This window comes from Mixophyes fleayi, chromosome 1 (genome assembly GCF_038048845.1).
Source record: "Mixophyes fleayi isolate aMixFle1 chromosome 1, aMixFle1.hap1, whole genome shotgun sequence".
NCBI classification, from domain to species: Eukaryota; Metazoa; Chordata; class Amphibia; order Anura; family Limnodynastidae; genus Mixophyes; species Mixophyes fleayi.
Window position 1 is genome coordinate 76,144,382 of NC_134402.1, and position 144,179 is coordinate 76,288,560.

Genomic DNA, 144,179 nt, shown 5'->3' on the forward strand with positions numbered 1-144,179 from the left:
TGTGAAGCCCTCTGAGACATCTAATAAAGCAAAATATTGTATACCTAAGACACTTGCACAAGGGCTGGTGTACCTGGCTGCTTTGTAGTCCCAATCCAGCCAACATCACTATGATTTTAAGGGTTGTATATGGCCCAAATGTAAAGCTGGGTACACACTACAGAAATTTCGACCAACTTTGTATGCCGAGCGATTTTACATGCGATCGATGGTCCGATCGCTCGGTCCATGGACTGCATACACACTAGCCTTGTTTAGGACGAGAAAGGGAAGAGCGGACGTCCCGTTAGCGACCTTTTACAGCCATGTTGTCGTGAACAATGATTTCAATTCCGTACACACTGCAGCGACATTTGCGGGAAATGTACGAGATACCAAAGACATTAGCATAAAGGGGCAGAGCTTTAGCTATAGTTAACTCCCAAAGCTGCCTAAAAAGAGAAGGCTACACTGTCTCTTCATTCATTTCTATAAAATAGAAGTTTAGTAATATACATTACATTTAGAAAAACATTTAACTGCTAAAGTGGAATGCAATGAATATTCCCTAATAATAAAATCCCTTTGTATGTAATGGAATGCTCCATTCTCGGCGTGCATCATCGCCGATTGGTCCACAGCAGAAACAAACGCCCATGTCTGAGTGTATAAAATGACAGCGGAACCAGTTTGGCGCCGAGGAGTGTCAGAAGATGGCAAGTGAGAAGATGGCAGTGGGGGTTGCGGGTGAGGAGAAGGTGTCAGTGGGGGTTGCAGCTATGGAGACAGAGACGGAGACGGAGATAGAGTCAGAGATGGTGCTGGAAGGGCCAAAAAATGTTGGAAAAGTTAAGGTGCGGGATGGAGATACTCAAGAAGAGCAAAGAGCAAATCCAATGAGCCCAAGAGAGATGGAGATGATGGTAAAAGTACTGGACCAGGACGACAACAACATTAAAAAAGGTCAGTAGCACATGTAGTGTACCTGCTAGAAGGACTTTATTTCATTCTAAAGGAAAAGGAAAAAACGTTATAATAACCAAAATGGCGCCTGTTTTCCAGAATGCTCGGAGGTTAAGCCCGCTATTGTTGCGATTTCGCCACAGGGACCAAAATATAAACTGATCTCGAGCAGTGTGAAAGGTGAGAAAATGAGAGTATTTATGTTGTTGAATATAAATTACAGATGTAGAAGTTAAATGGTAAACATTTTTTATTTCCTTGTTTCGTAGATAAAGAAATCAAAGGGAATATAAACCCAAGCGACATCAAGACCTGTTCTGCCGCAAACCAGTAGCACCTTTAAAAATACTAAATACTAAAAATAATACTCTGTAGTATTCAGCTCTTTGATTGGTCTGGGCACGCTCACTTCTCATGCGGATCTTTCAGTGTGTGTTAAAATTTTTGTACCTTTTCCAGCAATAAAAATGTTGCTTGAACACTGTGTGGTTTATTCTGGGTACTTTACAATTATAAGTTAATAAAGGTTAATATAACTTTTATAGGTTATAAAGGTATAAGTGTATAAAGAGTAAATATGAATACATTGCCGACATAGACGCAAAGGGTACTAACACACGTGCTTTGCACAAGTGTAATGGTTTGCAGCCAGACAGGTGCAATATACATCGATACAAAACACAGTGATGTGCGGATTCCGCACCACGTGGGACTGGGATTGACATAAAAAATTAACATACACACGCCCCCCAGGTCGAGGAAGTATCGGAGGATTGTCGTGGATCGGTCGGAAGTTTATACACACTACACAGTGGAAACGAGATTGGACCGAAAATATTAAACGGTACGACCAACCGAATGAGGCGATAATAGTCCATTTGGGCAGACTTTCGACCATTGTGTCACTGTACACACTGACCCGACTTTTGAACGAGCGGTCGTATGTCGGCTGTTTGAGCCGATTATTGGACGAAAACAGTGTAGTGTGTACCCAGCTTAAGTAGGATCACGTTTACGTAGTACTGAATTTTTACTTTGCCCTGCAAGCTTGTGTGTCTTACGTCAAGCACAATGTAGGCAGCTATGCCTTTTACGTTCATCCACAAAATCATAAACACATTTACTTTTCTGAAACACAAGTTTTAGCAGCTATAGGTTATGAATGTAATGCATTGATAAACATTGCTATTCAGATGTTCCAAAAAAGATGTAATAGTGACACCTGTTGGCAAACAGGAATATTGCATTTATATTAATGTACAATGCAAGACTTTGAAATATTACTCAATACCAGGATGATTATAACACTACCAGGAAAAGGCATCCTGAAAAAGAATGTTTAACAGTAAGTGAATAGATGATTCACTAAGCTATGTCCATTCTGGTATGGAAGCCACTTTTTTCCATACTTCATTGAACAGGTCAGAGGCAAACTCAGCTCTTTTGAGCTGAGTATTGGTAAAGTATGTGTTAAAACACTAACTAAGTTAAAACTAGAGATGGTCACTGACCCCCGTGTTTTGGTTTTGGTTTTGGTTTTGGATCTGGATTACCTTCGTGTTTTGGTTTTGGTTTTGCAAAACCGCCATTGTGTGTTTTGGTTTTGGTTTTGTTTGGTTTTGTTTTGCTATTTTGTTGGAAAATCAATGTTTCTGGGCCTAAAATAACCAAATTTAGTGCTCCACCTGTTTCTCGGATAAGTAATGTAATTGTAAAGCTAATAAATTATCAAAAAAATAGTTTAATTCCTGGTAGGTAGGCCTTCATTATTCTACACACAAACCAGATTGTCATCCTCTCCATCTATGCATATTGGCAATGCAGCCATCGTCTTTGGGTGTATATTACACCCTACACTTATAGTTAAATATGTAAAGAAATGGACAAAGGCAGTTTGGTTTCTGTCTCTATAGGCCCCCCTCCACTTGTAGAAAATACAAAAAAAATCAGCCTTTATAGACTGTACAATATTATTTGAAATGGACAAAGGAAGTTTGGGGTCAGTCTGTGTATGACACCCTATCCATAATGAGAAATTGCCAAAACAGCAACCTTTCAAGATGGTACGTGATATGGAAATGCCCCAAGTCCCTTTCCTCTTTGGGGCTAGATTGCACCCTAGACTTAAATAGAAAGTTTTAAAAAGATGTTATCATCATCATCTGGAGATTCATCCTCACCCTCATCAGTGTGTATGTCATCATCACAGACTATCAATTCATAGCCTCTTGTATCTGCCATTAGAGAACAGTCAGTGCTTGGATGGAGTTATGGGTAAAGTGACACATTTTTTAGAAAAATCCTTCAAACCAGCCCAGATGTTTAATTGTTCTGGTCTGCCCCCTGCGTCTTCCCTGCTTCTTTTTGGTAAATTTAATTTTTTACGAGCAGCAGCAGCTTGAGAATGTTCAGCGGCCAACTTGCTGAGCAATAGCTCCTTGCAAAAGTTCACATCTCGCTCATTTACAAGTAAAGACTCAATGTAGCTCTTAAACCTTGGATCAAGCACAGTGGCCAAAACGTACTGATCCGAGTTCAAGATCTTAATAACTCGAGGATCATTGTGAAGCGAATTAAGTACTTGATCGACAAGGCCAACATACTTTGCTGAATTGCTTGGTTTCATCTCCTCCTTCAGTTTCTAGAGCTGCTTTTCCAATAGTCTAATTAAAGGAATGACTTGGCTCAAACTAGCATAGTCTGCATTCACTTCACACGTCACAACTTCAAATGGTTTCAGCACCTTGCACAGCACTGAAAGGATTCCCCACTGTGCAAGACTGAAATACATCCGCCCTCCTTTCCCAATGTCATGGCTTGTGCAATATGCTTGGATGGCTTTGCGCTGTTCCTCCATCCTCTGAAGCATGTACAGGGTGGAATTCCACCTAGTTACCACCTCTTGCTTAAGTTGGTGGCAGGGCAAGTTAAACTGCTCTTGGAGCTGCTGTAATCTTCTACATGCTGTGGCTGAATGCCTGAAATGGCCTGAAATTTTACGGGCCACCGAAAGCATCTCCTGCACCTCACGGTTATTCAGGGCCATCTTAACAACATTATGGGCCCCCGGGCAAAGCAGTGCACCAGGGCCCCTACATATATAGATATATATATAGATATAGATGTATAGAGATACAGATATAGATATAGATATATAGAGATAGAGATAGATAGATATACTTGCTCAGTGACCCTTGAAGGTTTTTTTTGCAGATTTTTTCTTTTGCAGGATTATTTATTCTAATTAAGAGCCCTGCCTATGGGGTCCCCTTGCCCGCGGGGCCCCCGGGCACTTGCCCATCGTGCCCAATGGAAAAGATGGCCCTGCGGTTATTTCGTTGGAAGCTCTTCACCACCAAGTTGATGGTGTGAGCAAAACAGGGAATGTGCTGGAAATCACCCAGCTGTAATGCTCGCACTATATTGTTGGCATTATCAGAAATTACATATCCTGGGGAGAGTCCAAGTGGTATAAGTCATGTATCAATCACATCTCTTAGTTTGTGTAACAAATTGTCAGCTGTATGCAGGGCCGCCATCAGGAGGATACAGGGGGTACTGTTGTACCGGGCCCGGTCTCACCAGGGGGCCCGGTACAACAGTGCAACACATACTTACCTGGGGGCCCGCTTTCTTGCAGTCCGATCTCCGCTACTCTATCTTCAGCCTGGCTGCCACCAGAATGCGATCGCAGGGGTGGAGGAATCATTCCCCCTGCGATCATGTGCTCTGCCTGTGACAGATCACATGATCGCAGGGGGAATGATTCCTCCACCCCTGTGATCGCATCCTGGTGCCTGGCTGTCACGGTGACAGCCAGGCTGAAGACAGAGTAGCGGAGAGCGGATTGCAAGACAGCGGGCCCCCAGGTAAGTATGTGTTGCGCGGGGGGGGGGGGGGGGCGCGCTCATCAAGGGGGGGGGGGATTGGGGCGCTCATCAAGGGGGGGGGGGGCGGGGGGGGGGCGCTAATCGGGAGGGGGGCCCCATAATTTCTGAAGGCGGACTTGGCTGTATGCCTGTTAGTGAAGCCGGTGATACAAAGAGTGGCCTGCCTGTGACAAATGTTACGTAGTGGTGTACATGTTGCTGCTGTTCCTGCTGGTGAAGGTGAATGACCAACCCAGTGGGCTGTCACAGTCATATAGACTTTGTTTTGGCCACTTCCACTTGTCCACATATCTGTGGTTAAGTGGACAGTGGGCAGAATGGCATTTTTCAGCGCAATCTCTACATTTTTACACACTTTTTGGTATAGGTGTGGAATAGCTTTACGGGCGAAATGGTGTCGCGATGGAATTCTGTAACACGGACACAAAACCTCAATTAACTGTGAAAAACCAGCTGCATTTATTGTGGAGATTGGACGCAGATCTAACACTAACATGGCAGCCATGGCGTCAGTGATTCGCTTGGCGACTGGGTGACTGCTGTCATATTTGCTTCCCCTAGCAAATGATTGTTTCACAGTTAATTGCTGAAATGTAGGACTGCTCATTTTCTTTACCTGACTCTGGGCTGACGATTCACCCCCAGCAGCAGCAACAGCAGAAGCAGCAGCAGTGGGACGAACGCTTTCTTCAGAGGAATCAATTATAGTGCAGGAGTCATCCAGCCTTAATAAGTGGGATGCAGGGCTAACTCCGAGCGCTACTGAGGATATTGATGAGGATGGTGTGGTGGGTGTATTTTGTAGCCGTCGGGATGTCGGTGACCGGAGGGACTTAGCTGATGATGGAGTGCTGGTATTTTTTTTTGGAAGAACTTTCAGCTTTTCCCAACACTTTGCCATGAACTCTAGTTAAATGGCGTAACATAGACGAGGTTCCAAGATTGTTAAGGTCCCTCCCTCGATTAACTGTGGCTTGACATACACTACAAATGGCTATACAATTGTTGTCTGGATTGGGGTAGAAATAATTCCACACATAAGAGGTGGATTTTTTTGTTTTATGGCCAGGCATGACAATGGCCTTTTTCTTGTCACGTGCCAGAACTGCTGCCACTGGTGCAGGACTTACACAAACAACATCATTCTCATCAACATCCTCATTAGCGCCCTCGTCGCCTACACAAATCTCCCCCTCATCCTCTTCTATTTCCAAAGTGGCATCCTCAATTTGTGTATCACCGGCAACACTCGGGCTGTTCAGGCACACATCAGCAGAACTGCTGAAAGGGCCCCTCTTTATGGGTACACTAACAGAATGCTCACGATTAGACATCCCACTGTTGGATGGACTCTCCACAGGGATTGGTGTCATTTCTCATTCAGAGCAAACATTATCCTCTAATGCCTTACTGTTTTCTTGCAGCTCGGCTTTCATGCGTAACAGTAGTTGTTTAGACTCCAAATTACTTGGTCTTGCTTGATCACGAGTGACCGTACAAGAAGAAGGCTCAATAACATTGTTTAATCTACCACTAATAGAGAAAGGCGAAGGGCTCATTGTTTCTTTGCCCCTGCGTGTGTAGAATGGCATGTTGGCAATTTTTTTTTATCGGCAGTTAGCTTTTCCTCAGTTACACTTCTTTTTCGCTTCAACGTGGTAAAAAAAAAATTGTGTGTGTTTTTTCCCCTGATTTAAAAAGACTATGTACTTTTACATAGGCTTTACCAGATGACGTACTGGGAACACTACCATCAGGACTGGTGCCAGCACCTGCTTGCTAATTCTGCTTATATGTGGACTGCTTTGAATCCATTTTAATGAGCCCAAAGCACTTGTAGTGCAAAACATTTTAGAAATACTGCTGATAAATATGACTTTTGACAGCCAGAAAAATTAGTGTTTCACACTGGGGAATATGGGACACCCCAAAGCACTTGTGGTGCAAAATATTGGATAAATACCGCTGCTAAATATGACTTTTGACAGCCAGAAAAATTAGTGTAAAACACTGGGGAATATGAGACACCCCAAAGCACTTGTAGTGCAAAATATTGTTTTAGATACTGCTGACAAATATGACTTTTGACGGACAGAAAATTAGTGTAAAACACTGGGGAATATGGGACACCCCAATGCATTTGTAGTGCAAAAAATTGAAGAAAAACTGCTGACAAATATGACTTTTGACAGCCAGAAAAACTAGTGTTTCACACTGGGGAATATGGGACACCCCAAAGCACTTATAGTGCAAAATATTGTATTTTATAGATACTGCTGACAAATATGACTTTTGACAGCCAGAAGAATTAGTGTTTCACAATATGGAATATGGGACACCCCAAAGCACTTGTAGTGCAAAAAATTGTATTAGATAGATTCTGCTGAAATTTATGACTTTTGACAGCCATAAAAATTATTGTTTCACACTGGGAAATATGGGACACCCCAAAGCACTTGAATTGCAAAATATTGTATAGATAGATACTGCTTCTAAATATGACTTTTGGCAGCCAGAAAAATTATTGTTTCACACTGGGGAATATGGGACACCCATAAGCACTTGTAGTGCAAAATATTGTTTTAGATACTGCTGACAAATATGACTTTTGACAGACAGAAAATTAGTGTAAAACACTGGGGAATATGGGACACCCCAATGCATTTGTAGTGCAAAAAATTGAAGAAAAACTGCTGACAAATATGACTTTTGACAGCCAGAAAAACTAGTGTTTCACAATATGGAATATGGGACACCCCAAAGCACTTGTAGTGCAAAAAATTGTATTAGATAGATTCTGCTGAAATTTATGACTTTTGACAGCCATAAAAATTAGTGTTTCACACTGGGGAATATGGGACACCCCAAAGCACTTGTAGTGCAAAATATTGTATAGATAGATACTGCTTCTAAATATGACTTTTCGCAGCCAGAAAAATTATTGTTTCACACTGGGAAATATGGGACACCCCAAAGCACTTGTAGTGCAAAATATTGTATAGATAGATACTGCTTCTAAATATGACTTTTGGCAGCCAGAAAAATTATTGTTTCACACTGGGGAATATGGGACACCCATAAGCACTTGTAGTGCAAAATATTGTATTTTATAGATATTGCTGACAAATATGACTTTTGACAGCCAGAAGAATTAGTGTTTCACACTGGGGAATATGGGACACCCCAAAGCACTTGTAGTGCAAAATATTGAAAAAAATGCCTCCTCTACCCTCCTTTCTTCCTGCTCTTACAATTGCTAATAGAATTGGTAATAATAATAGAATTCAATAGAATAGAATTGAAATAATAATAGAAAGAATAAGGTGTACAATTATTGCTCTCTCCCTGCTCTAATACAGCCTGTGACCTAACCCTGCTTCTCCCTCTGTCAAATGGCGATGGATTGCTGTGTAGGCGGGTATTTATGTTTTCCAAATATCGCGAGAACCGAGCTCTGTGATCCGACTACGTCACAATGACGTTTTGCCTCGATTTCGATTCCGAATGTGCGGGAGAGTGCCGAGCCTGCTCAGCTCAGTACTCGGATAGGCGAAGTTCGGGTGGGTTCGGATCTCGGGGAACCGAGTCCGCCCATCTCTAATGGGAATACTAATAATTTAATGTTGGGTTTGGCTGTAGGGAAATATATCTATTTATCAAATGTGAGTACTAATATTTTAATGTTGAGGCTGGAGGGAGGCCTAATTATTAAATGTGGGCGCTATTGATTTAATGCCGGGGATGGTTAGAGTTTTCTAAATTTCATCTACCCATTTTATTTTTTCCAATAGGGCTTCCAAGGATCCAGCAGCTGATCTAAAGACAACAGCAGCCACAGGTGGTAAAAAGTGACAAGACAGGTAGGAGAGAGCAGGACTGTCTGCCAACTGTCCTGAATCTGGTGGGGCAGTCCCGAATTTGGTTGACTGTCTAACTTAGTCAGGATTTGGTCCGACCATAAGGACAGTTGGGAGGTATGTCCCGCTTCACACTGTACTGCTTGTGAAGGCAGAGCTGCGTGCATCTAACTGTAGTGCACACAGTATTGCCTGTGTATTTGTCTAAAATTTGTCCAAAATGATAACCCCCTGTCTTAATTGCACCAGGCTCCCCAACACCCCCTTTGCAGCACTACATGGTACTTGTGCCCCTAAGCAGGGGTATGAGTAGAGCGCTGGTGCTGTCAGCACAGGGCTGGATACCCCTAGGGAGGGGGCCGCAATTTTTTTGCGAACCCCAACTCCCTAAGGAATCCAGCCCTGTCCTGACTAGCCTGCGGCTGGTTGTCATCATGGCAGAGGGACCCCCCCTTCTGCAGGTTCCCCTGCTATGGTGCCTCTACTCCCGGGTGGCTAAGCCTAGGGTTGGCTGGCTGAGAATTGAGGGGGACCCCACACTGTTTGTGACCATGTGATCATCCTATTGGTTGTAGGAAAGGCTAGAAGTATTTGTAGTAGTTTATCCTTTTGATTGGGTCTAGGTAGAATCTGGTTGAGTGAATTAGGTTAAAGATTGCTGTGGAGATAGTTTAGTTAGGTATAATATGGGGAATAGACTGTTCTCCTGGTGGTTCTTATGGGACTATTGTGCTTAATAATAGTTGGGAAGAAGTAACAAAGTTATTTTTGAACTTTCCTACTGCAGGTGATGGTGAAGTACTGTACCTGATTGGGTAGTGTATTGTATTTATGTAAAATGGTGTGAATTGTCTTAGAAGTTGTAAAGATTCCTGGATCTCAAATGTCATGCTTGACATTGAGCATGTCCTCCATTCATAATTCCTGATTCCCCCCTACTCATACTACCACTGCCTCAAACTATTCAACAGGTCAGACCATCCTCCCCTACTGAGAGGTCCTTCCATATTGCCCATCCCTACAGGTCATCTAATTGAGAAATATAAACACTAAAGTTACTTCCCTAATAATGTTTCTCAATGACACATCAGCGCCATCCCTTTATTTGTGTTTCCCCTCATTAATATATTACCCCCCCCCCACACACACACAAACAGTATAAAGACTGTTCCCTTAGTATATTACTTCCCACACATTCTTATCCTTCCACGTCCACAAACCTACTCACAGCTGCTGCATATTCAATCATTCCCACCTTGCTTCCAATCACCTGCAAGTCCTGAGTCATATAAAGACACACACAGCACCATAACACTGCATCTCAGACAAAGTCCACACTATCAGCATGGACAATATGTGTTCGAACAGGAGACTTGGTAAGCTCATTCATTTAAAGAACCACTCCCACAAATTGGATGCTGGCTTTTTATTTCATGATTAATCTGATGTTTCTAGAAGAGGCTCCCAGGTGTTGGTAGGGCTTCCATCCTGGTGGAGTGAATAGATTGGTGACTGCTGTGGAGAAGTTACCTACCTTGTTCAGGTAGGTACGCTACCTTGGTTAGGTGTAAGCACCTGAACAAGGTAGGTCATTTCTCCACAGCAGTCACCAGCCTAATTCACTCCACCAGGATAGAAGCCCAACCAACACCACAGGTCAACAGCTTTTACTCTGCATAGTATTACAAAACCAAAGGAGGACACCGCACCAGGTCACGCAGCGTTCACTACTCGTTACCAGTTAAAATGTCTTTATAATGAACACGTAGATTAGAAACTCTATTTTGTCAGACAGGGACAATACTATTTGATATTGCCGTCAATTGTCACTGCTCCGGCCGTCATACTACAGAGGACAGCTAACGCTGCCTCTCAGCTAGTTAGATAATACAGTCTCCGCTACAATATCATCAGACTAATCTATTGGGGGTACTAGGTGTTAGCATCGGAAGTAATATATTACAAATCTGAAGCCGATTACTGGCCAATAACATCTTATATAGAGTGCCGCCTCAGATTATCATATATAATGCCGTTAATTCAGACTGCTCCGGCTGAAGTATTATTATAATACAGCAAGTGCTGTCCAGAAGTCAATTAGGGAGAGTTACCTTTACCATCAATCAATCAGACTAGTCTAGCGGGAGACTTGTTTTGGCATTATCGGAGACAGTGCTCTAAGAGGATTATTACTGTTTAACGGCACCTATACTCAGTACCGTTATCAGACGATACATATGAATGTGTTAATATAGCACCAAACACGCTGTCTGAATACAGCCACTACGATAAACTAGCGCTACATTGTGAGCAGACAGAGAGTATATAGATTATCTCGTTGTTTCATGCAACATAAAGGACATAGAGGTTTCATCTGAAGTTGATCATTAATCTGAAGGGTGTTTATTTATATTTATAAACTCTACCTTACATTGTGGCACACATATATGCTTTAATATTAATTGTGCCCAGCACCGGGTTGCGAGAAGTATCGCGGCTGGACAAATTCCAGTGTCCATTTTATCAGTTTAATAATACTTTATCATGTATATTTCACCCACACCTTTTGTATTTCGCTACTAGATGTTTTTAGTTCCAGAATTCAATAAAGTTGTATTTGACATTTATTTACACAGATCAGCCATTACTTTCATTCAATTAGAGTCCCCCATAATATAATTTCTTGTCCTTTCTGTTGGACTTTTTTTGTTTATAATCCAAAGGAGAGAAAAAGTAATGACCTAAACAAGTACTCCAGGTACATGCAAATAATTAATTAAAACATATAGTTTTTATTGGTATGCATTAAAAAATGGTACATATTGATATACCACACTAATAAAAAAGCGAAATATAAAAAGAATGTAGTGTTGAAAAGTATAGAATAAAAAATGAATGGACCCTGGGATGGAGCCGATCTAAGTCCATATAACATTTCCAAAAGGAAAAACACTGATATAGGATCACTGATGGGGGTATACACAACACAAATAGTCAGTATATATCAAATGAAATGATGAACAATGTGCACAATCTGCATAATAACAGTGTGTCACTTGTATAACACTTGATATTGCGTGTTGTGTTTAGTGTAAACTATAGATGGCAGTCTTGCCTAGTTTGTTCCCCAGTAGATCCAGTAATGAGTAATCCTTCAAAGTGCCATACACTTAAATACATACTAGAGATTCTTAAAGCGCAAGCCCTATGTGGTATATCAGGGAGTTCCCAAGTATATGGTGACTTGGGTTCTCATACATATGCGCCTGCTTGAACTATGCCTCTAGATATTAGTCGGTGACTCGTGTATAACGGATATTCCCTATAATGCTGATCTCCTCACAGAGGCACTAGATCGCTAATACTATTTCCCCATAAAATCTTTCAATAATATATTGTGGTAGGGTAACAAATATCTAGACGCTAATGTGTGTTTATTGAGGGAGTCTCATTATCAGTTAGAAGGTTTACACAAGCGGCAGAACGCCGCAGACGGCTCCGCCCACTTCCGGGTCTGACGTCACTCTACGTGACTTTTTTTGTTCCAAGCTCCTACTCCGCATCCTCGTTATTTAGGGTAATGCAGCATAGGCCAAATATTACCCTAATAAATAGGTTGGGCTTCTTCCTGCAAAATGAAGAGAAACCTGGTAAATGACAACGGTCAAGGGAGCCATGTGCACAATGCAAACATTTTAGAAGGGCAAACATATCTATATATACACACTGTGAGGGGAAGACACTGGGAAAGGGTTTGGAAGTGTTGACACTTTTTCAGTTTTTCAGGAGCTATGAAAGTCACTTACTTTATGCGAGGTTCCACCATTCTTGGATGCTCCATTCTTGGATCATCCATTTTATATTTGGAGGTTTCCTATGGTACAGGGAAGAGAATAAAAAAACATTTTAATAGGATAAAAAAAATCTAATCAACAATAAAATCACTTTATGGCACATTATATGTTTATGAAGTTTAATTCAGATGATAAAATATGCCTATAAAGGTGTGTTATCAGTAGAGTAGTGTAAGCAGAGGTGTGGGGTATAAATGGTGGGTTGTAGCAGAAACCCAAACACTATTCTATTGTTACAGACATGTCACTCAGCCAGAGCAGGTAGGTAGACAGAGAGACAGACACACTCTAACAATTGTCATCCAGCCTTCAGTCAGCCAGTAATTGTATGATGACTTTGTGTGATGTAGTTCTACAACATCTGGAACATGTTTTGTAGTGGATGGATATTCCTAGGTGTAAATGTAATGTACAGGTGACTATTGACGTACCTTTTTTTTAAAGATATTTCTCCATGACTTGATTCTTTCTGTAGATAAAATGCAAAGTAACAGTCAATAATCTTGACTAGCACCTTAAGTGCAATTAGCCAAACTATCTCCCCTTCTGACCCCAATCTGTGCACCTTACACCATTTTATTCCTAAGTGCATTTTCTGGTACATATGCTCAGATTGGCACAGAGGAATATCCTTACAAATAAAGGGGAAGTAAGGGCCGGGACATTAAAGGACTTATTATAATTTCAGAGCTTTCATTACATTGCTTACCATTATCTTCAATGCGTGGAGCGACAAACCAAATAATGTCATCTTCATCATCTAGCTCCTAAAAATAGAAAAAAATTATACATAAGAATCATTCTTCAAACCTTATATTTGCTGACAGTTGATACACATTTATTCTAATAATTGTTAATGAAAGTGCTAGTAATTTCAGCTTAGAGTTACTTACCATTTCAAAACAGGGATTATAGTAATTAGCCATTTTCCATTTAGGTTCTGAATTGAAACAGCCTGGAGAGACTAATATATAGTATTTTGCAGCATGACATCATAATGATGTGATACACGGGTGATGACCTCGCAGCCATTATTTGCTAATTAAAGTGGCCCCAACAACATTTACATTTTTCAATGTTTTGTACATTACATGTTATTAGTTTAAAAACAAATAAAAGGACAAAAAAAGTTCTAATAGTGGTTGTGCGAGGTTTTCTTGGGAATGCCCATGGTTTCTAATGTTAGTTTGTTTGTTTTTTATATTTGACATATAAACCAAACCTCCCAACATTTCAATAGTCTATTGAGGGACACTTAAAATTAAATTTTTTAAATTGCACTTTTTCAGTTATCAAAGAAAGGCCTGTGCTTCTCCGCATACTTTTGTGTACAAGTTACAATAAAATATGTACAGCTACCAACAGTCAAAAACATTAACAATCATCCTAATATAAAGGATGTTAGCTGTAATAACTTATAAAATGACTGGTGAATTGGGGGTCTAAAAGAAAGATACTTGTGAGATATGTATAAACATGTATTTATATTAAAATAAAAAGATTTCCCAATTTGGAAAGTATAGTTAAATAAACTTCTGTTAAGGGGATGCAGGTAAGAGAATACATATCAAATAAACTAAATGAAGGCTTATCTGAGACATACTTGACTATTTTGAAAAGAGATCAGGGACATTGTGAAAGTAGCATTTAGGAGCGCCGAACTGTCAAAGGGGGCGTGTCCTGCTCTGTCACAAGGGGCGGGTCTAGCTCTACCTGTGGGTGTGTCTAGTACATAGTACCACCCAGGAGCATGTCCTGCACTACCAGTTGGAGCCTATAGTTTTGTGTGCAGTTTGTGTATGGGTGGCACGCCACCAGGATCTGTATGTGTAACATGGTTGTAAAATGATTGTTTTTATTTTACTGTAAACATTATGGCAACGCCAGTGATAACCAAGCAGCACAGCACTGACATTACTGCTGCCCAGTGTGATAAATACTAAGGTCTCCCATGCAGAAGCATGGGGGATCAATTACTTATGATTTATCTGGTTGAATAAAGCACGCAAAGTAAAAAGTAAAAAAAATCCCTATTTTATAACATTCATAGAGCTTGATAAATTGGCCCTAAATTCTTTAAATATCAAAAATCTATCAAACTTTAATAAGTGACTTACTTGTAATATAAGCCTGACTCACTTGACTCGCGAGGACACTCATTTTTCTTGCGGTTCCTTGATATATGTATATACTGGCTAGTGCGCCTGTGCTAGCATAAACTCATGTGTGCGGTTATCCTACCTTCTCGTGAGCTCTCCTAATATTCCGGGAAAGTGGGCAACTGTGACAACACAGACAGACACATACACATACCCATAGATAGGCACACAGACACACACACAGACACACACACACACACACACACACACACACTCACAGACAAACACACAGACACATACACACACCCATAGATAGACACACAGACACACACACACACACACACACACACACACACACTCACAGACAAACACACAGACAGACACACACACACACACTCACAGACAGACAAACACACAGACACACAAACACTCACAGACAGACACACACACACACCAATAGATGGACACACATACGCAGACACACAAACACTCAGACAGACACACACACAGTGTTGGACTGGCCCACCGGGAGAAACACCAGCAGGCCCCGATGCTTTAAGACCACACTCCCGTTTTGAAGAGAGATGGATCCTCCCCCCATGGGGGCCAGAGGGCGAGCAGCGGCCAACTTCCTTCTTGTGACCGCAAAGCCACGGATCCTTTATCCCCCCCCCCCCCCCGTGCGTAGCCTATTTCATCCCATGATTCTCAGGAGTCACATGGGACACGCACCATGTGACAGGTGCCATCCCATGTGTGCAGTGCAGGAAGCGCGCCTGAAACAAGGTAAGTGTGTTGGTTGTTTTGTGTGTTATGGTAATGTGTGTTTATGTGTTATGGTAGTGTGTGTGTGTGTGTGTGTGTGTGTGTTATAGTAATTTATGTGTGTGTTATGGTAATGTGTATGTGTGTTTTGGTAATGTGTGTGTGGGCAATGGGGCTTGTGGCAATGTAATGGGGGTGAGGATAGGGGGGCTTATTAAAGTGAAACGGGGTGAGAGCAGGGGGCGCTTATAAGTAATATGGGGTGAAAGCAGGTGGGCTTATTATAAGCAAAATGAGGTGAGAGCAGGGTGGCTTATAATCAAAATTGGGTTAGAGCAGGGGGTTTATTATAAGTGAATAGGGGGTGAGGGCAGGGGGGCTTATTACAAGTGAAATTGGGGTGGGGCAGGGGGGCTTGTGGTAATGTAATGTGGGTGTGAGGTAGGTGGTGGCTAATGGGTGCTATTTTATTTGTGGGGTGATGGTGGGGCAATTTAATAGCGGGGCCTATTAATTTAATGTGAGGTGGCAGGACCTTTAATTTAATGCTGGGGTGGTTTGGGGCTATTAATTGAATAAGGGGCTGAGTTTGGGCAAAAGGGCTATTTATTAAATGTGAATGTGAATTATTTAATGCCGGGGGTGGTTGTGGGAAATGGTTATATTTATTAAACTTAAATGCTATTTATTGCTAGGCCTGTTTAGAGGTAGGGAAATAAGTTTATTTATTAAATACAGATACCATTAATTTAATGTCGGGGCTGCGTGGAGGGAAATAGATCTTATTAAAGTAATTCTATCGTTTTAAAATAAGCATTGCCCAATCAATTGAATGTGTGTCCAAAGCACAAAGTGATTTATTTTTAACAGATGTAAATAGTCAATAATTTAATACATTATTATATCATGATAAAGTACAGTACAGCACAGCCAATACCAAAAGATAAGTACATACCAAATGCAATCGCTTGCGCACGCTGCGCAACCACCGGACCCGATGGACAATATTCTGTATAGAATATTGTGTCAGAGTTGACTGAGGCCCCAGTGAGATGCAACTAATATATATACAGTCAGTGTTTCATTGTGAACAATAGAGATGACGTAGATTGTTTCTATAGGTCCAGACGTTGGGTGGGTCCAGGCCAGACAGGTAATAGGTTGATTCAATCTAAGGAATCCAAAGGTGGGGGTCTTCTCTCCAGGGGGTCTGCTCCTTTTCATAGCCAGTATCATACAAAGGTTTACTCTCTAATATCAATAACTAAAGTATGCAATGTGCGATCTCTTCGCCGACTGCACCGGACAGCTGCTGATGATTAGGGCTTCAATATGATATCAGGCATGACACCTTTCCTATTACCTAAACCTTTAATAACACTACAATGTACATATAATCTATATATATATATATATATATATATATATATGGACTAATAATAAACCGAATACTATCTGCTCCTGAATTACAGTGTAACAGAACCAATATGAAATTATATAAATAACTAACTGTTGTAATGCGAGTGTGTGCGCGCGTATTTTACCGTGCGAATGCACCACGCCACGTAACACGTGGCGTACGCTTCGCAATACGCACGGCAAACCAATATTAAACCAATATACTTTCGTTCATCCAATTATACGACTTCAACAGTCCACCCTTTGATAGTACAATAAACTATCACCTTAAAGATGTTATAAGCAGGATCTCAGTACCACGTTTCATTGTTATGTAATACAAATCCCCTTTGGTGTATGTCCACACTGTTTGTAGATCTAAACAAGTTATCATAAGAGAGAGTCTTAATCCTCTAAACGACTTCTTCTTTTACTATAAACCGTACACCTTTGGAGCTTGGAGATAACTTTTTGTATGCCCTTCAAGGGTGCAATAAAACACTTAATACATTATTTGGAAAGGTACATGGTACAGTAGAACGTGTATCAGCTATACAGAATTCTCTACTACAGTTCTTCAAGTTTAACAGGTTCTTCTGTCCAACGCATGTCTTTAAGCTCAGAATACATTTAAACACTTCATGTTCATCAATAGCATCATCCTATGTCTATCAATAATGTCATATGCAATCTCCTTCAGCTTGCGTTAATATACACACATCTAATAATGTCACCAGTTCTTTTCATCAACCCTTGTGGGCGGGCTATTGTCTGTTCGTTCTTCCCAGTCTCTCAATGCTCAGATTTAACAGTGATCGGCTTGCAAAGCATTGGGAGACTTCAGACTAAGGGACCTAGGTGTCCTACTTTTTCCCCTAGTGACCTCCCACCCATAGTTCAGGTACCTCAAGAATATTTAGTGGAAAGAGAACTAATCCTACTTGATATAATCACTGAGGCACGTGTGAGCACGCCCAGCACTTTGTTTGGTCTAAAACCTTACCCTCCCAAGAATGATAATCATTCTCAAGGATGCCTGCTCAAGTCCGGATATTACTGGACTGGCATCGCTGGGTGTATCTCTTTTTTTTAACTATGGGGTCGCCGTACTTACGGACGTAATGCTACTCAGACAATAGCCCCTCGCACTTTCTCCAAGCTCCAAGGTTTCTAAATTTTCTTTTACCCCTGAATTGAATAGAGTAATTGGCCGGACTGATTATGCTACTAACTTCTTCCTCCCCAACACCTCCTTATCATTACCCGAACCAGTCTCTGTCACCTGCTAATAATCAAAAGAATCAACCGTCCTGAGAAGAGAGTGAAATGAGAGAACACAAAACAGGAAAAACTACAACTTCATGCTGGACAAAAGTCTTAGCCTTTGGCTCAGGTGCTACTAACTGCATTCGAGGCCTTCCAGTACAAACTCATGAGTGCCCTTGGACCCTTCTCTGAGTGTTGGCCCCTCTGCAGTGGGTGGTATGGGCACCAGTGTGTCTCTGCTACCCTTGAAGCCGTGAGGCTGGTAGCCTACACCTGGTACCTGTCTGGCAAATAACCTAAGCTTAAGAGATTACTGCTCCACAACTTACTCTCCTGATCCAACATCCAGACAGTTAGTGTGACCTTTCAGGAAACAGTGTTTTGGACGTTCTTGGTTACTGTCTCACTATTTACCTTCTCTCAAGGTCTAACCTAGCCTCCCAGTTACAATCTCATCTCACGAGGGGTCAAGAACATTTCAAAAACTGACAGGTTAGGAGTCTGCCCAGGGGTGATCTCTTGGTAGCGGGAAAGGACTAGTGGCACTTCAATCAAGTTCCAACTCTTATTCTATTCAATTCATTATACCGAGTACCAATACTTTATGTTCACACTGGTTTATGGCTAACTGAAAGTATGTGATTTGTTACCACTACTCATACATTATACATCTATTATCAATAACATGAATACCCCTATCATCTATTATAACTCTAGGACTATCACATTAAATAACAAAAGCTTTGAGTATGAAACAGTAATACATTAGACACATTTCAATACACCTCTACCTAGACATATTTCATTGGTACACCTGTGTATACTTGAGGATCCTGCATGGTGGTAATTGGATGACGTGTATTTGTTTTACCTGGAGGAAAACCCATCAGCAGGAGGGATATGGGATGGCTCTATTGGTCTACCTTGTCCATCTCTCCAGAGTCCACCAGACTCCTCACCACATCTCTTCACCTTCAAGACAGTTTATCCCTCGGGTAACACAAATCTTCCTATATTAACCAATATGTGTATGCGTGCATGTGTGTTCACCTTTTTAAAACTAAAACAATACAACGAAAAACAAACAAAACATAGATTTGTTAGCTGTCACATAAAACCCTGTTGTCTATTTGACAGCTATGTTCTCCCTGGTGTGACAGCCCTGTATGGTTGTGCGTGTAAGTGTGGACCTTACTAGCAGCTACTTCAGTTGGTAACTGTGTCACTGTATAAAGTCCTCTATGTAGTGTCCTAATCATGTGCTGGTATTGCTATAAAACGATTTCTCAGTCACCTCAACATCGCCCTCTAGACTAGAAAAAATGCTAAAGACCAATGTATATCAATCGATTTTCCCTCTGCCAACTCACATGTCCTTCTCAGTACCTCATATTCAGCTACTTGACTAAGTGGGAAAGGCAAAGAGGTCTCTTTCTATAACACTTTCTTCAAATATAACAGTATCCAGTACATGCCTGTCTAACAGTGAAAATTATAAAACATGAAAATTCTACATTTTCTAGGGTTTCACATTATGTCGTATCTTGTGGTAAAAATCCTACTCCAATGTTCTACACAGAGATGCATATCTGTAGCAATCTCCTGTCTCCACCCTTTGTGCATCCATAAAAAGGCACATTTTTGTACAGGAGGCACGAACCAAAACAAAAAAACAAAAAACAAAACAGATATGCAATCTATAAAACATGAATCGTATTTCCACAACAGAACCTTTCTGCTTAAAAAAAAAAATCAGCAGTTTCTATACACATGAAAACAAAACCCCTGACTGTTTCTGTAACTTATGTCAATCTAGTGTGTGTATCTCTGAATTTGTCTTATGTAAAAATATAAAAATATGTTTTAGCCCCATTGTTGAGACTGTGTAATTTTATCTCTACCAGAGCAGAGAGAGAGAGAGAGAGAGAGAGAGAGAGAGGTAGAGAGAGAGAGAGGTAGAGAGAGAGAGAGAGCGGGAGAGAGAGAGAGGTAGGGGGAGAGACTAGCGTTTGTGTAAAGAATGAGAAATAGGAAAGCAATGAATGATGGGAATACAAAGGTTTGAATACAAACATACATGTAGAAAGGGAGATTTTTTTTTACAACAAAATGACAGCTGGATTGGACTCTGACTCTATGGGGAAATGGCTGTATTCATTCCACTGTTCCCCTTAGCTATTTGCTAACTATGACCCCTCCCCATACTTGACTAGGGGTTCTTAACAGTGCAATCCAGTGTCGTCCGTCATTTGTTCATTAAGAACTCGGTATCTCATTGACTACATACCTTTTCAACGGACTTTTCTAACTTATAATAGAGAAATGTGAAAATGTACTCTTAGTGACTCATATTTTCTCTGAAATACATAAAACGATATTTTGGAGCAAAGTATGTCCATACTTAATTGTTGGATAATGATTCTCAGCCAAACAAATTATCATGAGTCACTGCAGCCTAAAACAAAAGAGTGTTCCAATTGTCTATTGTTAATTAGTCTTTCAAGAGTAATTCTTCTATTTCTCTATCTCACCCCTTTTAAACACTTGTCTATACTTCTTTTGTGTCCCTTTTATCTGTGAAAAGAAAAACAAGATAGTTATCTTAAAACAGCAAACAAAACAAACATTTCTATTCTTTGCCGTCGGCTAGCGATTTAGGAAAACAAACATGTGACAACATAAAACGAACAAACAAAATCAACAAAGATTACTTTTAAAAAAAATAAGTTTCTTTCTACATTTTGCACCTTAATGCTCACCACAGATTAACTCTAGAGTCGGCTATATTTCTCCCCCAGAATATTAGTTGTTACAGAGTGTGCAATCAATTAAAGGGGAACCTCTGAGAGAAGTGTACGCCTCCTTTGTGGATGTCTATGTGATTTCCAACCCAGGTATTCATTCTTCTCTCTACACAGTTCCTACTCATGTGTCCCTTCTTATGGCAGTAGAAGCACGTCCCTGTCATGTCTGCACAATGTTTTGCTAGGTGTCCTATTTTATTGCCTTGAAAACACTTCCTCAACTCGTGTTGTTTCTCTTCCTTTTTACAATCTTTCCTAATGTGTCCTTCTTCTCTGCAATTGTAACATCTCACTATTCTGGGTTTCCTGTTATGTGGGTTGTATTCTGGTGGTCGTGTGTGCAGTCCCTCTAGTGCTGGGATACTTATCATCATTACCCTATCACTTAGTGTCTCTTTCTGTTTGTTTATACTTTTATCATGTTCTATAGCTGACTCCCTGAGAGCACTTACAGTGGTTCCTTTCCAGTATGGTAATGAAGTTTGCACCCTTCTTTTTAAGTTTTCCCTGAGGCCATCCATTAGAACTTTAACAGCAACCTCTCTGTAATATGGATTATCTTTTATGTCTGGTACCCCAGTATATTTGCCCATTGCTATCAAAGCTCTGCAAAAATAGTCTGCTGCATTTTCACTATCTTTTTGCTGGATACTAAAAATTTTACTCCAGTCCACTATCACTGGGAAATATGTGGCCAACTGTGTGATTATATTTCTAATATTGTCCTGATTATCATCCTCGGTTAAGGATTCATCCTCCTCCAACATACAATCATTAATGAACTTTTGTATATCAGTATTGAGAGGAAGACAGGCCTTCAATAATACTCGCCAATCTTTATTAGTTGGCTCATACACATTACCATAATATCTAATAAACTGCTGACATTTGGTCAAATCTTTTCTAGGATCAGGGAAATCAGACAAAATTGAAAATGTTTCAGACCTAGTGCATGGATCATGCTTTGCTACATGTTTTAAGGGAACATCACTATTCCTGTCTGCTTTCCCATTGGGAACTGCTGCTGTGCAGACAGGATGTAAGTCTACCAAATCACTGAAACTAGTTGCTGAAATTGCTGCTGCAGTAAAATGGATGTCTCCCCCTGTGTTAACCTTTTCATTACTCTCACCACTTTCAGCAGCTGCCCCTGCTGGTGGGACCGTTCCTCTTCTTTGTCCTGAAACATTACTTTTAACGTTACTTAAAACAACATACAAGTTACTAGTTACAGTTTTTACATTTTTGGTATTGGCTGTACTTCCCGCCCCGACCGAATTTATCGGGGGCGTGTTTGCGCTCAGTTCGCCACGCTTTGCAACGCACACTTCCGGAATGCTTGTTTCCGGTACGCTTACTTCCGCTGAACACGTGTTTTTCCTTACACTCACTTCCGCTGTGCGTTCGCTGCTCTGCCACGTGTTACCTTCCATTTGCCACGATTTTAAACAATGATTATGTGCATTTCTCACTTTCGTTGACTTAATCAACCGTACTTTATCTTTTACGGTATTTAGCACCTCTGCATTAAAACTCCCTGTTGTTGGGAAAGGCCTATCACAATCTTTGGTCATTTCGACCCACGTGTCACAATACACAGTTGCGTATGCACCATATTTTGCACACATGAGAAATCTTGCTGACTCAATAAGACCTTCCTTAGGCAGTAAACTGGCAATCTCTAGCGTATGCCTAGCACCCATGTTGCACAATATACTTTCTACCCGGAACACAGACACACCGCAATGCTCTGTTCCTTCCGGCAAAATGTGAAATACAGACACACCGCAATGCTCTGTTCTTTCCACTAAATAATTTCAACTCTGTTGCTATACTCACCGCTAGAGATCTATAATGCTCGGTGAACGTATTTCCTTTAGCCGCGCTCACTCGCTTTTCTCGCCCTTGGCGAGGGTCCCTAATACAGAAATATCACTGTGGGCCCCAAGGGCTATCAGCTCCTCGATACCCTGGCTCAACCACAAAAATCTGCTGAGTTTATTATCGCTGGGAGCGCAAGTTAATACAATCAACCTGCCTTTCCAGTATAATTCCTCCTAGCTGCTTCACCAATTCGCACTAACGGTGCGATCGGATCGCACTGCCTACCAATACTAATTATTAGCAAACCTTGCGATCTATTGGTAGCGCTTTTGCGAAAACTTCGTTTTCGCATTCGGTATACCTGCCCTGTATACCGTCCTTCAGTTGGGCAATCCGCCTCGTCAGACAGCAACTGAGCACCTCAACAATAAAATAGTGTATCTACGTTACAACATCACACACTATACACCTTTTCTGCGCAGAAAATCAAAAGTTCCCAACAACAGTAATAATACCTCAGAGGCTTTCACAAGTAATTATACTATACACGTACAATAACTATCAAAACGATTGTTTAACCACGTGGCAAGTCTACCGGAAGTTCGCGTACGCACAGCAGGAAATACACATACGCTAAGCAATGCAATACAGTTAAAACGCACAATGACAGAAAAAAGAAACAGTTTTCTCTTTTGTCCCTAGGTTCTAGTTAGCGTGCCCTAGATAATGCAAAACGGACATTCGGTTTCACAACACAGAGTAAAATTCAGGTTTTGAACACAATGCGTTCTTACCCGTTTATGACGCGTCTCCACCCTTTGTTGAGGAACCGAAATCCGTTGGTCTTGCGTATCATCGGCAACGAAACCTCCAAAGCTCACGAGCCCCCAAATTATTAAAGTAATTCTATCGTTTTAAAATAAGCATTGCCCAATCAATTGAATGTGTGTCCAAAGCACAAAGTGATTTATTTTTAACAGATGTAAATAGTCAATAATTTAATACATTATTATATCATGATAAAGTACAGTACAGCACAGCCAATACCAAAAGATAAGTACATACCAAATGCAATCGCTTGCGCACGCTGCGCAACCACCGGACCCGATGGACAATATTCTGTGTAGAATATTGTGTCAGAGTTGACTGAGGCCCCAGTGAGATGCAACTAATATATATACAGTCAGTGTTTCATTGTGAACAATAGAGATGACGTAGATTGTTTCTATAGGTCCAGACGTTGGGTGGGTCCAGGCCAGACAGGTAATAGGTTGATTCAATCTAAGGAATCCAAAGGTGGGGGTCTTCTCTCCAGGGGGTCTGCTCCTTTTCATAGCCAGTATCATACAAAGGTTTACTCTCTAATATCAATAACTAAAGTATGCAATGTGCGATCTCTTCGCCGACTGCACCGGACAGCTGCTGATGATTAGGGCTTCAATATGATATCAGGCATGACACCTTTCCTATTACCTAAACCTTTAATAACACTACAATGTACATATAATCTATATATATATATATATATATATATATATATATGTATATATATATGGACTAATAATAAACCGAATACTATCTGCTCCTGAATTACAGTGTAACAGAACCAATATGAAATTATATAAATAACTAACTGTTGTAATGCGAGTGTGTGCGCGCGTATTTTACCGTGCGAATGCACCACGCCACGTAACACGTGGCGTACGCTTCGCAATACGCACGGCAAACCAATATTAAACCAATATACTTTCGTTCATCCAATTATACGACTTCAACAATCTATTTATCAAAGTGAATACTATTATTTTAATTTTGGGGCTGGAGGGAGGCCTAATTATTAAATGTGTGTACTATTGATTTAACGCCAAGGGCTCGTTGGAGTTTTCTAAATTTCATGTACCCATTTTTTTTCCAGATAGGACTCCCAACATTCCAGGATCCAGACAAGCAGCAATTGAGCTAAAGACACCAGCAGCCACAGGTCAGGAAAGCGACAAGAAAAGGACACACATACTCAAGTACATACAGTAGGCACACACACTCACATTGGGTGCACACACATACTGGGCTCCGACTACCATTTATTTGGCCCCACCTACATGAGGCCATTTTCAGACTTTTTTTTCAGGGCCACTTTAAGTTCACAATCTGCCCCTGCCCTTTTCTATGTAGGTGGGGCCCACTCGAGTCAAACATTTGCAAAGGATGAGTCACCTGCACCTTTAAGAGTCCCACACGTCATGACGTTGGAACCTGCCCAGCCGACCACAGAGAGGAGATGAAGCAGAAGTAAGTCACGTTTACTTCATTTTATTTTCATTTTTTTATTTGCTTTTTTTTAAAAACTTGACAATGTTCCATTTCTACCTGGGGGGGGGGGGGAGTAGCATGTACTTGGCATACTATGGATTGGGGGAAGTACTCTGTGGAATAATATTGTTTGGGGGCAGTAATTTGACATAATATGATTTGATGGCAGTATTCTGTGGGACAATATTGTTTGGGGGCAGTACTCTGTGGAATAATGTGAATTGTGCCATAAATTGAACAATGAAAAGGAGAGAGAAAAAGAGAGAAGTATATATCAAGGCACTCCGGGATGTTGAACTGTATTAAAATAATACATTTTATTGATATGTATTAAAAATATTGTTATTTTATACAACTAGCGAAAATAAAAACAGAAAGTGAAAATATTGTGATATGTGAAATAAACTGCAGTCCCAGCTGCAAAAGCTCTGTCATCTCAATATTATTTTTATTTCATAAACACCTATAATTATTACTCAATGTTATCACCCTGTAATATCAAAATAGCGATAATATATGTGGCCGGAAAATCATTAGTATTCGCTATCTCCAACCGTAGGTCATAAATAGATAATATCTTTTGTAAATTAATTATACTTTGTTTAGATGTTATCTATATAAGCTTCTTTGCAACATTCAAAATGGTCAGCATATACTTGTTAAACAGTAGCAGCTATCTAGTAATTAACTCTTTTGATCCAATACGATCCTATACATACCAATGAGCCACTTAATGTAGGTGATCTTTATATACATGATTTGTAATTTAACAATATAATAAAAGGCAGTTGATTGTTGTTGTCTGCCTAATCTAAGGCTATCTGTAACCAATACGCTACTATTGAATGCATTAGAACAGAATATATCCACCCAGATTGTATATTATCAGCTATCTCATGATCGGCTCTTATGATCGCAAAACGGTCCCATACATATCAATGAACCATTTAGTATTGGTGATCTTTTATTAAAATATAGGTAGTTACTAGTTTAGCAATGTAATGATGGCAGTTATTACTATCTGCCTATTCTAAGACTGACTATGGCTAAATCGCTATTAACAGGAGGATTGAGACCGGATTATCTGACCAGATAGATCATATAAAAGGCAGGAGATGGGGTACAAAGGGAACACGGATGCGCGTTTCGCTTGTATGCTTTGTCAGAGCAAAAGCATACAAGTGAAACTCGAGCTATATGTCAGCAACAGAGGGCAATTTACTTATGAAAGCATGAAGGACATGTATATATATTGATTTATAATAAAAATTGCAACATTGATATAAGATCTAGGAAATCATTGGTCAATATAGATATGGTACTATAATATTATTACCAAGATACATGAGTTCCATAATCGAGTTTGAACTATTATTAGTATCTTTGGATATAACTAATGACAGGACTAGATTGTGTATATAGCCCTGTGTATGTATATAAATTAATACTCATATGGATATTGATATGATACTAAAATCCAGATCTCATGTATATGACATCCTAATCAATATATGACTATTTCTGGCATGTTGACCTTCACTATTGTGAAAAATATACATACTATTTTGTCCCCGCTTTTAATAATGTTGATATATGCCCTCAAAAAGGCAGTCTCTGGCTCCTATTATATATGAGCAACCAATGGGATTCTGAATCTTGTTGAGAGATATACAATCAGATTACACATTTGAGCATATTAAATTTAACGATGAGCGGACTCGGATTATCGCAATCCGAGCCCACCCGAACAGTGCGGATCCGAGGGCGATCCGAGCACTGTTCGGGTATTTCCACCACTGAGAAAAACTGAAAACGAGGCTATGAGTCCAAATCCCGCCGTCGGATCTCGCGATAGTCGGATTCTATAAATTCCCCGCTTGCCGCCGCCATCTTCACTCGGGCATTGATCAGGGAAGCGGGAGGTTGGGTTTTGTTAGTGGTGCTGTGTCCTGTGCTCTGTCCTGCTGAGTCCAGTGGTGCTTTGTCCTGTGCTCTGTCCTGCTGAGTCCAGTGGTGCTTTGTCCAGTGCTCTGTCCTGCTGAGTCCAGTGGTGCTGTGTCCTGTGCTCTGTCCTGCTAAGTCCATTGGTATAAAAAAAATTATAAAAAAACTTATTAAAAAATTGTAAAAAAAATTATAAAAAAAAAATTATAAAAAAATTATAAAAAGAGTATAAAAAAAAATTAGTACTGCAATATCTAACTACGTACACTGTTCCTGCAGTAAAAAGGAATTTCTACTGAAATATCTAACTAAGTTCACTGTTCCTGCAGTATAAAAAAAATACTACTGCAATATATAACAACGTTCACTGTTCCTGCAGTAAAAATGAACTTCTACTGCAATATCTAACTACGTTCACTGTTCCTGCAGTATAAAAAAAATACTACTGCAATATCTAACTACGTTCACTGTTCCTGCAGTAAAAAGGAATTTCTACTGCAATATCTAACTACGTTCACTGTTCCTGCAGTAAAAAGGAATTTCTACTGCAATATCTAACTACGTTCACTGTTCCTGCAGTATAAAAAAAATACTACTGCAATATATAACAAAGTTGCTGGTTGCTATAGGCAACATCTCCACTTTTTCAAACCCGCAGCTTGATAAATTTACCCCCAGGTGTTTGTGGTCACAGGTGTAATTATTAGACGAACATACTGGATGCATCCCATGACTTCCCAGCGTCTGTCAAAAGTACATTTTTTACATATTTTATAGTGATTTGCGAATATTCTATGACTACGCAAGGATTTCAGTCAAGGGTGGGTGCATCCGATACAGCTCCAGAGGTTAGTGGGGTCCACCAATGCCGTATTTGCGTAACGACATGTTGAACTTTACAAAGGGAGTCAGTTATGAATGGAGCAATTGCTAATTAGTACTAAGGGAGAAAGCTACTTAACATTTGAGGACAGAGTTTTAATTCATAGAAGAGTTCTTTACATTGTAAGGTATGTGAGATTGAAATGTAGGCACCGAAACCTAATTGAGTACATATTAACTTCTAAACAAGGTTAATAATTAAATGTCATTTACTTATTTACTTAATAATCTGTACCTGATACTACCAAGTACTTAATGACAATGCATGTATAATGTAATTTACTAGATTCTACTTTGATATTTACACAATTATATTCACTAAATGTTACTTAGTATATGATATTAACAAGTGCTTAAAGATGCCTGTGAGTGTGCTCCAGTATGTCTTCACTAACCCTATGCTGCTATAAATCTCTAATATATGATATCAAATATTTTTATAAATCAATGCTGCTATTCCTCTTTAATATAAACAAACATTTAATTGCAATAGAATAGGAATAAAATATGTGTAACACATGCATTGAGATCAGGATGGTATACTGAAAGAAATGCTGCTGGGACATTACATAATAGCCTGATAATTAGAGCAAATTAAACTATTTAACTAATAAGCAGAGGATACATGTTTATATAAAAATATCCTACTTTAAACAACAAAAATATATTAAAGACCCAGATACCCAGATTTAGATCTAAATTTATCAAATAAAGACTTGATTTAGAGCTGAACATAAGTCCATTTGCACCACGTAAAAATGTGACTTGCATATTATTTGATGCTTTGCACACAACTTGCAGCCAGGGCTGCCATCTGAAATTGTTGGGCCCAGTACAGATGAAACCAACAGCCCTGCCCTCACCATTTTGCGCTTTCCTACCTGTACTGCAGCTTTGACTACCTGGTGCTACTGATGATACCTTGAGATCAGTTGCTGCTTGGCCAGAACCTGGAATGTTGGAACCCTTTTTGGAAAAGAGATAGTTACTATTCACCTCCTGGAAAGCAGCGCAATGAGTGAACACTAGGCCACCCTATCCCCAACCAGCCAGACATTAAATTAATAGCACCCATGTTTAATATTTAGACTTCCTTCTGCCCAACCAGTCCAACATTAAATTAATAGTGTTTACATTTAATAAATAAGCCTCCACCTCCTTAACCAGCCCCAAAATTAAAACTTTCTCTTTTATATGTACATGTATCCCCCCAACAATCCCCAACATTAAATTAATATCATTCCAATTTAATAAAAAGAGCTATTTATCCAAGCAAGCCCGATATTATTTACAGATTAGGCACCATAAAAGTCATGTCAACCTCCCCCTTTTTTTAATAGATTGGGTGCCAGAATAGTCTTGTCAAATACCACCAGAGTAGACATGTCAAACCAGTTTTTTTTATAGATGGGGCACCAGAATATTTATATCAACCCCCTATATTTTTTCTATATTATGAGCCAGAATAGTCATATCACCTCCCCACCTATATTTTAGGAGCCAGAATAGTCATACCACAACTTCTTCTCTTTTTCTCATCAGGGGGGATACATTTCGTTAGATAAGTTAGTTAGATAAGTTGCAAGATAAAATACCATATAATATATTGCTACATAAACATTTGAGTCACTCTGCTAAATAAAATAACATTTAATTTGTCAACTATTATACTGTTAACTCTTAAGCATCCTAAGCATTACGCATAACTTGTTTATTCAACTTCCATTTTGTATGCATTGATTATTCATATTAATAGATGCTGCATTTGGTACTGCCCTGTGCCTGAGAGAGGGGAGGCTCGGAGCTTGGCTTAAACTGCAATGTGTGCCACCCTGCCTCCGAGCCTTGCTGAGCCTCTGATGCTCATTGTGTGATGGGTCATTCAGGCGGGCCCAGCCATCTGTTCACGGCGAACCCCCTCATCATTCCAAGCCCCATACAGCTGTACACCCTGATGGTGTCCCTGATTGTACCTAAGTTTTGAGTTGAGCATATTGTATACTTGCCCCCACTTGCACTTGGAGATGCAGGTGAGGTGTCCACATATAAGTTCAGTTCAGTAGAGGAGTAGAGACGCAAGACAGCAAAGCCCTTTAAAATATGACTTTTAGAAAGGCAGAATTTTGAACGATCAATAGGCCCTGTGCAATTTTGATGGTGATGAGGGCAGCATTGTTGTTCTGGACGTATCTCTGTGCTACTTTTTAAATTGCAGAAACCGCATTTATTCAAAATGTGTCATTTTACCTTGAACTTTAAATCAGGCCTTATATGTTTATGTGGATTTTTAAATACCGTATTTCCCCATGTATATGACGCTCCACTGTATAAGACGCACCTACATAAATCATGTGAAAAAATTGAGGATAAACATTATCCTCAATTTTTTCACAGAGTATTTGTGCAGCTTATACAGAGGAGAGACAACGCTATAGTGAATTCTGACTTACCCTAGTCAGATGCTTCCTCTGTCTGGTAAAGTCTTCTGTCTTCTCTCTGTCTGATCCTGATGCTGGAAACCCGATTAAGGTCCTCTCTGCGATGTCCGGATGTCCTTTCAGGACCTTGACAATCCTTTCAGGACCTCAAGATCCTGAAAAAATGCCTTTCAGGACCTTGTCAAGGTCCTGAAAGGACATCCGGACATCGCAGAGAGGACCTTAATCGGGTTTCCAGCATCAGGATCAGACAGAGAGAAGACTCTACACGACAGAGGAGTCATCTGACAGGGTAAGTGCTACTACCCCTGTATAAGACGCACCCAGTTATTAGACCCAAAATTTTGAGGAAAAAGGTGCATCTTATACATGGGGAAATACGGTATATACTAATAGTTTCCCTGAAGTGAGGGACATATAAAGAATATAAGAGAATAATTATACATGAAGTCCTTCTGACAAAACGCATTGGTGGGTTCCCTGACACTGCAGCTGGTTTACTGTTGAACAGACCAACTGCTCCTTTGTGCTGGTTGTGGAAGAGCCATTCCATGGCGCAGCTGAGTTCCCGATTCCACCATTCAAATAAAAGACTGAACTATATTATAAAACAGAGTTCAACCGATGATGATGATCATATGAGAGAATTGTCATAGTTGTTATTGTGTAAATGTCTTGATTGCATTTATGTGTAGAATTAAGGTGTTTTTTTTAAAGGACTGCACTATTTATGGCACTCTGCCTTTCTCCCTGTTCCTTTTCTTCACTATCTCAAATTTGCTGACTGCATGTAAAGTGTATCCAACTATATAGCTACTAATGTGATGTTGGAAAATAACTGCACTGGTTAACAAATAAGCAAAATTCTTATACTTCACCAAATAATACCCTAAATATTAGTTATGTAGGGCTTATATTATAACCTAGCTATCTGACACAGGAATTTAAGAACACAAACACAGAATGTTAGTAAAAGGAATTTAATAAGGCAAATAGCCACAATACTTAAGATAGCAAATTGAATAATACTAATACAACATACAGTTTTAAAATGCAAATATTTCTTAAAATAAATAAGAATAAAAACAAAAGCAGAAAACTCATTTAGATTTCTGTAGCCGCACCTGGCAGAGGTTGGGAATACGAAATTGACTCCCAAAGAGATGACAGTTTTTTTATAACATACAGGAGGGAATTCAATTGCCAACGATGTTGTGCGCTGACATCAAGCCGAGCACATTGATGGCAATTATGGTGAAATCTCTGCCACAAAGTGTCTCTGGAATGTCCGTGAGACACTTACTGGCTAATTGAATTACCCCCACAGTGTGCTTTTAAATATGTCATGTGAGGTCACTCTGAGAGGAAGTATATGCTAATATGGGAAGGAAAGTCACACCTGGTGGTAAATGTATTATAGTGCGATTTTCTCAAGTCGCCGGAAATTAGTGAGTTTACAGGTAAAATATAAAGCGGCACTGGCTTGTAAAGGCAAACTTGCCTTTACAAGCCAGCGCCGCTTTAAATTTTAGCTGTAAACTCGCCGATTTCCGGCAACTTGACAAAATCGGACTATAATACATTTACTCCCTGGATGTGGATCATAGTCTATTCAGAAATAGCCCAAAATTCTGCCACATTTTTTTCTCTGACAAATCACAGAAACACAATTTCCCATCCAATAAACATGTCATAACTTCCCAAACAATTGCATAAGAAATATGACATTATTAGGTCCAATATTCAGGAAGATATATGATTGCTATAGTTTCTTTATGTGTAGCATTTAAATTTTACATATTTCTTAGTCCTAATCCCACTGATGATAATACTACTAAATATATCTGCAAACATTGATTATGTATATTTTGGTATATGAAATCCTGAGGACGGGCTTAGATGCTTACAACACTGTCCTATTGTTGGAAATGATGCCACAGATCTCCTTGCATCTGGGGGAGTGTATACCTAGGTGCAGAGTTGTTCTTATCTCTATACATCCTGGGCTAAAATGCAAATGATCCCTTTTAGGACAGGACATAATCAACAGCTGGGGGCCTGGCAATGGCAAATGTCAGAAAGCTAAACTAACCCCTTTAGTACTTGTCACAGTGAGTTCATAAATTACACACATTAAACATTTTAGATATTTATAACCCCTGATTATGTTATAACTGTGACAGGGACAATTAATATTTGTTTTTAACAATGGTGCTCAATTTATTTAATGAATGGGGCACGATGATTTATTTATTTCATGAAAAGGGCACTATGGTTTATTAATTTCATGAAGAAGGCACAATGATTTTTTTTTTTTGTTACATGGTACTATTATTTATTTTTAAATACACTATTTTTACTTTATTTCATTAAGGTGCACTGGTTAGACATTTTTTATTAGGCAAACAATTTTAAAGCATACTTGTGGCACCACAAGTGTCTTGTCACCCATGATGATTCTAGAAATAAACCTCCCCTTTACTAAGTTCAAATCAAAATGTCAGTTAGTACAATTAATATTTTTACCATACAGTTCAATGATCTCATCTCTATGTTCAGATCCGTTCATACTGCAGTCACCATGACCACAGCTAAACGCTGCTGCAAATCTCTAGATGGGACTTGCACAGACTTTTCTATTGGAAACATATCATAGGGACTTTGAGGTTAGCTGTTTACTATACAGATACCGCTCCTCTTCCAAAATGAGTTGTGACTTTTTTTATTTATAGGTGCTATAGAAGCAATCAACTAAAGTGAGTAAAATTGTTTTAGTTGCATCTGACATTGCTGTGTATAACGTGCATACAGTAGACATGAACTTCACAGGAAGGTCATGGCACAATACACTAACATTATATAAATTATAATTATTCTATTATCTCCTTTATTTCTTGTACTCTGTCATCGGACTGCTTCAATGTAGTGAATGAGAGTATTAATCTGCAGTGTGTAAAAGTTGCATACACACTCATATATGTAGTCAGCTAAACAGTCAACAGTTCACTGTATCACAAAGGGTTACACGTTCCAAAGCAGGGAACTGGGAGGGCTACTAATTCAAAGTCAAACCCATCCCTTTATGCAGAGCTGCCTATAAATCTAATCTCTGATTCAGTGACTCTAGCAGCATTGACTGTGGGGAAACATCCAGCTAAAACCATGGCTCTGCACAGAACCTTCTCTCTCATACTTCTCACGCTGGCAGTCCCATCCTTGGCAGGGGTAAAACTTCTGGTATTCCTGATTGATGGCATGAGATATGATTATATTAATGATAAAGAACTTGAACTGCTTCCCGGCTTTAAGCAGATTGTTGAAAGTGGCGTTAAAGTGGATTATATGACCCCGGACTTTCCTAGCCTTTCCTATCCAAACTACTACACTCTAATGACCGGTGAGTGCAACACTTGTGTCAAATACTAGGATTTGTATGTTTGCAATATTTAATATAACCTTGTGCATAAAATACAATCTGTACAAGTAATTACTGGTTTTTCCTCTTCTTCCTGTTGAAAGGTAGACACATGTGTGATCTTTCAGCTGCGTTTTTGCATAGTAGAAAATCGCTGACTTTCTTTTGTAATGAGTAATTTTCATCTGTTTTCCAAAACTATTAGCAGCAGCAGTTTATATAGCGCCACTAATTCCGCAGCGCTGTGCAGAGAACTTGCTCACATCATTAGAGATCACTACTCAAAACAGTCAGCGTTTTGCAAGCAATATTGAAGTCTGACGTACAACTGCACCCTGGAAATCTTGTACAAAACAGCTTAGGTCAGTGAGGGGCAACAAGTAACCCTCTGGTCCTTCACCTGCGGCCCCCAGCTCCTTCCTGCTTTATTGTCAGATTTGTTTGTTATAGCCTGTAACACTTGTATAAAATGCCTGCTGGCCTGTTATTACAGATGTCTCCTTTTATTAAATGTATTGTTTTAATTTATTGCGGAGACTAAGGGTAATATGTGGCCCTTTTGAAGATTAGGGGGCAACCATCTGACCCCTGAAGTTTATCAGGTTGTTTATCACAGCGTTGGGTACATTCACCAAGTGTAGGTATTGTTGCCAAGTATAGAGTAGGCAATCACAACTAGTTTTGTGGATGAGATTTCATACTACTGAGTGATCTTACTGACATGAGATCAAGAGGTGGACAGGACACATTTTTAGAGGCGTTTCTTCCCTGTGTAAGGGTGCAGGGCCTGATATTTGTACCAGTTCTGAACTGGCAGAACTCCGGTCTCATCCTATGATTTGTGCACCTTGTGTGTTTCAGTTGCACATCAGCAGTGAGACCGGTTTGCACTGGACACCTCTTCAGATTTTCCCACTTTTCTGCACACCTACGCACACTTCTAGTTTGTGGATGTATCTTCTGAGAGCGTAAAACAGATATGTAACTTGTTATGTTATGGAAATTGAGCCAGGATTGTTGTTCCCCCTTGTTCGACGGCAGCTGCTGTCACCAAGGAGGCAGCGGAGATCATCAAGGAGGAATAGAGGTGGAAACCCCTGCTGCAGTGCCAGTGGTCACTGGGTCCAGCAGCTGAAATGAGATGGTAGATCTTCTTGGCGTGATGACTTGGACACCACAGTACTTTCCACTGCTTTCACAAATTTTTAGATGCATGTGTGTATATATATAATCTATATAGAGAGAGCGGATCTAAAATGCTGCCATCTCCAAGTGCTGAACACATGCCAGAAGATATATCTTTATGTAGATTTGTTTTTTAAGACCACAACACTATTCTGTGTCCCATTATGCTACTTTCCCATTCGTCAGCCCCTACTGTATACTATCTGTATAAAATAAACACATTGAATTAATGTTTTGATATGTCAGCATTGTTTAAAATTTTTGTAATATTTATACATTAATATCCATTTATTTGTCAATAATGTATCATTAATAAAATAAAAAAGAAAAATGATGTGCAAATAGAGAAGAGAAACAACCTTGCCGCCCTATACCTACATCTATGCAGGCTCTCCACAGATCTAGGTCTCATGTAACCAGCGTCGGACTGGGGCATGAAGGGCCCACCGGGGAACTGCAACGCTAGGGGGCCCATCAGAGGGGGAGTGGTCAGCCCATGAAGGACAGCTAGCACCATAGTGTAGTATATAAAGAATGCAGTGTGTATATATAAAGAGTACACAGTCTTGACCTGCCCCTGAGATTGGGCAGAACAGTCACCAAAAATAGGGATTGTCCCACTAGACCAGGCTTGAGAAACTACAAGCCCCAGCATGCTCTGCCAATATATAGCAGTTTATTGCTGGAAGGGTATGCTGGGACTTGTATTTTCACAACACCTGGAGTGCTACAGGTTAGCCAAGCCTGCACTAGACTCCGAACATTTGACAGACTGTCCTACCTGTTCGTGTCACTTTTACCACCTATGGCTGCTGGTTTCTTTAGTTGCGGCTTGTCTGGACCCTGGAATGTTGGGGGCTCTATTTGGAAAAAATAATGGGTACATTTAGAAAATTCCAACCAGCCCCGGTGTTAAATCAATAGGACCCACAATTAATTCTTAGGCCTTTCTACAGCCCCAACATTAAAGTAAGTGCTTGGTTTGTTAAAGTGTGCATGTCCTTTGTAAGATCCAACATATGGGTGGTTGGGAGGGCCCAAGGACAATTCCATCTTGCAGCATTAATCTTTCCTGGCACTGATGTGTGTTTCTGCCATTCTCTAACAAGCCCATTGTTAGCTTGTTTAGGGAGGGCCATGTTGGACTTGCACTTCAGCCACAAAAGTGCCACTCTTTGTGGATGAACTCCTTGGCTTGATCAATTGTACATGCTACTTCTCCTAAAATTGAATAGAAATCACTGTAAATTAGTGTAAGTGAGGTTAATAATAATGTAGGTACAAAATAATAATGAAATGGTGGGATTTTACCCCAAAAAATGAAATTTAGTAAAAAATAGGCTAAACAAAACCAAAACACGCAAGGGTGGTTTTGGCAAAACCAAAATCCAAAGCAAATCCAGATCCAAACCCAAAACACGGGGGTCAGCGAGCATTTCTACTTTAAATGGATGACACTAGGACAGGCATATATAAAGTGGTGTCTCAGCGCACATCAGTCACTCAACTCTGGCACTGTCTCTGGAGCTCTATTAGACCTGCTCACTGCTCCTCTGTGGTGGTGACACCACCTGTTTGGGCTCTTTCTAGTGTTCTCTCAGCCCTGCTCGCTAGGTCGCTCCACCTTGTTCCATGTGCCCCATCTAAATAGAGTGGGAATCTGTACAAGTGAAGGGTAACGGCACATGTGCAGTGAAGGTCAGGGGGTGCTGGAGGGTCCAGCACCAGCCCTGCTGCTCTCCCCTCCTCTGACAATTGGGCTCTCACACTTGCTGGTGTTTTCTCGGGCCCTTCAATCTACACAACACTGCCACTCTAATCCCAGCAGGATGACGCTGGGGAATCCTGGAACTTCCTCCCCTCTATCCTGGGATTGCCCTGAGGAACATGTCACATCATTATTTTATATTTAATTAGCAGAAACCAGTACATATTTCATACTCATCATCAACATTTATTTATATAGCGCCAGCAAATTCCGTAGCGCTTTACAATTGGGAACAAGCATTAATAAGACAATACTGGGTAATACATACAGACAGAGAGGTAAGAGAACCCTGCTCGCAAGCTTACAACCTATGGTCCTTTTTGTCACTGGAATATTATAGCCCTTCTATAAATAATGTGGATTACAAGTTCTAAAATACAGGTGTTAACTAATGAATGGAATTCTCTGATTGGATCCCTGCAGTTTAAAAAAAACCTGTTCATATTGAGGATATTATGACATTTGCTTTTGATGAAACCATTGACTGGATGGAAAAACACGTTAAGGATTTTATTTAGTATTTGTCCGCCACCTTTATTCTTTCTACTGGAGCTACTCAATACACACATCTGCTGATATTAACTGGAGTCCAGCGCAATTCTGGATTCAGGATGGATGGATACCCGAAACCAGTATCCATCCATTCTTAAAATACATCCAGACATCTGCTTATGTATGGGTGATTAGGGAGATGTGTGCAAGTAGCAGCACTGTCAGACCAGCTATTATACAAAGTGAGACAGTTTAGGGGTCCAGTAAATAAGATCTGTTTATTGTAGCTACTATATGAAACTAAGACAATTGAGAACACAGTCGAGCCCCTCTTTAGTGGCTAGAAAACAAAGCTAAGCCCTGTTATGTGCGTATTGTCGCTAACCAATAACGATTGTCGAACCTCGAGTTGTGTTTCCAAAGCACAAAGATTTATTCGCAAATAGTAGAATAAATATGCTCAAGCGAAGTAATGGTAAATACAGCCGTTACTTATCGCAGGCGCTCTGGATCCAGTGCAGTCATTCAATCCTGAAGTCTGGGGACAAGATGTCTCCATACTGGATCACAAGCTGCTGCTTATATACACAATCAAATATAGTAATACAATGAAGATGGTATAGCTTGCATCTATTGGTCCAGGTCTCAGGAATGTCCAAGGGGTTGTCTATCATTGGCTGGTTCATCCTAAGGAATCCAAAGGAGGGGGTCATCTCTGCAGGGGGTATGCTCTGCTCTTCTCGCCAAGATTCCTTAGTCTTAAGTAGTTCATAATTCCCTATCATTCATAACTGGTGTATGCACTCTGCGATTCCCTCGCAGAGTGAACCAAACAGTAGAATATGTAACAAGGTTCATTATGATACCACTCATGATGTTATTCCTTCAACCCGTTCCGTGTATTTCACTAATATGCATGTAACTCTGATATAACATATAAATACTACTATATTTCGACATAACTGCCTATGTGTTGCAACTACCATTAATGTGTACTATTTTATAAGTATGCGTGTTTGTGCGAATGTATGGTAAAAGACCAATTACTGTTGATGCCACGTGTAGTGGATGCGTATGCCCTTTCACGCCATAGCGTGCCCTTGTACGTCGTAGCGTACCATATGCATCTTTTCAGACAAAGACAACCAAGTTTGCTAGACTTTAATTGAAATGACTTTATCCAATTTGCTGACTTCGACAGCTCCACCCTTTGATAGTGTACTAAACTATCACCCAATCACCGTTTCAAGTTCAGGTTTATACAATACTTCTTCACAGACCATGATCTCTGTATCTGGTACCACCCTTTCAGTCTCGGTCTCATAAGAGTAACACTGAGAAAGTTTTCCACACTTCAACACAGTAGGAACACATTTGACAACTAAACCAATTGCTAAGATGACACCCAGTATAAAGAGAAGGAGCTAACCTACACTAGCAACCATCTCCTGTACCCACTCCCCCAGACCGGAGAACCATTTCACAGGGTTCAACCACGAGAACCAACCCGCCACCTTTTCCCCGACCTCATATAACGAAGAATTGTGACTCTTTCGAAATTCCCATTTCAGCTGCAGAATTTCATCCATCTTCCGGTCTATAACCCCTTTGGGGTCATCAGTATTATTAGTAATGTACATGCAACATTTGACACCGAACTGGGTGGCCAGTGTCACACAGTACCCACCAGTAATAGAGGTGAGATAATTTAGTACCAGTCTATGTTGCACCAACTCCTTCTTGTACGCTTGTAGCTCCCTTCCAGTATACCTGAAAGTGTCATCGTACATCTCGGTGATATTATCTATTAATTTGGCTAGGTCTTGGATATATTTAAAGTTTAATGTTCCCCGAGCGGTCCTGGTGAGATCTAGAGCAACCATAACTTGGAAACCAGGAGTTTCACTAATCAATTTTGTAGCTATGGGTTCCTCACCAGGAATCATATTTCTCTTGCCACAGTGTTCATACTGTGTGTGTATGTATGGTGGTGATGTAGTCTTGTGAATACCAACCATTTCTTCATGAGTAATAGTCAAGATTTCAGGAACCAGTTTAGCTAAGAAACACAAGCCCTTGTAACTCGGAGTCACCCAGGAATAAGCTTTCCTCCCACAAACAAAATACACATCATCAGGGAGAACATAAGGAGCAGTATGCCCATGAATTATATCACACAGAATTTTGATAAAACTACCCATGCCCAGTGTCACCATTTGTTCTAGACACGTGTCGGCATTAATGACATTTTTACATTTATCTGTAGAGACTTTTCCAATGGATACCTTCTTATGTTTGGTTATACGCCCTAATCTGTGACTTCCATCAACATTCCTGCCTAGTAGTGACCTTGTGAGTCTTCCTCTAAAATGAGTGTGGCGAGCCATTGTCTGATCTGATAGGTCAGCTTCCCAATTTTCCAGGCGCTTTGCATGAGATATGTTTAGGCACAGCAAAGATCTGCCTATGGAGTATTGTCGAAGCGTCAGACTAGGGGACCTAGTGTTATTGTACCTCCCTTCTATGGGCCTCCCACCCCTCAATTCGAGTATTTCAGATATGTTTAGAGGGAATGGCACTAGTCCTATATTATGCTGCCCTTGAGGCAAGTGAGAGCACACCCAACACTCGGTTTGGTTTAGCACCTTACCCACCAGGGAGTGATAATCCTCCAAAGGATGCCCGCCTATATTCAGAGTACTGGGGGACTGGCATCGTTGGATGCATCTCTCTTCAACTAGGGAGTCGCAGAACTTGCAGATACAATACTCATCAGACAATAGCCCCTCACACTGCCTCCGAGTTCCTGAGCTAGCAGACCTTTTCATAACCCCTGGACCAAGTTTGATTAATAGGCTGCTCTGAGTATCCTATTACCTTTTCTTCGGCCTCCATTTCATCCTTATCACTCCCAGAACTCTCCTCCATCCTCCTTCACAAAAATAGAATGTCCTAGAAAGAGTAAAAACAAGGAAAATCCTGGAACAAAAGAAAAACAAAAACCGCCACTCCATCGCTGGAAAGATAGTTCTGAGGCAACGTCTCTGGTTCAGGTGTCTCGACTGCAGGCTTTAGGTCTCCCGGAACAGGCTCACAAGTGACAGATCTATGTCGTCGGTCTCAGTTTTGTCTTGCACTTTCTCCGGATTATGGACTCTCCTGCAGTGGGTGGAATGGACCCAAGTGTCTCTCTCTGCAACCTTCAGTGATGTAGTACTGGTCAGCAGCACTTGGTACGGGCCTTCCCAACGGTCTGTTAAACAACCTAAACGTAAGAAATTGCGGATCATAACATAGTCTCCAGGTTCAACATCATGACAGTTCATCTCTGGCATACCAGGTGACAGCATTTTTAGTTTTTGTTGTTGTTTTAGCTGTCTACTCATTCTTATAAGATATTATACAGTAACTTCATTATTACACTTCAAGTCGTCTTGTGGACTCACGATCAAATGAGGTTGTCGTCCGAACAGTATCTCAAAGGGGGACAGATTAAGAGGAGGTCTAGGAGTGGTTCGAATGCTATGGAGGACCAACGGCAAAGCCTCAGGCCATGCCAACCCAGTTTCAGCCATTATCTTACCCAGCTTGTTCTTTATAGTACCGTTTACTCTCTCCACCTTTCCACTGGCTTGTGGTCGGTAAGGGGTGTGAAGTCTGTTACTGATTCCCATGAGTTTACACATATTTTGGAAGATATCCCCAGTAAAATGGGTACCCCTATCACTTTCAATGATTCTAGGGATACCGAACCTACACACAAAGTCTTGTACGATTTTCTTTGCAGTGAACACAGCAGTATTAGTGGCTGCCGTATATGCTTCTACCCAACCGGAAAACACATCAATACACAGGAACACATACTTTAGATTCCTGCACGGTGGTAATTGGATATAGTCAATTTGTATTACCTGAAAAGGTCCGTCTGTAGGAGGGATGTGGGATGGCTTAGTTGGAATAGTTTTCCCAACATTTTTCCTCAAACAAGTAAGACATGACATTGCTTTCTTACCAGCCTGAGAGGAAAATCCAGGAGCACACCAGTATGCTCTCACCAGTTTGCACATACCTTCTTTACCCAGATAAGTCAGGCTGTGTGCTGCTTCAGCCAGGCTTGGATAGTATGTTCGGGGAGCTACAGGCTTACCTTGTCCATCCCTCAAGAGTCCTGAGGACTCTTGACCACATCCCTTCGCCTTCCAGACCGCCTTTTCCTGCAGGGAACACAAATCTTGCATTTCAATTAATTTCTGCATGTCTAATGTCTGAAAAACCATCATAGTCTCGGTCGATACAGTCATAGGTTGCCCTGCTGCCCATTTAGCAGCTTCGTCTGCCCTGTTGTTGCCCAATGACACTGGGTCTTCTTCAAAGGTATGGGCTTTGCACTTTATGACGGCTACTGTTCTGGGTAACTATCGCTGTCAGAAGTCCTTTTATGTGTTGTGAGTGTGCCACTGGTGTACCTGCTGCTGTCGTAAAGTTTCTAAGACGCCAAAGGGCCCAAAAATCGTGCACTACCCCGAAGGCGTACCTAGAGTCAGTATATATATTGGCTGATTTACCCTCTGCCAATTCACATGCTCTCCTTAGGGCTACTAGTTCCGCCACCTGGGCTGAGTGAGGTGGGCCAAGGGGTTCAGCTTCTACCACATCCTGATCGTCTACAACCGCGTAACCAGTACATAGCTCTCCTGTCTCTGTCTGTCTATGGCAACTTCCGTCTGTATAAAACGTAAAATCTACATTTTCTAAGGGGGTGTCACGTATGTCGGGCCTTGCAGTAATGGTCTGATTCAGGTGTTCCATACAGTCATGCGTGTCAGTATTCTTGCCTAACTCATCAACCAGGGTCTCCTCACCTCCCACCCTTTGTGTCTCTAGAGACACATACGGAAGGTATGTAGCTGGATTTAAGGTGCTACATCGTTTGATGGTGATGTTTGAGGGTGCCATCAGGGGTAGTTCCCACTTTGTGAATCTAGCTGAAGAAACATGTCTGGTTTGGGCTGAATTTAACAGAGCTGATACAGCAAGGGGTGTATAGATAGTTGAATTATGTCCTAATACTACGTCCTCGCTCTTACTCACCAGAAGATCCGTTGCTGCTACACTTCTGAGACATGTTGGGAGTGACCTTGCCACATTGTCTAATTGTGCACTGTAGTATGCTACCGGTCTGCTAGCGTCACCATGTTTCTGTGCGAGGACACCTGCTGCACGACCATCAGCTTCTGTACAAAATAGCTCAAAAGGCTTTTCATAATCAGGTATTCCCAATGCAGGTGCTCTAGTCAGACTATCTTTAAGATTAAAGAACGCTTGCTCTGACTCTTCTGTGTGTACAACACATTCTGGTTTTGAGGAAGAGACTAGCTCCTGCAATGGTAATGCCAGAATAGAAAAACCTGGGATCCAGGATCTGCAGTATCCACACATCCCTAAGAAAGTACGAATCTGCTTCTGTCTCTGCGGCAGGGTCATGTGTTGTATGGCCTCAATTCTGTCGGTTGTCAGGTGTCTTAGCCCCTTACTGAGGCAGTGTCCTAAGTATTTGACCTTAGTCTGACATGGCTGTAATTTATCCTTTGCCACCTTGTGCCCTGTTTGTGAAAGATGAAGCAACAACAATTTAGTATCATGTAAACATGACATAAAAGAATCAGAGCACAACAACAAATCGTCCACATATTGAATTAGAACAGACCTATTGTGGGGTTGAAAGGATTGCAAACAGTCATGTAAGGCTTGGGAGAAAATACTGGGGCTGTCAATGAACCCCTGGGGTAGTCTGGTCCATGTGTATTGCACTCCCCTGTAGGAGAATGCAAAAAGGTATTGGCAGTCAGGGTGAAGATTGACTGAGAAGAAAGCAGAACATAGATCAATGACAGTAAAATGACTGGCAGAAGGTGGAATCTGCATGAGGATGACAGCTGGATTCGGCACTACGGGGAATTGGCTCTCAACAACTTTATTAATTCCCCTTAAGTCCTGGACTAATCTATAGCCCCTCCCCCCATTCTTCTTCACAGGGAAAATGGGACTATTTGCTGTACTGGCTGTACGAATTAAAATCCCTTGTTGTAACAGCCTCTCAATAACAGGATATACCCCTAGTTCCACCTCCGGTTTTAATGGATACTGTGGGATTTTAGCTATCCTACCACTTTTTAGATTGACCATGACAGGGGCTACGTTTGCCATCAGTCCAGTGTCCTGTCCATCTCTGGTCCATAGGGAACCTGGTATTTCCAGCAACATCCCCTTTACTTGAGATGGACTTTGTTCTATAACAGGAGAGTGTAACATTAACCTTTGAGGGGTGTCCAATATATCCTGTACCTCATGTGCGACCTTTTCCGGTATATCTAAGAACACACCATCTGAAGTACAGTATATGACACATCCCATTTTACATAACAAGTCTCTCCCTAGCAAGTTAGTAGGAGCCGCTGCAGCCAAGAGAAATGAATGCTTAGTATGCAGAGGCCCGATAGTAACTTCAGCGGGTTTAGTTAGAGGATAATGTAACACTTTTCCCGTTACCCCCATAGCTGGAATGGTTTTACTGGTCACCTGTAGATTGAAAGGAGAGGTTATCACAGATTGGGCTGCCCCTGTATCTACAAGAAAAGTTTGTTTCCTACCAGCTATGTCAATTATCATTGTTGGTTCTTCACTCTGACTCTCAGTTAACCTCACTGGCTGTAGACTACAGGTATGACCTGACCCCTAGCGCTGACCATTGATTTCCCGCGCAGCATTTGCTGCTGTAATATGCGCGGGTAGATGTGAGTCTTCTAGTCTATGTGAATCCCTCCTTGGAGGATATCTATGTGACCCACCCTTCTGTGTATTGAGTCTTTCCTTTTTACAATCTCTCATGTAATGTCCTTCCTCGTTACAGTTGAAACACCTGATCACTTTAGGTTTCTTGTTATATGGGTTGTATGCTGGTGGTCGTGTATGCACCCTTTCTAGAGCCTGTATACTTACCGTCATTAACCTATCACTTTTCTCCTCCCTTTTTCTAAAAAGGTTTTTGTCATGCTCCACAGCAGACTCCCTAAGAGAGTCTACCGTGACGCCTCTCCAATTAGGTAATGTGGTTTGTACTCTCGTCTTTAAATTTTCTCTAAGGCCATCCATCAGTACCCCCTACAGCTACCTCTCTGTGATGTGGGTCCTCACTTATGTTGGATATCCCAGTAAACCGTGTTATCGCTGCTATAGCTCTAGTGAAGTAATCTGCTGCTGTTTCACTATCCTTTTGTTTAATGGTGAAAATCTTGCTCCAATTTACTACTACTGGAAAATAGATGGCTAAGTGTTTGACAATTTGTTCTATATTCTTTTGGTTAATCTCATCAGTTAAGGTGTCATCTTCCTCCAACAAACAATCTTCAATGAATTTTTGTATGTTAGTATTGGGAGGAAGACACGCCCTCAACACTACACGCCAATCCTTATTGGTTGGTTCGTGGGCATTTCCTAAGTTTTTAACAAATTTCTGACACTTAGCCAACTCTTTTCTAGGATCTGGGAATTCAGTCATAATGGAACGTAATTCTGATCTAGTCCAGGGACAATGCATTGTAACATTTCTTAAAGGAACTACACCATACTTATCCGGCTTCCCATTTTGAACTGATATTGTGCGGACTGGGAACGCACACTCTGGTACACTGACTTCAGGGGACACTACAGGATTTGCTGGTTCTAGATTTAGAACGCTTTCACTCCTAGTGATCACGCTACTCTCACCTATCTCAGCCATTTTCTCATACTTGCGCTGAGCCTCTAGTACACTAACGGCATGGGCAATGGCCGAAATCACAGTGGGTTCATCTTTATTTTCAGATTTAAACTGGCTTAAAACAGGATACAACTTAGCAATTTTTCTATTTTCAGTTTTAACAACGGCTGTACTTACCCCTCCCGCCACATAAGGTGGCGGGGGCGTGCTTGCGCTGAGTTTGCCATGCTTCTCAACGTTTACATCTGCCTTGCGCGCACTTTTTGCCACGCCTACTTCCGGTTTGCATTCGCTGCTCTGCCACGTGTTACCTTCCATTTGCCACAATTTTAAACAATCATTATGTCTATTTCTCTTTTTCGTTGACTTAATCAACCATACTTTCTTTTACAGTATTTAGTACCTCTGCATTAAAACTCCCTATTGTTGGGAAAGGCCTATCACAAGCTTTGGTCATCTTGACCCACGTGTCACAATACACAGTTGCGTATGCACCATATTTCTTACACATGAGAAACCCAGCTGAACCAATAGGGCCTTCCTTAGGCAGTACACTGACCATATCTAGCGTATGCTTAGCACCCATGTTGAACAATATACCTTCTACCCAGAACACAGACACACCGCAGTGCTCTGTTCCTTCCGGCTAACAATTCCAACTCTGTTGCTACAATCACAGGTAGAGATCTTTAATGCTCGGTGAACGTATTTCCTTTAGCCGCGTTCACTCGCTTTTCTCGCACCAGGCGAGGATCCCTAATACAGAAATATCACTGTGGATCCCAAGGGCTATCAGCTCCTCGATACCCTGACTCAACCACAAAATCTGCTGAGTTTATTATAACTGGGAGAACAAAGTCGATACAATCAACCAGCCTTTCCAATATAATTCCTCCTAGCTGCTTCACCAATTCGCACTAACGGTGCGGTTAGATCGCACTTCCTACCAATACTAATTATTAGCAAACTTTGCGATCTATTGGTAGCGCTTTGCGAAAACCCGGTTTTCGCATTCGGTATACCTGCCCTGTATACCGTCCTTCAGTTGGGCAATCCGCCTCGTCAGACAGCAACTGAGCACAATGAATAATGAACAGTGTATCTACGTTACAACATCACACACTATACACCTTTTCTGCGCAGAAAATCAAAAGTTCCCAACAACAGTAATAATATCTCAGAGGCTTTCACAAGTACTTATACTATGCATGTATAATAACTATCAAAACGATTGTTTAACCACGTGGAAAATCTACCGGAAGTTTGCGTACGCACAGCAGGAAATACACATACGCTAAGCAATGCAATACAGTTAAAACGCACAATGACAGTAAAAAGAAACAGTCTTCTCTTTTGTCCCTAGGTTCTAGTTAGCGTGCCCTAGATAATGCAAAACGGACATTCGGATTAACAACAGAGTAAAATTCAGGTTTTGAACACCATGCGTTCTTACCCGTTTATGACGCGTCTCCACCCTTTGTTGCGGAACCGAAATCCGTTGGTCTTGCGTATCATCGGCAATGAAACCTCCAAAGCTCACGAGCCCCCAAATTGTTATGTGCGTATTGTCGCTAACCAATAACGATTGTCGAACCTCGAGTTGTGTTTCCAAAGCACAAAGATTTATTCGCAATAAGTAGAATAATATGCTCAAGCGAAGTAATAGTAAATACAGCCGTTACTTATCGCAGGCGCTCTGGATCCAGTGCAGTCATTCAATCCTGAAGTCTGGGGACAAGATGTCTCCATACTGGATCACAAGCTGCTGCTTATATACACAATCAAATACAATAATACAATGAAGATGGTATAGCTTGCATCTATTGGTCCAGGTCTCAGGAATGTCCAAGGGGTTGTCAATCATTGGCTGGTTCATCCTAAGGAATCCAAAGGAGGGGGTCATCTCTGCAGGGGATATGCTCTGCTCTTCCCGCCAAGATTCCTTAGTCTTAAGTAGTTCATAATTCCCTATCATTCATAACTGGTGTATGCACTCTGCGATTCCCTCGCAGAGTGAACCAAACAGTAGAATATGTAACAAGGTTCATTATGATACCACTTATGATGTTATTCCTTCAACCCGTTCCGTGTATTTCACTAATATGCATGTAACTCTGATATAACATATAAATACTACTATATTTCGACATAACTGTCTATGTGTTGCAACTACCATTAATGTGTACTATTTTATAAGTATGCGTTTGTGCGAATGTATGGTAAAAGACCAATTACTGTTGCTGCCACGTGTAGTGGATGCGTACGCCCTTTCACGCTGTAGCGTGCCCTTGTACGTCGTAGCGTACCGTACGCATCTTTTCAGACAAAGACAACTAAGTTTGCTAGACTTTAATTGAAATGACTTTATCCAATTTGCTGACTTCGACAGCCCATTCTGGTGACTTTAATAAAAAGCGGAATCCATTCTGGTGAATATACCTTTTAAGGTATCTGCTTTGAATACTTGTTCCACTCTAGTGAATAGTATACAAGGATGTGCCAGTATATAAAATGGAGCCTACTTTTAATTGCTGGTACCTAAAGTGAAATAATTTTGAGTTGCTAGTATACAAAGCCGATCCCGTTTGGAAGCCCTACTGAAGTCTCTACCACCCTGGTCTTCAGAGCCTGTGGTGCTTCTTGGATTTTCTATTTGATAAGCTCCACAATATTCCACTAAAACCAATGGCGAAAATCATTTTGAACCTCATGATTGATGGCTCACCCACCAATTCAGGGAAAGTAACTTGGGAAAATGCCTTGTTTTTTGTTGATAAATTTTGATGCCATCTACATCCTAACGAGAAGAAAAGAGTGCTGTGTAGGATAAAAGTTCAATAACTATAAAAAAGAAATGCATAATATAAACCTATCAATAACCACGGTGTGACAGGGTGGACCGCCTATACCACCCTGTCTGTTGTGTTGCTGGGGACTGGTTGGTCTTGCCTTGCCACCCTCCCCTTTGCGTTATCCCAAATGTGCCTTCTAACTGTAGTAAGAGAAGCTTAAGCTGCTGCCATCGCCGGATTCCTTAGCGGCAACCAGAACCGTGTTCCTCTGAGTAACAAGCTTGGTCCAAACTTCAGACCAGATGGAAAATGGATTAGATTTGGGACTAATATGCAGGTCACAGGAATTGCAACAGGGAAGTAATCATCCAAGCAGGCTCTTGAAGCAAATGATGTTTGTTAGCTTGTGTCCTAATAAGGACAGTTACATTCTCCAGTCTGTTGTACTAGTGATCTTTCCAGAAGTACAGATGGTATAATATATTACATGGTCAAACAGCTCTCCTTTTTATACACATTCTGACACGTCAGCAAAGGGTCCCCTGATCCTATACGGCTCCGCAGAGACTGAGATACTTTTAGTATCAGGATGCAATATGTTCTCCAAACATGGATTTAAATGCAATGCAAAGGTAACAAAATTTACACTAATCTGTAATATCCTAAAACTTGCTGGTTGCATTATTTGGACAAGATCTGAGATGCCGGATGAAAAGCCACACAGGACAGGAAGGCAGTGGCCCCCTGCTATGTGTGTCTATACCCTAAACAGACGTGTTGGCCACTGAGATGAAAAGGTCTAATTAACATGAGTTTACCTGTCTTCAGACAGTCACAAAAAACAAAAACAAATTTTCTCTCCTGGCCCTGTCTCCACAAAAAATACATTTCCTTCACACATAAACCTATGGCATTAGAAATCAATACATGAATATGAAAATAAATACATTTATATGCCCTTTCTGGTACCATGCTCCAGTTATTAACTGGCACCACAGCGCCCATACATTAAGTATTTACATATAAATTAATAAATATGCCCTCTACTACATCTTTAATCCTTTAGTGCTGAGGTTTAACTCATTCGATGCTCCCCCGCCCCGACCAAACACGGCAATTTGCCAAAAGTATGGAATTGGCTTACTTTAATAAATGTCGTTTTTATTCTAGAATATCTTATTAAAACTTTAATTTCTTGTATTTCAATAACTAGCAGCACACTTTAAATGGTATGTCATATTATACGCAGAGTTATAGGTCTGTATGACAATATTAATAATATTAGAAGTGTTGAACAGTCTTTTAGGAACTCTCCCCAGTGTTTGATTGAGTTTGGGGATTGAGCAATATCTCCGTAAAACAGCAGCACGGAATGGGATGCAATTTGCAAGCGCTGGAGTCTGTTGATTAAAATTGACACCTAAATCCTGTTTGATTTGGTTCAGTAAGTGTCTAGTCAGCGAGTTGCCTGGATGTGCCAGCATAAAAATTACATTGTTAGAACAATTTTATCGATATTTTACGTCATGCAACCAAAAATATTCATATGAAACAGTATAAAGGTATACATATGAATATGCTAATTATATTCTGCTTCTGGAATAGAATATTCTTCTGCAAATTTACACCTTTCTGGTGATGCACACATGACCAACTTCTTGCTTGGTTCTTTGCTTTTATTGTGAGAATAGTAAAGTGAATCTTAGTACAGTTTCACACACTTTCTTGTGACCATAATACTAAATAAACAAAAACCAACTCCCTAGAGCAGTGTTTCCCAAACCCAGTGCTCAAGTACCCCTAACAGTGCATGTTTTCCATATCTCTTTGCTGGAGCACAGGTGTATTCATTACTGACTGACACATTTTGAAAGATCCACAGTTTGGTATAATTATTTCACTTGTGACCTGGAAAACTATGCACTGTTAGGGGTACTTGAGGACTGGGTTTGGAAAACACTGCTCTAGACACTGGCTGACTCTTTCCGCATCAGTCAACCTGTACAAATTAAAGAGACAGGTTTAAATACTTTACACTCCTCCCACAGCCCTAACTTGATGGACAGATGACACTCCCAACTTGTCTTGAAAAAGGAGATCTCTGCAGGTGTTCTTTTGATTACTCTCACTGCAGAAATACCCTGTCAGCTTGCTCTTAACTGTGGCAAAAGATTCTTCTAAACCACTACAAAATATGTAAGTTAAATCACATTCTATACTATAATTATTTTACATGTCCTCCACCTGCATCTCTTTAAACTAGGTGCACTGTTATGTGAATACATAATTCTGCAGCTCCGCCTTGCAGACTGTCAGCTGAACACCTAACTCCTCTCTTAGAGGCCCATGGCAAACCACTCCCTTTGTTTTTTTGAGGCAGAAAGCTGGGTCATTAGATGAAGAACTTTCAGCATATAGTTACCACACCATATTTGGCTGTACATCAATAGCAGAAAGGGCTTAAAAAAAAAAAAAAAATGATACCAGTTAAAAGTTTAGATACTTTTCCTTGCTTTTAACAAAGCATTCCAAGCATGTTCTGATATCCTCCTGTAGGATAATGTACTGTGTACTTAATAAGCACAACCGTAAGTGTCTGTTATACTGTACTGAGCAAACACGCTTGTGAACACTGCGGGCAACATTTAAATTGATGCAAATCAAATATTTCAGAAAATGTTGTTGTACAGGTCAATCCACTTACATTGTTGTAACCCCCTGTCACTGTGTGTAGTGTGGGGTGCAAAGGGTACACAGTGCACCTCCTTCTCAAGCCCTGGCTAGCTGATGGGCATGGGTGTAAATGACCAGGGGGTCCCTGCACATGCAGGTGTTTCTCTGTAGTTAGTGGGACATAGGTGATGTCACTTTGTGGTGCAGTGTAATAAGTCACAATAATTTGGGCGCCAGACCATCTCTATCACAAACTGAACTCCTCTTTATTTACACTCCTCTTCCTCCAGCACGATAATCATGTTGGTTGCAGCAATACAGAAATATATACAGCTCCTTACTCTCTCCAGCACAGTTCTTAATGAGCAATACGAATATGGTTGCAAATATATCTCATTACTCCTCCTGCACAGTTCTTAATGAGCAATACGAATATGGTTGCAAATATATCTCATTACTCCTCCTGCACAGTTCTTAATGTTATCCTGATGTTAAATAACATAAATCACATGTCTTGCAACGAAATGCACATGAATTGAGACTTTGCTTCAGATTAAAATATGATAAATATATAATTTTTTTTTACCAAAATCTCTAGTTTAGAAATCCATTTTAACGTTTCCACTGCTTTGTAAAACTGTTATTCCTATCATTTGAATAGATATCCAAATTAACTCCCCAACTCTAAAATCAGTATATTTATGTCTGATATGTAACAAGGGGCAGTGTAGCCTCTGATAAAGTGCTTCTATATGTGTTATTTATTCAGTATAATTTGCTATTGGAACCTTATCTATTAATTCTATTTACGTATTTCTTTAAAATGTGTACATACGTAACCTGTTATTACTTGTATTAATATTTCACTATATGTTGAGATGATCGAATGTACACTTGTTGTATTTCTACAGGGAGACACTGTGAAGTACATCACATGACTGGAAACTATATGTGGGATCCGAAGACTAAAGCTTCATTTGATATTGGGACTAATGAAGACAGTCGGTTGCCAATTTGGTGGGATGGCTCAGAGCCACTTTGGGTGTCTATGGAAAAGGCGAAAAAGAAAGTATCTATGTACTATTGGCCAGGTAATTGTCTTTAATTGGAAATAATCAACCTATAATACCTGTAGCAAACAATAGGTTTGCGTTTTGACGTGTGTTATTTAAATTACAAAAATAGTCAGTGAATGAGCCTTACTGTATTACGTTATACGTTCTATGTTATATGTCAAGGCGCAGGTGCCTACAAACTAAAGACTGTAATCCATACTAAACACAGTCCTCTAATCGCCTAGGCAGATTGTTGCACTAAAAACAGCAGTACATTAGCACGCAGTTAGGATGGCATACACCTGGGACAGAAATGCAGTTTCTAGACCCCAAAGTGTTTCACACACTATTTCCTCCTAGGCACAGTTTAACTTTCCTTCAGTTTTCCCACAGGCGCAGAGCTAAAGGGGTGTTGAAGTCGTATAATTGGATGAACGAAAGTATATTGGTTAATTTTGTTTTATTGTGCTCAGTATGCCACGCTACACATGGCATACTGCGATCGCACTGTAAAATACGCACGCACACTCGCATTACAACATTTAGTTATTTATATGTCATATTCATATTGGTTCCATTATACAGGGATTTATGAGCAGGTCATATTTAGTTTATTAGTTTATATATTATGATTATATGTACACTTCAGTGTATTTAAGGTTCAGATTATAGGAAATGTGTCATGTCTGATATCATTTTAATCCCCTAGTCATCAGTAGCTGTCCGGTTCAGTCGCTGAAGAGATCGCATATTGCATAATCTAGTTATTGATGTTAGGGAATAAATAGTCAGAGTGATACCAAACTGTAAAATGCTAATGGACTAGTTGTAACTGGTTTCTGGGTGGGAGAATCATCTGGAATGTTGACCCTCAGCCTTTGAGGGGGTTGTTTGAACTAGCCTATGACCTGTTTACACTGGACCCATCTGAAGTCTGGACCTATAGAAGCAAGCCACGTCATCTGCATTGTTCTCTCTGTAACACTGAATGTATATAATCATAGCTGTGCTCCCACTAGCCTCAGTCTACTCTGACCACAGTATTCTAGAGTGAAATACTGTCCACTGGTACCTGTGGGAGTGCCAGGGAGTGCATGCGAACGCGGTATGTATATATCTCTTTTTGGTATTGGCTGTACTGTATTCTAATCATGTATTGAACTAAATGTTACATCTGCTAAAATTACTTTGTGCGTTGGAAACACCATACAATCGCTTGGGCAATGCTTATTTGAAAATGCTAGAATTACTTTAATAGGGGGAATGGACTTGGGGCAGTAACCAAGCCAGGATAGGTGGGTAGGTGATGAGACCTATTTTCAGGGTGAGCTCCCCTGGTGGTTGTGGACCGTTGATTCCCTATAGAGAGGGTGCCACTAAGTTTGAACCCTGTTACTGTTGGAACAATAACACTGTTGGCGAACATGCTAAGCATGATAAAATTGTGTCTACAGATTTTAGTTGTTTACCCCAGATCTCTTATCCCCTCTCAAATTTAACTGTCAACTCACCTGGCAACATTTAAGATCCCTGTAAAACATTATGGTCGCATAACAGTGCAATGCATAATATAAACATATCAATAACCACGGTGTGACAGGATGGACCAACTATGCCCCCCTGTCTGTTGTGTTGCTGGGGACCAGTTGGGCTTGCCCTACCACCTTCCCCTTTGCATTATCTCAAATGTGCCTTCTAACTGTAGTAGGAGAAGCTTAATCTGCTGCCATCGCCGGACTCCTTAGCGGCATCCAGAACCGCGTTCCTCTGAGTAACTGTTGCTGCTAGTGTACCCCATTGCTGGTACACCTGGGCTGGTACCCCTGACCTCTTGCCTTCAGACCAGGGTTGCTGGGGATGGTTCCCCCTGGCTTATCACACTGGCCAGAGCTGCAGGTAGCGGGCAAAGTGTTGATACTGGAAAGCTGGGTCCAAACCTCAGAATAGCTGAAAAACGGATTTGATTTGGGTCTAATCTGCAGGTCACACGAATTGCAGCAGGGAAGAAGTTGTCAAGCAGGATCTTGAAGCAAATTATGCTTATTGGCTCAAGTGTCCTAATAAGGTTACTGGTCAAACAGCACACAATATAATAAAATCAGTGCATTTCTAATACACAGTATCAAAATTCAGTACATTTGCAACAATATAATTTGGCGCACTGTGCTAATAATTTAAATATATTATTGCAATAAGTTATTTATAAGTGATCCAGCCACAACATATAATAGCAGAATTAAAACAATCACATAAGAACAACATAATGGCTTTAGGGGTTGGGTGCTAAATTAAGGGTACTTAAACCCCGACACCAATAAGGCCTACATGAAATCCCCGATGGAGGGCTTACCGTTACTGTTTTCCTGCAACAGCTTGTAAAAGAGACTAGAGAGAAATGTGGCACCTCAAGAGGCCTTCCGGCCGAAATTACATCAGTAGAGAACGCGACACTGTGATTCCTGCTATTGCGGTGGTTATTTACGGAGGTGGTGAGTGTACTGGCCGTACAATGTTTTCTTCTGGTTTTTTTTTACAAAGCATTGTAGATTGTACCGCCGGTACACCTGCTGCCTCCTTAAATAACCACAGTAATAGCAGGAATGACTGTTTCACGCTCTCTACTGATGTCATTTCGGCTGGACAGCCTCTTGATGTGCCGCATTTCTCTCTAGTCTCTTTTCCAAGCTGTCGGGGGGGGGGGGGGGGTTGTTTTCATGTAGGCCTAATTGGTGTCGGGGTTTATGTAGTTGTCCAGTGGTAGTCACTTAAACAATAGCGTCTGCAATGGTAAAAATTCAGCATGTGCAGATTGATCGCCAGTGATATGCATGGTCACACCAGTCCAACAATCGCTCCGCATGATCTCATACACCCCATTGTGTGTTTGTTATGTCTATAACATTTTTGACCAATGCCAGTTGATGCTGTAAAGATGAAGGCTTGAGCATAAGATTAGTGGGTTTTATGCAGGATTGGGAGTCTTTCTTATTCATACAAGTAGGTAGATGTGATCAGAATGACTAGACAGACGTGTTTTGGGCTTGTGTTAAGACAAGTTTTAATCAGACTCATACTATTTTTGATTTGATATTTTACGACTCAACATAATATAATTATTACATCAAAACTTCAGAACAAATTATAGTTAATTATGGTGATGTCACATATCAGAAAGTATGGACTGAACCTGATATTCAGCCTATGAATTTACCAGGAGTCCATGTCTACGGAATATTGGCCAAGAAGTGTCTTCTTCTTAATGTTACTGGTTCCTAGGCTGTTTTGCTTCAAAAGTCCACAATTCCACTGCTTCTGCTATTATGGGCTATAATTACATTTGTAAAACACTAGACTGTGATACCCATGATAATTCCTTCTCTGCACATTAGGTGAAATACTCAACTGCAAAGCATCAGAAGTCTTAATTCTAAGCAAGGGCGTAACTATAGCCATAGCACTCCGTGCATGTGCACCCCAGTGAAAAACATTAAAGTACAAACTTAATATTGCATTATAACAAATGTATCTATATATGAATTATGAGGATAAAATTACAGTATACATAATTTAGACTAAAATGCCAGATCAAATGCATGGTGAGGGGATTACATACTGGTGAGGTCACGGTTATGCCAGTATTCACTAATCTATGATAAATTAGTTAGAATCCTGGAAGTAACATTCATTGCCCTTCTTGGTTTACTATAGTACAAATGCTCACAGTGGTACCTGCACTATACTCGCTTGGTTAGCCCTGTGTTGATTAGGGCTCCATTCCACTGAAGGAGGTTCACTAAGTACTTCAACAGCTACTTCCATATTTTAAGTGCTTTCAAAAACACATGAAAATTTTTCATGCATTTTTCAGTACAATATTTTATTAATTAATGACGTGGCCTCATCAAATGACATGTGTTGCGGCCGCCTGTGCACTGGATAGCATTCTGTATATGCAGATGGCACCCCAGATACAGAATGGCAACAATACCAGTCCTGCACAGAGCTACAGGGGTCCTCCCATAGCATAATCACTGAGGGCTCCTTACAAGGAGCCATTCAGTCTATCAGACGGCTTTCAGAATGTCTTGCATGCAGGGCCGGTGCTAGGGTCCATGGCGCCCTAGGCATTTTGAAAAAAATCGGCGCCCCCCCCCCCCGCAAAAATCGGCGCTGCCCCCCCGCAAAAACTTCGCCCTTCTCCCTCCTCACCTAGTCTTTCCTTACCTTACCACCGCCGCCTCTCTGCTCCGTCTCCTCCCCTCCACTTACTGACACTAGTGAGCGGAGGAGACGGAGCAGAGAGGCGGCGGTGGTGAGCAATAGCCTCCCCCCCCCCCCCCCCCCCCCCCCTCCCCCGTGCATCTGGATGCTGTGCGGTGGCCGTGACAGGTATGGTCAGCGGTCGCCGCACAGTTTTAAAGTAAGGCGCCCTAGGCAAGTGCCTAACCTTGCCTAATGGGAGCGCCGGGCCTGCTTGCATGCACCAATTGCTACTCGGCTGACTCCTGCATGCTCCAACTGGCATTGTGATTTTTGTTAACCAGATGTGCAGGTAATATTTTAAGATTAGTAATATATGGGCCCCTGTGCAAAGTGTGTGTATGTGTGTGTATATCAAAAAAATTTTTTTATATATACTGGTACAGATACAGTAATATAATGCAACCAATAATCTTATCATAAAAAAATATGTATACATTGTAGTCTCTTGACATACCTACTGTACTATACAATTGTTGTAAAAACCTACCTTCGAGATGTGTGATGAACGAAAAAAAAAAAATACGTACATATATACTGAAATACATTAAAAAATGCTAGAGATTCTCAGGCTCGGTTCCCCAAGAACCGAACATAACCGAACTTAACAGATCCGCTCTGCTTGGTACTTTCGCGTATCCTCGGAAAACGAGGCAAAACATCATTGTTATATCGTCGGATCTTGGATCTTGCGAGTTTTGGATTCTATGATTACTGTCCATGGCGAACCAGCGCCATTTCACAGAGAGACACAGAAGCAGTAGCACAGTTCTTGGCAGTTTCTAGTGCAGTTGGGCAGCGTCCTAGGTAGAAAAGAAAGAGGATGGGTAGCAGTATTCTTCAAAGTCTCCAGAAGAGCTCCATTGCTAGTTGTCATTACTGAAATACAAATAATAGGTCTGGCAGGCTTGGTCTTCTAAATCTGCAGTCATGTTGTACTGTGTTATATAGGTAACATACAAAGAGGAGAGCTCCATTGCTAATTGTTACTACTGAAATAGAAATAATAGGGCTGGCAGTGTTGTTCTTATCTGCAGTCACATTGTACTATGTTATCAAATTGGATTCACAGCAGTACACAGAAGACCAGGAGCACCAAGCAGCTGCTGGCACCAGTCATGATGATAGTAATTGTAACAGGATGGACCGCCTATGCCACCCTGTCTGTTGCTGCTGGGAACCGGCTGGGCTTACTTTGCCACCGTTCCCTTATGTTATCCAGTGGTGGCAGCATTGTAAGCCCTCTTGCTGCAGTAGGAGGGGACTTACAAAGCTGCCACAACTGGAATCCTTAACCTGGCATCCAGTACCAGGTTTCTTCTGGGTAACTGTCACTGCTGAGTTACCCCTTTGCTGGTGTACCTGGGCTGGTACTCCTGACCTCTTACTATGGAACAGGGTTGCTGACCAGAGCTGCAGGGTAGCAGGCAGAGCGGTGGTTCTGGAAATGCTGGGTCCAAACCTCAAACAGCCAGGAACGGATTAGCATGGAAGATATTTTCAAGCAGGTCTTTGAAGCAAGTGATGTTTATTTGCTCTTCACTGGTTAAAGGTTCCAGTGATCAGGTCAGATGAAACTAGAAGAACAATTTTTCAATACAAGCCAGTACTTTGTATACAGTTTGGACACAGCCTCAAAGGGTAAGCCAGCCCCCTTGAAATCCTAAATCTAAAAATCAGCTCAGACCTCATGTGTTTACACAAACATGGGTTTACATGCATTGCAAAGTCAACAATATTTACACTTCTCTATGAAATTCTAGAAATGCTGTGATGTCCTGCATCTCGTTTTCAGACACAGAAAATCTAGGAACCAGTCTTAATTAAACCTTCCTGCCTTCAATGTTGAACCTTCACACATCAAAAGATCTAATTAACATATGGGGCCTTTCTTCAGATAGTTCAGAATACACATTCCCACAGAACGTTACAAACCCCAAACAAGCCATTTCCCCACATAACAATACACAAAAGACTTCCATCCACAAAGGATTAGTGTATCAGATATATACCTTAAGAAATACATTTTCTTAGAAAGGATCAAACGGAAAAAAAGAATTTTCTGCCCCTGGTCTCCGAACTTAAAGATTTCCCTTACCAAAATATACACAATATCAAAACTATGTGCATGTGCAATTATATAAATAAGCGCCCTGTGCTATTTCCTTTAAATAAATTGATACCATTAGTTATTTATAAGTGATCCGGTCACAGTAATCCCTCTACGTCGTCTGCTAAAAACACTATGCACTTTAACATAGGCTTTCAGTCAGGGAAGTAAAAAACATCTTTTACCTTGGTCAAGAAAACTTTGCCTGGATTTTAAGCAGAAAAAAATTAAATTGCCATTATGCCATTCTACACATGCAGTGGCAAGGAAAGAATGAGACCTTTGCCTTCCACTATGAGTGCTAGTTCGACAACTGTCACTGAGGCATCTTCTTGTAAGGTCAGTCATGACAAGCAAGACCTTGTCATTTGAATGCAAAGTGGTGTCCAAATACTCTTACGTGTAAAAGCTGAGCTGGAAGAAAACAGTAAGGCATTAGAGGAAAATGTATGTTCAGCGCTCGTCCCCATGTTTTAGGTGTACAATTACCAGTTATCCAAGGAACGGGTGGAGCGATGTGCTATGAACTGCCGTGTGTTTGAGTCATTGCTCTGTCGCTTAGAATCCAGCCAGGTTGCTGCAGTCTTTGTTTGAAAGTGAATGAAATATTGTGACCTGTGAGATGGTCAAAATTGACTGCAGATGACTTGAAATTAGTAGTGTTGAGGTTAATAATAATGTAGGGGGAGGGGGGAAAGCAAAATTGCATAATTTTAGCAAGAAAAAAAACAGGGATCCAGAACCAAAACGCGCAAGGGTGGTTTTACCAAAACACAAAGGTAATCCAGATCCAAAACCGTAAAACACGGGGGTCAGTGAATATCTCTAAAAAAAAATACCCTAACCATATATTACATAAATAATCAGATCATTATGATAGTGGCCCATATGAAAAAGAGAATTAGATTATATATATATATATATATATATATATATGCTTAGTGGCGTCTGTCTGTGTGTGTGGAATAAAAAAACCAAGTTGCAGCGCCACCTGCTGGGCAGAGTTATACACTGACCTACTAAATTCTTAGTGTGTGTGGGAAAAAAAATTCAAAAAGGGCTGAAATTTGGTAGGGCTCAAACTCATTTTCGTGAGGTAATTTTACCTCATGAACACACATGTGTAGAGGCGTGCATTAGTGTGTGTGTGTGGGAAAAACTCTTTTCTCAGAAAGGGCTCATCCGAATGACCTGAAATTTGGTATACTGACATTATTTGACAAAAAAAACGCATGAGTATCATGCACGGGTTAACGTGTGTATGTGTATATATGTATATGTATATAATATAATTAGGCCTAACAAACCTCAGAGCTCAAAAACATCCAAATTGGTGTGTTGAAGCTATCACCTGCACCTAAAAAAAAAAAAAAAAATTTCGGGGAAAAACAGTGTTCAATCAGTTCCATGTTCTTGGTAAAGCCATGTAGATAATCAGATATTGTTCAATTCTATGCTATCAATGAGACTATGTGGTATCAAGGTTTTAAGTCTAAAGATCCAATAGGCCTCATGTTTACAGAGCAAATTGAACCTGTCGCCTCCTCTTGGTGGTACCCACCTGTTCAGTTGCTCTTACTTTTAGGCCTTCCAGTTTGCCCTTCTGACAAAAGTTTACATGTGCAGATAAACGGAGTGTTGACATTCTTCAGAATATTACGTTATTTGCTATTATAGCTCTCACACATCTCAAAGAAGTAGTCTGTTTGCTTTTCCTTCTTAAACATTGTCTCTACCTAATCTATTACAAATTACAAATATATAATACAATTTATGTGTGTATAGTGTGAATGCAATAATGTGGGTGGCTTTTCTAGTTTGTACTGTTAATGACATACCATTTAATGTTTCTGAAAATTGCCCAGTTATATCCACCGACTTGACTTGGTAAAAAATGATAAGCGTGGGCAATGACACAATGTACCAAACATTGATATTAAATTGCTTTATGATTTATCAGTTTAGTGTCAGATCTTCACTACATCCATCACCTACTTTGAAAACATGGATGAGCACTGGGGCTAGCATTGCTGTCTCACAGCACTGGGACAGTGGGTTCAATTTCGACCAGGGTACTCTATGGGCATGAGTCATTAAGGAAAGGCAAAAAAAGAGTAAGTTTCCTCCCGGACAAGCAATGTTACAATGCAAGAGGTGCAAATTAGTTTATTATTTTGCACATAGGTTAAATACTGGCTGTTTTTTCATGTAGCACACATATACTTTAACTTCAACTTTAAACTTCATTGCAAAAATAATCTAGGACATGCCTTACCCCAACTATAAATCTCTCCCCACATTTTACATTTACCTCCCCCACCAATGCAACATGGTTTTGCCAAGGTGCAAAGTAATTCATATTTAATTTTTATTTTTTTTATGCTTTGCTCTCCTTAATGACTCGGGTCCTCTGTGCATAGTTTGTATGTTTTTCTTGTATTTTTGGTGTGCTTCCTCTGGGTGCTCTGTTTTCCTCCCTCAGTCCAAAGATATAATGGTATGTTAATTAGCTTCTGACAAAACTAACCCTATTCTGTGCTATGGATGCTCGGGTTCGATTCTCCGAGAACCGAGCCCACCCGAACTTCGCGGATCCGAGTACTGAGCTGAGCCGGCTCGGTACTTTTGCATGCCCTCGACAGTGAAAACGAGGCAACACGTCATCATTGTGTCATCGGATCTCGCGCGTTTTGGATTCTATAAATACCGCCCTAATTAGGGGAATGACTTGACTCAAGCTAACAGTGTCTGAACTCGCTTCACAGATGACTACTTAGAGTGGTTTCGGCACCTTGCGCAACACAGAAAGTATTCTCCACTGCGCTGGATTAAAGTACATTCCCTCTCAAATTTGATTCTTCATGCAGCAGCTGCAATCTCCTACATGCTGTTGCAGAATACCGAAAGTGACCTAAATTATTTCTGGACACAGACGGCATCTCCTGCATGTCACTGGTTTTTTTTAAAAAAAAGCTCTGTACCACAAAGTTGATTGTGTGAGCAAAACAGGGAATGTGTTGGAATTCTTCCTGCTGTAATGCTGTCACATATTGGTGGCGTTATCACAATTGACAATATCCTCAGGAGAGTCCAAGCGGGATAAGCCATGTTGCAATGACATCCCTCAGTTTTTTAAACAGGTTGTCATCAGTATTACCTCTTAGTGAAGCCGCTGATACACAGAGTAGCCTGCCTTTGAATAATCTGGTGTTGAGTACATGCTGCTGCTGTTCCTGCTGCTGAAGGCAATTCACCAACCCAATGGACCGTCAGTCATATAATCTTTACTTTGCCCAGTTCCACTTGCCCACATATCTGTGGTTAAGTGTACAGTGGGTAGAATGGCATTTTGTAGCCCAATAATTACATTTTATGGAACCTTCTGGTAGAGGTGAGGAATTGCTTTTCTAGTAAAACTGTGTCGTAATGGAATGACATATCCTCTCCTGAGGACGTAATTTCTGATAACGCCACCAATATTGTGAGAGCATTACAGCTGGGTGAAATCCATCACAATCCCTGTTTTGTTCACACAATCTACTTGGTGGTACAGAGGTTTTTGAAAAATGACAGGGACGTGCATGAGATGCCTTCTGTGGCCCGAAAAATTTCGGGACATTTTCGGCATTCTGCAACAGCATGTAGGAGTTTACAGCAGCTGCAAGAACAATTTATTTTGCCCTGACACCAACTGAAGCAAGAGGTGGTAACTTTGTATGCTTGTAAAGATGGAGGAACAGTGAAAAGCCATCCATGCTTACTCCACAAGCTATGACATTTGGAAAAGAGGGGTAATGTATTTTAGTCCAGCGCAGTGGAGAATACTTTCTGTGTTGTGCAAGGTGCTGAAACGATTCAAAGTAGTCACCTGTGAACTGAGTTCAGACACTGATAGCTTGAGCAAAGTGATTCCCTTAATTAGACTTTTGGAAAAGCACCTTAATAAATTGAAGGAGGAGATAAAACATAGCAATTACTCTAAGTATGTCGCACTTGTAGATCAAGTACTTAAATCGCTTCGCCAGGATCAAAGAGTCCTCAACTTCTAGAAATCACTACATTTTGGTGACTGTTTAAGAGCTATGTCTTCTCTTTATTTCCCACTGTCCCAAATCTCAAGAGATGAAATGAGCTCCTGGTGAGCAAGTTGACTGCTGAAGTGGTACCCGACACAACAGCATCCACTCCTTCAGTTTCTCCGGCTACTGCTGCTAGGAAAAAACTAAGCTTTTCTAAGAGACCCAAGAAGGATGCAGATGATTCAGCAGAACATTTTGACATTTGGTCTGATCTAAAAGAATTGCCCAAAAATTGTGACGGCTGTCTTAAAATGAACTACAAATTCCACGAGGAAGGCCTTTACTGGCATTTAGATCAAAGTACAAAGACTTCTGTAATGGTGGTTTCCAGCTGGGATTAATTAGTATTGAGTGATGATGATGTACACACTGAGGGTGAGAAAGATGATCATGTAGATTGCAGGTGCTGGGATCTAGCTGAGAGAAGGAAGCTAGTTGATGCTGGAATGCTTATTAATATTTGTAGAAAAGCATAAAACTGCCAACATGTCATTTTACCCAAACAAAGTTTCATCTTTATTAAAGATGTTTTTTTTCTTTAAAATAATTTATTTATTTTTACATTTTTGTTTTTGACATTTATGTTTATAGATACTTCTGTAATGGTGGCTTCCTGCGGGGTTGAATTAATATTGTGCCAGGATGAAGTTTGTTTTCAATCATCCTTTTAATTGCTTCTCTCGCGTATGTGACCACATACTTTCTTTTTCACACCATCTCCAACCCGCTGGGGCACCTTGGATTAGTCTTCGTCTAATAAATACGCACATCCTGGGGGGTCAGAGCTTATCGCCATGTATTGGCTGTAGAATTACCACCGTTATCCAAGTAACGGGTGAAGCGATCAAAGGAGCCATAGCTGATGTTGTGTGCTCTGGGTGACGACAATCTCCTCGTCTTCATCTTCCAATTCTTCATCTGTAGGGGCTGGCGACACACCCATTTGTTTTCTCAGGTGTCTTAGCTGTTCTTTAAACTGGACATATTTATTATCCTGCGTCTGTTGGGCTTAAGGCAGCTAAGCTATTGGTAGCTTGTTTTGTGGGGGCCTGAACAAACCAAGCACTTCAGCCACAAAAGTGGCATTCCTTGTCACTGTAGTGCTTGATTTGTTAAACCGTACATGTCCTTTTCAATATCTTGCATAAGGGTGGGTGGGAGAGCTTAAGAACAATTCCATCTTCCACCACTTTTTCTTTTTTCTGCCAGTGCTGTGTGGCAATGTTTCTTAGATGTCCTGTGACCTGCCATGTGATTGTGCTCGCTGCAGTCTTTGTCTGAAAGTGTATGAAAATAATATTGTGACCTGTGAGGTGGTCAAAATTGACTGGAAATTTGTGTAATTGAGGTTAATAATGTAGGAACAAAAAAAGAGCAAAATTATGTGATTTTAGCAACTTTTTTTTAAAAAAAAGACATGGGTTCAGTGAACATCTCTAGTCTGTCCATGTGGTGGGGAATATAGACTGTAACTCCACTGGAAACTGTTTAAAATTAATATTGTATCAATTAAACAATACAATATACTTATTGATTTATCTGGAAAAAGTGTACTGTTTTCCAATCTGTTTAGTATTCAGCTGAAAGGGGTCAAAAGTTGACATGGTCTGAACAGATGGATTCTCAGACTGGGCAAACACTACAGGTTTTTAACCCAAATATCGGGCCAATCACACGATAAACGATGGTTCGGTACGATACTGCGTTAGTGTGAATGCTCCAACGATGACTGATTATTGATGAATGATTTTATAAACGGACTAAAAATCTTGGTCAACGACGGAACAATGTTGTTCCAATTCTGCAGTGTGTATGCACTCGTGACCAGCAGTGTAGGCAGATCTCCATGCAGTTTCCAGTGTCACGATCTTTTCAGCTGATGGTTATGACAGATGAAGAGCACAGATCTTAAGGAAAATCGTGCAAGTGTGTACACATTAATCGGCATGCTGATTGGGGCTTTAAATCGTTGGTAAAATTGTTAACTATATCACATCGGGAGAAATTTTCTGTAGTTTGTACCCAGCTATAGTGAAGACTGAACAAACTTAGGCTTAAGTCAATGAGATTGGTCAAGAAAAATAAGGGAGTAAGGGATGCTGCTACATATGCTCTAAAGAATGTTGATTTCATTTTTATTTTATTTTTTTATCTCAAGGGATCTCAAGCTAATGTGAATTAAGAACTTTTTATTTACCATATTGGGAAACTGTAAAAATCATTACATTGTATAACAGATGCTGTTAAAACATATAAAAGGTTGTATTTGTCTGCTTTAGATGTGTCCACATCTGATGTGAATGGAATAAAGACTTCATATCTACTTCAGAAGACTTTGAAAAGACTTTTTGCCTTATAGTCTATACAACGTTGGTGGGGAGAACATTTTCCCAATGATAATAAATACACCTTCTGGATGTATAATTCACTTTGAAGGGCCTGATTCATTAATATAAATATATTTTGCATTTATTTATTTTTAATTAAAAAAACAAAAAAAAAAAACCCCCCCACATAACTAGGACATACACACATCCATATTCAACAAGGAGCGTATGTGAAGATATATGGGTTGATGAGTACGGGTCTAGGTCCGCTCTGCTTTAACAGACAATCGGCTGCAGGATACATCCAAATACATATGTGAAATATAAAGTCCCAAAAGAGCGCACAGAAAAAAATAATAATGTCACCTGTTAATACTACAGGCATTAATGACAAAACATTAAAAAGTGTTTTTTTTTTTTTTCTTCATACCCCCCCCCCCAATAATATACATTTATTAGGATGTTGTTAATGTCTACTGTACATATTAATTTTTTACAGTTGCTCCTGATTGTAAACACACGTTCTAGCATACATACACAGCCGTCATCACTCCGCAATCCACACTTTTACCTGACCTGTAGCTGGTGCAAGTGATACGACAAACTCGTACATTTCAGATGCCCAAATCTTGAATGGCGGCACAAGGTTCCAGTCTATATTATTTTGTAACTACACTGGGGTAGGAACTGTTATTAATGGTTTAATAGTTATACTGAAGCTCTGCGTTATATGTAGGCACTATATGTATCAATAAGGTTAATAACAATAATGTTTATCCCTGTCTCTTGTAGATTTTAAGACTCACTTACTGCTTTTATTATAATCTCCTTTTAGGCTGCGAAGTTGAAATTCTTGGAGTTAGACCCAGTTATTGCCGAGAATATTACAATTTCCCATCGGATGATAATTTCACAGAAGCAGTGAATGACGCTGTGCAGGCTCTGAGGTACAGTAACACTGAACAAATGAATTATATCACTGCGGAACATATATAGGGGCTGTAAACATATTCATTCCCAATTTATTTTCTTACATGATGGAACCAATCTTGAATTATTTAGGAATTCTTATGACTAATCAATAAAAATATTATTTCAAATAAAGGTTTTGCTTAATTACTAATGAAAACAAACAATTACGTAAACATTCGCCCCTCACTTTGATACGTAACAGAATCTCTGAGCTGTAATTACAGCTGCTTCTACCAGCTTTGCCCATCTGGACATTTCATGAGACATCAGGATGGGGACCATTGGTAAACATGATTTAGGTCATTCATCTTTGTGGTATACTTCTGGTTATTGTAAATATTCTCCCAAGTCCTAGGTCCCTTGCAGAAAGTTTTTCTTTTTGTCTGTCTTGCTACATCCATTTTCTCTTCAGCTTTGACATGTTGTCTAGACACTGAAGCAGAAAATTATCTCCATAGAATTATGCTACCACCCCCATGCTTCATGGTTGAGATAGTGATCATGATGTACACAAAATATAACACCTAGCTCTGAGGCCAATAAGCTCCCTCTTGGTCTCATCGGACCATCGAATCATCCTATACATGGGATGTGGATCTCCTAGCAACAATTTCTGACAAATCTAGGTGAGATTTCATGTAAGTTTTCTCCAAAAATTGTTGTTCTTGCCCCCTCCTAATATGCAGGTTTGTAAAGTGCCTGAGATACAATTGTCCTATTGACAGTTTCTCCCATCACTGTTGTGGAAGCCTATAAGTAGGCTACTTGGTGGGCTCCCTAACCAGCTCCTTCTTGCACAAATACTCATATGTGGAGCCATGGCCTCAACATTTCTTCATAAAAAAATTAAAACACTAACTGTACACAGATGGGCTCCCATCAATTATATAACTTCTGAAAATAACCAATTACACCACCGTTTATTTAGATATACCCTAACAATAAATTGAATATTTGTTCACTTAAATTATTGTTTTGTCTACAATTGTAATTAAGTAATAACATTCTTGAGAGGTTTTATTTTAGTTTGACATTAAAGTATTTTGTGTTGGCCAGTGGTATGGTACTTGTTCTAATCACTGCATGGGGTAGAAGTTGGTGTTTGAGTAGAAACACTACTTGCTAAAAATACATTTAATTCAACAGAGACATATTTTAAAACAGACTAAACTTGTATGTGCCAACCATTTAAAAGCTCAAAAATCTTCACCCACTCACCTCTGAGGGCATTTGCAAGCCACACCCTACCTGTAAGGGAATGATATGTCAAATCTATGGTGTTTTGATTGATAAATGAGTAGAACCACCATGAACCAGAGTATGAGAGGTACCTTGGTCCTCCGTCAGATGAGGAGGCCTGGGAGGACATAAGATCGCCAACAACAGTTCCATCTGTATAAATTAAGGAAACCTCTAACAAATTATATTACAGATGGTACTATACACCAGTGAGACTTTGTAAAATATTCTCTTCTGCCTCAGCTATCTGTTGGAGAGGTTGTGTCCACAGCGACACCCTATGTCATATTTGGTGGTCTTATTAGTAGCCCCTTACTGGGACAAAATCCTTGCTTTTTAAATAGACTATATGAGGCCTGGTAGCTAAGCACTCTTGGCTGCTCCTTTTGTGAAACCCTTCCCCAGATCTTGATACATTTTCTAAAAAAAACTAGAATTGAATATCCTAGCTAAAAATTAGGAGAACCCACCCCCCCTTCCTTTTCTTCACTGAAACAAATCTGGCATATATCTCCTTGATAGGGACCACATATTTAATCAAGCATGGCTCATTGCAGAGAACAAATCTCAACAGTTTCCACATTCTGTCTCTTGAGATTATTCCTTGACACATGCGTGGTGAGCAGGCCCCTCTCGCACATACCCTTTTCATTCATTTCCCAATGTAGTCTCTCTCTAGCCCATCACTATCAGATACCTTATAAGTTTCTTCAAAATCTGTCGACAAGGACAAGGTTTCGTCCTTACAAGGTCTGTACCACCTACTCGTCTAGCCGTTCCTAATTGCTATGGCTCCCAAGTGTCCCAGTTTTCCTTAGAGATGCTCGATTCCCCGAGAACCAAACATACCCGAACTTAGCAGATCCGAGTACCGAGCTGACTCGGTACTTTCGTGCTTTTTCGGAATTGAAAGCGAGGCAAAACGTGATTGTTATGTCATAGGATCTCGCCAGTTTTGGATTCTATAAGTACCGCCCTCCACGACTATCCAGCGCCACTTTACAGACTGTGCTATCCCTTCTGTGTCCCTCTGTGGAGCAGTTGGGCAGCAACATAGGTAGAATAGAAAGAGGAGGGGGTAGCAGAGTCCTTTAAAGTCTACAGTGACATTCAGGAGAGCTCCATTGTCAATTGTCATTGCTGAAATAGAATTAATATGGCAGGCTTGGTCTTCTAAATCTGCAGTCCCATAATGTACAGTATTATATAGGTTACAGAGGGGAGCTCCATTGCTCATTGTCACTGCTTAAATACAAATACTAGGGCTGGCAGCCTTTTCTTCTGAATTTGCAGTCAAATTTTATGGTGTTATATAGGTTGCAAACAAAGAGGAGAGCTCCATTGCCAATTGTTATTGCTGAAATAGAAATTATAGGGCTAGCTGGCTTGGTCTAAATCTGCAGTTACATTTTACTGTACCATAGCTCATTCAGCAACAGGAGAGGTGGCAGGGTTCAGTGCTGAAACAGAAATAGTAATAATAGGGCTCAGTGTTCTTAAGTCTCCAGTGACATTCTACTGTGCCATAGCTCATACAGAAACAGGAGGGGTGACGTTGTTGTCACTCTCCAGTCTCAGTCATGATGATACTAATCCCTCTACCTCATGTGCTAAAGTCTATGTTCAAGTGTATAGTGGTTTTAAGTCAGGGAAACAAAAATGTAAATAAAAAGCTTGTACCTTTTTTAAAGAAAAAAAACACCTCTCTAATAAAGGTGAAAGTTTACTGTAGAAAAACATAAAATTGCCAACATGCCATTCCTACCCAAAATATTAAAAACCATAACCGCATCAGGTAGCTTTCTTCTTAGCTAGATTTCAGCACCTGCAATCTACACTGTCATCATATTCACCCTCAGTATTGTTTGAGGAAGATGTACACAATGCTAATTCATACCCGCTGGAATCGACCATCACAGAAGTCTGTGTACTTTGATATAATTGCCGATAATGGCCTTCCTCATGGAATTTGTAGTTCATTTTATGGCAGAGCTGTCATGATTTTTGGGCAATTCTTTTAGACTAGCCCAAATGTCACAATGTTGTGCTGACTTATCTGCATCACCACTGGGTGTCTTGGGAAAGCTTAGTTTTTTCCTAGAAACAGTTGGCAGAGAAACTGAAGAAGGAGCCGTTGTTTTGTCATGTACCACTTGAAGCTCATTGCATCTCTTGTGATCTGGGACAGTGGGAAATAAAGACATAATTCTTAAACCTAGGATCAAGCACAGTTGGCAAAATGTAGTGATCCGATTTCAAGATGTTGATAACTCTTAGATCCTGGCGAAGCGAATAAAATACTTGATCTACAATTACAATATAGTTAGCGGATTTGCTTTGTTTCATTTCCTCCTTCAATTTTTTTCTAGCTGCTTCTCAAAAAGTCTAATTAAGGAAATCACTTGACTCAAGCTAACAGTGTCTGCACTCTCTTCACAGGTGACTACTTTGCTGGACTAAAGTACATTCCCCCTCAAATTCTATTCTTCTTGCAGCTGTTGCATTCTCCTACATGCTGTTGCACAATCCCGAAAATGACCCTAAATATTTCGGGACACAGACAGCATCTTCTGCATGTCATTGTCATTTTTTTAAAAAAAGTTCTGTACCACCAAGTTGATTGTGTGAGCAAAACGGAAAATGTGATGGAATACCCCGTGCTGTAATGCTCTAACAATATTGGTGGCGTTGGCAGAAATCACATATCCTCAGGAGAGTCCAAGCAGGATAAGCCATGTTGCAATGACATCCCTTACTTTTTGAAACAGGTTGTCAGCGGTATTACCTCTGACCTGAGCCTTGTCTCGTCTCTGGTAACCACCTCTCACTCCCGCCTTCAATACTTCTCCCGTGCTGTTCCACACATATGGAATTCCCGACCACGCTCAATCAGACTTTCCCACAGCCTTCAAATCTTTAGATGCTCTTTGAAAACCCATCTCTTTTTTTAGAGGTAACCTTATCCTCGATAATACTATTCACACTAATGCACCCTCACAACTATCCCAATCTCCATTCTGAGCCACACTCGCTCCTCTTGTTTCAGCTGTGCTCTCTTCCCTTTAGAATGTGAGCTCTCTAATGAGCAGGGTCCTCCATACCCTTTGTTTTCATGTCTCCATTCATTTTGTCTGCCTTGTCTATGCTTTGTTTTACGAATGTCTTGTTTTATGTATGTCCTTGTCTTTCCTACTGTACGGCACTGTGGTGCCTTACAAATCTACAATAATAATAATAATATGCCTCTTAGTGATGCAGATGATACACAGAGTAGCCTGCCTCAGATAAAGGTGATGTTCTTGGGTACATGATGCTGCTGTTCCTGCTGGTGAAGGCGAATCACCAACCCAGTGGGCTGTCAGTCAGATAATCTTTAGTTTGCCAAGTTCCGCTTGTCCACATATCTGTGGCTAATTGTACAGTGGTTAGAATGGCATTTTGTAGCCCAATAATAACATTTTTACAAACCTTCTGGTAGAGGTGAGGAATAAATTTTGTAGTAAAATGGTGTTGTGATGGAATTTGGTAACGGGGACACGACCTCAAGCTGCATTTATAGTGGATATTGGACGAAGATCTAATACTAGCATAGTCGCCATGGCGCCTGTGATCCACTTTGCGACTGGGTGACAGCTTTCAATCTTGCTAAGGGTTGTTTAATAGTCAATTGTTGTAAACTACTAGTAGTCTTCTTCTTGGTCTGCTTCTGGGTTGAAGATCAACCCCCAGCAGCAGGAGCAGCAGCAGTGGGCCTAACGCACTAGGATTCTTCTGAGGAGTCCTGGATAGGGGAGGAGTCATCTCACATTAGCAACTTGTATGCAGGACTAATTCCGATCACTTGTGAGGATATTGATGATGAAGGTGTTGGGGGTGTAGATTGCAGGTGCTGGGATCTAGATGAAAGAAGGGAGGTAGCTGATGCTGGACTGTTTTTTTTTTTTGTTTTTTTGTTTTTTTGTTTGTTTTTTTTAGCATAAGTTTCTGATTTTCCCAAGAGCTTTCCATGAACATGCTTCAAATGGCGTAACATGGATGAGGTTCCTAGATGGTTAAGGTCCCTACCTCTACTGACTGTCGCTTTACAAACGGCTAGACAACTGTTGTCAGGACTTGGGTAAAAATAATTCCACACATAAGAGGTGGATTGTATGGTCTTATGCCTAGGCATAACAATGGCCTTATCATTGTCAAGAACTGCTGCAGTCTTTGTTTGAAAGTGTGTGAAAATAATATTGTGACCTGTGAGTTGGTCAAAATTGACTGCAAATGGCTTGAAATTAGTGTTATTGAGGTTCATAATAATGTAGGAACAAAAAAAATAGCAAAATTATGTGATTTTAGCAATTTTTCTAAAAAATACAGATCCAAAATACAAAGCTAATCTAGATCCAAAACCAGTTCACGGGGGTCAGTGAGCATCTCTAGTTTTCCTAGGATAATTTTATTTTATCAACCAGAAATCTTTAACACTTAATATTATTTTTCTTATAATCAGACTCCTGATGTCCTGACATTGAGGATAAGTGTGAGCAGGTTCACATAACTGTTTTACATTATTTGGAACTTAAAAGGAAGGACTGGATTTCATGGCCTGATCCTAGATCCCAAGTGGGTGCTGATTTGTCATTTCAAAATTATAAGAGACCCAGCAGGAGCAGAACAGTATATCGCTGGACCCCATAGCAACATTTGCATAGGAGCTCAACCCCCCTCACCTCTGGGCCATATAGTGGCTGCACTCCCTATAGTAATGCCCCTGCAACCTAGTATACATATATCCACATGATTTGTCAATGCATATACCAGTTTCCAGCAATGTGTATGTATTGATGAGTATTTCTCATTAAAAAATACAGATAATAGAACCCAGTAAAAGAGAAAAAAAATCTAAAATCTAATATATAAATGTCTAGTGGCGTGTGTTAGTCTGTCTGTCTGTGTGTGTGTGTGTGTGTGTGTGTCTGTGTGTGTGTGGAAAAAATAAAACCAAGCTGCAGCGCCACCTGCTGGGCGGAGTTATACACTGATCTACTAAATTCTTAGTGTGTGTGGGAAAAAAAAAACAAAGGGCTGAAATTTGGTATACTAAGATGTTTTTAATTTGTTAATTTAATTTGTAAAGTGTTTATAAAGATTTTAAAAAAAAATATATATATATATATTTCTTGAAGGAGAAGTGACAGTTGGCAGTGGTTGGTGGTTGCCGGGGGTGACAGAGTGAGAGGAGTGTGATACTCAGGACCGCTGAGAGAGATCCCTGTGTCTGGATAGATGTGGTGATGAAAATGAAGGATGAGGTGATTGAGAAGAATGATGAGGTGGTGACATGTGGACAAAACCACGTTAAAAAAGGGCGCTTACGTCGGGAAGTAACGCTCTTCCCCTGAGGAGGCCTGGGCTATGGCCCAAATGCATGACAAGAACCTTTTTAACACCTTAAGTAGCTTGATTTGACTAGAATGCATGAGTATCATGCACGGGTTAACTTGTGTGTGTGTGTAAATATATATATATATATATATATATATATATATATATATATATATATATATATATATATATATATATATATATATATATATATATATATTGTGTGTTTATGTGTATTTATATATTCATATATCTATTTATTCACATGTTTTCAGATATGGAAACGCTGACATGGCTGCTGTCTATTATGAACGTGTCGATGTAGAAGGTCACCACTATGGACCATGGTCAGAACAGAGGAGAAGTGCCACAAAAGCTCTGGACCAAGTTCTACAAAGGCTGGATCAACAACTCAGAGTAATCATTTGTGGAAAATTCAAAATTAGAAAGTGTTATGATGTTGCTGATGGCAGCTGTAATATTTCCACCAAGCACCAAAGTTAGAAAACATTCCATGCTCTGAACTGATATGTGTGTGGGTGCTGCATCCTGGTTCAATACAGACACATGGGCACAACATGATTGTCTACATCAATTAAGATCAGGGACTTTGAGTAAACTCGGCAGTTAATTATGTTGCTGTCTGTCATTAAGGGACAGAGTGCATTTTGCCCTCTTAATGTAATCCTTTGACCTTCCGAACAAATGATTGGCCCAGACCAACTAGGCCATGTGTGTATGTGGCCAGATTGGAAACGGACACAGTTGTTGTAAACTTTGTTGTGACAAAACGTGGAGTATCTGTGTTTAACTCTCTCTCCATAGGCCATATACATGCATCTGATTGCTCTGAAAGGTCCATATAACAGTACATCCCAAAATCATTGCAGGGCAATATGCTGCAAAAGGAAGAGCAAGTGTTTATTATACCATTCATAACTACTTTTAACGATGCATTTGTTTAAATGTGTCATTATTGCAGTAAAAATATATGCCAAAAAAAACACCAGAGCACCCCTCGCTTTACCTATTGACTATTGATGAGCCAAACTTCAGCTATTTTGTCCGAGAGCTAATTAGTCATACTCGCCCTGCTGTATATAACCACTATCAGAGCATCATTAGGAGCAGGGCTGCCAAGAGGAATTCAGGGCCCGGGTACAACAAATTCATGGGGCCCCCCCTCATAGTCGAGTAAGCCCCAAAAATTTTCGGGGTTGTCGTCATACATTCAGGGGCGTGGCAATGTGCCGTTGGGGCATAGCTAGCCTAACGGCGGTGCAAAAATTTTCGGGGGTGTCGTCATACATTTGGGGGCATGGCAATGCGCCGTTGGGGCGTAGCTAGCACATCAAAATCACTAGGTCCTGAATTCACCAGAGTGTCACATATGTCCCAGCACTCCTGACTTTTAAGACATCTAGCACCACAGTGTGTACACAAAGAGTTCAGTCTTTGCCTGCACCTTACATTGGGCACAACACTCACCAAAAAGTGACATTGTCCCTACTAGAATCACAACATTTCACACACTCTGCTGCTCTCTCCTACCTGTTCTTCTCACTTTCACCACCTGTGACTGCTGCTTTCTTTAGTTGCGGCTTCTCCGGATCCTGGAATGTTGAAGGACCTATTTGGAAAAAAAAATGGCTACATTTAGAAAATTACAGCCAGCCCCGACGTTAAATCATTAGCACCCACGATTAATAATTAAGCCTTCCTCTAGCCCCAACATTAAAATAATAGTATTCACATTTAATAAATAAACCTATTCCCTTCCTGCAAACAGCAATACCTATTTCCCGCAATCATTATTACTGCCATTAAATAACTCAGTCACATTTATTAAATAGACCTCCTTCTCCCTAAACTCACCCCCATATTCAATAGATCCCAAACCACCCCATCTTAAATTAATAGTCCCCACTATTAAATTGCCCCACCATCACCCTACAAACAAAATAGCGCCCATTAATTAGTGCTTCTCTCCCCCTTTTTTTTTTTTTTTTTTTTTACTCTGCCTCTCTCCCCTGTTTTTTTTTTACTTGCTCTTTATAGCACTGTCCCTTTCTGATTCCTTCCCCTTGCCTCTCCGCTTCTTTACTTACCTTCTTTCTTTTCTTTTCTTTTCTTCTCTTCTTTCTTCTGTCTTCTCTGCTTTCTTCTGGTCTTGTCTGGTGCTCCTCACTGACTGCCGGGCGTGACTTGATGACGTCACGCCCGGCAGTCAGTGTGAATGGAGAAGAGAGGAAGGAGGGACGCAGCGCCGATCACGTGAGTATGAATCATTTTTTTTTCTCTCCAGCTCCCCCCACCAACGACTGACCCCCCCCCTTCCCCCCCCCCCCCCCGTGGAAAAATAAATAAATAAATAAATCACCAAATAGAAAAAATAAATAAAAATAAATAAATTACAAATTAGGACGCGAGGGCCCGGGTAAAATGTACCCGCTCCCCCCCCCCCCCTCCCGGCGGCCCTGATTAGGAGCAAAGCAAAACAAACAGCAAATTTGCTTCTAGACAAACCATATTGCACTGCAAGGAGGCAAGTGCATTTATTGGTTGTTTTTGTATTCAGGGAAAGTAATGGCTGCCTTTGCATATTTCTTTACTGCTATAGAGCAGTGAGACCTGTGATGTGCAGAAATACAGTAAATCCCAGTTATCTAAATAATTGCGCCCAGTAATCTAATTATACAACGTCTCCTGAGATAATGGGGATGAAAAGGAGAAAAAAATTTCGGTAAGGTTGATCAATCATCCCTCTCTTTGAAATAAATAAGAAGTCTTGGTCATGTTGATGACCGGTCCTCTTTAACACATCTGTGCCCTGCAGTGAACACTTAAGTATATCTGTTAAAGGTTTCCAGACTCTTCAGGGGGGAATTCAATTGACCGCAGTTTTTTTTGGTTTTTTTTTAACACCGCGTTAAGTCATTTTAACACAGTTTGCACTCATTTTGGAGCGGGCCAACTTTATACGATATTCAATTAAATTTTTAACTCACTTTTTTTTTTTTTTGGCTTAAACGGTCCTATCATGGACAAGTAGATGATTCATTGAAAGTATAGAGAGGGAGGAAGGGAGAAGTGTTAAAAGCTATTCAATTCTTTTTTTAATGTGGCGCGGTAAACTGTCAAATCTCCAGTTTTATCTCGCACCTCATGGCTGTGCAAAAAATTAAAAACATAAGAAAACTATTGAAATAATCTAATGTTAAAAAAAAGAGAAAATATGTTTCTCAGTAAAGCATAACATGGAAAAGGTGATTTATTTATTTTTTTTTTTTTTTTTTTTACATAAAGCATGTTAAAAAAAAATCATAAAATTAAAAAACACAATCACTAATTAATATATTTATATATGTACTAATATGTATGTACTAATGTGTTTTGTCATGGTATAGATAATTGTATAGTAAAAGAGAAAAATATAGTAAAAACTACTGTTTTGCGGATATTATAAAATAGAACATTGTGTAATGCAATACAAATGTATGCCAATGCATTTTTTTTATTATAGATGACCGCGTTAAACCGTCCCCTTCACTCCCCTAAAAATTTGCAAGCACCAATGATTAATGTGCCTTACCTGTTTTTAAAATAAATTGCACGATTTTTTAAGCGGCGTTAGCTAAAAAACGGTCGCGCCAGCGGGGCAAAACCAGTGTGGGTAAAACATTTTTTTTAACACGGCGCCAAAAAAAACTCACACGTTCCATTGAATTCCCCCCTCAATGTACATTCCATGGGAATATAAACCTGCTGTGCAAGAAGAACACATTTCAATGTTAACATATCGCCCTGTAAGTAAGGCACCATTTTAGTCTGATAGTTTGCTCATAGAAATTATATTCTAATTTATCTTAACATAATCCCATAACTAACTTAAAAGTATTTATTTGGAGTCCCAAAATATTTCTCTGTGATAAACTATATATTTAGAGAAATATGGTGACATAACATTTATGGTTTAGTATTTGCTAAATGTTTAGTGATCTAACCTTTATTGTGTTACTCATTTAGGCTATGTACAGTGTCTGATTGGGGCATGAAGGGCCCACAGGGTGAATACAATGGTAGAGGCCCACCAGAGGGGGTGTGGGCAGCCACTTGAGAGGCATAACCAAACCACTAGAGGAGGTGTGGAAAGCCCACAAAGGACAGCTAGCACCATAGTGTAGTACGGCGGTTCCCAAACTGTGCGCCGCGGCTCCCAGGGGTGCCGCGGCGCTGTCTCAGGGGTGCCGCGGGCCAGCCATAAAAAAAAACAAAAAACAGAAACACTTACCAATCTGCGCGGCGCCGGGACCCAGCATCCTCCTCTCTCACGCAGCTGTTATATCAGTGACAGCTGCTGCGTGAGAGAGGAGGATGCTGGGTCCCGGCGCCGCGCGGATTGGTAAGTGTTTCTGTTTGTTTTTTTTATAGCTGGCGCACGGCAGAGAGGGCAAAGTGAGAGCGTGCAGAGGAGCGTGACAGGAGGGGACAGAGCAGAGTGACAGCGTGACAGGAGGGGACAGAGCAGAGTGACAGCTGTGACGGGAGGGGACAGAGCAGAGTGACAGCATGACAGGTGGGGACAGGAGAGTGACAGGAAGGGACAGAGGAGAGTGACAGCGTGACAGGAGGGGACAGAGGAGAGTGACAGCGTGACAGGAGGGGACAGAAGAGTGACAGCATGACAGGAGGGGACAGAGGAGAGTGACAGCGTGACAGGAGGGGGACAGAGGAGAGTGACAGGAGGGGGACAGAGGAGAGTGACAACGTGACAGGAGGGGGACAGAGGAAAGGGACAGCGTGACAGGAGGGGGACAGAGGAGAGGGACAGCGTGGCAGAGGAGCTGTGACAGAGGGCAGAGGAGCTGTGACAGAGGGCAGAGGAGGGGGACAGAGGGCAGAGGAGCTGGGACAGCGTGAGAGGGCAGAGGAGGGGGACAGCGTGAGAGGACAGAGGAGAGGGACAGCGTGACAGGAGGGGGACAGCGTGGCAGAGGAGCTGTGACAGGGCAGAGGAGCTGGGACAGAGGGCAGAGGAGCTGGGACAGCGTGAGAGGGGCAATGGAGGGGGACAGCGTGACAGGAGGGAGACAGCGTGGCAGAGGAGGGGGACAGTGGGCAGAGGAGCTGGGACAGCGTGAGAGGGGCAGTGGAGGGGGACAGCGTGACAGAGGGCAAAGGGGGCAGCGTGAGAGAGGGCAGAGTGTCTGGATGCAGAGGGGGCATTTTTGCATACAACTAAATAAGCATTTCTGTCCTGACCTAAATACTTATTACAATTTTTTGACCCAACTACTTCTAAAACAGGACTGCTCGGTAATTATTTTGGAGGAGTGCCTTAAAAAAATTATGGAGACTCTAAGGGTGCCGTGAACTGCAAAAGTTTGGGAACCACTGGTGTAGTATATAAAGAATACACAGTCTTGGCCTGCCCCTTGATTGGGCAGAACAGTCACCAAAAATCATGAATGTCCCACTAGAATCAGAATATTTGACTCTCCTGTTCTTGTCACTTTCACCACGTGTGGCTGCAGGTTTCTTTAGTTGCGGATTGTCTGGGTCCTGGAATGTTGGGGACTCTATTTGGGGAAAAAAATGGGTACATTTAGAAAATTCCAACCAGCCCCGGCATTAAATCAATAGCACCCACAATTAATAATTAGGCCTTCCTCCAGCCCCAACATTAAAATAGGTTTATTTATTAAATGGGAATACTATGTCCCTCCCTCCAAACAGCCCCAGCAATAAATTACTAGTATTTACATTTCATAAATATACCTATTTCCTGCAACCATCACTGCCATTAAATAATTCATAGTCACATTTAATAGAGACCTCATTCTCCCCAAACTCACATTCAATAGCTCCCAAACCACCCCATCTTAAATTAATAGTCCCCACTATTAAATTGCCCCACCATCGGCCCAAAAACAAAATAGCACCCATTAATTATCCACCACCTACCTCACAAACCCTACATTGCCACAAGCCCCCCTGTGCCATCACACACACACACACACACACACACACACACACATTATCACAAGCCCCCTGTGCCATCACACACACACACACATTATCACAAGCCCCTTGTGCCATCACACACATTACTGTGCCCCTTCATCACAACCATGCTGTGCCCCCTTATGATCACACTGCACCCTCCATGCTGCTTCCCCCCCTTCCCCTGGACTCCCTTCATCACTCTGTGCCATGCTGCTCCCCCCCCTCTCCTTCATCACTGTGCATGGTCAACTCTAAGGGGGCAGCCCTGCCTACAAGGTTATTTAGTTTTGTAATGAAAATAAAATAGAGTGAAAATAGATATTGTTCATGAACCAAATAGCTTTTTTTGTTCAATCTTAAATTATTTACACTATTACTGTTTAAAATAATTATTTTTATTTATTGTTTATTTTTAGGAAAGTGGTCTCAAGGACAATGTAAATGTAATTCTTTTTTCGGACCATGGGATGACAGAAATATTCTGGATGGAGAAAGTGATAGAGCTCAGAAACTATATTGACTTTAATGACATTGTCCAAATGAAAGACCGAGGTCCTGTGGTGAGTTTGTGGCCTGTGGAGGGCCAGCTCTCCAAGGTAAGTAATACTGTCCTACAGTTACACATTCCATCTTCTGTTTGTTTCTGTTGTACAAATGGAGAAGACCAGACCATTGGAGAAAATATGAGCATTTTGGATACGTAGTTAGTCACATGAATCTTCTTTACTTTTTTTAGATTTGTGTAACTTAAATATTGTACTGATTTTATATATTTACTTAAATATTGATTGATTTATAATAGTACTCTAGTTGTACTACTTTGCCTATCCATCTGTAAAGATATTAGTAATGATTGGAAAGCTCAATTCTATAAGCAGTGTGCTATTGTTTTTGTCATGGTGACATAATATGATTATCTTCTCCTTTAAACCCTGCTCTCTGTCTTATTGATATGTGATAATCCTCTGAGTACATGGTGTGGAGGGAAATGGTCTGTAGGAAGGACAGGACTGATCTCAATGAATGCTCTCTATAATATGTTGGAGGGAATAAGCAGGCATAGCAGGCAAAATGGAAATAGACTAAAGAGTACATTTATTAATCCTTCTAAAAAGAGGTGTTGCCCACAGCAACCACAGTCTAGCTATCACTCTCTGGAAAGTATTAGATAAAAGTTAGCAAAACTTTGATAAGTTGCTATGGACAACATCTCTACTGTTAGATTTATCAAACCTTCTGAAAAGGAAAAAGTAAAGTTTGCTCTTAGCGGTCAGGCAGCTGAAAACTATCTCTAGCAGAATATGCATTTCCTTGTACAATTAGGCAAAAGAAAAATGAGGTTAGAGTGCCATTAAATTAACCAAAAAGGTTATGTTCCATAATGTGTAATGTACAATGTGGTTTCCCTAGCTACATGCCATTTTGCTGGGATATTACCCTTTTTAAAATTTTTCACACAATGTTATTTACATTCTTCTGACATGTATGTATTACATAGTTTTCAGAGAAAACTAGAAGTAACAAGTATAATATATGATCTTGTTTCATATAGAGCTACATTTGACACTATAAAGTCCCTGCATCAGTTACATTGTTCTATATTATTGAATGATCGTGTTCATTTCCTTATCTAACTTTCAGTCCGTGCCTTCATGCTTGAAAACATTCATATAGTGACACTACCCCTATCACATGGAGCTCTGTCCTCCATATGTACTTAATCATGCACGAAGTAAGGACATCAAAGCTTCTTCGGAAGTTTCATCTGGCAAACAGGGCACCCCAGAAATGCATATACAATTTCATGCATTTGTGATGCTCTGAGCAGGACTCAATAAATTAAATTGAAGGGAATGCTGCTCAACACATGATCAATGCACAAGCCGGCATCTAACTGGTCCTGATTCATGTTCAAACATAATCTACAACTTGCAATTTAAAAAAAAAAAAGCTCGGAGCGTAGTTATGTGTGTATTCAAGCGACGTTTGATTAGAATCTGGCTACACTTTACTGCCGTATGTAGACAGACAGAACAGACTGCAGTGTACACACAAGCGTCTGTTCACTAATACCCCATTCACACTGCCTAAAAGCCCAGGTTGGGGCGAGCTCCGTCGACCTGGGTCGAGGCTCAGTATGAAAGGGGGTCAGTGCAAAAGCCAGAGTCTCATGAACCGGGAATTAGACCCAGGACTTTTGGAGGGTTATTCCCATATCAGTCCAGGGTCACCTGCAGTTTGAGCGGTGCGACCCAGGTTTTCAACCTGGATCTCGCATAAAGAAACTGAATGGGGGATTAGGGACACTGGAGGATGATGTCATTTCAGTGCTGCAGAGAAGAGAGAAAGGAGCAACCATGACACACTGGCTAGATGACGAGGTGCGAGAGCTGTTGGCCATTAGAGGAGAGGAGGCGATAAAGAAACAGATCACATGTACTGTTAAGGATGCAACAGTGTACTATAACATATCAAAAAATACTAACACAGCGTGGGATAAAGCGCAGCCAGCAACAGGTGGTAAATAAATTAAAGTCACTTCGCACTGATGATTAGCGATGATTCCCTGGAAGAACATGCTGATTTGGAGTGGTCAAATGTGACAGAAGAAACCATTAATATGTCCAGAGAGGAATTGGCAGACTCGCAACCTTTGCCAGTGGCATAAACTTCACCAGACACCCAAGCGTTGCAAGAGACCCAACCGTTGCCAGCAGCACAACCTTCGACATCGTCGCAGAACCCGACATTACGTTCAAACAGTAAGTTTATTAATATTAAAATTTTTAAAGTAAATTAAATATATGAAGGTTTAATATTACTAAACTAAACAAAACTTCAAAATTAAACGTAAAAACATAAACTCGTTTTTTGCAGCGTTAAGCTACTGTAGGAGGGAGGAGGCATCGAGCTCATATCGCCTTACAACACTGCTATTTAATTTTGCAGCAATATTCATTCATTCTCTGTGTCCCTAATGTATTTCCTTTCTTATTCCCATTTGTAGTTTACAATGTTCCTAAAAGGAAGAAGAAGCTGAATAAGATGGACCATGCAACAACAGTGATGACTACAGTAATGGTAGAGCAGCTCAAGGAAATGGATATGGCGGCCAAAGAAGACACACGTCTACAACACTTCATGGACAATGAGTGCGAGTTGCAGGACTCTTTCATAACACAAATAATGGGTTTGCTGGAGCGGATTCTGTGGGAGAACCATGAATTCATGATGGCTTACCTAGATTGCCTTATGCTGCAAATTCAAGGACATGCACAACCTCAACCGCCATACCCCATTGAGGGTCCTTACCCTTTATATAACAGATGGCAACAAATATTTCCCCCTAACCTAGGTACGCCACTAATCACCCCACATCATTCTCCACAAATAGCTCCCCATAATCCTGAGTACCCGGCTACTCCACAAAACCCTGATCACCCACATTACCGTCAGTTAAAGGTACTGAAAGTATGTACAGTACAGTTATGATGTTTGCCTGTTTTTTAAGGCAGCAATATTTAAAATGCTTTATATATGTAAAATGTTTAATGTAAGCACTTGAAAATTTTATTTTGCAATACTATATTGGCACGTGTGTCTAAACTGTATATTTTTGTTTTTTACTACAATAGTATTGTGACTTTTTGGAAAAAACATGCACTTTGTGATTTATATTTGATATATCTTTATATGATGTAATATGTACTAGAGATGCTCAGGCTCGGTTCCTCGAGAACCGAACACACCTGAACTTAGTAGATCCAGCTCGGCTCGATACTTTTGTGCACCCTCGGAATGGAAAACGAGGCAAAAAGTCATTGTTACGTTGGCTGATCTTGTGAACTTTGTATTCTATAAGTACCGCACTCAACGGTGATCCAGCACCATTTCACAGAGGGACACAGAAGGGGTAGCACAGTTCTTGGCAGTCTCTAGTGCAGTTGGGCAGAGTCATAGGTAGAAAGGGGAGGGGTAGCAGTGTTCTTCAAAGTCTACAGTGACATTCAGGAGAGCTCCATTGCTATTTGTCATTATTGAAATGCAAATAATAGGTCTGGCAGGCTTGGTCTTCTAAAGCTGCAGTCACATTGTACTGTTATATAAGTAACACACAGAGGAGAGGTCCATTGCTTCATTGCTAATGGTCATTGCTGAAATACAAATAATACGGGTGGCAGTGTTGTTCTTAATCTGCAGTCACATTGTACTGTGGCACCAGTCATGATGAAGGTAATCCTTCTACGTCATCTGCTAAAACACATGTTCAAGTGCATAGTGTTTTTAAGTCAGGGAAACAGAAATGTAAAAAAACACCTTTTACCTTGGTCAAGAAAAAAATCCTGTATTCCAGACAAAGTTATCAGCAGACAAAATAAAATTGCCAACATGCCATTCTACACACGCAGTGGCAAGGAAAGAATGAGGCCTTCGCCTTTCTCTGAGTGCTAGTTCTGCAACTGTCACTGAGCCATCTTCTTGTAAGGTCAGTCATGACTAAGCAAGACCTTGTCATTCTGACTCCAAAAGTGATGTACAAATATTTTTATGTGTAAAAGCCAAGCTGGAAGAAAACAATAAGGCATTTGAGGAAAATATATGTTCAGATTCAGAAATGACACAAATCCCTGAGGAGAGTCTATCCATGAGTGCTATGTGTAATCCTGGCCTGTCTGATAGTGTACCCATAGAGAAGGCCTCTTTCAGCATTTCTGCAGATGTCAGCCTGAACAACCCAAATGTAGCCGGTGATACACAAATTGAGGATGCCACTTTGGAACTGCAACAGGATGAGGGGAATATTTGTGTAGCTGACAAGGGCACTAATGAGGATGTTGATGAGGATGATGTTGTTTGTGTAAGTCCTGCACCATTGGAAGCAGTTCTTGCACTTGTATAAGAAGGAGGCCATTGTCATGCCTGGGCATAAGACCAAAAAAATCCACCTCTTATGTGTGGAATTATTTTTACCCGAATCCTGACAACAGTTGTCTAGCCATTTGTAGCGGTTGTAAAGCCACAGTCAGTAGAGGTAGGAACCTTAACCATCTAGGAACCTCATCCATGTTACGCCATTTGAAGCAGGTTCATGGCAAGCTGTTGAGAAAATTGGAAACTTATGCTAAAAAAATAACAAGCAGACCATCAGCTCGGTCCCTTCTCTCAGCTAGATCCTGACACCTGCAATCTACACCCACAACACCGTCCTCATCAATATCCTCTGTAGCGATTGGAGTTAGTCCTGCATCCAAGTTGCTAAGGCTAGATCACTCCTCCAGTACCCTGGATTCCTCAGAAGAATTCTTGAGCGTTAGTCCCACTGCTGCTGCTGGAGGTGAATCTTCATCCCAGAAGCAGACTAAGAAGAAGACTACTAGTAGTTTACAACAATTGACTGTTCAACATTCCTTTGCAAGAGGAAGCAAGTATGAAAGCTGTCACCCAATCGCAAAGCGGATCAGACGCCATGGCGACTATGCTAGCATTAGATCTACGTCCAATATCCACTATTAATGCAGCTGGATTTAGACAGTTACTTGAGGTCTTGTGTTACCATTACCAAAATCCACCACGACACCATTTTACTAGAAAATGTAAAAATGTAATTATTGGGCTACAAAATTCCATTCTACCCACTCTATACTTTAACCACAAATATGTGGACAAATGGACCTGGGCAAACTAAAGATTATATGACTGTTACAGCCCAATGGGTTGGTGTTTCGCCTTCACCAGCAGGTACCCAAGTACGTCGCATTTTTCAGAGACAGGCTACTCTGTGCATCACTGGCTTCACTAAGAGGCATACAGCTGACAATCTGTTACAAAAACTTAGGGATGTCATTGCAACATGGCTTATCCTGCTTGGACTCTCCTCAGGATATTAAATTTCTGGTAACGCCACCAATATTGTGAGAGTATTACAGTTGGGTGAATTCCATCACATTCCCTGCTTTGCTCACACAATGAACTTGGTGGTGCAGAGCTTTTTAAAAAATGACAGCAACGTGCAGGAGATGCTGTCTGTGGCCCGTAAAATATCTAGACATTTCTGGCATTCAGCAACAGTATGTAGGAGATTGCAGCAGCTACAAGAGCAATTTAATTTGCCCTGCTATCAACTGAGGCAAGAGGTGATGATAAGGTGGAATTCCACCCTATATATGCTTCTGCGGATGAAGGAACAGCGAAAAACGATCCACGCTTACTCCACAAGCCATTGGGAAATGAGGGGAGATGTATTTTACTCAAGCGCAGTGGAGAATACTTTCTGTGTTGTGCAAGGTGCTGAAACCATTCGAAGTAGTCACCTGTGAAGTGAGTTCAGACACTGCTAGCTTGAGTCAAGTGATTCCCTTAATTAGACTTTTGGAAAAGCAGCTTGAGAAACTGAAGAAGGAGATTAAACAAAGCAAATATGCTAAGTATCTCGGATTTGTAGATCAAGTACTTTATTTGCTTCGCCAGGATCCAAGAGTTATCAAAAACTTGAAATCAGATCACTACATTTTGGCAACTGTGCTTGATCCTAGGTTTAAGAGCTATGTCATCTTTGTTTCCAACTGACCCACATCTGAAGAGATGCAAGGAGCTCCTGGTGAGCAAGATGACAGCTAAAGTTTTACGTGACAGGACGGCGTCCTCCTCCTTCAGTTTCTCACTCAAATACTGCTAGGAAAAAACTTGGCTTTTCCAAGAGACCCAGGGATGATGCAGATTACTCAGCACAACATTTTGACATCTGGTTTGGTCTAAAAGAATTGACCAAAAAACGTGACTTCACCTGATCCTACTATCAACATCCAAAGGGTGGTTTTAACGACAGCTTAGAAATAGACACATCAGACAGTCCCTTTACATACTGGGAGGAAAAAAGGGGAATATGGAGACCCATGTACCAACTTGCTTTGCATTGCCTAAGCCTCCCAACTTCTAGTGTGTACTCGGAAAGTTTTAAGCACAGCCAGGAACCTTGTCACCGATCGGCGTAGGAGGCTGCTTCCTCAAAATGTGGAAAAGACGATGTTCATAAAAATGAACGTCAATTTCCACGAGGAAGGCCTTTCCCTACAATTTCTTCAAAATACTGAGACTTCTGTAATAGTGGATTCCAGCGGTGATGAATTAATGTGTGAGGATGAGGATGAGGCTGAAGATGATGATGACAACAACATCTTGCTACAGTAGAGTTTATAACCAGCACTGTTACCGTAGGTGCCTTAAGGCCATTGTTAGCTTGTTTTGTGGGGGCCTAAACAAACCAAGCACATCAGCCTCAAAAGTGGCACTCCTTATCGCTGAAGTGTTTGGTTTGTTAAAGTGTGCATGTTCTTTTTAAGATCCAACAAAAGGGTGGGTGGGAGGGCCCAAGGACAATTCCATCTTGTACTACTTTTCCTTTCAGCTACCGCTATGTGCTATATACTGTTGTGTGCTTTGCAAAAATCTTAGATGATGCAGATGACTCAGCACAAAATGTTGACATCTGGTCTTGTCTACTGTAAAAGAATTGACCAGAATTAGTTACACCTCTGCTGTAACTCCACCTGATCCTACTATCAACTATCAACATCCAAAGAATGATGGAGGATTATTTAAACATTTTTTGAACGGTATAAAGACAACCATATTATTAACAAAGAACAATGTTGCTTGCAGAAGTAATGTAAGCATGGATGTCTAAATAGACGTGTAAATGTATTACCTTCCACTTTGCTGCTGTTTCATCAGTATTGCACAAAGTGTTTGTAATCTATACTTTATGTCTTAGGAATTGAGGTTAATTCGAAGCTCAGTGATGAACTTGGTTTTTGATGTGAATTACAATGGCTCATTTTAGTACATTGTCTGGCACCCTGGATTGGTCTTGGTCTGATAAAAGCACACATTCTGGTGGTGGTCAGCGCTCGTTCCCATGTATTAGATGTAGAATTACTACAGTTATCCAAGGAACGGGTGGAGCGATCAATTGAACCATAACTGATTTGATGATCCAAAGACAATTCCATTTTGCACCACTTCTCTTTACTGACACTGCTGTGTGGCAATGTTTCCTAGATGTGCTATGAACTGCCGAGTGTTTGTGTCATTACTCTGTCGCTTAGCATCCAGCCAGGTCGCTGCAGTATTTGTCCCAAAGTGTATGAAAATAATATTGTGACCTGTGAGGTGGTCAAAATTGACTGCAAATGACTTAAAATTAGTGTTATTGAGATTAATAATAATGCAAGGGGGAGGGGGAGGAAAAATGTGATTTTTAGCAAAAAAAACACATGAATCAGACCCTATTAATCCAACTTGAAATAAAGTTTAGAATTAAACAAAGTTATTGTCCTAGCACACAATAGCATGAAACAAATATGTACTTGGTCAATGACTTGTGTATTTGCATATTGAATAGTCAACAACAAAGTTGAAACAGTTGCTAATTTATGTTTCTATAAAACATGCCCTATAAAAAAAACTTTAAAGAATGAGAGTTTAGATCTTCCTAGAACAAATTAAATTTTGGTTACTGAATTCCCTAGCTGTATAAGGATATATTATGCCTAAGATTTAGGAAAATGAAAATGTATAAGATACATTTGCTGTAAACGTGAATAAAAGGGCAGAAATAAGCAGAAGCTCAACACCAACTATAAGGTGCCACCGACTCTCTCTCCGCTATAACTTACCTTCCAACATTTTTTAGAGCCCACATCTGGAACAATAAGCCCTCCCATGACCTAACCAAGCCATGCCTGTTCCTTACAAACCAACGCCCAAGTCTGTCCTAACCATGCCTGCATCCTCACAGGGTAACAACCCTTTCTCATGCTGATCAATGGGAGAGTCTTGAGAAAATAGGGATGGTTGGGAGATACGTTATAACTTGACTCCTTTTCATTGTCTGTAGAAGATGGTAACTTGTTTCCTGAGTCTGATTAAGACCCCATGAGGCCCTAGGCAACATAGCAGCAGCAGCTATTTATTTAGCACAACTAATTCAACCGCGCTGTACAGAGAACTCGCTCACATCAGTCCCTGCCCCTTTGGAGCTTACAGTCTATATTCCCTACACACACACAGACAGAGAAAGACTAAGGTCAATTTAATAGCAACCAATCAACCTACTAGTATGTGTTTGGCGTGTGGGAGGAAGCCGCAGCACCTGGAGGAAGCCCATGCAAACACAGGGAGAACGTATAAACTCCACACAGATAAGGCCATGTTTAGGAATCTAACTCATAATCCCAGTGCTGTGAGGCAGAAGTGCTAACCACTAAGCCACATCTGCTACACCCCTTGGTTAGGTGCATATTTATTTAAAAAACTTTGAGCATTCATACTTACACTAATCACAAAGTGCTTGGTCCTGCTCCACGTTTATAACTTGGCCACACATGTGAGTTGCCAAAAGTGGACAATAATGTTAGAATTGATGGATTACTAGGAGGTCTGATGGAAGATGACTGCACACACATCCCTGTAGTGGTCATCTGCAGGATGAATTCTTGGACATGATCGAGAAAGATGATATTGGGACAAAATGACAAAACTGCCAGTGATATCACTATGTGCATGGCCAGCATTAGAAACCAGTTACAACTACAGTACATGAGATGCAGCCTGTCAGTTCACTAAGACCTGGTGACATTAATGTGGCATAAGGCACAAGGCGCTCAAAATATGTCAATTTGTTAAAGGATGTCCCTTCCTCTTGATGTATACTACTACATTAAGCAAAACAATTAACACTGGGTAACAGATAACATTGGTATCAATTATGTACTTTTGTAATTTAACCAGGACATATATTTTAAGAGATGGAGACAATTACCCAACAATATGGTATATTAGGCTCAATATGTTTATGCAGTGGAAATGGATATTGCCATATCTGTCATAAGACTTTGGAATTCAAAACCCCATGGGCTTGTAACTCATGTGAGCACTTGAAAAGAAATATTATCTTTATTATTGTTCTCTTTTATTTGTAAGGCACTACTATGGATCCGCAACGTCATACATAGAGCTTAGTGAAACAATACAGGGTGACAAAACATGGCATACAAGGTAGTACAAAACAAAGTGCAGAAAATGAAGTGTAATAAATATAGATAAAGAGCAATATGTATAAACAAGTACCAATAAGCAGAAAGAAGTACATAGGGCAAAGAGGTAAAAGTGAATTGTAATGTACAGATAGGAAGGGAAGGAGAGAGGTGGGGCAGTGAATAAAGGGATGGGGCTGTGCCGTGTGCCAAATAGAGTGGACAACACTAACAGGATCAGGGCAGAGATGGAGAAGAGGAAAGCTGGGGGGAAGGGGTCAAGAGACGAAATGGAAAGAAGGGGAGGGGGGCTAAGGGCAAAGGAAAACGAGGAGTGGACACAAGGAAAGAGAGCCCTGCTCGAGGGAGCTTACAGTCTAAAGGTGAGGGGGGAGACTGACAGGAAACACAGAGTGACAAGAGGGGGTAGGGGACAAGAACACTGTAGGGAGAGGAGCAGGGAGTAAGACAGAGGGGTGAAGAATATAAAGTTTCCCACCCCTGTTTGTCAAAAATACAAAACACAAAAACAGGTTGGGTAACCCAGACTCCTCAGACCCCACAGGACAATAGCTGGGAACCTAGGTTGCCTAATGGATGATCCAGATACGCTTGTACCCAGAAAAACACATGTTGCATTTCAGCCTGTTGTTTTTTATGCCACAGGAGTGAACAGGACAGATATAGAAAAAGAGAACAGTAAATGATTGTATGGAAATGAGTTATCATTTCAGTTTGTTATAGTGTTTCATGTGATAAGGAACCAAGTTAAGAAACGTCTTATTACTGTATTATGTTACAATATCATGTTACATTTCAAAAGAACAGCAGTGTTTTGCAGGTGTACGACCAATTGAAAGATGTACAGCACATGAATGTTTATGAAAAGGACAGAATTCCAGACCGCTTTTATTACAAGAAAGGAAAATTTGTGCCCCCTTTAACACTGGTTGCTGAACAAGGCTGGTTCATAACTGAGGTAAAATTAACTTTTACATGATTTAACTTCCAAAGTAGTATATTGACAAAGCCCTGATCTATATGGTTTCACCTAGAGTAAAGAAAAACTTCCATTCTGGAACAATGGCACAAAGCCCAATCAAGGCTGGCAGCATGGGTGGCATGGCTACGACAATGAGCTGATGGATATGAGAGGATTCTTTTTAGCATCTGGTCCAGGTAAATATTAAAAAAAAATACAGATCTGAACTATCCCACCAAGTCAACATACGGGGCAGATTTATATCCTTGTAACTATAAAAAATGGCATAATTGGCTCTCTCATGGACTCATTGCAATGAGATTCCATCTCCGCTTGAGTATTGCACACATCACATAATTTAGTGACACAGGAATGGGATATTCATACATGGTAATAGCTTCCTAAGGCTGTGTACACACTACAGTGTTTTCAGAAGATTATCGGACCAATCAGACCATAAACGTTTGATTGGTCCGATATCACAGTAGTGTGTACCCTGGAACGATGAACAATTATTGTTCCAAAGCACATGAAATTGTTTATCTAGATTTTCAAACTGACTTGAAAATCTCGTTCAACGATTGAACAATGTTTCAGTTCTGTAGTGTGTATGCACTCATGACCAGATCTCCATAGAGTTTAGAGTCATGATCTTTTTAGTCGATGGTCATGACAGATGAAGAGCACAGATCTGAAGGTAAACCTTGTAAAAATGTGTATCATGTGTATGCATGAATCTGCATGCTGATCGGGACTTTATTTTATTTAATCATTCGTTGGTAAAATCATTATAGATGACACATCGGGAGAAAATTTCTGTACTGTGTACCTAGCCTAACATAGACACTATGTAGATATCACAATCTTGAAACAATGGCTTTCACTTTAAATTATCCACACAAACCTATTCCCTGTATAAATTAATAAGTTGACAAAAGATAAAAGGTAAAGATGAGACCAAATGATATTGAATTTAGCAAGTGGTCTCAATACACTTGATTAAGCCTGGACTGCCCACCTGGCCCTCCTGACAAATGCCAGAAGGGTCGATGGGCACAGGGTCGATGGACCTTCATTCTAACTCAGCCCTGCTGTCACTGATTGACATTTTTTTCAGATTCATCTCTGTCGGCACTAGTGATGTCAGGGCAAATTTTTAGTCCAAGTACGGCCCTACGCATAATAGGTCTCTAGTTAGCTCAATACTAATCTACATATATTTTGTCACCAAATTAAACTATGCTTCCTCTCAACGATTGTCTCCAGGAAATTAGTTTTGCAAGTTCTTCTATGGAGTAAATCATACAGACATACGGGTCACTCTGTTTGGACAAGTTACTTTTTAAATTTTCAGAAATCATTGCAAAACACTTGCCTACCAATATATACATTGTGAACACACAGTGTACATTTAATTTACTCTGCAACAACACATCATTTATTTATATAGTGCCAGCAGATTCCTTAGCGCTTTATAATTCAAACAATACAAACAGTAATAAAACAATGCTGCGCGCAAGCTTACAATTTATGGGACAATGGTTTGATACATAAGGGTAAATGCTACATCATATTGAATATTTGTCCAGCTAGAATGCAAAGGTTACAAAGTATTTAGTCAGCTGTATGCTCAGTCACATAACTATGTTGGTCAGAGGGTTGTTGTCTTGTGTTAGCTGTGTATAGGGTGGTAATAGGGTAACCTAGGGAGATTAGCACGGTGGTTTAGTGGTTAGCACTTCTGCTTCTCAGCACTGGGGTCATGAGTTCGATTCCTGACCATGGCCTTATCTGTGTGGCGTTTGTATGTTCTCCCCGTGTTTGCGTGGGTTTCCTCCGGATGCTCTGGTTTCCTCCCACACTCCAAAAACATAATAGTAGGTTAATTGGCTGCTATTAAATTAACCCTCATCTGTGTGTATGTTGGCGAATTTAGACTGTAAGCTCCAATGAGGCAGGGACTGACGTGAGTGAGTTCTCTGTACAGTGCTACTGAATTAGTGGCGCTATATAAATTGATGATGATGATTAAGAGGGTGGTAGAGGAATATTATAAGCTTGTCTGAAGAGGTGGGTTTTCAGAGAACGCTTGAAGACTAGAGGAAAGTCTTGTAGTGCGAGGGAATGAATTCCATAAAGTGGGTGCAGCCCGCAAAAGTCCTGTAACCAAGAATGGGAGGAAGTGATGAGAGTGGAAGAGAGATGCAGATCTTGTGCAGAATGGAGGTGTCGAGTTGGGAGATATTTTGAGACAAGTGAGATGTATGCTGATGCAATTTTGTTGATGGCCTTGTATGTTAGTAGAAGGATACTTTTACAAAGCCACTGTATATTCCAATAACATCCATTTGGTACATAGACAGCATTCTAGTGCCTTCTGTGCAATACAGGGAGCATTCTAGAAACATTTGTGCAATCAAGATAGCATTCTAATTACCTCTGTACAAAACAGAGTGCATTCTAGTGACCTCTATGCAAATCAGAGTGCCTTCTAGTGGGCTGTATGCAAAACATTCTGTTGACCTAAGTACAATTCAGTCAGCATCCTAGTGACCCCTATACAATAGGGAGGGATAGTAATTTATACCAAAGTAAAACACTGACAATTTTTAAACATCTGTGACTTACTGCATCTGTTATATTAAATACTTCAGTTTTAATTAATATTTATGGCAATTCTGTAAGTTATTTTAATGAAACTGGTTTGGTGTTAAAGGCATATAATATGAGCTGTAAATAAGGGATGGCTTATTTTTATTTTAGGATTGTATGTCAGAGAGTCACAGATTGCCAGATATTGCAGTGACTAAGGAATAATAATAGTATTGAGGAGGAACCACAAGAATATGTCTAGATAGCCTAGTCCTAGGTATAATGTTCATGTTCAAACAAGAGTGTGGTTGAGATTGACTCTATAGAAAGTCATAGACCTGCTGAAACACATGTTTCCTGTTGTGAAGATGGTATGTTACCTTCTCAATGTCTGCTACATGCCAAATATAATTTTTGAGTTCCTGTGAAAGGGGAGAAAGAGATTTCTTCCATTTCCTAACTATTTAAACATATCCCAAGACCAGAGGAGGAACCAGCTCACTAGTACCCCGTGCTGTGGGCCCCATTATCTCCTTGGGCCCCGGTGCACCGCCCCGGCTGCACCAATGGTAGTTCCACCACTGCCCAGGATATGTGAGATTAATTTTTTAGAGTGTTTGTTAAGATTTGGGGGAGGGTAGCACAGAAGAAAGTCCACAGTTCTTCAATAATTGCATTTTCCTTCATAGAATTGAGGATATTATGTTATATTATATTTCTTATGAATTACTTATTATACGTGTTCATTATGCTTTATTTATTTATTATATGGGTGCACTATGTTTTATGTATATATTATACAGGGGCATTTTGCAACTATTTACTATTTTGTATAACCTATATTAAAAAGGAGGCTTAGCTAAAAGAAAAAAATGTAGTTAACATTGAAAACTACAAATCAACTTTAAAGCAAGAGATATAAAGACATAGATAGAAGAAGACATGTTGGGGCAGATTTAATTGGCCGCAATGTTCTGAGGAACTTCGCAGCCACGCATTTTTGCCATTACTACGATAAAACTTGAGGGAAAATGAGGGAGAATCTGCTGCATTGTCTTTTTTTAAAAATTTTATTTTCATTTTTGTTTAAAACTTAAGATTTTGTATTGATTAGTCGTAAAGATTTATGAATAAATCCATTTGATTCGATGATGTAAGAAAATAGAGTGAAAAAATGCATTTCTTATAGTCAGGGCTGCCAAGAGGAATTCAGGGCCCCGGTACAACAACTTCATGGGGCACCCTTATAGATGCGCATGTTGAAAAATTTGGAAGTGCGCATGTTGCAGTAAAGTTGGGAGTAGGTGTGGTCATACAATTGGGGGCGTGGCTATGAATAATTGGGGCATGGCTGGTGGGGGTAAAGCGCTAGGCCCTGAATTCACCAGAGCGTGACATATGTCCAAGCACTCCCGACTTTCAAGACATCTAGCACCACAGTGTAGTACAGAAAGAATGCAGTGTGTACACAGAGAGTTCACAGTCTTGGCCTGTACCTTACATTGGGCAGAACACTCACCAAAAATTGACATTGTCCCACTAGAATCACAACATTTCACACATTCTCCTGCTCTCTTCTACCTGTTCTTCTCACTTTCACCCCATGTGGCTGCAGGTTTCTTTAGTTGCGGCTTGTCTGGATCCTGGAATGTTGGGGGACCCTATTTGGGAAAAAATGGCTACATTTAGAAAATTACAACTAGCCCCTCCGTTAAATCAATAGCACCCATGATTAATAATTAGGCCTTCCTCCAGCCCCAACATTAAAATAGTATTCCCCATTACCCTGCAAACAAAATAGCAACCATTAATTAGCCACCATCTACCTCACACACACTACATTGCCAAAAGCTCCCTGTACCATCACACACACATTACTCTGCCCCTTCATCATCACCAATCTATGTCCCCTTATGATCGCATTGCGCCCTCCATGCTGCCTTTGCCCCTTTCTTCATCCCCCTGTGCCATGCTGCCTTTGCCTCCCCTTTCTTCATGCCCCTGTGCCATTCTGCCTTTGCTCCTCCATTCCCCTGTGTCATGCTGCCTTTGCCCTCCCCTTTCTTCATGCCCCTGTGCCATGCTGCTTTTACCCCCCCGTTCTTCAACCCCCTGTGCCATGCTGCTTTTACCCCCCCCGTTCTTCAACCCCCTGTGCCATGCTGCATTTGTCCCTCCTTTCTTCATCCCCCTGTGCCATGTTGCCCTTGCCCCCCCTTTCTTCAACCCCCTGTGCCATGCTGCCTTTGCCCCCCCTTTCTTCATCCCCATGTGCCATGTTGCCTTTGCCCTCCCTTTCTTCAACCCCCTGTGCTATGCTGCCTTTGCCTCCCCTTTCTTCAACCCCCTGTGCCTCTCTGCGTTTCTCCTTTTTCACTTACCTCTGTATTGCTTTCTTTCATCTTTCTTTTCTGTCTTCTGCCTTCTTCTGTGTTCGGCTCTTCACTGAATGTCGGGCGTGACGTGATGACGTCACGCCCGACATTCATTGCAAACAGAGGGGAAGAGGGACGCCAGCACCGCGATCATGTGTGAGTATTTGTATACACGCCGCCAAACCCCCCCCCCCCCCCGCACCCCCCCCACCATCTCGGCGGCCCTGCTTATAATCACTGTAGATATCCCTAGAGGATGTTATTCTAGATGATGTCTATGAGGCTCACTTAGAGGCGGGCTTATGCGCCTTTGGAAAAGAAGTGTGCAGGAACAGTGGTGTAGAGTTGGATGCATCTTGCAGTATGAGCAACTCCTAAATTGTAGTACGTATACCAGACTTGCCAGTGTCCATGTACAACTGACTGAAGCGTAGAATACGCAAGAATTAGGCGTACTTGTTTGTATTCTGTGCAGAAATGACATAACTATAGACTAATAGTCTAATAAGGGAAAAACAAAACACATTTTAACACATTATTATGTTGTGTAGTAATATGGTAATGCAGTCAGGTACAAAGGAGAGCATAATGTCTTAGAATAAAAGCAAGTCTCATTTTTCCAGATTTAAAAATAAAAAAAATACTTTCACAATCCAGCACTCATCTGAGCCTGTGTGACGTGTGTGTGACAGAGTAAAAAAATAACAACCACCTTGTCCTTTTGAAATAATTAAAACTCTTTGTCTCTCACATAATACCATTTGCCTTACCAATCATGCCACAACCACCACAGTTTGGATTCAAGAGCTGACACTCTTAGGAAGCCTTTGATTATCCCTACTTTATCTAAACTAATCGATCACAACTTACTTTATTCAGAGTTATCATAAACCAAATGATCTCCTATTTTTCTATGTAGTGTTCTAATAAAAATTTGTGTGTCGAATTAGCTTTGCAAGAACACAGAGTTACTTAGTAAGTGTGGTTGAATATGGGGAATAAATCCCAATGTTTAAGATACAAAACAATTAACAAAATTGACATACAAAGAATCACACAATAGTTTCTTGTGAAATATAAAGGATTACACAACAGAATTTATTAGGTTTTTGTTTGCTGGGAGAGCATGAATGTGCTAGAACACTTCTCAATATGAAATTGACTCTCGAAAAGTGAACAAATCTTTTAGTTTTAAAGGACATTTTAAACATACTTCAGATGCCCGCCAATCTTCCTCTGTGATGTCAGAACCAGAAAACTTGTGTAACTGCAAATTAACTTTTACACCCGTCTATTCAAAACAAATTTCTGTTCAAGGATTCTTCATAGTGGCCTAATTTCTTATAAAAATGTCCTACAACGATGATATAGCTTCCACACAACAGGTCATTAGTCTCCCTTCATTTACATATCAGATGTGAATCCTGCAAGTTTGATAGCTGACAAAATGACATTTTCCTGTGTCCTTATTTTCTTTCATTCAAGCTTAGCCCAGATGCTCAGCTTCCTGTCACCCAGTAGAGATATCCTGAGATATCACAGAACCAGAAGGAATGTGGCGTGTCAGCTGTTGGGTATTATTAATGGATATTGGTATAACCTTAATGAGAGACTCACTTTACAACCAGGGTCATAAATTGGTATTGGACATTATAATCTGCTGCTAAGAACACACAGCTGGATCTTTCTATAGATAAATACATCATGGGTAGAACAAAAATTTAGAGATAAACAGAAAATCAAAGAATAACCTGGTCTCCCCCTCTCAGGGTTTAACCCATGGTTAAACACAGATTTCCTGTGAGCCCCCCTAAACCAATACTGTGAATTAAATCACAAACATGTATTGCTGTTTTATATGACTTGTAAGTAAGTAGATTTCATTCAACGCACCTCCACATTCCTTGTTTATCCTTTTAAAAAGTAAATGAGAATTGTCTTTCCTGCAGACTGTTCTGGAGACACAAAGTGACCTCTAACAGCTAATTGAATTTCCCCCATTTACTTGATTTCTTATTATAATTATAGTGGTTATAAACTTAGCCGGTCATCACCTATTTAACAGTCAAATTTCTAGGAGCATTGAGTAAACCCACCCTCTCACTGCTGAAAGCTCACAATAACCGAAACCCAGCTTGTGGGAAATAATGGACAATACAGCTGCACCACCATAGATATCGGTGACAATCCTAGAGCTGCATCACCACCATTGGTGGAAGAAGCTCAGTAGGTACTCCATGATTACCTACTGATCATCACCTATAGCAAATACAGATTTGTTTTTAAGTAATCAAGTAAGTATTTTTTCTCTCGAATCCTTTATGCAACAAATCAATTGTAATATAAGAAGTGTAGTGTACCTTTAAAGACTAACTGGAAATCAAGAGTACACACATGGCAATACTTCAAACAACTTTTCTCTTCTTCTTCTCCAGATTTTAAAGTGAACTACAGAGCGGCTCCAATCAGGGCAGTGGACGTTTACAATGTAATGTGCAAAGTTCTAGGCATGGAGCCACAGCCCAACAATGGATCATGGTCCCGGGTGGAATGTATGTTAAGAAGCACAGCACAGCTGGTTATCCTGGACAGTTATTCATTGATATCACTTCTCTTCACAGTTGTAGCACTATGGGTTTAGCCATTTTATTTTTCTAAAATTTAATAATAAGGACTTTTCTAGACCCTTTACCCTTCATATAAAATATTTTATTTTACATATTTTTTCATATTTTTTTAGTCAAATGTAAAATTGCATCATTTGTTTCACAATAAGAAAACATTTAAAATGATAACCTAAATAAATTGTGATAGAATAAAAGGAAAATAAACATCCACATTACAAAAGGAAGGTTGTGGTTAACACCTCTCATTGGGTTATTACATGATCATGATTTCAATATATATTCAATGTATTCATGGTTTCAATCAACTTACAGCTCCAGAAAGAGTGTCTCAGTTCTGCTTGTATTTAGGATATCTCCCATCCTCTTAATCTCTTCAATGACGTATTTGTATTTGTGCTGGGGATATATATAGATATGTTGTTGCAAGATCGGGTAAGGTTTGTCATTTCCTGGGGTAAATGGCTGCACTTCCTATGCATCAGCCAAACAGTATCACACCAGTCCAGTGCCTCTGTTCAAGCAATAGCAGCTAGTTTTATTTAGCAGCTCCAAAAATAAACACAACATAAACAAAAGTATTAGCATATGCGGCTCTAACTTACAAAACATAGAATACTCTCTTTAAAGTGAAAGGACCTAATGACACACACACACGCACACGCACACGCACACGCACACACATACACACACACACACACACACACTATATAACAGACCTTACTAGTAACAAATTGCATTGTCTCTCAGCAGGCATCTAACCTGTTCCCCAGTGAGAGTTTGAGGGAACAGCCTCACAGCCTTTTATCTACACCACACAGATGCAATTAGCTAGCAAGTGTCTGGCAGGTTGAAAGACCCAGAATGGACCAGCTGAATGCCCGCCCACTCTCTCCCTTCATAACCCTTACACTGGTGTTTCCTACAGATGAAAACAATCTCTTTCCAAAACGCAAGCAATCTCCTTGGGGTTTTAAAGCACATAAGACAGAAACCTGGGGCATATACTGCATATCTCCTATTTACCACTTTTTCTGTACTTCTGTCACAATATATTAATTCAGTCAGTTAGTTACGTACACGTCAGTCAGTTACACACAGTCTGCTCTCTCCTTTGGGGGCCTCTCTTTCACTCACTCCATCAGACCTGAAAACTGCCCATGCGGCAGGGTGAGCATCCTCCTATTCCTCAGTTGTATCTTTCATGTCATCTCCCCTGAGCTCCTCCTTTGAATTCCATTCTATTCGTCTTTTCTTCCCATCCATCTGCTTGTCTCAGTCATCTGCCACACCCTTGGTCTAACTTTTTCCAATTTCTTGATAATTTTGCTGCCTGGCTTCCCCACTAACTCTCCTCAGACCTACCCTCCCTTATCCTAGGTGACTTCACCACAGACCCTGTATCCATCAAACTACTTGCCCATTCTTTCTCCTTTGACCTCTCATAATGGACCTCTTTCCCCACCCACTGTCTCTGTCACTCCCTTGACCTTGTTTTCCTTCATCAAGGTGCTCTGTCTCCCTCTCCTTCACTCAATACTCATCTCCTGCCCCCTCCACACACCCAACTGTACCTTTTCTAGATGCATTCTTGATCCTTCTATTTTTGCCTCATCGTTGAAATCTCCTATGCCCTCTATCCACCCTGTCCTGCGTCAAACAGGTGGCCTCCCTCTACAACCACACCCTCACAGCTGCTCTTGGCTTTGCTATACTGCCTCTTCTGTCCACCTTCACTGCTCTAAGCCACAACCTTTGCACTTAAAATTTACCCAATTCCTTTAAAAATGCACAAGTACCGCTTTTCCTTGAGTTGCCTATATAGCTGAAATTGTAACACATAATTGGATATCTTTACACAACTAAAACAGGAGACGGGGCACCCGGATTCAAACCAGGGCCCTTTCTATCTGCAGTCGAATGCTCTACTACTGATCAATACCCCCAGAAGGCATCTACTGCTGACTTACTAGTGCACTTTTTAATTTTTACTGGTGAATCAGCTGTGTTTGTCCACTAACATCTCTCTTTTATATAAGATGGATTTTTTTCTTTTGTCTATTGAAGCATAATTACAGGTACCGTATGTGAATTCTACTCTGACCAACCAATACAAGGGGATTCCACACTTGTCTTCATTCATATCTCCTAAATATTACCATTCATATCTCTGTTTCATTATGGTAGCAAAATACTCATAAGTCCCGTCCTTTAAAAGCCATCTACTTCTGAGTGAGACATTATACTAGCCCTCTCCAGTTGGCCAATGACTGTCACCCTTCCTCCCCTCTGGTAATCATATCTCACACCCTTATCCAAGATTTCTCCTGTGCTGCCCCCACCACTGGCATGATCTCCCCCATTCGATCAAACTATTCCCTAGCCTATATAGTTTCAATCAGTCAATGAAAATCCACCTGTTTCAAAAAGCCTAGCAGTATTTCACTTAACCATTTCACCATGAAGTATACCTCACCCTTTTTCATCCTTCATCTTACTCACTCTTGCTTCTTGCCTTCAGATCCTATTTTATTGGCTCACCCCATGTGTCAACCGTTTGACTGCTCCTTTACCTTTGGATTGTAAGCTATTGTGAGCAGGGCCCTTTTTCCTCCTGTTCTCATTACCTATAACCTTTGCTCACCACCTTCTCATTGGGCTCTGAACTGTGCTGAATATGTCCCTTGCACCCCAGCAGCTGTGTTGAGAGTTGTAGTGTTATTTGTTTACTGTATTGTGCTCCAATACGATAATACCTTGTACTATCTTGTTGTTTGCCCACTGTATGGTGCAGCTGACCTCATGTGGTGCCACACACACACACACACACACACACACACACACACACACACACACACACACACACACACACACACACACACACACACACACACACTATGGACAAAAGTATTTGGTCACCCTGTTAATTATTGAATTGAGGTGTTTCAATCAGACCCTTGACAGTGATGTATAAAATCAAGCTCCTAGCCATGCAGTCTCCATTTGCAAACATTTGTGATACAAAATGAGTCGTTCTGAAGAGCTGAGCGACTTCAAGCATCGTAATGTGATAGGATGCCACCTTTGCAATAAGACGGTTTGTGAAATTCCATCCCTGCCTAATATTTCATGGTCAACTGTAAGTGATCTTATCAGAAAGTGAAAGCATTTAGGAACCGCAGCAACTCAGCCATGAAGTGGAAGACCATGTAAAATCACAGAGCGGGTTCAATGATTGCTAAGGCACTTGATGCACAAGAGTCGCCAACGCTCTGCTGATTCCATAGCTGAAGAGTTCCAAACTTCCACTGGCATTAATGTAAGCACAAAAAATGGGCGGCGGGAGCTTAATGGAATGGGTTTCCATGGCCGAGCAGCTGCATGCAAGCCTCACATCAGCAAGACCAATGCCAAGCGTCAGATGGAGTGGTGTGAAGCACACCGACACTAGACTGTGGAGCAGGGCCGCCGAGAGGGGGGGGGGGATAATAATAACTTGGGCTTACTTATTACTTAGTTCTTTTTCTCTTTTTTTTGCCCGGGGGAAGGGGGGGTCCTGGGTGACAGAGTCAGAGTGGCTCCGCCCTCTTATTTGGTGGGGGTAGCCGACTACTAAAAGAATTAAATAAAAACCTTACCTCATCACGTCGCAGCTCCCCTCCTCCTCCCTGCTCCATTCGGACGTGACGTCATCGTGCCACACATTCAATGAGCGGCGCAGAAAGGAGCCAGCAAAATGACTGAAGAGATGAAAGAAACCAATACAAAGGTAAGTAGAGGAGCTGAGGCAAGAAGAGGAAAGCAGGATGGCACAGAGAGATGAAGGGGGAAAGCAAAATGGAACAGAGTGATGAAGGGGGGGAGCAGCATGGCCAGTGCAGGATTAAGGGAATGGAGGCCCCTGGGCTAAGGGGGCCTCCATTCCCCTGTGAGGGCCCCCCGTGAGCGTGATCCGAGCTTACCGCCCCCCCCCCCCTTACCTCCTTCCCCGGCGCGCTGTTTGCTCTTTACTGAGGAGAGACTCACGAGATCTCCTCAGTAACGAGACTACAGCACGCCAGGGAAGGACCGCAGTGAAAGTGCTCAACTGAGGGCGCCACCGCCCCCGACTGATGAATACTGCTGCTGAGCACTTTCAAGGGCCCCCTGGATGCCATAGGCCCCTGGGCTGTAGCCCAGTTAGCCCTATGGTTAATCCGGCCCTGAGCATGGCACAGTGATGAAGGGGGATGGCACAGGGGCTTGTGGCAGTGTGTGTGTATAATGGCACAGGGGGCTTGTGGCAATGTAGTATGTGTGATGGCACAGGGGGCTTGTGGCAATGTAGTGTGTGTGAGGTAGGTGGCGGCTAATTAATGGGTGCTATTTTGTTTGTGGGGTGATGGCAGGGCCGGATTAACCCGAGGTCTAACTGGGCTATAGCCCAGGGGCCTCGGGCATCCAGGGGCCCTTCAAAGTCCGCAGCAGCATTATTGATGGGGGCGGGGGCGCCCCCAGCCCGATCAATGCTGCTGAGCACTGTCAGTCCAGTCCTCCGTCCCCGGCGCTCAGTACTCTGCTTACTGATGAGATCTCGCGAGATCTCCTCAGTAAGGAGCTTACAGCGCGCCGGGGACAGAGGACTGGACTGACAGGTAAGCGCTTTGGGGGGGCCCTCATGGGGGACGGGGGCGGCTCACAATGGGGGCCTCACGGGGGAATGGAGGCGCCCTTAGCCCAGGGGCCTCCATTCCCTTAATCCGGCCCTGGGTGATGGTGAGGCAATTTAATAGTGGAGACTATTAATTTAAGATGGGTGGTTTGGGGGCTATTAATTGAATGTGGGGGTGAGTTTGGGAAGAATGAGGTCTCTTTATTAAATGTAAATATGAATTATTTAATGGCAGTGATGGTTGTGGGAAATAGGAATATTTATTATATGTAAATGCAATTAATTTATTATGTATAATTATTTATTAGGTACTATGAGGCATGACATAATTTGTGGGCACAACTAAGAGGCACTATGAGGTCACTGTACCGCTGTCCTGAAAGTCAGGACTGCTGTGACATATGTCACGCTTCGACGAGCAGGCACTGCGCACTAATGCCAATGATGTACACAACAATACTTGTTTTTTTTCTGTAGTAGGGTGGCCTAGTGCTTTTCACCTGCTAGACATGCCCCAATGATGCACAGCCACGCCCCTAATTGTATGACCACACCCACTTCCACGGTGTGCTGTCTCTGTGCGGCAGCGCAAAATTTATTGCTATGCTCAACTATAAGGGGGTCCCATAAAGTTGCTCTACCGGGGCCATGAATTCCTCTTGGCAACCCTGCTGTGGAGCAGTGGAAACGTGTTCTGTGGAGTGAAGAATCACGCTTCTCTGTTTGGCAGTCAGATGGGCGAGTCTGGGTTTGACGGATGCCGGAAGAACATTACCTGTCTGACTGCATTATGCCAACTGCGAAGTTTGGTGGAGGAGGGATAATGATATGCCCCATACCATTATCCCTCCTCCACCAACTTTCATGCCCCATTTTTTTTTCAGGGTTTGGGCTAGGCCCCTTATCTCCAGTGAAGGGTAATCTTAATGCTTCAGCATACAAAGTAATTTTGGACAACGCTATGCGTCCAGCTTTGTGACAACAGTTTGGGGAAGGCCCTTTTCTATTCCAACATGACTGCCCCAGTGCAAAAAGCAAGAACTACAAGGTTTGATGAGTTCGGTGTGGAAGAACTTGACTGGCCCGCACAGAGCCCTGACTTCAACCCCATCTAACCCTTTGGCATGAACTGAAATGGAGACTGAGAGCCAGGCTTTGTTGTCCAACATCAGTGCCTGACCTCATAAATATCCCTTTCTTTATTCCTGAAGGCAACACAACTATCTCTCGCACTAACAGAGAAGCGCAGATTTCAAAACAGATTATTCTGACATCATAAATACTCTACAGAATGAAGGGGCACAAATTCCCACAGAAACACTCCAGTATCTTGTGTAAAGCCTTTCAAGAAGAGTGTAAGCTGCAAAAGGGGAACCAACTCCATACTAAAGTATATGTATTTGAATACAATGTCATTACAGTCCCTGTTGGTGTAATGGTCAAGCGTCTGAATAATTTTGTATATATATATGTATATATACAAAAGCAACATATAAATAACATTTAAAACAATGACAAGTGGAGTGAATAATAACATTGATTATACTGTTACAATGGCATCTGTCGAAGGGTGGAATATATTAGGCAGCAAGTGAACAGTCAGTTCTTAAAGTTGATGTGTTGGATGCAAAAAAAGTGGCCAAGCAAGAGGATCTGAGCGACTTTGACAAGGGTCAAATTGTGATAACTAGACGACTCGGTCAGAGCATCTCCAAAACGTCAGGTTTTGTGGAGTGTTCCCGGTGTGCAGTGGTTGGCACCTACCAAAAGTGGTCAAAGTAAGGACAACCGGTGAACCAATGACAGGGTCATGGGCGTCCAAGGCTCATGGATGCATGTGGAAAGCAAAGGCTAGTCCGTCTGGCCCAATCCCACAAAAAATCTACTGTAGCACAAAAGTAAATGTTGGCTATGATAGAAAGGTGTCAGAACACACAGTGCATCCCAGCTTGCCGGGTATGTGGTTACATAGTCGCAGATCGATCAGAATGCCCATACTGACCACTGTCCACCTACGAAAGCGCCTTCAATGGGCATGTGAGTGCCAGAATTGGACCATGGAGCAATGGAAGAAGGTGAACTGAACTGACCTTTTCTTTTACATCAAGTGGACGACTGAGTGCATGTCCATCGTGTACCTGGAGAAGAGATGAGATTCCACAATGGGAAAACGGCAAGCTGGTGGAGGCAAGCGGGCAGTTGTTTGCTGGGAAAACGTGGGTCCTGGCATTCCTGTGGATGTTGCTTTGACATCTACCTAAACATTGTTGCAGACCAAGTACACCCCTTCATGGCAATGGTTTTCCCTGATGTCAGTGACCTCTTTCAGCAGTATAATGAGCCCTGCCACACTGCAAAAATTGTTGAAGAATAAAGCAATGTAGGTACAGTCCAGGGCCCTGTTCATCTTACTTCACCACTGGAGTAACAACATTTGGTTTTGATATTTTTAGAAGATGCTGAAATTAAAACTTCTCAAAGTCTATATAGCTAAACACTAAGAAGGTAGACAGAACAAAAAGAATGACAACTGTGCTTTATTTTTAATACTAAATTCATTAGTTACTATGAAATATAAAAATACTACAAGTCATATAAAAACACACAAATTGAAGGTGAAATGCTTTGTTTCAGGTCATAAAATGCCAAGGTGACTTCCAATATTTTTATATTTTACAGAAGAAGGTGCATTATTCCTTGTGATACATATGTAAAACTTTTAAGACAAAGGAATGAAAACATTTGAATATTTTATTTACAATTCAATTATGTTTTTGCTTACTTTGCTTGTATATTATTTTGTTTTATTAATATATGGGGAAGCTGCCACAGCTATGTTTTGCGATCTATAAGTGATGGGCAAGGACAGGGCCTGCTGCGGACATATGGGTAGTGTTATGTTGGCTAAATAAAATTTGTTGTAGTAAATTAGGAATGACAAGTCAGCCCCATGTTGGTGTCCATGATAAAGGTAATTATGATCTGATGATGTTCTGAGGCTGGTGCACTTAGTACTGTGTATTACCCATGGGAAACAGCCACAGTTCCCAACAAGTGATAAAAATAGTCAGGTTATACAATTTGGTTACACATTACATTGGCTTTTACAAAATAACAGGAATTTTTGAATAATGGCCTTCCAGAGAGCCAGCAAGCCTTGAATAAGGCATCCAATCAACTGGAAATAAACAGAACATTGACCTTTGAAGCAGATTACACGCAAAGAAAACAAGTTACTGCTTTCTAGGAATTCACTGAAACATTCAGATACTCCTTTTACTAGAACTCCCTCAAGTTTACAGCTGGTATACACCTAATATTATTTTCTATACCCAAGATAACCAAAAATCCCCACCGTGTTATGTTTTAGTAATGTAGAGGTCGCCCATTCTTTACTGTAACGTCATGTGACTATTTCTTAGCTGATATGTTTATTTTTACGGGCATGAACACTGATTAATGCAACATAAGGAGCTTTTGTAACTATGACTTGGGCGTACTGGGGTGTCCTGTATGAAATTCGGTTTCTCTACTAAAGAACATAAGATTTTATTTTGTGGAGGAGGATGTGATAATGAATGCACATTATAGTAGGTATTCCAGGTGTCTATGCAGGGCCTATAAATCAGTGATGGACAGCAGACAGACAGCGGCCTGGTTAGCCTTCAATTGCATCCTTATTCTCTGATCTATGCCATAAAGCAGAGAATAAGTGTGAATATGATCAGAGTAGCCGGTTTTTGCAACACATGACCCCTTCCACAAAACATAGGGTCATGAAGAACATTTAACAGAAGAGGAGGAAGAAGTGCAGTGCAATCTGCACCATGTGGTGTCTCTCTCTCTCCTTCTTCCGCAGGTAACGACTGAACTTCATTAACAAGGTAAGCAGTCATTTGTAGGCTGGCATTAATTAATGACAATTAATTTAAATTTATAATTTAAGTAATGACTAATTAGTAAGTATTAAATGAGTTGTTTTGATCCTCTGTTCCTCCTCTGGGGATCTCTGTGGCCTCCTCCCTCCATAGCGTCTGTGTACATGAAGAACAAGTAACTTGGCCCTGTGTCTAGCAGCAAGCAAGATGCCAAAGACAACTGTTGGGCACAAAGCTACTCAGAGCTGGCAGCTGACTGCCTTGACATCTGTACAGTGACTGGTTCATCTTTCATGTCTCAGCCTTCCATTGTCACCTGTGCCCAATGACAGCATTACTACTGAGGCCTGATGGCGCTTACACCATACATAGCCACACACACTTTCTCCACCACCAGCTAATATGTTTGGATGACTATCTAGGAGGGTTTGACCGTCATGCACTCCCATAACCTGTGCAGATATAGATACTGTGCTTGGTGTCTGGTGAATCGAAATCTAAGCACCTCTCTTGGGACTGTGGTTCTGCACAGGCATTGTTGGATGGCCTGTAACATGAACTCAGAGACAGTATGCCCAGGATCTGCCTGTCGTACTAGTCAGTACTTTATGGACTATCTCCTGGCACTCACACTTATGGGGCAATCCAGGAGGCCTGGCACCTTAAGAAATGTGTTAAGGACACTTTATGACTTGCCAGGAGTTGCCTTGTATTGAACAAGAAGAAGATTTCTATCCAGAAACGTTGATTCACACTATTCCATCATGGACAGTCCTGAGGAAGAAGCAGAGTACTAAACACCTCTCCTCTCTATATGCATCTGTATTTCAATACAGCCATGGGCCTGTGATTTCCGCTATATTTCTCCATCACACCGCTTACACTTTGTTGAAATAATAAAATAAAAATAATGTTTTCCCTATTTATGCACCTTTCCCCTATATATACACACCTGTATATCAATAAAGCTCCAGGCTTATGTATAGACCCCCTTCACCTACCTCCCCCCTCACACCCATTGCTCTTTGTTGAAACAGTTGTCTTGTCTAACTGATAAATGAATAGTGCAGTACTTGATGTATAGTGTAGGATGTCATACTCTATGTCTTTATTGTGCTATAAAGTATGACTGATTTATGTTTTGGCAGTGATGCTGCTGACATGTAATGTCATTATGTCTATATTTTGTATGTATTGTATATTTAAAGGGCGATGAGTAGTCTTTTACCAGATCAACCTTATCATGACCATTATCATCATTAGTGATGCTTGAATCAAACACAAATAGTTTCTCGAACCAGTTCGTTGAAGTGGTACAAAAATGTGAATATTCACCAGAATTTCTAGAATTCTAGATTAAAAGAAAGCTACATTTGAGAAAGTTCATTAAGTTAAATGGCATTTGATTGAATCGGTAGCACTTTTGTGAACTGACTTGAGGATGTTCGAGTCGGTACTCACATGTGGAAACTGGCAAACATAATTGACTTTATTTTCACATTTTAACTGTTTCTAATGGCACAAGACGAACCTTGGAGATATTTTAAAGATAAATGCAAACTAAAAAATTTGCTGTTTGAATGAAAATAACTTAAACTACTGTTTAAAACACTTTTCATTAAATTAAACTGATTTAAATTGTGTGTGAAAACAGACTATTGTGAACTGCAAACTAGAGCCACTAGCTTCAATCCGCACATTCCAATTCTTGATAATTGTAGTAGTTCGTGCTATTTTATAATAGGATATTGTAAAACCGTCTGGACCAGGACTCTTCCCTGAGGGTGTTGCTTTTATTGCTTCCTCTAGTTCCTCGGGGGTGAAAGGGGCCTCCAGCAATTGTATGGCGTCTGTGTCTAGTTTGGGAAATTGAACCCTCTCAAGGTAGCTCGCTATGCGCTCCTGTTTAGCAGAGCGTTCCGCCAGCGATATCTTCTTATTAAGGTTATAAAGATTTGAGTAATATGTGTGGAACGTTCTAGCTATGTCTGAGGAGGTGATGCAGAGTTTCCCGGTGTCTGATTTGATGTGTGATATATGCAGCTTAGCTCTCTGAGCTCGAAGGGCTCGGGCCAAAAGCTTTCCGGGTTTATCACCCCACTGGAAGAATTTATTTTGGCACTTGCGATAGTCCAGCTGTATCTTACCCAACATCAGCCTATTGAGGGTCTTTCTCACCTCCACCAATTCAGCCAGGTTTTCTGATTCTTTAGAGACTTTGTGCCTCATTTCAAGGGATTTGATTTTTTCCAACAGTAGATCTCGGTAGGCTATCTTTTCTTTTTTCATAAATGTACCTAATTGAATCATCTTTCCCCTAATAACGCATTTATGGGCCTCCCATAATGAGATTTTTGATATGTCGGGGGTGTCGTTAAGTAGTATATAGTCGTCCAGTGCTGTCTCAATTTGTGTTTTACTGTAGTTCTCCTGAATCAGGAGCTCATTTAACCTCCAAAGTAAATGTTTTATGGGCAGGTTGTGGTAGTGAAAGAGATAAGTATACTGGGGCATGGTCCGACCATCTGACTTGGCCTATTGTTGCTTCCCTTACCAGGTCTAGGTGGTTGTGTGATAAGAAAAAGTAGTCTAATCGTGAGTATATATTGTGGGGGTGGGATAAGAAAGTATAATCTCTTTCTGTAGGGTGTTTGAATCTCCATGTGTCGACCAGCTGGTGTCCATGCATGGTACGTCTCACCTTGCGGTAAAGTTTACCAGAGTACCTGGTCAACCCGGAAGAGGCATCGACGGCAGGATGAAGCACCCAGTTGAAGTCTCCTCCTAGCACGAGAATACCTTCCCTCAACGGATCCACTTTGTCCAGAATGGCTTCTAGGAAAATAGGTTGATTATGATTAGGCACGTATAGGGTCACCAAGGTAAAGGGCTGGTCGAAAATTTTACAGGTCAAAGCTAGACCCCTACCCGCTTGCAACTTGTGAGTTACTATATCTTTAATCTGTAGTCATCTGGAAAGAAGAATAGCTACCCCTAGTGTCTTGCCATCAGGATTGTTGCAGGTGAAACTGTGTGGGTATTGTTGGCTACGAAGGCGCGGTTCCGCACCCAGCTTAAAATGTGTCTCTTGCAGAAAAGCCACATCTATTTTTGCTGCTATGAGATCCCTTATTAATCTAGATCTCTTCTCTGCTATATTGAGACCCTTAACGTTAAGGGTCATACATTTAAGTTTATCCCTTGTCATCTATTGTGTGAAAGGAATACATGCTGGTAGAGCTACTGTTTTGTGGAATGTGTTTCCATGTGGCCCAAAACAATGGAAGTGAGATAGGGTGGGAGGAGTTAAAGAGGGGGTTGGGAAAGAGGGACATGGGGAGAGAAAATGCAGATAGTGGTAACATTTGAAAATAACCTTTTGGTACTTTAAACAGAAATAACAAACCGCTCCGGGGAAACAAGAGGGACCAAATATCCCTCTGGCCTCTGAAAAACTCTTGCGGTTCAGGGGGTACTGGGGGGATACAATGTCAGTGACAACTTTGTAATAGACTTCTTCTGTGCTGCTATTTCAACTTATTACAGGAATACTATGTAACCTAACATATCCGAAACTGATACAGGTGAACAAAACATTGGCTATGCTTTTAACTAACCTAACTTTACAGATGTTTTGACTAACGACTGGCCTCAGGGAGTGGCCCCCTCCCCACCCCCCGACCCCTCAGCGGTAAAACAATGAAAAGACACGGAAAGATCCATTCCACACAGACCACAGGAAACTGATCCTTCCTTTCAGAGGCTTTACGACCATTCTCTTGACAGTCGAACCCTGTCCACCTGTGGAAACAAGTACCGGGAGGGGGAGAAGAAGAGAGGAGTAGTGCAATAGGGAGGGAGAGACAAAGGAACATGAAGAGCAAATAGCTTATCTGCAAGGCAACTCTACTGTGTCCCATGTGTAATAGCGGAAGACCGGCAGCGACATATGCCTTTTTGAGTCGCCTCCCTGCAATATCAAGTCTCTTGAGACCGTTGTTAGTTGATCATGTGCTCTCTTGGTTTGGCTGATTTTGGCGCTTTTGAGGTGCCTTCTTCGTCCTGCCAACTTGTCAAAACCTTTCCACCCCTTGAGGGGCATCCATCAGTGTCAGACGTGAGAAAGACTCTTGCCATTCTGGGAGTGTGACCATTGGGATGCCTAATGATGAGCAAAAGTCCGAAAGACCTGCTGGTTCCACCAGAACAGCTGATTTGCCTTCATGAACCACCTGCAGCTGAAAATGGAAGCCCCAGCGATACTTCATGTTATTCTTCCGTAGTTCTTCTGTAAGGGGCTTTAACATCCGCCTTTGCTGAAGCGTGTGCCAGGATAAGTCCTGGAAGAGATGGATCTCTTGGCCATTATATTGGAGACCATCCAGACGACGCAGCTTCCGCAAAATCTCATTCTTTTGTGTGAAGTAATGTAAGCGGCAGATGACATCCCTAGGTCTTTCTGAAGGGGCCCCTCGTGGGCGCAATGCCCTGTGTGCTCTATCAAAGGTAATGACATTCTCTGGTGTTATCTCTAGTACTTCGTTAAATATTTTCGTAAGGGCGTCCACCAGACCTTGTATAAGAACATCCTCAGGTAGGCCCCTTATCCTCAGGTTAATTCTGCGGCCACGATTGTCCATGTCATACATATTGTAGTGCATCCACTGTAAAGGCTTTCCCTGGGCCAACACCGTGGTTTCGAGAGTAGTAAATCGGCTTTCCTCTGCCTCTTTGCTCTCCTCTAGAGCCACCAGCCTGTGCCCCAGGTGTGCCAGGTCTGATTGAAGAGTAGCCACCTCATGGCGGACCACCTCCTTCAGTCTGGTCTCCAACGTCTCAAAGTCCTTTTTGGAGGGGACCTCTTGTTTTTTTGGCAACGTCCAGAGCATGCCCATGATCTGGGATAGTTCTAGCTGATCTTTGGTGGGAGAAGCTCCAGCGGCCTGGGAGATGGCTACTGGGGAATCGTGTGTAGATTCCCGCGAGTGGCTAGTGGATGCCGCCATGTCGCTTACTTCAAATCCAGATGAAGATTTCAGAAAGGCACGTAGATTCGAGCGCTGAGGTGTAGCCGCAGGTTGTTTAGAAGCTTTCTTGGTGGAACCTTTTTTATCCTTGCCCATCTGGGCCTCTGACCGTTGTCTTTGGCAGGTTACAAAAACTGTTTTTCTTCATCAGTACTATAGCATATAGATTAGTCATCACTAGACCTGTCCCCCCATTTGAGGTCTAGACAGCCATGTCAGGTACAGGAATACATGGGGTGTGCTTGCACCAGCATTACAGGAGTTGCCAGAGAATCCTCAGCATCCACATAGCCACTGGACCTCAGAGGCAACAGGTATCATCCTGATGCAGTTATTGATCCTTGAACTGGATAGTGAATCTGCAGCAGAAAGAAAGTCTCTGATATCTGTGGCTAGGCTTTGGCTGAGCAATATGAATTTAATTTGATGCACCTCTGCGCGTGCTACTTGGGGGCGACAGGTCACAGGATTGGGGTCTGTTATCACATTACCAAATGAGAACCTGCAAGGGTGACCTGTTTTGCAATTAACAGGGTCCCTCTTGATTGGTGGCTGCAGGTTGAGCCTCGTTCCTGTCAGTAGGGATCCTCACAGCAGGGCGATAGTAAGCCTTATGGGTAGTTAGACCTCTTGACCCTGGATGTATACGCTGCTGGGAACGCTCGGGACGGCGCCTCTCCACCTCTCTCCAACTTTCAGCCTCCCACCGCCAACCGGAAGTCTACTTCCGAAAACCATAAGTCGGGCCACACATACCTCCCAGGGAAATTTCAGCCGCGGCTGCGAGGCCGGGACCAGGCCGCAGATCGCGGAGGTCCCGCCGAGGAGTCTGGAAGTTTTTGCCTGTCCAGGCAAGATGTGGGAGTCCCGCCAGCACTCGGCAGCCCAGGTAAGCCACGTGGCGTTGCGGTCTCGGGAGACGGGCTATCCGGCAGCACACAAGTAGAGGGGACACAGCCTGGAGCCTGTTTCTTGCCAATCTGATGAGCCAATTTTGTGCCTGGAGGGGTAAATCTCTTTTTAGCTGCACTAATTGGGAGTTGGAACGGAGCTCAGAAAGATCCCAACCTCCCGAGATGGCGTCTAGACCACACCCCCCAGTTCGTGTTATTTTGACATTTTGAGCATCTATTAATCATCATAATAATCAATAAATATGGTATTTAATAAAAACTTAAAAAAATATTGCACCATTTATCAATTTCATGTTAATTTAATAAATGTTACACTACATTTTTTGCTGGTTTTAATAACATGTTTGTAACATCATGTTTCTGATAAGGCCAGTTGTTTGCTCTTTTCTTTTGCAGCATCTCCCTCTAGTGGCTATCAGTAATAATACAGGTGAAGATGATATTTTGTGAGAGCAAAAGATAAGCAAAAGTGTACACTTTTGTACCTCTACATATATGGTGGGATTGCCCCAAACTAGATACATATTGGAAAATGGTGTTTAATCTTTCCAAGGACATCATGGAGTTTGAGACACCGATTGATCAAATTTTTTGAACTCACTACTATATGGCTCCCTTGAGTAGAATGTAATGAATCTCTCACATATAAATGATATCTTAACTCCTGAATATGATTCAATTATACATTTTAGATTTTTTCATTCTTCATAATCTTCCCAGGTGCGGCTTGTTCATCATTTAACCATTCACTAATAAAAGAGACCTTAATTTTCCTCCATGCTCGACCCCCTCTCCCACTTTCCTACCCTCTCTTTTGTCTTGTCTGTTTGTTCTCAAATTTCTTTTTTCGAAAAAAGAAGACATTGTGTCAATGTTAAGTTGAATTTGGTTACCAAAATGTTGTTACCAATAACGTAACTAAGACTCTGTTCACTTTGTTTAAAATTATAGATTAAATAAAGACTATGTAAAAAAATTAAATTACATCAATTAAGCAAAATTAAATCCGTTCTTTATCCTTTAAAATAAAACAAAAACATATTTTCTACAGTAGCCCAAGTGGAAATTAAGTAATGCAAATAGACGACCATGACTTGGTATAATATAGTTGCAACACTAATTAATTAATTATTGACTGGAGGGGTCAATACTCAATCAACCAATCAGAATAGGCTAGAATTGGCTAGAGAGTGCTGCTGATGAGTCATAATCTGTTAATCTAGTTTTATCTGACTAGAATGTCTAAAACGCCACGTCTGAATCGATTTATGATTTTATAAGACTATCAAGGACAATTGCCTACCTATAGACTATATCCTGGACACTTTTCTTACTATCCATATTTTGGATGATCTATGTATTTGTATATGTAATTTTGTATCATTTCTTCTTACCTGGACCGTGCCAGCCACGGAACGGAGAATGTAAAGGTAAGGCCGGGGGTGAAGGCAGGGTTCCCAAAAATAAGTATCAGAGGAGAAAAATCAGGAGCCGTTGAATAAAGTTTATTAATGCAGTCCCAGATTGAAAGTGAAAACGCTATTATTTTGTGTGTTTGTGATAAAGAGGGACAGTGTGCGGGGGACAGACATTATACGGAGGATAGTGTGGGAAGTTTATTATTGTCTGCCTCTATTCTGACCCAAAGTTATGGTGGCTTAGCTGCATTCCATTGGGCACATTGGGCAAGCTGAGTCGCTTGATAACATCTCCTGAAGTCAAGTTCCCCGAGTCCACCATCCTGGAAAGGACTATTGAGGATTTTAAGTTTAATTCTTTTGGTCCAAATAAAGGAGGTGTTAATGTGTTGTAAAAATCTAAACGTTTTGGAGGGGATTCGGACAGGGAGGGACTGGAAAAATTAGAGCAATCTAGGTAATATGTTCATCTTTACAGCGACACTGAGCTACCTCATTCATGGATAAGTGTGAAACAAATCACTGCAGCCATATTCACTAAAGACGTTTACATAACCCAGGTTATGAGACAAGTGCACCATTGGTCCCCAATGTTATAAATGGGACTGTATTACCCGCTTTAGATAGAGAGAATAAGAGAACAGTTGCAAGAGTGAATGTGGTGTTATTGATATTCTTTGCTCAGGTTATGATAAAGAATTTTATGCTAGCATTCACTCTCTCCTCATACAAACACTACAATCCCTAGGTCTTGAAGGCACTGTCCTATCCTTTCCCTGTCAAAGAGGTAAGTCTGTAGGTACATACATTTTGTTTGCAAGACGTGTCTCTTAGAGGAGGGGATTAAGAGGTGCAGACTAGTTGTGATTGAAAGTAGTATTGGAGATTAAACTATCTATTGCATTGTATGTGTTACACCTGTTTATAGTGTTCCACCTGCTAGATTTAAATTTATTTTTTCCAATCACCCTTCCTTTTTATTAAATGGTCAAAGGATTGTTTTTACAGATATGCTCTGTTGTGTTATCCCTGAGAGGACTGTGTGGATTCAATGGGGTCTGCCAAGCCATCCTTTAGTAAAGCAAGGTATCTACATTCACACAGATAACATCTTAGAAGACTTGGATGGAGGCATTGCACTGAGGGGTTTGAGGGGGTGTTACATTTATCCTGGAGATGAGTGAATAATGAAAATATACAATAAAGGGATATAATAAGTGGTCAAAGTGAGCTAGCATACGGTGGTATGCCATACCGTCGCTTCTCCTGCTGCCTTCAATTTAAAACAAATTCCATTCACTTACTTTTTCCATACGGCCACTTTCTCTAAATTACCATGGAATCCAGACCTGCCCAAAACATGCCCTTTGTCATGGAGATAATATGACTGTCACAGCATGCCAAATGTAGTTTTTAAGTTCCGGCAAGGAGGGCGGTAGAGGATACTACCAAATCCTAGCTAGAACATATTTAGTGTCTGCAACAATGTGAGAGACAAGCTTTTCCGAGTGTTTACTGAGTTTTTTGCAATATCCATGGATCTTTCAAGATCAGGGTTCCAAGCATAGAGTCAAGGATTAAACTAGGAGCAATTACCAGGCAAGTCAACCATACATGGAAGAGTTCCACTGTGGTCACAGCTCCACCAACATCAGTGTTACTAGTTGTAGTGTCACGAGCCGCGGCGGTACTCACAGCCGCCGCGGCTCGCTTCCTGTCGGTCCCAACGTCCCGGCCTTCACCATGACGACCGGGACGTCATTTCCTTCCAACTCCCGACCGTTGCCAAGGCAACGGTCGGACGCTTCCTCAGCGCCGTGTCCTGGCAGCCAGGCGCGCATGCGCTCTAGGGACAATCAGGCAGATTTAGCCTGTGGCTGAATTAGCAGGCATTAGCCTGCAGGTGTGGATTTCAGGGCTAAGCCCTGATTGGTCTTGCTAGGTGCTGGCAATTAGCCTACAAGTGTGGCCTTGTCTAGGGGCAGGTTCTGATTGGTTGTGGGTTGTATTTAAGGCAATGAGGTCTGCTGCCTCATTGCCGGTTATAGCTTCTGTGCTCCAGTCTGCTGACCTGCTTGTTCCAGTTCCTGTTTCCTGTATCTACGTTTTGACTTCCCGTGTATGACTCTTGGCTTCGTATTTGACTTCGCTTGTGTTTCCTGTGACCCTGATCCTTGGCGCGTTTACTCGTTCTGCTACTTTGCCTGTGACCTCTGACCTCAGCTTGTTCATTGTTACTGTTACCTGCTGCCGACCTTTGACCTCTGCGTGGACCTGACTCTTCTTGCCTGGGTTCTCCCCAGCCGGTACACACTTCACGACCCTCTGTCAGTCTGCAGCCCAGTCTGTCCCCACCATCAGGGGCTCCAGTGAACACCTGACTGGCAGAGTAGACTCCGGGTTGTGTTGTGCCGGCTGGAGGGGTTCCTAACATTATAACCGGCCCACTCACGGAGACGAGGTTGGAATGGACGCAAGTGGATCCTCACCGTCTCCGGCACAACTCCTAGCAGCCCATGTTGAGTCCTTATATCAGATGATCCAGGGACTGGCTGAGCGTCTGTCTGTTCAAGAAGAAGCCGCAAAAGTGTCACAACCCACTTCAAGTTCCGTCTGTGAACCTAAGATGAACTTGCCGGATCACTTCTCTGGAAATGGGTCCCTGTTTCGGAATTTCAGGGAGAGCTGCAAGCTCTATTTCCGATTGAGACCCCGCTCCTCTGGGTCAGAGCATCAAAGAGTCGGGATTATCATTTCCCTTCTACAGGGTGACTCCCAGTCCTGGGCGTTTTCCTTGCCGCAGACCAGTCCTGCCATGCAGTCAGTAGACGCTTTCTTCGAGGCGTTAGGTCTATTATATGACGACCCGGACCGCATTGCCTCCGCTGAAGCTCATCTACGGGCCTTGAAACAAGGCCGGCGCTCGGCAGAGGAATACTGCGCTGAATTCCGTAGATGGTCACCTGATAGTGGATGGAATGATCCTGCCTTGCGGAGTCAGTTCCGTCTTGGCCTGTCGGAACAGGTCAAAGACTCTTTGGTGCAGTACCCATCTCCTACCTCTCTGGAGGATCTGATGCACCTCTCCATTAAAATCGATAGGAGATTTAAAGAGCGGAAAACCGAAAAGGAGACATCATCACATCTATCCGGCTTCATTCCTGTTCCCACGGATGGTGAGGAACCCATGCAATTGGAAGCGTATCGTCTCTCCCCTGAGGAAAGAGACAAGAGAAGATCACAGGGCTTATGTCTCTATTGCGGCACAAAAGGCCACTTCTCCCGTTCCTGCCCGAATAAGCCGGGAAAAGAGCATGCCTAGGGAACGAGGGGAAAGTTCACCTAGGTCTACAGATTGTCTCCCCGAAAAACGCCTTATTGATCCCTGCACAACTCACGTTTAGTGCTCGTTCAATGGACCTGTCCGCCTTCGTTGATAGTGGAGCTGCAGGAAACTTCCTGGACATCGGGTTCGCACGCGCTGCTAAAATTCCGATGGTAGAACTCAAGTCCGCTATTACTGTCTGTGGCTTAGATGGAGGTCCGTTGCCTGGTGGCAAGATTTCTTGGGAGACCTCGCCACTACAATTAAAAATCGGAGCTCTCCATTCAGAGTCAATAACCTTCCTCCTTATCGATTGTTCCTCAGTTCCCTTGATCTTGGGCCACCCATGGCTTTCCCGTCATAACCCTGTCATGGACTGGGTAAAAGGAGAAATTGTCCAGTGGAGCTCTTATTGTACACAGGCCTGTTTGTCACTGCCCCTGCGGGTGATTCAGTCTATTCCGGAGCAGCTTCCCTCACAATATCATGAGTTCTGGGATGTGTTCTCCAAGAAAGCTGCTGACACCTTACCACCTCACCGTGACTTCGACTGTGCCATCGAGCTTATTCCTGGTTCCAAGTTGCCTAAGGGTCGCCTGTACTCTCTCTCTGTTCCCGAGACCAAATCCATGCAGGAATACATCGATGAAAATCTGGAGAAAGGCTTTATCAGGCCATCTAAATCTCCCGTAGGAGCAGGATGCTTCTTTGTATCCAAAAAGGATGGAGGGCTAAGACCCTGTATAGATTACCGGGGATTGAATCTTATCACAATTAAGAACACCTATCCTCTCCCGCTCATTTCCGTGCTTTTTGATCAATTGAGAGGGGCTACGGTCTTCACAAAAATCGACCTTCGTGGAGCGTATAATCTCATCCGTATCAAGGAAGGAGATGAGTGGAAGACGGCATTCAATTCGCACTCTGGCCACTACGAGTATCTGGTCATGCCGTTTGGCCTTAGCAATGCACCTGCAGTGTTCCAGGACTTGATCAATGAAGTTCTTCGGGAATACCTTGGTTGTTTCGTGGTCGTCTATTTAGATGATATCCTCATCTATTCCAGATCTTTGCCCGCCCATCAGACTCACGTCAAACAAGTTCTACAGAAATTACGAGAGAACCACCTGTACGCTAAGCTGGAAAAGTGTGAGTTCGAGGTGCAGAGGGTATCCTTTTTAGGCTATGTAATCTCTTCTGAGGGATTCTCCATGGATCCAGCTAAGATCCAGGCTATTTTGGATTGGGTGCAACCCAACAATCTTAAGGCGGTGCAGAGGTTCCTGGGCTTCTCCAATTATTATAGGAGATTCATTCACAACTTTGCCGACATTGTGGCTCCCATTGTCGCTCTGACCCGTAAAGGAATGGATCCAACTAATTGGTCGTCCCAAGCAGTAGCCTCATTCGAAAGCCTGAAAAAGGCCTTTGTCTCTGCTCAGGTCCTTAGACATCCGGATCCAGCTAGGACATTTATTCTTGAGGTCGACGCCTCTGACATCGGTGCCGGTGCCATCCTATCGCAGAAGGATCCTCATACTAATCGTCTGCACCCATGTGCTTATTTCTCCCGTCAGTTCTCTTCAGCGGAGGCCAACTATGATGTCGGTAATAGAGAACTATTGGCAATCAAATGGGCCTTCGAGGAGTGGCGGCATTAGTTGGAGGGTGCTTCACATCAGATCTCTGTCATTACCGATCACAAGAATGTACAATATATACAGTCAGCCAAACGTTTAAATCCCAGACAGGCCCGGTGGCCGTTATTCTTTACCCGGTTTAACTTCCTGATCACCTACCGACCAGGCTCCAAAAATGTCCGGGCAGATGCCATTTCCAGAAGTTTCTCGGCACACCACATTCCAGTCACTATCCCAGAGCCGATTATTCCTCCTTCTGTAATCCATGCCGTGTTGACCCAAGATCTGAGTATCACACTTCAGAGATTCCAGAAATTACCCCCTGATACTACTCCGGAGCGACGTCTCTTTGTTCCAGTCCATCTAAGGAAGGCGGTTATTGCAGAGGCGCATAACAGTAGGGTTGCAGGGCATCCTGGAATTTTCAAGACGTTAGAAATCCTTTCCCGTACAGTCTGGTGGCCATCTATGTCTGCTGACGTCAGGAGTCATGTCCTCTCATGTGAGGTTTGTGCCAGAAACAAAGTTCCTAGGATCCGCCCAATAGGCCAGTTAGTTCCTTTGGCACCACCTGCAAAACCATGGACCCACTTGTCCATGGACTTTATAGTGGATCTACCACCTTCTGCAGGACACAATACCATTTGGGTCGTTGTAGACCGGTTTAGCAAGATGTCCCATTTCGTTCCCTTACCCAGACTGCCTACAGCTCGGGATTTGGCCGTCTTATTCATTCAACATATTTTCCGGCTCCATGGACTCCCTACTGACATAGTTTCCGATCGGGGTTCTCAGTTCATAGCGCAATTCTGGAGATCTTTCTGTACCCTTCTCGGAATCAAGGTTAGTTTATCATCCGCATATCACCCTCAGTCTAATGGGCAGACCGAAAGAGTTAACCAGTCCTTGGAAAAGTTTTTGCGATGCTACACGTCAGAGTTCCATGATAATTGGTCTTCCTTGTTACCCTGGGCGGAATTTGCCTGTAACAATTCCTGTCATTCATCTACTAAAACTTCTCCGTTTTTCTGCAATTATGGTTTTCACCCCAGATCTAACTCCCTGTATTCGCTTAACCCAGTTGGTGTCCAGGAGATCCGTTCCACTGCAAGAGATCTCAGAGTTATCTGGAGGAAAGTACAGGCATCTCTGAAACAAGCTTCAGTTGTCGCAAAAAAATTTTCGGATCACCACCGTACCATCTGCTCCTTCAAGGTGGGCCAGAGAGTGTGGCTGTCTACAAAAAACATTAAACTCAGACAGCCTTGCAAAAAGTTGGGTCCCAAGTTCATCGGCCCGTTCCTTATTATCAAGCAGGTTAATTCTGTCGCATTTAGGTTAAGAATTCCGGGCTCGTTGAGAATTCCCAACACATTTCACTGTTCTCTGTTGAAGCCGGTATTATATCCTACTCAAATCCAGTCTTCAAATTTGCCTGAGAGAAAATCAAACAGATCACCAAGATACATTGTTCAGAAGATCTTGGATTCCAAAAAAGTGCAAGGTCAGGTGCACTTCCTAGTGCAGTGGAGGAATCGTGGGTTAGAAGAACGGTCTTGGATCCCACGGAGACAACTCGATGCTCCTAAACAGTTGAAGGAGTTCTTTAAAAAATTTCCAAGGAAACCGGGATGTCGGGGTTCCTTAACCCCTCCTCAAGGGGGGGGTACTGTCACGAGCCGCGGCGGTACTCACAGCCGCCGCGGCTCGCTTCCTGTCGGTCCCAACGTCCCGGCCGTCACCATGACGACCGGGACGTCATTTCCTTCCAACTCCCGACCGTTGCCAAGGCAACGGTCGGACGCTTCCTCAGCGCCGTGTCCTGACAGCCAGGCACGCATGCGCTCTAGGGACAATCAGGCAGATTTAGCCTGTGGCTGAATTAGCAGGCATTAGCCTGCAGGTGTGGATTTCAGGGCTAAGCCCTGATTGGTCTTGCTAGGTGCTGGCAATTAGCCTACAAGTGTGGCCTTGTCTAGGGGCAGGTTCTGATTGGTTGTGGGTTGTATTTAAGGCAATGAGGTCTGCTGCCTCATTGCCGGTTATAGCTTCTGTGCTCCAGTCTGCTGACATGCTTGTTCCAGTTCCTGTTTCCTGTATCTACATTTTGACTTCCTGTGTATGACCCTTGGCTTCGTATTTGACTTCGCTTGTGTTTCCTGTGACCCTGATCCTTGGCGCGTTTACTCGTTCTGCTACTTTGCCTGTGACCTCTGACCTCAGCTTGTTCATTGTTACTGTTACCTGCTGCCGACCTTTGACCTCTGCGTGGACCTGACTCTTCTTGCCTGGGTTCTCCCCAGCCGGTACACACTTCACGACCCTCTGTCAGTCTGCAGCCCAGTCTGTCCCCACCATCAGGGGCTCCAGTGAACACCTGACTGGCAGAGTAGACTTCGGGTTGTGTTGTGCCGGCTGGAGGGGTTCCTAACATGTAGTAGACTTTATAGGAGGTTTCCTTAATTTTAGTTAATATTCAGCTTTTCTTTCCATATATCGCCCCATGCCTCCTCATCTGGGGGAATCCCATGTCTCTTTCCCATTCCAGTTCATGACAATTCTGGATAGGGACAAGTACACTGAGAATAATACAAATATTTGGAAATAATGGACTTGCATAGGTGAAAGCTGTGGCAAAGTATCTCATAAGGGGTGAGGGCCCTCAAGAGTTGAGACAGGGATGAGAGAAGATTAGAGGATTCGTATAAATTCAAATGGACTTATGCTTGAATCCAGCTGGATAATTTATTAGTAGACAAGTGAGTCCTGAGGAAACTAGGAGTTGATGAATCCCAGAGTTTAACAGCAAAATTAACCGTTGGTGGTAGAGATTATAGGGCTGTGTGATATGTTCATTCCCCAAACATGTGATAAGTAATATTTGTTCAGGAGGTTGGAATCAATGTCTATCCAGGTAATTTTATCACCTTAGTGCATCCGCCGTTGCTGGAGCCTGAACTTTAGTTCCTGTAGGGGAGGATACTAAGGAGAGAGACAGGTTTGCGCATGAACAACAAACAGTTTGGTATGTTACCTGCCAGTGATCATCTCACTAAATCAGGGCCTTGCGGCCTCCTACACCCAAGGGCCTTGCACCCTCTTATTAAGGCCGGTATGCCCCCTCAACTACCTAAGGACCTTGTGTCCCAGGTTTCTACCTAATGGGCCTTATACCCAACTCTGAGTAAAGGGCCTTGTGCCCTAACTAAAGGGCCTTCTGCCCAAGCTACCTGTGGGCCTTTGTTCTTTGCTAGCTACTTAGACGCATGCATGTAAGGTAGTAAACTAAGACAATGCTATATATGAGATGACCACGCCCCCTTCTCATGATACATCACTGTCATTCAGTATTTACACCTGCCCTGTAGCATGTGAAAAAAATATGACTGAAAACATCCGTACTCACGCTAAACACAGGAATAGCTACATCTGTGTGAACACGCCTTTACAGCACATGACATTAGTCTGCTACCCCCTCCTTCTACCGTTCCGCCTCTCAAATCGTAAGGGATAACATGTGTCATATGTGTGCAGAATATGAATTCCGTGTAATAGCATAAGTTTGGATTTTGGGCATACGCAGTGTGAAATCACGCAAGGAACGCTACACAAACGGGCATACGTCTGGGCTTGAATCAGGTACTCTGTCTCAAATTTTATGTGTTCCAATACCTCCTTGTCTGACTCCCCATGTGTGTTTCTCTCTGTCACTGCTCTCCTGTCCCCTTCCGAATTGTTTGTGTCAGACAGCATTAGTCGCCTCCGCTTATGAGTGCCCTATGGAGCCTTGTCACTTACCCCCAATAAACCTCAAATCGGAGTCCATCATCTTGACTTGGCCACCCCAGGATAGAACAGAAAAAAGATAGTAGAGACAGAGAGGAAATGTATATTAACTTTTATGTAGGTAACTGTATGTATGGTATTTGCATATAATATATATATATATATATATATATATATATATATATATATATATATATTATTATTATAAATGTTATTTTTTTGGGTGATTAAAAAAGAGTTGTTCCGGTGTAGACTACCAGAATGCACAATGTCCTCTAGGTTGTATGTGTGAACAAATGTTGTCTTATAAAAGAGGGGGCTGCCTATTTGTAGATTTCAGGCGGGCACCAAATATCTCAGCATTGGTACTGCCCCATATTATAGTCTATAGTGCACTAGTGTACTCCATTACTCAGTTTCCAGTATCATAACCAGAGTGTTGAATGTGGGGCTGAGATGTGATATAAGAAGGCCTGTTTATAAAATATGAAAGTTATTAATTTCATTTCTGGACGGAGGTCTAAATATTAAACATGGGAGATACTGATTTAATATAAGGGCTGATTGGGGGGATGCCTAGAGCAGGCCTGGCCAACCTATGGCTCTCCAGGTGTTGTGAAACTACAAGCCCCAGAATGCTTTGCCAGTAGACAGCCAGCAGATAACTGGCAAGACATGCTGGACTTGTAGTTTCAGAACACCTGGAGAGCCACAGGTTGGTGTCACGTAGTTATCACTGGAATTATCACTGACTGGTATTAGCGCAACTAAACAAGGAGGCGCAGAAACTAACGCACCCCGGTGTACACCAGGGACCCCCGCAAGGAGGTATGGACTTGGCTGAGATCCGCAGGTCGCGATTCTCTCAGATAGTCACCAGTTTTGATGAGAGAAGAATAGTCGGACAGTCCGGATCAGAACCAACGGTAGCACAGTACATCGGAGGTAACCATGAAAGTAGTCAGGAACGGACCAGAAGTCAAAACCAGAACAAGCAGAGCAGTACCAAACAGAATCCACTGGGAAGATCAATAACAAGTCGAATCAGGAACCAAGAAGCATTTGAACAAACAGAAACGCTGGAGCAGGGTGAACCAATACTCTGGCACCCTAATGGCGCCAGAGTGAGGTTTAAATAGAAGGAAGTGACTCCTGATTGGAGCCTGTGGTCTTGGCGGTCAGAACACAGCTGACCGCCGACAGGCTAAGAATTACAGCGTTTTACAGAATTATAAGTAAGGAGTGTGTAACTGGTGCTTGGATAAATTATTCTGGCTACATGGCTACTAGTGGTGTTTACGCATTTCTACACCCCACAGAATATTAATCTGTTCCTGTGGTGGGGATACAGCTTGCTTGGCATGCACAGTGTTCCCTAGGTTGTAGTTGATAACAAATGTTAATTTATAAAAGAGGAGACTGCCTATTTGTAGATTGCAGGGGTACACCAAATATTCCAGCACCTGCCCTACTCCACATCATAGCAGTCTCTAGTGCTTCCACATTGTGTCAGTTTCTCCAGTGCCAAAATATTACAATCATCTGTACTCCATTAGACCAGTTTCCAGTGCCCCCACATTACATTAGCAATTAGTGCTCCATAACCAGACCTGGCTTGTGCTTCTGCTACAGACTCCTCTACCAGTAAGGAATGTCTGACAATGCCACTGTGATGCAACTTATGCTCTGAAGAAAGTGAAGCATTTGCCAACTCTAATGTGAGTGACAAGGATAACAGAGATAGAAAATTGCTTACTGGAACAGAGAAAATAACATTACAAGCATTATGTATGCATTCCCTTCTGAATAGGAAGTGGAATTGGAGCAGAGTGTCACATATCAGGGTCAAACAAACCCATACTTGCCAACTCTCCCGTAATGTCCGGGAGACTCCCGCATTTTGCGAGAGTCTCCCGGACGAGTGTGGCAATCTCCCTGATTGTAAGTGGGAAAAAATCAGTTTAAACGCCGTGATTCACCCGGAATCGCGGCGCTAAGCCCCGCCCCCGCTGTAAAATGACGTGATTTGCGTCATTCCGTAACGGGGGCGCCGCCCCGCCCCCTGCACGCCCACCTCCCAGCCGGCATCTCCCGGAAAAAGAAAAAGAAATGTTGGCAAGTATGAACAAACCATGTCTGCCACTGTCAGATCACCGGCTATCCGGATTTCTTCTGGTCACATGCGGCATTCCTAAGCACCACTTCTTCATTGTAAACAAATGCATTCTGTTTGTTCTGCTGCATGGGCGTGGCCATCTTGGATTTAGTCAGGTAATCTATTCAACCCAACCAGATTTCAGCAGCGGTGATCCCATCTGTGCAACCAGTAGCTAAGAGTAACTCTCTATTTGAACCTGCTCCTGTGATCTGTTCATTGAAAGAACAACACACTTTCTCTCCTGGGGATAGTGCTTGGCTCCAGGTTCCAGTTGTTTCCAGCACTGTTCTTGATTACCCTTCATTTCCAAGCGAACATCTTTCTGCAAGTATTCTGCATTCCAAGTGCAAATCTTTCTGCAAAGCAAAACTGCTCAAGTTTCTGCAAATACCTTGCATTTTGCAAACTGCTTATCTTTCTGCAGGTATTCTGCATTTCATCAAGAGTACTCATACCTCAGCAAGAACTTTGCATCAACCAGTTGTTATTCTGCAGTGCTTGGGGTTTTGCTGGTATCACCAGTCTTGTAGCTAGGGGTGGTTCTGAGACTCTAGGGCTCATTTCCAGTTCTGTGTATCTGTGTGTGGGTTTCAGGTCTGTGGCTGTCTTACAGTCCTGAGTCCTCAATTCCTAGTCACAGTTCAAGCTCATTCTGTTCTGAGCTTCCTTGTGCTGCACATTCTGAGTTCTTAGTAATGGGTTCCTGTTCCGTGTGCCTGGTTACAGGTGCCGGGGGTTGGGTTCCACAAACAGTTCCAGAGTGTTACTACTAGAGATGCTCAGGCTCGGTTCCTCAAGAAGCGAACACACCCGAACTTAGGGCATCCTCTTTTACGCTTTTTCAGAATCAAAAACGAGGCAAAACATCATCGTTACGTCGTCGGATCTCAGATCTCGGATCTCGGGAGGTTTAAAATCTATAAATACCGCCCTCCACAGCGATCTAGTGCCATTTGAAAGAGGGACACAGAAGGGGTAACACAGTGTGTAGAGCAGTTGGGCAGCCAAATAGATAGAATTGCAAGAGGAGGCGGTACCAGTGTTCAACAAAATCTACAGTGACATTCTGGAGCGCTCCATTGCTAATTCTCATTGCAGAAAAATACAAATACTAGTGCTAGCAGGCTTGGTAATTCTGCAGTCACATTGTACTGTGTTATATAGGTAACACACAAAGAGGAGAGCTTCATTGCTCCATTGCTAAATGTTATTACTGAAATACAAATACTAGCCCTTTTAGCAGGCCCGGCGCTCCCATTAGGCAAGGTTAGGCACTTGCCTAGGGCGCCGGGCTCTGGAGGGCGCCACAGAATTCTAAAATACTTTAAAACTGTGCGGCGACCGCTGACCATACCTGTCACGGCCGCCGCACAGCATTCAGATGCACGGGGAGGGGGGGAAGAGGCTATTTTGTCACCACCGCCGCCTCTCTGCTCCGTCTCCTCCCCTCCACTTACTAGTGTCAGTGAGTGGAGGGGAGGAGACGGAGCAGAGAGGCGGCGGTGGTGAGACAAGGTAAGGAGAGGAGGAAGGAGGGCGGCGATTTTTGCTGGGTGGGGGCGGCAATTTTTCCGGGGGGGGGGGCGCCGCGCGCCGCTTTTTTAAAAATGCCTAGGGCGCCGTGGACCCTAGCACCGGCCCTGCCTTGCAGGCTTTTCTTCTGAATTTGCAGTCAAAGTGTACGGTATTATCAAAATAGATTCACAGCAGTACTCAGAAGAGCAGGAAGACCAAGCAGCTGCTGCCACCAGTCTTGATGATAGTAATTCATGTACGTCATCTGGTAAAGCCTATGTAAAAGTACATAGTGTTTTTAAGTCAGGGAAACAAAAATGTAAAAAAACACCTTTTACCTTGGTCAAGAAAAAAAGAGCTGTAATCCAGCCAAAGTTATCTGCAGAAAAAAATAAAATTGCCAACATGCCATTCTACACATGCAATGGCAAAGAAAGAATGAGGTCTTCACCTTTCTCTATGAGTGCGAGTTCTGCAACTGTCACTGAGGCATCTTCTTGTAAGGTCAGTCGTGACCAAGCAAGACCTTGTCATTCGGACTCCAAAAGTGATGCCCAAATACTTTTACGTGTAGAAAACAGTAAGGCATTAGAGGAATGTATGTTCAGATTCAGAAATGACACAAATCCCTGAGGAGAGTCCATCCACAAATGCTATGTGTAATTGTCACCATTTTGATAGTGTACCCATAAAGAAGGCCCCTTTCAGCATTTCTGCAGATGTGTGCCTGAACAGCCCAAGTGTAGCCGGTGATACACCAATTGAGGATGCCACTTTGGAATTGCAACAGGATCAGGGGGATATTTGTGTAGCCAACGAGGGCGCTAATGAGGATGTTGATGAGGATGATGTTGTTTGTGTAAGTCCTGCACTGGTGGAAGCAGTTCTCGCAAGTGATAAGAAGAAGGCCATTGTCATGCCTGGACATAAAACCAAAAAATCCACCTTTTATGTGTGGAATTATTTTTACCCAAATCCTAACAACAGTTGTCTAGCCATTTGTAGCATATGTAAAGCCACAGTAATGTAAGCATGGATGTCTAAATAGATGTGTATATGTATTACCTTCCACTTCGCTGCTGTTTCATCAAGTGTTTGTAATCTGCACTGTACATGAAAAGTACCTAACTAGATTATAATTTTGTGGGAATTGGGGCTGATTCGAAGCTCACTGATGAATTTGCTTTTTGCTGGGAATGACAATGGCTCTTTTTACTGCATTGTCTGGCACGCTGGATTGGTCTGGGTCTGATAAAAGCATGCATCCCGGGGGAGGGCTTGGGGGTCAGCGCTCGTTGCCATGTATTAGCTGTAGAATTACCTCAGTTATCCAAGAAACAGGTGGAGCGATCAAATTAACCATAACTGGTTTCATGATCCAAGGACAATTCCATCTTGCCCCACTTTTCATTTCTGCCACTGCTGTGTGCCGATGTGTCCTAGATGTGCTAGGAATTGCCATGTGTTTGAGTCATTGCTCTGTCGCTTAGCATCCAGCCAGGTCGCTGCAGTATTTGTCCGAAAGTGTATGAAAATAATAATGAGACCTGTGAGGTGGTCAAAATTGACTGCAGATGACTTGAAATTAGTGTTGAGGTTAGGAAATTGAGGTTAATAATAATGTAAGATCAAAAAATAGCAAAATTATGTGATTTTAGCATATTTTAGCAATTTTTCTAAAAAAATACACATCCTAAACCAAAACCAAAACCTAAGCACACAAGGGCGGTTTTGCCAAAACCAAAACATGAAGCTAATCCAGATCCAAAACCAAAACCACTTCACGGGGGTCAGTGAACATCTCTAGTTGCTACATGGGATTCCAGTTCCATACTCTGGCGCAGACTCTGGTCCTAGACTCCCATCCTGCTAGTGCTAATCAGTGCATTCCAGATGAATAGAGGTTTTATCAAGGCCTTCGGTTTCTGCTACACTCCTGCTTCAGCAAGACCCAAGGGGCCCAATTAGAATCAAGATAAAATGACGACCATAACAGAGAGTGCCTTTCAACCTTTCAAGGTTTAAACAAAAACCACAGATAGAGCTACAAAGCTTTTTAGGGGTGTATCGTTATATAGGTCAAATTGGATCGTCAATTACTAAAGTTAGTAAAGGTATAATGGGTACTTCAAATATTGTTGTCATGTGAAGGGTCAAACTGATCCAGTAGTTATGGGGTAGGAAGGATAGTGGAGACAAACATGAACCAATGTTCTCAGATGGGGCACATTTTTCTGCTTTTCCCTGTAGTTGATAAGTGATTTTCTCTATGGAAGCAATGAACCAAATTGTATTATTTACATGCTGGAGAGGAGGTGGGGAAGGATCCAGAATTATATATGCGGGATTTGACTGTGCTTAAAATATGAGAAATAAGATTATTAGTCTGTGTTCTTAAACCAGAGACAGTGAGATATAGCAGAACATTCTAAACTGAGAGTCAAAATTTAATATCTAAAATCTACTTAACCAAGGTATGAATGTCTCTCCAAAATGTTTAAATCTTGAGACAGCATCACCAAATATGGACAAAGTTTCCTCTGAGCTGAGCAAAGGAGATGAGACCTTATAGGCACTAGATAACATCTAGAATAAATTTTATAGTAATTTTCCTTAATCACGGTAGAGATAAAGGCCCTAGAGACCCCGTCTCCAATCTTGCTCCATATATCATCATTCATTTTTCCATTCAAGTTCATGTCCAAATGAGGATTCTGCAGTATCATCATCATCATCATCATTTATTTATATAGCGCCAACATATTCCGTAGCGCTTTACAATTGGGGACAAACATAGTAAACTAATAAACAAACTGGGTACAACCGACAAAGAGGTGAGAATGCCCTGCTCGCAAGCTTACAATCTATTGGACAATGGGAGTTTGACACATGAGGTTAAGTCTACATTTGCAGTCGGCCCAGCCAGACTGCAAAGGTAAAAGTGACTCATAAGCTAAATGATCCTGTCACACAACAATGGTGATCAAGGGGTAGTTGTATAACAGGTGGTAATAGGGTAATGTACTGAGGTTAAGAGGGAGGATGAGAAATATTATAAGCTTGTCTGAAGAGGTGGGTTTTCAGAGAACGCTTGAAAGCTTGAGTCTTATTGTGCCAGGGAAAGAATTCCATAGAGTAGGTGCAGCCCGGAAAAAGTCCTGTAATCGGGAATGGGAGGATGTAATGAGTGTGGATGAGAGACGCAGATCTTGTGCAGAACGGAGTTGCCGAGTTGGGAGATATTTTGTGACAAGAGAGGAGATGTATGTTGGTGCAGCTTTGTTGATGGCCTTGTAGGTTAGTAAAAGTATTTTATATCAGATTCGGTAGAAAACAGGCAACCAGTGTAGAGACATACAGAGTGATTAAACAGAGGAATAATGATTTGCAAGGAAAATCAATCTTGCCGCAGCGTGCAAAATAGATTGTAGGGGTTTGAGTCTGTTTTTGGGAAGACCAGTAAGGAGGGAATTGCAATAGTCAATGTGGGAGATGATAAGTGCATGAATTAAGGTTTTTGCAGTGTCTTGTGTGAGATATGTGCGAATTTTGGAAATGTTTTTTAGATGTATGTAACATGATTTAGATATAGAGTCAATGTGGGGAACAAAGGATAGGTGTGAGTCAAGGATTACACCTAGGCAGCAAGCTTGTGGGGTGGGATTTATGGTCATATTATCAACAGAGATAGAAATGTTAGGCATGCTCTTGTTGGTGGGTGGGAATATTATTAACTCTGTTTTAGAAAGATTAAGTTTAAGTTGGCGAGAGGACATCCAAGGTGAAATAGCAGAAAGACAGTCAGTTACACGGGACAACACAGATGTCGAGAGATCAGGAGAGGATAGATAAATTTGGGTATCATCCGCATAGAGATGATACTGAAATCCAAAGGAGCTTATTAGATTTCCAAGAGAAGCGATATAGATAGATAGAGAACAGCAGAGGACCTAGCACTGAGCCTTGGGGTACTCCAACTGATAAAGGAAGCGGAGCAGAGGTGGCCCCAGAGAAGTTAACAGTGAAAGAGCGATTAGAAAGGTAGGATGAGAACCAGGATAGAACAGTGTCTTGAAGCCCTAGGGATTGCAGTGTTTGTATGAGAAGTGAGTGGTCAACGGTGTCAAATGCAACCGAGAGATCCAGGAGAATTAGGAGAGAGTAATGGCGTTTAGTTTTAGCAGTGATCAGATCATTGACAACCTTAGTCAAAGCAGTCTCTGTGGAGTGTTGAGAACGAAAGCCAGACTGAAGAGGATCCAACAGGTTGTTTGCAGAAAGGAAGCGTGTGAGGCGAGTGTAGGCAAGTCTCTCTAGAAGCTTGGAGGGGCACGGCAGCTGAGAGATGAGACGGTAATTTGAGAGAGAGTTTGGGTCGGAATCTTGTTTTTTTAGAATAGGAGTAATTACTGCATGCTTGTATAGTGGCGGAAATATGCCAGTAGAGAGCGAGAGATTACAGATTTTAGTTAGAGGTGAGATGAGCACAGGAGACAGGAATCTACCAATTTGCGAGGGAATAGGATCAAGAGGACAGGAGGTAGAGTAGGAGGATAAGAAGAGAGTAGAAATTTCCTCTTCATTTGTGGGGTCAAATGAAGAGAGGGTGTCAGAGGTTGGTGGGAAGGAATTGAACCAATTGCTTGTCGAGGAAGAGGATACCATTTCTAGTCTGATCTTATCAATCTTGTCCTTAAAATAGGAAGCAAGATCCTGGGCACTGATAGTGGACTGAGGGTTTGGGGTGGGAGGATTGAGAAGAGCTTTAAATGTCTTAAAAAGGCGTTTGGGGTTGGAAGCCTGAGCATAGATAGGAGATTGGAATTATGTTTGTTTTGCAGTGTGTAGAGCATTTCGATAGGAGCGGTAGATAGAAGTATATGTGTAGAAGACATTAGAGGTGCGAGTTTTACGCCAGTGACGTTCTGCTTTACGGGAAAGTTTTTGAAGATTTCACGTTGCTGTAGTGTGCCACGGCTGACATCGAAGTCGACATGTAGTATGTAGTGTCGCTGGAGCCACTTGATCAATGACTGTTGCTAAGGTTTGGTGAAAATGAGGTACTGCCATCTCAGGGGAGAAGAATGTAGAGATAGGGGAAAGAAGGTGTTGGAGAGAATTGGAAAATTGTTGAATATTAATAGAATTAAGATTTCTGTGGGTATGAGGAGGCTTGGTAGAGTTAGACAGTAGAGAGGTTAGAGCAGTGGGGGTGAGCGTGTAGCTGATAAGGTGATGATCCGAGAGGGGGAAGGGTGTGTTAAGAAAGTTAGAAACTGAGCATAGTCTAGAAAAAACAAGATCAAGGCAATGGCCATCCTGATGAGTAGACTGTTCAATCCATTGCGAGAGGTCAAGTGAGGAGGTTAGAGAGAGTAGTTTGGAAGCAGCCTTGGAAGGTGGGTTATCAATGGGGATGTTGAAATCACCCAGGATTAGGGTGGGGATGTCTGAAGATAAGAAGTGAGGGAGCCATGCAGAGAAATCCTCAATAAATTATTAGGGGGACGATAGATCACCGCAACACGTAGAGAGAATGGATTAAAAATGCGAATAGCATGTACTTCAAAAGATGTGAATATGAGTGATGGGACATTTGGTAGAACTGTGAACGTGCATTGTGGGGAGAGAAGTAGTCCAACCCCACCTCCTTGTCTGCCTTCAGGTCTGGAGGTGTGGGTCAGTTGGAGGCCACCATGTGAAAGTGCTGCAGGTGAGGCAGTGTCTGAGTGCATGAGCCATGTTTCAGTTATTGCCAGAAGGTTGAGGTTTTTTGAGAGGAAGAAATCATGAATGGAGTTTGTTACAAACAGAGCGTGCATTGCAAAGGGCACATTTAAAGGACTTTGGAAGAGAGGGGAGGCAGGTGATGTATTTGAGGTTTGCTATAGAGCGGTAGTGCTCTGATGTATGTGTGTGTGAGGAGTGTGGGGGACCTGGATTAGGTGATACATCACCGGCTAATAGAAGCAGAGAGAGAGAAAGATAGGTAAGGGGATTGTAAGATGTGTGACCTTTTATTCTCTGGCGACAGGTGGAGGCTGTACTTGTTAGAGATAATAAATAAGACAACAGTTCCTGGGTGTTAACTAGAGGTGAGAGGAGTAATGAAGGTACAATGTCGACAAATGTTTGTGTTGGTGGAGGGGTGAAAGATGACACAGTCCTAAAAATAATGCCATGAAAGGAAACCAAGAAGAGCAGTTTGTTAAACATTGTGATGAGATTAAAGCAAAAAAGTAAGGGGTTTTAAGGAATTACCTCTTTGCAGTGTTCCGTATAGATAGACAAGTATTGCAGAAATAGACTTTGCAGATATAGCTTATTCCTGGGAGTAAGCCAATGTTGCCCAATGTTTGTCCAACTGTGTTGTCGAACTGTGCATTTTCGTCCACTTTGTGAGAAAATCCCACTTAGTGTAGAAATCACACACGTCTACCCCACATACGTCTCCCCATAGACTGAAAGTAGTATATCTAAGTAGGGAGTAAAGAATACAGATCCTGCTCCTTCTATTAGTAGTGTGGTAACATATTCTCATAGATGGGGTTGGGCCTCTAAGCACTAGAGATCTAAGTAAGGACTGCAGATAGGAATGTAACTGTGAGAATTCAAAAACATTCATCACATTTCTCTGAGAGTCCATAGACCACCAACGTAATCCATCAAGGAAATAATAAATTAGTCTTGTACCCCTGGGATATTTTTTCAAGGGCTGGCTGCAAAGAAGGGGAAAACCTGAAAGGAAATCAGGATTATCTTAGATGGAAGTTATTACTGGTGGCGGTCATTATTCCAATACTGTAAATGTTGGCACTTATCCTGCTAACATGAAAATGTTGGCAGGCTAAATGCCGACACTTGCATTGCGTTGACAGGTGGACAATGTCGTCAGTGTGATTGGCGACAATCACAATGCCGATAATAAAAGACCAATGCCGGCAGGTCTGAAAGTTTAGGGGAATTCAAGATTAAAGTTATGAAAATTAGACCAGTGATTTGCAGCCATCTAGGAGAGGATAGGGAGTAAACCAGGCCATTCATTGAGACGGATGAGTAGCATAGTAGTTTGAATAATTGCTGATATGATTTATAGTAGGTCACTGAAAAACCATTGGGGCCCTGGACTTCTGGTCTTTTATGGCTAGGCTGATATCCTCTCTGGTAATCTCCTTAGCTAGTTGGACTGCCATAGACCTGGGCAATCTAGGCAGATGGCATGAGGATAAGAAGGCATTTATGGTGGTGGATAATTATGGGCTAGAAGCCAAATTAGTTGGGATGTTAAGATTAATTTGTAATTACATTTTTCAAATTATTTTATAATACTAGAAGGGTCATGGATAGTAGTGCCATGGTTGTCTTCAATCGTGAGAATATTTTTTTGGGTGATCTAAGATCTCAGTTTGTGAGCCAATAATCTATCAGCTTTATTACCCTTTTCATAGAATTTTTGATTCAACCATCTCAGAGCTCGCTCAGTAGGCAACAACAAAATAATATTCAGCTTTCATCTTGCTGCTTCCAAGCAGGAGAATATTTGCTGAGAGTGAGAGGATTGTGCACGTTTAGGTTATTACTTTTTTTTATTACACTATCATTTATGGTGGGAGGCCAGCTTAATTAAATTACCTCTGATAACGGTTTTATGTGCTTCCCAGAGCGTCATAATACTCTTCTAAAAGATGGGTGATCTGAAGCTTGGTATTTGGGTCTTGTAAAAGGGATTCATTAAGTCGCCTGGTGAAAATTGATTTGGAAGAAGAGAAACCACTGATCTCCATGGTCATGGGAGCATAATCAAGTAAAAGGATATGTGTGAACATTTACGATGTTGGAGCTAACAGATTGACCTAGTAATATCATGTCAGTTCTAGTAGATGTGTCATGAAGTCGTGAATAAAAAGTAAAGTTCTTTGCTAATGGGTCCTTAACTCTCCATGAGTCCTATAGAGCGGTGGCAATCGTTTTTACGTTTAAAGCGGCAATGTCAAACCACGCAGACTAAGTGTTAAAATACTTTACCAAACATTGCCAATTTAAATTAAAGGGATAGAAGACGCACTGAAGTTAAAGTCTCCTGACGGACACCTCAGTTGTCGGAGTCACTTGCGGTCACATTTTTATTGGAGGAGTCCTCGATGTCGGAATATTCAGCACCGATAATCCGTACCCAAACCTAATTGTTAAGCAATGCTTACCTGGGATGCTAAGGAAGAGGACGGAAGAGGGTTTGATCTATCCAATTTGTTATTGAGGATTGTGTTAATGCCCCCAGCCAAGATTACTTATCCCTTTCTGTGTTGAGATAATTGTTGGTTCAGCAAACAGAAAAAGGAAGCTTGACCCTGATTTTGTGCATTAATAGTCACTAGAGAGATGGATATTATTTAGTGTGCCTGCTGGGATAATTAGTTACCTAACAGTTTTATCTGCTATGTCTTCAGGTTCAAAGTTCAATCAGTTGGCAATCAGTAGGCTAGCTACACCTCTTTTCTTTTGTCTTGGATCACATGTATGAAAGACAATGCCATGTTTTCTTCCCAGAGAATGAGTTTCCTGCAGGAATATATGATCTGCTGACATCTGCTAAAGAAAAGAAAAGTTTAGATCTTTTCTGCGGATTATTAAGATCCGTTAATGTGTCTATGTAAGTGGACATGCACGAGCCCCTATATCTTTAACTAACAGTTGTCTCTAATTTACAGTGATGTGGTTCAATATCCCACAAATTATTCAACTAGCACTAATGTGATAATGATAGGACTGAGACTTCTGTGAAAAGTTGACCTTCAAGGGATTATTTAACTGTCATGAAAGTCAGAAAATATCTAACGGAATGTGTCAGTGAAGTCAAAAGACATGACGCAGCCCTTCAGGAATTTTAAAAGCATCCATGAGAGAGAGGTCACAGAGCAGTGGGCCATGGCTAGATCACAGCTGGTGGTCAGCAATTATAAGTGGGTTCAAGGTTCAGAGGAAGCCTGGTAAGGGGCACAGTAGGGTTATTACTCCCAAGGACACTCTTGTTTAGAGAAATGAGGACTGCAACTGATACATGCACGGGTTTCCTGCAATGAACAAACTGTGGCATATTTCACCATAACCCTTCCGCTTATCCTGCCAGAGGACATGACATCTCTGCCTTCTCATTGTGGATTGCCACCTCTACATTTCTTTGCAGAAAAAAAGAAACACAATTTGAGATAGAGTTCACCTACCATGGTCTCCTAATAATTAAATAAGAATGGCATGGATGGTGTAGTAGAGTGCGGCTGTATCAAGATTACTGCCAGTAAGGTGAGTAGAAGGGATGGTTGATACAGTATAGGATAAATATATGCCATTACAGTGTAAGGTGAATACTGACCTCAGAAAAAGTTCCTTATTTTTTGCTAATTAGTTCTTCTTGTCTTCAATTATTTTTCATTTTCTATTATTCATACAAGCACAGGATTATGCCAATACAGGTGGGAAACATACAGACCCATTACTTGTACCTGCTATGACCAAAACAATGACCAGAAAAGACATGAAAGACCAGGCTGAAGAAAGAAGAAGTAAAACAATGGAAGAGGGGGCATTGTTGGGAAGATGAGGAATGATGGGGGGAGTGTTGACCTTCTGGAAAGAGAGTTTATTGAAGGCAGAAAAAATTAGGTGGGTTAATGTGAAGACGGTTGGTAAATGTGGAGTTCATAATAGAAGCACTTACATTTGTTATTTTCCTTGGCCTGTAAGCATGAAACCCAGTGGGCATACAAACACAAAAGAAGAGTTTTTATGGTGATAAGACCATTTCATCTATTTCCATAGTCTTATTGATCAATCAGTCAGTTACAGAATGTAGAGATGGGGATATTTCCAGCAGGCTGTGATCAGAACCTTGGCAGCGTTTGCACAATTCTGCTTTTTGTTGGTGTATTGTGGAACAGGACCGCCATAAGTAAAGGCTTGAGCCTTTATACATACCACACATCCAACATTTGTCAGACTGCTCTGTGGTTACTCGGCACAATGGATGTACGTACGCCAATAACATTCTACATTTTCAATCTTCCAATCACACTTCCATGTGAAGGGGCCAATATTTTATAATAAGGAAATGTGTTAGTGAAGCCGGTATCAAAATCACTTTGTGAACTCATTTTAACCTCCCCATTCCTAACACTTCAATCGTGGCGTATTTTTGTTATATGTCCTACTTGAAGGAAGAATGTCAGCTGACAGAACCGTTCGCACCACAGACAAATAAAGGGCTGCACATGGCAAGGAATATGAAAACTTTATAATAGGCTGACCTTAGTGACCCAATGAAATAAAGTATTCAGTTGCAGAAAAAAAATACTACGTCTCAAAAGACTAATTAATACATATCTCTGTGGGGGGTTTCATTAGCTGTGATTGTAGCTCTTAGAGGACATTGGCAACCACATAACTAATCAATAAGTCATGCTGCATGTATTTTTTCTTTTATAGAACAGAAGGGAGTCGCTCTGTGATGTATCCAGATTCTCATAAATTATTTCAGTTCCTCTTCACATTTTTTTGCATTGCTATTTATTTGTTTTGACATCCCTACTATATGTAGCGGGTGTCGTTCGACTACAACACCTCTCCTCGATCACTGCCTGCTTGTCAAAAGAAGTAGGCCCTTATAAGAACTTGCATCACATTTAGTGCAGAGGCATTTCAGTGTTTCATCAATGTTTTATCAAAGGAAATTAGATAAAGTTACCTAAATTAAACATAACTGCTACAGTCAGCTAGAAACACTAGCCATGGAAAGTTTAAAGTATTTCAGATTGTCTCATCATAAATGATAAATCTTCTGAAGCTTGTAAACTTTCCATGAACTCCTACAGCCTTATTACCTGACTTACCAGTCACTAATTGCTCTTATAAACTCACTCAGCAGAAGAGATCTAGATTTCAACTTTATTTCACCTTCTTTCCTGTCAGAAAGCTTTGTAACACATCACAGATCCCTCTGGTTGTCAATATATGTGATACTACTGAAGCAAATCATCTTAGAAATATATCTCCCAGCTTCAACACATTTTATTATGTCAGGGAAAACTAGAAAAAAAAATGAACAACCTACGGCAGGAAGATAATTGCTGGAGGTGACTATGTTATGTATGTCCTCATTATGAGGGTTTCAGTTCCTCCTCTAACATTATTAGATGTGTTATTTTATTTTAAACAGACAGAGGATGTTGAAATCCGACAGAAAAAAAAGGTATGATCTGTTTACTTTCAGAAGTATTCATAACGATTATACTTTTTGTTTTGGAATAATATTATAATAATAATGTATAAAATCTGAATTACAAAAATTGGAGAAATGGAAATATTCTTTGCTGTGCCTACTTCCTCACATGTCATGCAGCCTCATTTCATCACACATAATTATTAATCATTCCCATACTGGCACGTAGTGATGAACAGAGTTCCAGAACTTGCATTCATATACTCCACAAATGCTGCATGCAGTGTTTCTAGAGTGTATTATAAAATGACATCCACCACTAGTGTATTAATCGCTCATCAGACACTAGCTCAATGCTGGCACGTGGACCATGGCAGCAGCATTGCACAAGGGCCTGTGACACCAGATGACCAACAGTGGTTACCAAATGACCAGGTTTTCAGATGTGCCTGAAAATTATATGATTGATTACAATCAGATTACTGTCCGATGTGCCAATATATTAGGGAACATGCACACACCAATACTGGACCATTTTGCAGATATCAGCAACATTATTAATGCATGTTATTATTATTATTGTTGTTGATTTGTAACACATTACAGTGCTCAACAGCACTGGACAGTGAGGAAAACAGAACATAGAACTGGAACAAAATAAATGCAGACCTGGAAAAAAAGGTTCCAGAGGGCCCCGATAACATCAAATTGGACCAGCTTAAAACTTACTATACTTCCTCTATCATTGACATGAGTTATTATCCTCTTATTGAACAGCTTTTCTTTTTCTTCCTTTTTTAACAGCAGTAGTATTTATTTAAGTATTTTGTGGTCAAGAGTGGGAGGCAGGCGCGGGCTGGCAGATTTCAGCATGGGGGCGCACAGGCGGCGGCATCACATGACACGCGATGCGGCCGCGTCCAATGACGCGGCGGCATCGCGTGTCATGTGATGCGGCCGCCTGTGCGCTGACGCGGCTGCATCCCGTATCCCTGTTAGGGCCGGCCCTAACAGCGGTGAGACTTAGCGGCCCGGGGGACCGATGCCCCCCTGCCCCCCGGCCCAGCCCGCCCCTGGTGGGAGGGGAGTACAAAAGGAAAAAAAGGGGGTGAGTGAGGGGTACATAGTGGAGATCAGACTATGCAGAGTATACTTAAGACCTTTACCTTACATCACATACTCACAGACAAACCACTACTGTCTCAAAGTGAACAATTAAAGATGGTGAGTCAATAAAGTTAAGCTGAGGAGCTGAGTGTCCACAGAATCTGCCAGATGAAGGAACAGGAAGCCTCCTCCATCTGTAACAAACAATTTGGTTTAGCTAGTGGGAGGGGAAGGGTGTTTCCAGAGTTGTGCACTCACTGCTTTGGCAGCAATTAGGAGGCGACCCCATATATACTTATGATGTTTCAGGATCTGTTCCTGGTACAAATGAAGGAGAGGTGGCATTAATGATATCTTGCTATCCTTATACGCCAAAGGCAAAGACTTCCGACCATAATGACTGGATAACAGGGCATGTCCACAGGGATGGATTGGAAACTTAAAGTGGCCCTGGAAAAAATTCTAAAAGTGGCCTTATGTAGGTGGAACCAATTCATATGTAGGTGGCACCAACACAAAAGTAGGTGGGGCTAGCACACTATTAGCCCTAGTCACATCTGTGGCAGGTTAGGCCAATGCAACAAGCAATAGTAGGCAGTCACAGTAACGGCAAGTGGAGCCTGTCACAGTAGCCGGAGGTAGCAAACAAGTAGGCAAAGCATTGCACTGGCAAGGAAAACACAAGTAGGCTGCACACCGCTGAGTGAAATACACGCATCATTTAGGTGATTGGTGCAGCATAAACCAGCAGCAAGGACTTCCCATAGTTAGCATAGTAATATACCGCTTTACATGTAAGTTTGGCCAGTCACTAAGACACAGAGAGTATCCTAGCGGCTGCCATACAATACTCTTAGATTTCTTCGGACCGCCAGACAATACACTTAGCATTCTTGTGACCGCCAGTCAATGCACTTAGTATTCTTGTGACCGGTAGACAACACATGGCATTTCTGTGTCTCATCAAAAGATTCCCTTTATTGTAAGTAACTACATTAAGTTCCTTAACCACTTCACCATAATCAAACCAATTATCATAACTATCACTCTTATTCTCAATAGTAAATTTAAAAAATAATATTCCTCGCTCCACTCCCACTGTTGCTGAAAATATAGACAGGGTAGGAAGGCGCTCAGGCATTTGAATTATTTCTCAAGGCTGCTGCCTAAGCCCAAATCCAGAGGGTTGTCCTCCCTCCTTCTGATGAGATAACAACAACAAAAATATAATGCGCTGCCTGTTTCACTTGTTCTGACTTACTGCTCTTATATTCTGATATGTGTAACCTTGTTCCACAAAGGTATATCATTATACCTATTGTATTCACCTTGCTTTACAGTATACAATTGAAATGAACATATATATAGATTATTATTATTATTATTATCATTTATATGTTAGGCGCCACAAGGTTTCCACAGCGCCGTACACAGTACAAACAGTAGATCATACAGGGTGACATAGTACAGAACAATAAACACAAAGTACCAATAATTCAGAAACTCCGGGCAGACATATGGAGTAAAGATGGAGCAGAAAAACAGGTATGGAGACAGAATGGGAGAGGGGCCCTGCTCATACGAGCTTACATCCTAAGGGAGGGTGAACAAAAACAGGCACAAAAGGGAGCCATCGAAGTAAGGGGGAGAGAAAAGAGGGGCCAGGGGAGAGAGGGTAGACCGAGCGGAGGAGGTTAGGGGTTAACTGGTTAAGTGGATGGTTGGTAGGCTTTGAGGAACAGATGAGTTTTAAGTGCCCGTTTGAAAGAGCACAGACTGGGAGAGAGACGGATGGAGCAAGGGAGGTCATTCCAGTGCAGGGGGGCTGTTCAGGAGAAGTTTTGTTTTCTGGAGTGGGAAGAGGTAATCAGAGTGTAGGAGAGGCGACGATCATTGGCTGAGCACAGGGAGCGGACAGGAGTGTGAACAGGGCCGCCGAGGGGGGGGGGAGCGGGTTCATTTTACACGGCCCGGGCCGGGCCCTCTCCGCTAATTAAATTTTATTTTTTTTTTTTATTTTATTTTTTGCGATTGTTTTTTTCACTTTTTTTTACCCGCGGGGGGGTTGGGGGTATTCGTTGGTGGGGGGAGCTGTAAGAAAAAAAAACAACAAAAAAAAAAACGATACTCACGTGATCGCGCGGCGCCGTGTCCCTCCTCTCCTCTTCTCCATTCACACTGACTGCCGGGCGTGACGTCATCAAGTCACATCCGTCAGTCAGTGAGGAGCGCCGGAGCCAGCATGAAGAAAGAAGACAGAAGAGGAGACAGAAGAGAAGAAAAGAAAGGAAAGAAGTTGACAAAAGGTAAGTAAAGAACCGGAGAGGCAAGGGGAGGAAAACAGAGAGGAACAGTACTATAAAGAAAGGGGAGAGAGAAACAAGGGAGGAAAAAAAGCAGAGAGCCACAGAGGAATAAAAAAAAAAGTGGGAAAGAGGAACAGAAGAGAAAAAAAAGGAGAGAGGAACAGAGGAGAAAAAAAGGTGGGAGAGAGGAACAGAGGAGGAAAAAAAGTGGGAAAGAGGAACAGAGGAGAAAAAAAGGAGAGAGAACAGAGGAGAAAAAAAAGGAGAAAGGAACAGAGGAGAAAAAAAGGTGGGAAAGAGGAACAGTGGAGGAAAAAAAGTGGAAGAGAGGAACAAAGGAGGAAAAAAGTGGGAAAGAGGAACAGAGGAGAAAAAAAAGTGGGAGAGAGGAACAGAGGAGGAAAAAAAGTGGGAAAGAGGAACAGAGGAGGAAAAAAAAGTGGGAGAGAGGAACAGAGGAGGAAAAAAGTGGGAAAGAGGAACAGAGGAGGAAAAGAAAGTGGGAGAGAGGAACAGAGGAGGAAAAAAAGGAGAGAGGCACAGAGGAGGAAAAAAAGGAGAGGCACAGAGGAATAAAAAAAAGTGGGAGAGAAGCACAAAGGGAAAAAGGAGGGAAGGCAGCATGGAGTGCGCAGTGTGAGCATAAGGGGGCATAGTGTAGTTGTGAAGAAGGGGCACAGTATTGTGTGTGTGATGGCACAGGGGGCTTGTTGCAATGTAGTGAGTGTGAGGTAGGTGGTGGCTAATTAATGGGTGCTATTTTGTTTGTAGGGTGATGGTGGGGACTATTAATTTAAGATGGGGTGGTTTGAGGGCTATTGAATGTTGGGGTGAGTTTAGGGAGAATGAGGTCTATTTATTAAATGTGACTATGAATTATTTAATGGCAGTGATGGTTGCAAGAAATAGGTACTGCTGGGGCTGTTTGCAGGAAGGGAAATAGGCTTATTTATTAAATGTGAATAGTATTATTTTAATGTTGGGGCTGGAGGAAGGCCTAATTATTAATCGTGAGTGCTATTGATTTAACGCCGGGGCTGGCTGTAATTTTCTAAATGTAGCCATTTTTTTTTTCAAAATAGGTCATTCAACATTCCTGGATCCGGACAAGCCACAACTAAAGAAACCAGCAGCCACAGGTGGAGAAAGTGAGAAGAACAGGTAGGAGAGAGCAGCACAGTGTGTGAAATGTTGTGATTCTAGTAGGGACAATGGCAATTTTTGGTGAATGTTGTGCCCAATGTAAGGTGTAGGCCAAGACTGAACTGTTTGTGTACACACTGCATTCTTTGTATACTACACTGTGGTGGTAGATGTCCTGAAAGTCAGGAGTGCTTGAACATATGTGACGCTCCGGCGAATTGGGAGTCTAGTGATTTTGACTCTAGCCACGCCCCAATGGTGCATTTACCACGCCCCCAAATGCATGACCACACCTCCGAAAAATTTTGCACCGCTGTTAGGCTAGCCACGCCCCAACGGCGCATTGCCACGCCCCTGAATGTATGACTACACACCTGACGGCGGCGCAAACATTTTTTGGGGCTTACTCGACTATGAGGGGGGGCCCCATGAATTTGTTGTACCCGGGCCCTGAATTCCTCTTGGCAGCCCTGAGTGTGAATAGCGAGGAGGTTAGAGATATAGGGGGCAGTAGACTGGGAGAGAGCTTTGTAAGTGGTGGTAAGAAGTTTGAAAAGGATCCTGTAGGGGAAGGGGAGCCAGTGTAAGACATGGCAGAGAGGGGAGGCAGAGGCGGAGCGGCGCGAGAGAAAGATGAGTCGGGCAGCCGCGTTGAGAACAGATCGGAGGGGGGCGAGGTGGGAGAGGGGGAGGTCAGTGAGAAGGTTGCTGAAGTCGAGGCGGGAGATGATGAGTGCGTGGATGATTGTTTTGGTGGCATCTTGTGAGAGGAAGGGCCGGATGCGGGCGATGTTGCCCAGCTAGAAGCAACAGGCTTGGGTAAGGGATTGGACGTGGAGGCAAAGGAGAGAGAGGAGTCAAGGGTGACACCCAGGCAGCAGAGTTGGGTGACAGAGGAAATGGTTGTGTTATTAACAACGATAGAGAGGTTGTGGTGGGAGGGGAGTCTAGGGGGAGGGAAGAAGTCCAGTTTTAGCGATATTAATTTTGAGAAAGTGCGAGGACATCCAGGAGGAGATGGCAGGGAGGCAGTCTGATACACGAGAGAGGAGGGTGGGAGAGAGATCAGGAGAAGAGATGTAGAGTTGAATGTCGTCAGCATAGAGGTGATACTGAGGATACTGATGAGGACATGTGTCACCATGTCTACTCGTATGGATTAGAGAGCCTCTGCTTCAGAGTACTGCGTGGCATAGTCCACCATGGTGGGAAGAAATTGTTTCCTAGAACTACTGGGATGTCAAGGGAGCCCTCAATATCCATACCCACCCACTAAAAGGGTCTATCATACTAGGAAGGACACTAGAGGGGCATGTCCCATATCCCCCGGTTTTCCCACCTTTTAACAGGCATAACAGGAGTGACAATAATTGGCTATAACAGTACCCATTCGTAGCCAGTAGAATTTATGCACTAAATGGAATGTTATTTTGAACCCCTAAATGTCCAGCAAAGCAGACTTCATGGCTTACCCCTAAAATCTCCTCTCTATATTCCCAGGATACCACAAGCTGCCTCTCAGCCACCCAGCAGGTTTGAGGCTACCATTTCCCTATACAGCCTTTTCCCCTCCCTAAACATTCTTTTCTTGTCAGACTCGATGGGAGACTTTCTTACTTGGCATCTCAGTGTCTCCAGGTGGGGTCTTTGTGCTGAGCCAATTCAAAAACTTGATTTCTCACCTGCTTATCAGTATCTGGTGACAGGCATAAGGGAACTGTAACTGAATGCAAGTGTATGAGACCCTATGTCAGTATTATCTGCTGTCTCATATCTCCTTACACCCCTCAGGCACTAACTGGAACAATACCCTTGATAATTAAATGACCATTGATTACATGCATTTGTTTCATATCCAAGATAATGTTCTTTCTAATTAAAGCACTATTGATGGTTCTTCTGATGTTATCAAGGGCCTGCTGGCCAGGAATTAAACTAAACTGGTCTGGGTGTATCAAGAAGTGGTGGCGCAGATTGAGTCTTTATGCTAAGAGCCTGGCAGAAATTTTAAGCTCAACATTCAATAGTGAGATTGGTCTGTAATTCGAACATGAAGTGGAGTCCCTACCCAGTTTTGTTATCTCAACAATATTGGCCAAGCTTGTTGCTGCGTCTATTGTATTGTTGCAGAAATCAGTTAAAAATAGAGATAAAATTCTCACAAATTATTTGTAATATTGGGGGGGGGGGGGGGGGGGGGGGTTAATAGCCAATAGGGTCTCGTCTATTGTTAAAAAATGTACACTGCTCATCAAAGGTCCATGTGAGAAGAATGGGAGACAGCTAAAGGTCACCTAATGAAAACACATACACGCAAAGCAGTCTCAAATTGCTTTACAATTTCTTATGGTTCAAATGCAGTGTGCAGATTGTCTTTCATTTTAATTTAGTAACCATTTTTGTCTTTATTTACTAGTCTAGATAGAGTCTGCTGTCTCCTAAAAGCGCTGCTGTAGTTTCTTCCCAGTATTAATGGATTTACGAGATAGGACTGTATTAAGCTGGCCTTTAAGTCTTTCAGAGGGGACTTCTCTATGTTGTGTTATCAGGCTATTTGTGCTGTGCTAGCATTGATAACTAACCTGCCCCTAATCATGGTTCTGTGGGCCTCTCATAAGACTCACTGCACAATCCAATCCAAAATTGAGTTAACATTTTTTTATAATCACATATTTAATCTCCTGAACTGTCATTTGGTTCAAAAGTTAGTAATCAACTAGATGCCACCTACTCTCCCGCGGCTGGAATTTGATGGGATCAAACAAGATATAGACCCCTGCGTGATCAGTCCAGAAGAATGTAGTTTTGTCAGTTTGGGTAACTGTCGAGATAGCATGTCTATGCTAAAATTGTGTGCCACCAAGAAATGGGTATAAACTTTTGTGGTTGAGTTTTTAAGGTTGATATGTCTAACTAGGAAGACATATGCTCTAAAGATCAGGTCTGTAGTTGCCTAGAAGGTGTCAGCAGTCATACACGGCCAGCCACAATAACAACAAAGAAAAAAGACTTTCAGTATGAGGCACTCCTGGGGTGTTTATTATACGAGGTACAATGTTAGGGGTCATGCACTGACTGAGTCTATTCATCAGACTTAGTGATCAACCCGGACAAAAAATTGTGAATATTAAAAAATTACTTTTATTCCATACCCATATATAAATTATACCTTGTCTAAATAAGTGAAATATTAAAACCATATGGGCTGACAGAGGGTAAATAATCAGATAACAATCAGTTAAATTCTGATAACATAATAGGGATCTTTTGGAACTGGACAAGAACTATATTCTGTCAGAATAAGAATATTTGTTCAGAATAGTAAGTTATTGGTTAGAATACATTCAATCTTATGTGGGATTGGACATCAATGTGCCATGGTCACCCATGAACTTGTCGCTGGTTCACCAGTTGGCCTTCCTTGGACCACTTTTGGTAGATTCTAACCACTGTTTACCGGAAACACCCCACAGAACTGTCGTTTTACAGATGTTGAGACCCAGTTGTCTAGTTAGCGCAGATCCTTACGCTTGTCCACTTGTGACGTTTTGCAGCAGTTGTGGAGCATCAAGAGAGGATGTTCATTCTTTCTGCAGCATTTAAGACGGACTGAAGTAGGAATCAATGGGCGAAGAGAATGATAGATAACAGGAGGTTGGAGTAGTCAAAATGTGAGATGATGAGGTAGTGGATAAGAGTTTTGGTGGCACCTTG

General features: G+C 41.7%; 1 protein-coding gene across 1 annotated transcript; it reads left to right on the forward strand.

The window, feature by feature from the left end:
- Positions 1-33,386: 33,386 nt before the first annotated feature.
- Positions 33,387-96,852, forward strand: ENPP6 (ectonucleotide pyrophosphatase/phosphodiesterase 6). The gene is made up of 8 exons (XM_075197128.1): positions 33,387-33,670; positions 51,269-51,448; positions 65,024-65,135; positions 72,048-72,189; positions 78,195-78,374; positions 88,654-88,791; positions 88,868-88,991; positions 96,197-96,852. The coding sequence occupies exons 1-8, from the start codon at positions 33,436-33,438 to the stop codon at positions 96,400-96,402; spliced, it is 1,317 nt and encodes a 438-aa protein (XP_075053229.1). The 5' UTR covers positions 33,387-33,435; the 3' UTR covers positions 96,403-96,852.
- Positions 96,853-144,179: the final 47,327 nt, after the last annotated feature.

Coding starts and splice junctions, on each gene's coding strand:
- ENPP6 (XM_075197128.1), top strand. CDS start 33,436: ATGGCTCTGCACAGAACCTTCTCTCTCATACTTCTCACGCTGGCAGTC. Junction 78,375..88,653: donor TGGAGGGCCAGCTCTCCAAG/GTAAGTAATACT, acceptor AGTGTTTTGCAG/GTGTACGACCAATTGAAAGA. Junction 88,792..88,867: donor AAGGCTGGTTCATAACTGAG/GTAAAATTAACT, acceptor GGTTTCACCTAG/AGTAAAGAAAAACTTCCATT.